This window comes from Nicotiana tabacum, chromosome 20 (genome assembly GCF_000715075.1).
Source record: "Nicotiana tabacum cultivar K326 chromosome 20, ASM71507v2, whole genome shotgun sequence".
NCBI classification, from domain to species: Eukaryota; Viridiplantae; Streptophyta; class Magnoliopsida; order Solanales; family Solanaceae; genus Nicotiana; species Nicotiana tabacum.
The window spans coordinates 157,367,091-157,511,269 of record NC_134099.1 but is presented as its reverse complement, the minus strand read 5'-3'; the positions used below and the strand labels follow the sequence as shown (position 1 = coordinate 157,511,269).

Below are 144,179 nucleotides of genomic sequence, written 5' to 3'. Positions count from 1 at the left end.
GTTGTGCTTGCTGGGTGAGGTTGGTTGAGTGTAAGTGTTTGTTGTTGAAGAAAAATTTGGGCAAGATCTGTGCTTAAATGATCTGTAAAATGAACCAAAAAAGGGCACCCTAACTATTTGAAGAAAAGCCTGAAAGAAAACTAGGTCTGGGCGAGGAAGATAACCTTCGCGAACGCGAAGGCAAAACTCAGGGGCAGAAATATTTTACCTTTGCGAACGCGAATGTGGTCTCGCGAATGCGAAGGTCTAATTCTGGGCAATTTTTTTTTGCCCTTCGAGAATGCGATGGTCTGCTCGCGAACGCGAAGAGCAACCATTAGCAGTCCCAAAACTGGCGAAAAATAGTAGCTTCGCACAGCTCTATCCGGGGCCTTTTTCGCCTATTTCTTTGGCCTAAATTCTTCCTAATGCATTGTTTTAAGTGTCTATATGGGCCTTTAACATTGTTGGTTTATTTTGTAGGAACTTTGGGCATAAAATGGATCCGGAACACAATGAAATTGAGCAAGAACATGTCTTTGGAGCTGAACAAGAGGAACCCTTTGATAATGACCGGTTTCTATCTGCAGCATGTGAGCGAAGATACGATGAACTCTTGTCAAAGACCATCGTCGGGGAAATAGGCATAAACTTGGAAAAGGTCGAAGCTAAAATGCCAGACTTCTACACATGGTTGATAGAAAACAGGTGGATTTGTTTTGCCGAGCAACCAAACAATGCCAACCACACAATAGTTTTGGAATTTTACGCAAATGCCTTGAGAACCGACTTCCAAGGTGCCTTTGTTACTACTGTGCGGGGCATACAAGTCCATTTTGGCTCTGAGATAATCAATGGTATTTATGGCCTTATCAATGCTGATAATGAGGTCTACAGAGACAAAGTTAAAGCAGGAGGAAACCAGTGGCTAGCGGATAAGTTACATGATGGGGTTACCCCGAAGTGGATGACAGTGCACAAGGGAGTTGATTCTTATGATTTCACGGCTGAGGCAAAGACATGGCTCTCTATTATCTGTTCAAGAGTGTCACCCTCTACAAATGACACTGATGTAACACTAGACATGGCACTGATAATTGCTGCTATCATGGATGGACTACCTGTGAACGTGGGGGAGCACATTGTCTGAAAAATTAAGGAAGCCACTCATGGGAGGTCCAAGAGCCTTTTATTCCCATCCTTGATCACTAGACTTTGCTATGATGCTGGGGTGCCAAAACGCCCAAATGATGTTGAGAAAGGTCCAGGAAAGCCAATGATCTATCCTTTGCTGAAAAGGGGACCTAGTGACAAGCAGAAAAAGAGAAGAATTGATGTTGCTTCCCCTTCATTTGGGCAGTTCTCTGAGGCCACTACTAATCCCGCCGGATCCTTTGCACCTGCATCAGGGTCCTTTGACCCCATGGGACCACTCCAGTCTGGTCCTCACACTATGCGCCACTTATCCAGTCAGATACATGGAGTAGTTGCGCATATTAGGCAGCTTATAGCTGGCCTTCCCACTAGCCCACCTGGGGCTGGCACATCTACTGGGGCCGCTATCCCACCATCCATGGAGGATGTGGTCAAAGAGAAAAAAGCAATCGCGGGCAAGATGGAGGCCATTAACACCAGGTTGGAGAACATGAGTCGCCGGCAAAGAAAGATTGAGAAGAGGCAGAGAAAGTTCAAGGAACATGAGAAGAAGAAAAGCAAACTTCTGTCCAAGATGATGCAAAAGCTGAGTATATTTTGTGGTTCACATGAATTGGAGGATGATGATGATGCGGACTTGGAGCTCAAATTTCCCACCACCTCCAACTCTGACTGATGCAGTATTCAGGGAGCACTTTCCACCATTTTACTCTATCATGTTTAGTTGCATTGGGGACATTGCAACATCTTTAGTTAGGGGTGGCTTCTTGTATAACTGTGGATAACTGTGGGTATGGCAGATTGGTACTGTGATTGTTTTCATTTTGTTGTTATTGTATTTTCATGTGATGTGTGATATTATTATGTTTATTATCTTTCCCATGATATATATATATATATATATATATATATATATATATATATATATATATATATATATATATATATATATATATATATATATAATTATGTTTTAGTTACTTGATATTTATTAGCTTCTTAATTTTGGTTATTAGCTTCTTAATTTTTTTTATATGTAGTACGTTTTATGTTAGTGGAGATATCCTTGGTTTTCTTTGTACCACGGTTCTTTTTCCAAGGAAACCAATTTTTTTCTTGAACCGGGTAATTGTTAGTAAATTTTTGTTGATTTTTCCCGATGATGGATAGCTAGGCAACTTTGTTAAGGGAATTAGTCTTGTAGTTTAGATATAGCTTATGTTAGTTTAGGAAGAATAAATGATTTGAGTTGCGGTTTGTGCCCATTGACCAAGTTGTGACTTGCTTGGTACCAGCATGATTTAAACCTCAGCATATGAATTTTTGGTTGTTGAAAAAGAAAAATAATTGAAGTAAAGATGTCATGACTTTTAGACTCAAATTTTGGCTCTTTGATTCACTAAATAGCTTCCTATGCTATATGTAACCTCTTTGAGTCATTGGTTTCAATTGAATTTTGGATTTGTATTCCACTTGAGTGTTCATGTACCATGTGGGATGAGATTTATTGTGAGTTCTTTTGCATTACTTGTAGTCTAGAACTTGCTCGGAATGTGCTTCAAGGAGAAATCATAGACTAACTTGGTTTGAAAAATGATATTAGGTTTTCCTTGGACTGCCATTGTGCCTTAAATTTCCTATCCTTGAATATTTTCCCTGGTCAACCCATTTTGAGCCTTTAACCTTGTTCTTTGGCAACCATGTTACAAGATTTAATCCTTTATTTTGTTATTGATCTAGCTTTTGACACCCTACCTCCCTAAGTACTTTGAAAGTGTAAACATAGGCTAAAAGCCTAAGTTTGGGGGTGAAGGTTGGAAAAGTTGTGATATAGAAGTTGTTTAAAAGGTGGAAGGTAGAAAAAAATGATAAAAAATGAAACCTTCCTTGATTTTAAAAAGGAAGGAAAAATAATATAAAATAAATTAATAAGAAGTTGTGAATAAAGGGAAGATTAGATGTGGAATGAAAAGTGAAGAAAGGATGGAAAATGCTTTTGAAGGAAATGGACTTTAGTTATAAATTGTGTAGTGCTTGGGGAGGTTTTGAGTCACTCTAACAAAAATTGTGCCTTACCTTAACCAAAAGCCTAAACTACAACCCTTTAAGTCCTAATTGATTTTGAACCAAGTTGTTTACATTAGTGGAGAACTACATGAAGGGCAAGCCTATGGTACTACTTGTATGCATTTGAACATCTTTGAGAGAGTGAGAGTTAATTCTTTCCATTTGATATCCCATGTGTATTTAAATTGCAATTTAAAAGATGGGATTCTCTCTTAAATGTGAGGGCATATGAGATTTGAGTTGTGAATTTAATCCCATTTTCAATTGGAAGGAATGACCAAAGAAAGTTAATTATGATAAAGAGGCAAATTGTGAAGCTTTAGTGTCATGACTTGATTGCTACTTTGATTTGCATAGTGTTTGAGCAATTGAAATGTAATGAAGTTCATGAGAAGTGTTTGATAATTCATATGCTTTGAAGTAATTGGTACCAATCGAAGTCATGTGTTTGTGCTTATAGTAGACCTATTTGGCTTGGCATGATATGGATGCACTATTAAGTTAAATACTTGGGAGGAGATTTTGTCGCTTTCATTGCTTGAGGACAAGGAATAGTTTAAGTTTGGGGGTTTGATAAGTTGGTATTTTACCAACTTATCTTGTCTTTAAGCCTATACGTTTGCTATGTTTGAGTGATAAAATCGTGTGTTTAATGTCATTTACTTCTATTTTACAGGTTGTATGTGATTTAGAAGTAATGGTGAAGAAACCAAGTGAAAACAAGTCAAAAAGGAGCTAAAATGGACAAATGGGACCTGCCAATGATTTACTCTTTGCGAACATGAAGTACACATCGCGAACGTGAAGAATCAGAAACCAAACCTTCGCGAACGTGAAGAATCAGAAACCAAACCTTCGCGAACGCGAAGCCCAAGGAAAGCAAACCTTCGCGAGCGTGATGGTATTGTCGCGAATGCGAAGAAGAAATTGGGCGAGAAAACTAGGCAGTTCTGGAAATTCACATTTTTCACCCCAAACCATTTAATACCCAAACTAGCTCATTTGTAAATATCTTTTGGCATATTTTCAGTTCTAAAAACTAGAGAGAACAAGGTGGGAAGCTAGGGTTTTGCACATACACTTTGGTCTTGAAGATATGAAGCTTATAGTGGAGAATTTCTTACCCATTTATGTTTATTTCTTCATTTCCTTGCCTTGTATTGTACATCTAAGTGTGTAGTATTTTATCCAACACTTGAATCTTGTTTATGGGAATATTCATATTTAAAGTGTGGATTAAATACCTTGTTGTGCTTATGTATTGAATGATTTTTATCTTTTTATGAAGTGAGTTATTGTTTCTTTAATTATTCTTGTTGTTTAATGTTTCCAAAGGTATTAGCTAACCCTAGGACTCGCCCATTAACTCCGAATTAATTTTGGGAAAGATTATTTGGGGTTGGGAAAGATTAATTAACAAGAACTTGAGGCTTTAACCCTTATTTTATAGATTCTACCGAGGGATAGGATTGAACTACTTGTAGCCATATCCGGGTGTACTTAATCTCTTAATTGTTTTAGGGATAATTTAATTAGGAAGTCTTGTTAGTCTTTGGAAAAAGCTAATATAGAATTATTACCCGAGGCTAAATAACATAAACTCGCTGATAATTGTAAAATCGTGAAATACATTGGATCGTTACTTGAGTGTAATTCCCGATGCATCCATACTTGTAGCCATTGATCATTTTACTCGCTTTCAAGGTTAGTTTACATTTCCGCATTTAGATATAAATATTTTCTCAAATCAATTCTAAGTGTTTGATATTGCATAACAAGTGATAATTCTCTTACATTCCTAATCGCCTATATATTGTTCTCTATGGGATTCGACCCCGACTCATAGTTGGGTAAATTATATTGCATGCGACCGTGTCCATTTACTTTTTAGTAGTGGATTTGGATGTCATCACAAATGTGATGGTTTTATTGAATTTGCGAGCTTTGCAATTGCAAAGCTCAAGTCGCAATTGCAATATCTGCAGCTGTGTAAAACCTAACTTTGACGAGATTTTTATCATTTCTCAAATTTTTTAAAATGAGAAACCCTCTAGGCGATTTTCTAAAGATCATTCTTCCCCAAATCATAGGTAAGTGATTCTTAACTCGTTTCTTTCAATCTTTCACTTCATTTTACAAGATTTCAACCTAGAACCAAAGATTTTCATGGTTGAATTGGGGATTTTTGGGTAGGAAATTTGGGGATTCAGACCTCAAATTAAGGTCGGATTCCAAAAGCAATTATATATCTGGGCTCGGGGGTGAATGGATAATCGGGTTTTAGTCCGAATTTTGAGTTTGGACCAAGCGGGTCTGGGAGTTGACTTTTGTTGAATTTTTTCAGAAATGGCCTAAATTGAATTCCTGGTAATCGTGGGTAAGGCTTAAATTGAATTGTTTGGTTGGTAATTTGCTAGATTCTATTGGTTCGGAGACTTGTATGAAGGGAAAGCTATGATTGAGCTTTGAGTTTAGCCGTTGGAGCGAGGTAAGTGTCGTGGTTAACCTTGGCTTGAGGGATTAGGTCTTATTTTCCTATTTGCTATGTGTTTGAATGTTGAGTACAATGTATAGGTGAAGTGACGAGTATCTATGCGTTGTTGTTGAGTCATAGCATGTGAGTGAGTCTTATTTATAAAATTGTAGCTTTTCGTGATCATATTATCCGTACTTAGATTAGTTTATTGTTATGTTGATTGTTCTTATCATATATACAGATTTTGGTATTGATTGGGTATTGACTCAAAGTAGAGGTTGATATTGTGGAAGTAATTGTTGAAGTAAGACTTGCTGTTGTCATTTCTATCTCCCTATTATTATTGTTCCTTATTTTGGTGAGGGAGAGTGTTAATGCATGAAGGGTGATGCTGTGCCATTCTTATCTGCTTTATGTGGTGAGGATGAGAGTAAAAGCACAAAGGGTGATGCCATGACATTCATATTTGATTAACATGGTGAGGTTGAGAGTAAAAGCACGAAGGGTGATACCGTGCATTTTCTGTTACTGTATTTACTTGTTGTTACTGGCTCAAGGTGTACTAGTTGTTTAAATTCCTCTACTGCTGTGATTCTTTATCTTGCAATCCCTCAGCATGTTTCCCCTCCCGTTATCATATGTTTAGCTTCTACTGGTTGTTATTTTGCTAGTATATTGTTTAACTATACAAGTTTATATATGTGTCTTGTCCTAGCCTTGTCACTACTTCGCCGAGGTTAGGCTCGGCACTTACTAGTACATGGGGTCAGTTGTACTGGTACTACACTCTGCACTTTCTGTGCAGATTTAGGTACTGGACCGTGTTGACCCAAGGTAGATCTACCGGCGTCCGCAGACCCTGGAGTCCCCTTCCACTTATTTTAGTTTACTGTTTCTTTTAATTAGAAAACAATTGTACTTTATTTCAGTAAGTATTTGTAGTGACTCTTAGAAGTTCGTGAATTGTGACACCAGATTCTGGATAGTTATGTATAATTATTTGGGTTATTATAAAATTCCGTACTCCTTTAATCTTCTATGGTTTAACTGTTGTTATTTACTAAATTGTTTAAGAGTTAGTGTATTAATCTCTAATTGTTGGCTTGCCTAGCAACTGAAAGGTTAGGCGCCATCACGGTCCTGACGATGGAAAATCCGGGTCGTGACAAGTTGGTATCAGAGCACTAGGTTGCCTAGGTCTCACAATTCACTAGCAAACTTAGTAGAGTCTAGAGGATCAGTATGGAGACGTCTATACTTATCTGCCAGAGGCTATGGAGTTAGGAACAATTGCACTTCTATTCTTCTCTATTGTGCGATTTTATTCTATCAATGCTAATTTAACTTTTCTATTCTATTCTCTCGCATATGGCGAGAACACGCACCACTTCTTCAGCTGAGCAACAGCCTGAACCCCCAGTGGCAACTCCCACGAAGGGCAGAGGTCGAGGCTTAGGCCATGCGAGAGGCCGAGGCAGGGGAAGGGCTCAGCCCATAGCTCGAGCAGCAGCACCAGAAGCAGAGCCTCAGGTGGAGTTTGATGATGAGGTTCCATCCCAGAATGTTCCTGCCGGACCAGATCAGGTTCTAGAGGGGTTCATAGCCACCCTAGTACTTCAGGATGTCTTGGTCCATCTAGTGGTCCTTATGGAAAGTGTTGCTCAGACCGGCACATTTCCTATGGCATCAGCCGTCTCTCAGGCTGGGGGATGAGTCCGGACTCCTACTACTCACACTCTCGAGCAGATGGTTCCCTCGTTTTAGACTCCAGCATCTCAGCCAGTTGGGGTAGTTCCTTCGGGTGTTGCAGTAGAGACCGATGACGACACATCTATGTCTTTTGAGGCTTTGTGGAGATTGGATAGGTTTACCAAGCTTTTCCCAGTTTACATGGCGGTACATCTTCAAATCTAGCTACAGTGTGATCGAGGCCAACCCTGCACTACTATGGAGTAGCGAGAGAGGTCGAAACAGCTTTTACCCGATTAAGGTCGGGATCAATTTCCTCATGGAGCTAGATATTGGAGTTGAGTGTCTATCTAAAGTAGAGTTGCGTATTTGATCTTAGTTGCACTTCTACACATTTTTGGTTTTGATTATGATTCTAATTTTATAATGCTTCAATTCTAAATTAAGCTAAATAAGACTAAAGTAAAACTATTGCGAGTTGTTCAAATGATTAAAAGGCACTAGGGTAGTGACTTTCTCCTAGGTGGTCAATTGACGGATTCTTGAGTCTAAAGCTAGATTGTCACATTTGGGGAATATGATATAACCATTTCATGATTATACTCACTGTCGACACCCCCTTTTTCCCTCCCTAAAAGAAGGCGAAATCGGGTTTACGACATTATGGGCAAAACAACTCTTATTCCCTTTCGAGGAATCGGGTTATGGAATTTGAAAAGTCGCCACCTAATGATTATAGTGCATTAGGACACTTTAGAGAAAAGAAGAAGATTTTTTGGAAGAAAAACCAGAGTTCGGGTAAGAGCTTGAGATTATCTCGAGGGGAAGGTGTTAGGCACCCCTCAAGATCCACTATTGTGGTTCCCGGCCGTACTTAGTTGTGACTTTAAGAAGAGTAGAAGTAACAGATAATGTTTGCACATAAGGAATACAAATAAGTTGAAAGTTTTGAAAGAAAAGAGAGAAAAAAAGACATAAGTGGTTTTGGAAAGAAAAGATTGATTGAAGAAAACATTACTTTTAAGAATACATCACATCGTATAAATAAAGAAAAAGGTCCTAGGTTTAAATACAAAATGGATCACCTTGGTGCAATACCCAGCAATCATTCTCACACGAGATATTAGCGCACCGGTCATCATATCCATATTCTACCCTTCCCACCCCATTAAGGTATTAAACGCGATTAGTCTCGTTTACTTATTGCATGCTAATACCCGTCCCAACCTATCAGTCCTGGGGTTTTGGGACTTCTAATCCTAAAGGGAGGAGGAAGGGAAGTATGGGCATATATGGAGTTGCAAAAGGATAAAATACTAAGGCATCAATCAAAACAAATAGCAAATGAATAGGGAATGAAACAAACACACAAAAGGCTCATATAATCCCCATAAATCACATAGCAACTAGTTTAGCATGTCTTACGTGTACTGATTTGGTCTTAAAAAAAATTAAACAGCGGACAGATTGGTTCAACACGTAGAGTTGGATAAAAAGTCTACATTAGGCAGCCTGGATCCAATTGTCAGAAATTGAATTATTTTAAGCGAGTCATTTAGAGAAAAAAAAGCACTGTTTTCAGAAAGGACCTAACGCAGAATAGTTTAAGACAGAAGGTTGAAAATTTGCAGAGGTTCAGAGATGACTTGAAAATCAGCAGAATTGTTTAAGTGAAACTACAGTAGAGTTGTGAAGAAAAGTTTTCGAAAGTGAAAAGACCTTAAAGGAATAGTGAGTTAAAGGCCGTTTTGAAATAGTAGCTTCATGAGATGAATAAATTCAGGCAGAGGGTTAAAGGAACCGTTTCAGGAAAAAAAAAGAAATATGCAAGTTTAGAAAATTTAAGAGCATTGCAGATTTGTAAGAGTTTCAAAAGCAAACAGATTTGGAAGAGTTTTTGTTGACAAAGTTTGAAGCCAATTGATAGATTATTCTTACTTAAGCACATTAGGCGGTTTGAGCTCCTATAGGCATGGTATCTACGTCTTGATTTTTAAGGCTCGTTACTGTTATTAAACGTTAAGAAAAAGAGTATTTGATTACCCTACGGTTTGCCTAACGTTTCGTGTGTTCCCTATAGGCATGATTTCTATATGCAATTAGTTGATTATTAGGTCCTATAGTTAGGATTTCTAATGATTGGCAACATGGTTGAACATTAAATCCTATAGACATGATCTCTAAATGATTGAATGAAAGGAATGCAAAAGCCTATAGACATGATCTCTAGGTGATTTATACGTTTAACCTATAGGCATGATATCTAAGTGATTAAACAACAATATTGATCCTATAGGCATGGTATCTACCCTTTAACATATGCAAGTAAATATAAACCCCCTCCCATACCCTTTACTAATATTTCCCGGAATTCATTTTTTACAAAAATATTACAGAACCAGAAGAAAGAAGGTAAACAGAAATACATCACAGCCTACAGCTAGATCCGAGCAGCCTAATTCAATCTTAATATCCAATAACATGTGTTCCACCAAATCCAGATTCCAGAATCCAAGGCCTTCTCTTATTCAGAGTGTTTCAAAGTTCCAAGGAGCTTCAAGAGCCCAGGCAATGCTTACACTCTGAAGAGTAAATATTGTAACAGAATAGTGCGAGTGTGAAATTACCAGCCCTCAGGCATCCAAGTTCAGAGGGAACTCCAGGGTCCCTAAGCATGGCTTACCAAAGGGGGGTAGAACTTAGGAACTAGGAATGAGTGCAAAGTGAGAGGGGAACCATAGCAGAGGGTGGTCATACCCAACCATGGCATAGGCTGGCACACCCCTAACCCTTTGCTTAGGTCATCAAATAGGAGCAGACTCTGGGGAGTCAAACTTAGGGTCTGAGTGGTGATTAGGACACTACCAGACCCAAGTTAAAGCTCAACACATAAATGGGAGAGGAAATGGGAAAGCATTTGAGTAGAGACTCAGGAGAGTCTGATTCTGGATCATGGTCAGCAATATCAGATGCTGCCATGATTCAGAACAATACTAGCACACAAAAGGGAATAGGGGGAAGGGATTTCCATACAGAATCATACACTGACATTAAAAAAATATAAGAAAGCATAGCAGACTGCAGATGCAAGGACATAGAAGAACATGTTACAGAACATAAACACACAGTGAAGAATGTGTAAAACAAGAGAAGTGAATACACATAGTAGGAGAGTATTATTTAACTTAGAAGTACATACCAGTTTTCAGTTCTAGTACAGCAGAGAAACAACAACAAGTAGACAGCCAGACAGTTAGCAGGAACAATTCAAAACTTCAGCAAGTACTTGGGAGTTCAGAGGAACTCCAGAAATGTTCAGACAGTAGGAGATAAGGGAGCAGAGTGCTCAGTAGAGAGACAATAGTAGGGAAAATGGTAATAGAGAGAGTAGTAGTAAAGAGAGTAGTAGCCAGTAAAGACAGAGATGATTGTGTGTTGCAAAGGTGCAGAAAAGAGTTCTGAGAACTGTGTTGTGTTCGAGTGTTTGTGTAAAAAAACTTGTCTTAGAACTTGTGAGAGCTGTGAGCTTTTATAGTGCAAAACGAGTAGACAAGAAGGCAAGGAAATAAAATCTCAGTCAATCAAATAAAATCTCCCTTAGTCAAAGGGATTTGATTTCAAACGAGAGTGGTAATTAAGGGAAGAAAAACCTTTTAGAGTAGCATAATAAAGGGTAGGTTCATACATAGTCTATTTAAGGTAAGAAACTATAGTACACGGTTTTGAAATAATAAGGAAACAAAGTAATCAAACAGCCGGAAAGTTTTAAAAGCTTTGAATGAACTTAGTTAGGAAAATAGGGAAAAGGCTAAGTTGTAAAAAATCAGTAGCAAATCAATCGAGCCTCAGTAAAAGGAGATTGAAATCAATCACAAGCTAATAGTATCAATTCAAAAAGAACAAAACCCTCGTATATAAGCATGCTAGTATCAAGCAAGAAAGAAAGATTGGCATAAACAGTTTTAGAATCATAAGCAAAAAGGAAAGCAAGTTTCAGTTCAGTCTATGAACTCAGCACAAATTTGAGAGCCTAGGGTTTCTAGAGTAGAACCCTAGAACCAAAAGCTCGCAAAATCCCTGAATAGGGTTTCAGTCCGAGTATGACACACAAAAAGAGAAGGCAAACTCAACAAGCCTGGGGAACTCTTTCAGAATTCCCTGAGGAAATACACAGACATACGTAGCAATCGAAAGCAGTAGAGTGCAAGCTAAAACTCAACCAGTTCAGAAGAGAGAAGAGATGCCATAGAAGTTTAGGAAGTAGTAAAAGAAGCAAGTTCAATAACCCAAATAAATCCAATAGGAGTAAACACTTTCAGTAGCAGAAATAGTAAAGGGACAGGCAAGATAGACGTATAAACATGCTTATAGAAAAATCAGTAGAAGCAGTAATAGAACAAAGGCAGAGAGACATGCATACTAACAGCAAATCATAAGAAACAAACGAAAACCCCTAAAGCATGGCATGAACACACAGATTCACATAAGGAAAGAAGAAGAAGAAGAATCGTTTTAGGAGTTTTTGAAAACCTAATTTGAACAGACTAATTTTGAAAAAGGAAAATTAGGGGAAATCGTTAAAACATCGAATAGAGCATAGATCTGCTACAGATCTAAGAAAATAAGGAAAGAAAAACCTCGAATCAAGCTTTTTAGGGTTTCTCGGAAACCCTAGAGACGAGAAGGCCTGGAATGGTTTGGTCTCTGAACGAGTCTGGGCCGTGCTAAGCCTTGTCGAAGCTCGAACATGCCGGAACGGGGCCAGAGAAACCAAAGGAACTCAGGTCGGCGGAGGACCTGAACAAGCCTGTTGAATATCGAATCCTCGAAGAACCTTGAATAATCATGGTTTGGGAGTGAAGGGAAGAGAGCACAGGCCGTCCATGGCCTGAGAAGCCATGGACTCCGGTGAGGACTAGCCGGAGACGACGACAGAGGCGGCTAGGGTTTCGAGTGTTAGAGAGAATTTGAGAGGATGAGAGAATTCGGGGGCGGCTACTTTGGAGAAATGATTAGGGTTAGGGGCTGGGGAGGAATTAAAAAAGGAAAGAAAGAACAAGGGCCGTTGATTAAAACAATCAACGGCCAGGATTTAAAGATGGGAAGCGGGCGGGTTAAATTAATTGGGTTTGGATCGGGTAAAAATTGGGTCGTCTAATTAGGCTGAGTTGGGGTCAAAATTGAGGTTCAATTGTGGCTAAAATTGAAATGGAAATGGGCCAGCTTTTAGAAATTCCGAATAAATTTGTAAAAATATGAAAAAATCATATTAATTATATTTTGGTGTAAATATGAGAATGAAATAAGTTATTCATCAAATGATAATTTTGGGAATGATTTTGGATTTTTGTGGTATTAAAATAGGTAGTAAATTGGTTTAAAAATCACAAAAACTACCAAAACTCTTGGGTGTGCTTATATATGCACATATATGTTATTTTGAAAAATATTTTGGGTATAAAATACATGGGAAAAAATTAGGTATCAATACTCACTCTACACCTCTCGGTAGTTCGAGTGATTTTGCCCGAATTGACTTTCTCAAAACCAATTGGGAATGCAAATTTGTGTAGGCAATCAAGGTTCAAGTCGGGGTATTGCTATCTCTAGGTTTAACCCTTTAATTGGGGCTATCAATCTCTTGAGTACGCCCCAATTCCTTGTTGGAATAATTTCATGGACTTAGGCTCTCTTTCTCAAGAAGAGCCAAAGTCTACTAGGCATAAACTAGTGTTTGCAACCACTAATTCACAATTAAAACCCTAAATTATCCCAAACATCAAACACCCATAGACAATCAAGTATCAAAACACAAGACCCATCAATTACCCACACTAGGGTTGAGCCAGAACCCTAGCTTATGGGTCTAGCTACTCATAATTAGAGAAGAAAACAAGGAAATAGATGAAGAGAAACTCATAATAATTAATTGCTAAATTAAACTTGAAGATTCAATGTTGAAATCACACTAAAATTACTCGAAATAGCTAAAAGAACGAAGTCACGAGCGCAGTTCTTGATAAAAAACTATTTGATGCCCTAAAAATGGGAAAAGAATCTATTTACACTAGGCTGAAAAATCTGGACAAAAATACCCTTGCGGGGTTAGTGCGGACCGCACAAAAACAAGTGCAACTGCACTAAGGCTCTGAACTCGAATACTCAGCTCTTTGAACTTGGAAAATGCGGACCGCACGAGATCGAGTGTGGCCGCGGTGGCTTCCATTGCGGTCCACACAAAAAGGATTGCGGGCCGCATTAAGCTTCAACCTCCAAAACACTACATCTCTGAACCTTGGCTCCGCGGACCACACTAAATCGAGTGCGGCCGCAATGATCCTAAATGCTGACCGCACAAAACACCTTGCAGCCGCATTGCCTTTTGGCCTGAATATCAACCTCTTTGAACTTCACTTGTGCGGACCGCACAGAATGGTATGCGGCCGCACTGGCCCTGTTTGACTGAGCTTTGTCTTGTTTTGCTACTTGTGCAAGTTTCACTAATTTTGAGCTGGTTTTTGACATCTCTTATCACCTTGTTGATCAAACCTGCAATCAAGCACAACTTGTGAGCCTTTGGGACTATTTTGTGCACATTTCTAATAAAAACTTAAGCAAGAAAGAGTGTAAAATGCATCATATTTCCTAGTTATCAACTCCTCCAAACTTAAGCTTTTTCTTGTCCTCAAGCAAACAAAATAAGACCCACCCCTTAAGAGAAAATTCAAGAATTTCAGTTGTCCTAAAGTGAACTCATCTAGCATCAATTAGGACTAACAATTGCACTCAATACAAATGAATCATTAACAACATTTACTCCTTTAAACACCATGGATTAAGTGCGACGCAAGAGCATCAAGAGTTGACTCAACACATCAAAGAACTCTTTCTATTACTTTGGTCATTGTGGAACCCAAACTCACACATCCTCAACTCTCCCTAAGCAAACCTCACATTTGGGATAGTGGCATTCAGAACGAGGTTATTGGAAACTCACTCATCTCTCTCAAGGAAAAGTCACAAGTTCGGCTCTAAGTACCATATGCTTGCCCCTTATGTGAGTCACCACTAATGTAAGCTTCATTCAACTCAAGATCATATAGGGCTTTTGTGGAGACATAGTGAAGGCTTTTGGTTCAGGGCAGGAAATGTTTGGTCTAAGTAGGTTCCATCTTCCCTTAAGCACTTCTTTTGTTTTATTTTGGCACACATTCACTTGAATTTTTAAGTCATTTCACTTCTTTCTAAGGGGTTAGAGAGACACACTGTCACTCTTTCTTGTTCATTTCAAATCTTTTCTCCTTTCTCAACTTTCCACCTTTCATTCTTTGCATTTCTTGAATCCCTTTATTCATTTATATATTGAACATTCTTTTTGTCCTTTTGCTTTTATTTCTTTTTCATTGCCTTTTCTTTTCTTCATTTTGTGCCTTTTTACCACTTTGTTGCAATCCTCGTCTCTCCCCCCAAACTTATACTTTTTCCATGTGCTAAGGAAAGATCGGGTGCCAAGAGAGGGTATCTTTTAGAATGGGTAAAGGCTCGTATTCTGGTTCTTGAAGGAAAAAGTTCGAAAGCTCTAAAGGGTTGACTAGGGATTTTATCATTGTTAGGCTATGGAAGTGTTCTAGCTATCATTTGGATCAAGGATAGCCTATAATCATGTCTCAAGTCAAAATTCACTTAGGATTTTGCCTCAACAAACATTCATGGCAAGTTCTAGACCAATGGCTCGGGACTTGGACTTGCAATGCAAATTTCTTACCACACAAGCTATGGGCTCGATAAAGACACAGAGTCAGGGGCCCATAACAAACTTAGATAAGATTTGAGCACACAATGGTTCCGAAAAACCACTTGATGATTATCGGCCAACATAAGAGTCTCAATGTCACAACTTTCACCATCCTATACACAACGATTTGTTTTTGACCATAAGATCAAAGGCAAATGTGATAGGTCCAAGTGAAGCTTTGCTTGAGGCACTCTTAACCACTAAAAAGCAAAAAGAAAGGAAAAACAGACTCTAACTCTTAAGAAGGTAGTCATGCCATCCATCATCGGGAAGAGCCACCTGGTTCACACAAAATTTACCTTTGGAAAGAACCGTGGCATTAAGAAAACCAAAGGCTTATGCAAAAATCCAAAACAAGAAGCTACGAACAAAAATAAGAAGCTAAAAAAGAAAAATTTCGGAAAGTAAAATGAATATATACAAGAGGGGTTTGATCGAATATATAATAAGGGGGATGAATATATACAATGTAACATAACTTTTATATACAGACCCAAAGTGAGAAGTACGAAAAATGTAATGAAGTACTAAAATTATATACATACCAAAGATGAAAAAGGAAAGAAAGAGATAACAAAATTTGTCATATATATACAGTCATCCGAAAAATCAAAGTAGGGCATACCCCCTCAAATGAAAGCTGGCATTATCCTCAATATGACCTAAGCAAAATAAGCACCAAAATAAAGGGAAGAGGATACAGAAACTCCCTATGGACCGTCTGCCTATATGGGATCCTGAGTGGTCCCTGGGACCTCTATAAGCTCAGAAACCTAAGATTGGCTTCTTATGACCTGTGGCTCTGCTGGGACCTGTGCCTGGACTGAGTCCTGGGATAACTTTTGGGGTTGGCTGGAGGAATCTCCCTGCTGGTCCTCCATCTGTATGATTGTGTCATGTCCATGAGGAATCACCCTCTTCCTCTTGGGAGGCCTCTATGAATGCACTGGCTGAGGACGGGCTGCTGGTACCGAGTCATCTAGCAATAAATCCAAAGGCAGGTGATCTTCCTTCAACCTATCAACCTCAACCCGCAACTCCTTCACGGACTCCTTGGAAGCCCACATCTTCCTCATCTTCTTGGCCTCCCTAGCAAGCTCCATGAGAGCTTTCCCATGAGAATCCACTGCCTCTATAAGCACTTTCTGAGTGATGGGCTGCTGGCACCGAGTCATCTAGCAATAAATCCAAAGGCAGGTGATCTTCTTTCAACCTATCAACCTCAACCCGCAACTCCTTTACGGACTCTTTGGAAGCCCGCGTCTTCCTCATATTCTTGGCCTCCCTATAAATCTCCCTGAGAATTTTCCCATGAGAATCCACTGCCTCAGTAAGCACTTTCTGAGTGTCAAGGATTTTCTTCTGGTTGTCCAAAATATCCTTGAGGGTGTCCTCAATAGCCTGTGGGACATATGGAGGAGGGGGTGCCGACTGAGCTTCCATGGTAGAAGTAAGGACAAACAACTTAGAAGAAGCTGTCTGTATCCAGTTGTTGATGCTGAGAATGGCCTGGCTCAGACGGTGGGCAGTCACTTGGTAGGCCGGGGTGGAGGGTATGTCTTGAACTACCGAAGTGGATGGACCAGGGGGCATGTCCGCTAAGGTGGAAGAAGGCTGAGTAGGAGCCACTACCACTACTGGCTCTTTAGACTGGCCAGTTGAAGCTGTGGCTATTCCATTGTAGTTCTTGCCTTTAGGGTTGTCATCACCCTGCATGCTGTACCATAAGAACGGTGCCTTTGCTTTCACTTTAACACCAAATTTCTGCCTTTCTACCTCTAGGTCCTTGAAGTACATGGTTAAGAAGCTGGGGAAGGGGTAGTTTCTGTCACCTTCACTCACTACATGCGTAATAACTCGAGACATCATATTCCCGACATTAATCAGGTACCCCACCATAATTGATGCTACCAGTATTGCCCGGTGAAGAGGGAGTGAGTTGTTATGGGTAGTGGGGTCCATTTTGCTGCACACGAATGTCTCCTACCCCTTAGCCTCGAAATTCAAACTTCTCCTTAATATCTTCACTCCCGCATTCAACCAATCGGGGGTGGTACCTGCGATTGCCAAGTACTGTGCCAACCAAGGATGGGCCACCTCACCTAATGCCATCTTCTCCAAATACAATGATTCATCCTCCTCATTGAAGCCCAAGTAGTCATTTATTGTTGTCCCATCAAATATCACTTTCAATTCTGCACCTTGGTCACTTGGTGCCCTTCTTGATGTGGGCATCATTGGTGTAGAATTCCTTGACCAGGTTCTTGTTTACATCTACACAGTTGCTTAAGAAGTACTCCCATCCCACTCTCTTTGAACTATCTTCTCACATTGAGGTTGTGAGGCAAGAGGTCTCTATCCACAAAACTTCGCTTCGGAATCAATTTCCTCAAAGGCTACAATTCTTTGAACTTATGGTAGGCCACCTCACTCACAAAACAGTCTTGCCACACCTTCGGGTTTCTAGTTCTCGCTACTCCTCCCACCTGAGGTTCACCCCCTTCTCCTACTGTCTCTTCATCTCCTACTACCTCTTCTTCTCCTTCTACACCCTCTCCGGATAATGAATCTGTGGGAGAGGTGGAGTATTCATTTCCACTACCGGCAGCTGAGCCCTCAGACGACTCAAAAGATACACGTACTGAAGCTTGGGCAGTGGAGGAAGGTGGAGGAGTGTCTCTCAGCCTATTTCTCTCTAGCCAGTCAGTAATGTACTTTGGCACTGAGTCTGATGATGCCTCCCGGGAGGGCTCGTACTCACTCCTCGACTGATCAATAGCCCTATCAACAGCTATGATGAGTTTCCTTGTGCTTTTTATGTTTTGTTGGCTTGGGGGGTCAACTTTATCATCTTTTGTTTCCCACCCCGGGAAGATTCTCTTCTACCTGCTTGTTTAGCACCATTGCCTCTTTGTTTCACCATTGTCTGCAAACAAATTCAATTATTCTTTATTAGTATCAATATAATCAATGTAACTCAGAGTTGCAGGAAAAATAGTTGCAGGCAGTAAAACATTGCAGAATGTGGTCCGCACAAAATGTAGTGCAACCACATAGAGGCCAATGTGGACTGAACAAAATGGCATTACGGTCCGCACAGAGGTGGGGTTCAGACTACCCACTCTTTGAATAAATGCACCACGAACCATACAAAATGGTAATGCGGTCTGCATTGAGGCACCGCGGACCGCACAAAATGTAGTGCGGCTGTAGTTCTCAATGATCAAGTTTCAGAACTTCTTCAATGCGGTCTGCACAAAATGCCATTGTGGACCGCACAATTTCCACTGCGGTCCGCACTGAGTAACAAATACAGCATCAAGCTAGGGTTCATGAAATGCTCATTTTAAGTCCAAGTTTCACCTCTTAAAGGTTCCCAAGTGTTGGTTCAGTCATTTAACTACCTAACCCTACCTTAAACAAGAAGGTAACTAACCTAATTTTACCAAATCGAAAGAAATACAGGAAAAGTAGAAGAAGAAAATTTAATGAAAATAATAAAATTAACAATTGAAAAGAGATGAAAGTACTAGAAGTAAGATGCTATGATGATGATTAAGTCGTAGTGATCAGTTACGTGCAATAAGTGGAGATGAACAGTGAATTTTAAAGCTCTGAGAGTTAAAAGATCGAAAAGTTCAAAATGAGGGCCTCAGGTCCTATTTATAGAAAAAGTCCTGGGGCCCAGCTTACCTACCCACCGCGGACCACACAAAATGCAGTGCGGTCCGCACCACACAAAATGCAGTGCGGTCCGCACCACACAGAATTCTACAAGTTTGAGAAGGCAACCACTGTGGTCCGCACAAAATGCTTCGCGGCCGCAGTGGTCTACCGCGGACCGCACAAAATGTAATACGGCTGCACAAAATGTAGTGCGGTCCGCATTGCACATTTCAGAGACTTGAACATTTTTTTTCCACTTTGTCCTGCACTGCATCAAACACAATCCTATAGCATCTCACAACCAGTCAGTCCAAAAATAAATCCTATACTACAATGAAAATCAAAGGAAAACAAAAATAAAAATACATGGGTTGCCTCCCAAGAAGCGCCCGATTTAACGTCGTAGCACGACGCAGGTTACCATCAAATCATTTGAGATGAAGAAGTGCCACCACGTGGCTGTTATCAATTTTTCCCAAGTAGTGCTTGACCCTATGCCCATTTACTCTGAAAGCTTCCCCATTTTTGTTTTTTAAATAAAGTGCACCAAACGAGGTCACATACACCACTTCAAAAGGTCCACTCCATTTTGACTTGAGCTTTCCTAGAAACAGACGTAACCGAGAGTTGAACAAGAGAACCAAATTACCCACTTTGAACTCCTTGCTACGAGCATATTTATCATGAATGTACTTCATCTTGTCCTTGTACAAGGACGAACTGGCGTAGACATGGAATCAGAATTCATCAAGTTCATTAAGCTGCTCCACACCAAGATTGGTTGCAACATCCCATTCAAGATTTAGCTTCCTCAAAGACCACATGGCCTTGTGCTCTAGCTCAACCGGTAGATGGCAAGCTTTCCCAAACACCAACCGATACAGAGACATACCAATCAGAGTCTTGTAAGCCGTCCTATAAGCCCATAGAGCGTCATCCAACTTCTTTGACCAATCAGTCCTATTAGCATTGACCGTCTTTGACAATATGCTATTGATTTCCCTATTGGAGGCTTCAATTTGACCATTTGCTTGAGGATAATAGGGAGTGAAAACTTTGTGATTGACACCATACTTTGCAAGCAAAGTGTCAAAAGCTCTATTGCAAATATGAGACCCCCCATCACTTATGATTGCACGAGGAGTACCAAACCTTGTAAAAATGCTCTTCTTAAGAAATGCAACAACACTTCGGGCCTCATTATTGGGCAAAGCCATGGCTTCAACCCACTTGGAAACATATTCCACCGCCACAAGAATGTATGTGTTACCACACGAGCTAACAAACTGGACCATAAAATCAATGCCCCATACCTCAAAAATATCAACCTCAAGAATGGTATTGAAAGGAATCTCATCTTTCTTCAAAACTCCACCCGCTCTTTGACATTCATCACACCTCTTCACTAGTTCACTTGCTTCTTTGTACAAAGTTGGACAATAAAACCCACAACTAAGAACTTTGGAAGCCGTCGTCGCCCCGCCATGATGACCACCATAGGGAGAGGAATGACAGGCCTCCAAGATACTCAATTGCTCTTCCTCCGAGACATACCTTCGGATCACACCATCCGTGCAAATCTTGAACAAGTATGGCTCATCCCAATAGAAATCCAAACTATCCCGTTTGAGCTTCTTCCTTTGGTTAGAAGAGAGCTCACACGGGATTATACCTGTCATAAGGAAATTAGCAACATCCGCAAACCATGGCATACCATTCACCGACACCAAAAGGAGTTGTTTGTCGGGAAATGAATCATTGATCTCTAGGACATCACGAGGCCTCCCCTCCTCCTCCAAGCGGGACAAGTGGTCCGCTACTTGGTTTTCATTACCCTTCCGATCCACAATCTCCAAATCAAACTCTTGAAGTAACAATACCCATCGCATCAGTCTAGCTTTGGAATCCTTCTTCATCATCAAGTACCGGAGTGCGGCATGGTCGGTATGGATTATGACCTTGGCACCCATAAGATACGGTCGAAATTTCTCCATTGCAAACATAATAGCCAAAAGTTCCTTCTCAGTCACCGTATAGTTCACTTGAGCATCATTCATTGTCTTTCTTGCATAATACACCAGATGAAACATTTTGTTCATTCTTTGACCCAAAACTGCCCCAACTGCAACATCGCTCGCATCACACATGAGCTCAAAGGGCAAGCTCCAATTAGGTGCAGTAATGATAGGAGTGGTGGTCAACTTATGCTTGAGAAGTTCAAAGGCTTGCACACATTTTTCATCAAACACAAACTTGGCATCTTTTTCAAATAGCTTGCATAAAGGATTCACTACCTTCTAAAAGTCTTTGATAAATCTCCGATAGAACCCCGCATGCCCAAGAAAACTTCTAACTCCCTTGATAGAGGTAGGGGGAGGGCGCCTTGAAATCACATAAATTTTTGCTTTGTCTACCTCAATACCATGCTTTGAAATTTTATGCCCAAGAACTATGCCCTCTTCCACCATAAAGTGGCATTTCTCCCAATTGAGAACAAGATTGGTTTCTTCACAACGGGCCCAAACTCTATCAAGATTCTTCAAGCACTCATCAAATTAATCACCCACAACACTAAAGTCATCCATGAACACCTCCAAAATGTCTTCCACCATATCAGTGAAAATGGCCATCATACACCGCTGGAATATAGCCGGTGCATTACATAACAAAAAGGCATCCGAGAAAAGGCAAAGGTGCCATATGGACAAGTGAATGTGGTCTTCTACAGATCTTCCGGAGCAATCAAGATTTAGTTGTACCCAGAATACCCATCCAAGAAACAGTAGAAGGCACGCCCAGCAAGTCGGTCTAACATCTGATCAAGAAAAGGCAAAGGAAAGTGATCCTTGCGGGTTACTTTATTCAACTTGCGGTAGTCCATGCATACCCTCCAGCCGGTGACGGTTCTGGTAGGAATCAACTCATTTTGAAAATTTGCAACCATGGTCATGCCACCCTTCTTCGGTACACATTACACTGGTGAAGTCCAAGAGCTACCAGAGATGGGGTACACAACCCCGACATCCAACCTCTTGATCACCTCCTTTTTCACAACTTCTTGCGTTTCCTCGTTCAACCTTCTTTGATGCTCCAAGGAGGGCTTTGAATCATCTTCCAAAATAATCTTGTGCATACAGAATGCGGGCCTTATCCCCCGAATATTAGCTAAAGTCTATCCAATTGCCTTTTTTCGCTTTTATAGCATCGCAATGTGGTATCAACCTGCATGTTAGTAAGACAAGAAGAAAGAATAACTGGCAAAGTAGAACTTAGGCCTAAGAACTCATACCTGAGGTATGGAGGCAACCACTTCAACTCCAATACCGGAGGTTCCTCAATTGAAGATTTTGGTGGAATCTTCCTATTCTCGAGTTCCAAAGAAAGTTTTCTAGGCTCATAAGAGTACGAGCCCATTCCATGTAACGCATTCACACACTCCACCCAGATTGCATCCTTATTGATGTCAAGATTCAACAAAACGGCCTCAAGAGGGTCCTTTACATTGATCATTGCACTGGTATCATCAACTATCACTGCTGTCACACCTCCTTTTTACCCGCGCCCTGCAAATGGGCGTAAAAGGGAGTTTTTCCAATTAAAGGACAATCTAAATGGAATTTATTAAAGATTCAGAGTCGCCACTTGGGAAATTTATGGTGTCCCAAGTCACCGATTGAATCCCAAATCGAGGAAAAGATTGACTCTACATTACAGTCCGCGAACCAGAAATCTAAGTAAGGAATTCTGTTAACCCGGGAGATGGTGTTAGGCATTCCCGAGTTCCGTGGTTCTAGCACGGTCGCTCAACTGTCATATTCGGCTTGTTTATCTGATTTTAATACATTTTGAACCTATGCACCAATTTTAACCTTGAACCGCTTTTATCATTATCATTATTATTTTAACAGAGAATTGCAACTTTGTGAAAACGTATCTCGAACCACGTCACATCAATGTACCCGTGGTTATCGACACATTTCGACTCCTTTGAGATTTGGATTTGGGTCACATAAATGTGCACCCGAGTTTAAGAAAGTAAATTATTAAAGGCGCGCCTAAAGCGACTAGCGTATTATCATTTTGGAGAAGGCCGTGAACTTTTGCGAAACGGCCCATCCCGAAGTCTAAGGATTTTTACATACACTTATAGAGGGTCCCGCAGCTTATGTATTTTTGTTTGTTGAGGCTCGTCTCATTCATTATTTAAAAAAAGAATTGCAACTTCATGGAAATGCATCTCGAACCACGTCACAATTAATGTACCCGTGATTAGCAACACGTTTCGACTTTCGTTGAGATTTGGATTTGGGTCACATAAATGTGCACCCGAGTTTAGGGAGGTAATGTTATTAAATACGCGCCTAAAGAGACTAACGCGTTGTTATTTTGGGGGAGGCCGTAAAATTCGCTAAATAACCCGTCCCGAATTCTAAATGTTTTATTTTAACCATTCATTGAGGACCCCGCAACTTGCATTTTTACTCGGCGAGGCTTGTCTCATCATTTTTATTTAAAGGCCCAATCCTAAAGCAATCTATAATTTTCTATTTTTATTTGCCTCTAAACAAAGAAGAAGATCCTAATTAGTTTTGCATTATTTAAGAATTAGAAGACCTGGGTCTATTGAACTCATACGAAATCAAATTTTATTCGCTTTAGGTTCTGAATGCAGTCCGTATAAATAGACCCTTATCTAAGTGTGTACAAAGAGCAAACCAACTATAGATCTGGGCATAGGTCCAAATGAACATGCAGTCAGAGCTAGACCTGGGCCGTTTGTGACAGTACCGAAGCCCAAAATATCCAAAGGGGACCACTGACCTCAGCTTCAATTCTACTTGAACGCAGAATCACTGGAAAAACTTTAAGTTATTTAATGTGCATACAACAAATTATGAGAAGGGAGAATCACGTTTATCTACTCAAACTAAGGAACAATTGATCATTTGAATCTCATATTAAAATTTAGCTTACTCCACCTGTTTAACTAATGGTGATTCCTAATGAGGGATCGGGTTTTGGACTAAACAGCTCAATTAATTGATTTTACTATCATCCACGAGCAGATTCAAAGCAGTCTTATTAATAAGGCATGTTCAATTCGATTAACTACTGCTATGAACTATTAATCCAGAATTACCAACACTTATACTATAACAATGAATTCCGGGCCATCAAACTTAAAGTGGCCGTCATACTGATTTCAAAATCAACTATATCCTAGAAAAATAATTTAGTGGAATATATATGAAAGCAAACTGAGATTCCATTAATCAACACAAGTTAAATCAGATTGTTAGCTATAGAACTCTTATGCTTCCAGGAATACACATCTAATTAGTTTAACTAAATCAGATTGATGTTCTAAATTCTAGAATCTATTATAACAGTCCAACACAGTCCACAAGTTAAAACAAACAGTCCATCACAGTCCATTGGAGTTCAGAATACTTAACTACAGTGGACAAATACACGCATCATAAGCAAATTATCCATATATGTAACAGAAGTTTTTCACTATAATTCCGCAGCAGGAAACTTGCTTCATTTCTATTTCACATCCGATACGAGATGCTACATCAAAGTCTCGAAGTGTACCTGGTATTGACGATACAAGAAGAGGAAGAAGAGGATCAGCAGCAGCAGTAGCAATACAATACAACAGAACAACAAACAGCCACTGCAAATACCAAACAGCAGGTACCAATTGCTAGTGGCATATGTAGCAGACCCAAATGGATTCTTAACCAGTTAAAACCAGAACACTCAAACTTCAACAGCTCAAACGACCTCAGAAAGGAAATCAGAAAAACACACTACTGCAACACTACACCCAAACTCATCTTAAACCATCTCAAAACCTATTTAAACTTTGAACTCCTTTCTCTCCCTTTTCAGATTACTTTCTCTTCTAAAGTCTGCCTAAAAGAAAAGCCAGACCAGACCCAGAGAGATCCAAGCCCAGACTCGAAAAAAAATCCAAAGAGAACTAATTTTCTGCTCCCAAAAACCAGCCCCCTATACTCTGTCAAATAAAAAAACCTCCCCTTAATCTGTCCTCAATGCTTTTATTTATATCACCAAAAACTGACCCCCTTCACGGCCCTCTTGAAACACTTAAACTAATACCACCACCATTTTTTTGCCCATGATATTCTCTTACAGCCCATTATCAAGTGTCTTGTGTCCAAAGGCATGGGCAGCTTATAATATTCAATTAATCCCCCATGCTATTATGTTTCCCAAGCCACTACTACTAGACAAAGTATTAGTTTAATGGTCAATTAAGTACCCTTACGGTCAGACCACTAACACTAAACATTTCAAGCCTTTTAAAACCCCAAAATACCCCTAAAAACTCCTGTGATTTAATGTCCTACCTTAAACCCTTTAATCTATACTACATCTTTCAGCTATAACCAATTCAATTCGAATTCAAATGACCGTTCAAACTAGAATTTAAATAAGATCAAATGGCATCAACATAAGAACAATGATTCAGGATAACAAATGACCAATAAATTCAGTTCAATGAACTGAATATACCAACATGCTCAGTTCTAAGTTCAAATATACCAACGAGCTCATTTTAAATACAAACTTTAGAACACAAATGAGGCAGGAGGGAAACAGACAAGAATGAACCACAAATTAGACTATTATCATGCTAATCTAACATTCAAGCATACTAGACTAATCGACGACACTTATTCAATCGATTACACAAATTATAACATATAACAATCGATAACAAACAGAAGCAATGACAAAATTGGACCAAATAAAAGGTCTGATGGAGAAGAAGAAAGAACAATGAACAAGACTGGATTATAACTAACTAAACACAATTAACCATAACCAAATAGAACAAGAAAGGATAAAAAGGTACCTTTACAAAACAGAAACTAGACGAACCCAGGTCGAACCCTTGACTCGAACTTTTTGAGGTCGAACGGACCTTAATCGTGTGTTCTCAACTGAGAACACTTTGACTAAGGTCCATTGGACACCCAAATTCAGGCGAAAGGGTTTCAGGGCGGCTAGGGTTTCGAGGGTCGTTTGGTTTGTCTCTGAAAGAGACGATGAATAGGGGGTATGGCTTAGGGGAGGGTGCGAGGTAAGAGGTTAGACTTATATACGGAGGGGGTGGTTTAATCCTGGCCGTTGGATCAAGCACGATCAATGGCCTGGATTATTTTGCTAATAGGCACGGTGTCGTTTGGAGTAGTACCGGGGCGGTCCGGGTTGGGTCAAAAACGGGTAAGGGAGGAGTGGTCTGGACCGTTCGATCAAAACAAATCACCGGTCCAGATTGAACGTGACAGAAACAACGCCGTTTGAGCGGTCGTTTTGCCAGATTGACTGGACCGGGTACGGGGGTGAAATTTGGGCCTGGTTTTGGTCAAAATCAAGACGGCCCAGTTTTGATCTGGTCCAATTTTCACTCCTTTCTAAAAATCAATTTTCACTCCTTTCTTTTAATTCAAAAAAACCAAAATTCCTAAATTAAATTGTAAATCCAAGCTTATTTTAAAAAGATATTAATTAACCCTTAACAATAATTAACACACAAGATCAAACAAAAATAAAATTCCACAATTAAACAATAAAAATGACAAAGCTACCAAAATTCCTATTTTTGTGATTTTCATTCTTAAAAATAGGACATGGTTTAATTAATTAAAAAATGCACAATTAAATCCTAAATATTCATGCAACATGTATTTTGGTATTTTCCAATTAATTAGACAAGATAAACATTCACAGACAAAAATAATTATCCAAAAGGTCACGCAAAATTCTCAAAATTGTACCCAAAGGCAATTTGTTTTATTTTTCAATTTCTTTTGTAGTAGCTCTCGTGAAGAAAAAATCACGTGCTCACAGCTGCCCCTCTTTGTCCGAAAATACAAAGAGTTTTCGTGCAAAGATAAAGTGAGCGGATACGAGCGATTTTTGCCTGTTGGAATACTCTGTGTGAAGCATTTTTGAAACGATTTAACCGAACCTTTGCTTCACAGGTTTCCTACATATCCCTGGCTAGAAGGGAATCAGTTTAATATAGTTCGGGAAGTTTTGGTAGCTGAGACTACCATGAAACTGCGATGTTGCTGTTACTGCTGTTACATGCTGTTACTACTGCTTTTCGACCTCCTTATTACCCCATTGCTAGAAAGAAAACGAAAAGCTAGACTAAACTAGGGATTACAAAATCTTATCTATCTCCGACTTGCTCTTGTAGTCTTCTTTCTGATTTCTGAAATGGGATTCATGCTGGGGGTATTTTTGTTGTAACCCTCCGCATTACTGACTTCTGGCTTGATCTTGAAATGTATTCCTCTGTTCTGCAGGCGGGCTCCTGACTTCAACTCGAACGTGTACTCCTTTGTTCTACAGGCGGGATCCTGACTCCAATAGCGACTTTGTGAATAAATCAGCCTCTATTCTCCAGGCGGGCTCCTGACTTCAACCGCAACTTTAAAATAAACACCTCCATTCTCCAGGCGGGCACTTGACTTCAACAATGACTTAAAAATATAACAACCTCCGTTCTACAGGCGGTCTCATGGCTTCTTTGACTTAAAATAACCTCCGTTCTACAGGCGGGCTCCTGACCTCAATCTTAAAATATATTCCTCTATTCTATAGGCGGGCTCCTGACTCCAACTTGACTTTAAAAGATAATACGGCCTCCATTCTCCAGGCGGGTTCCTGACTTCAACAGCAATTTAAAGATAATGCAGCCTCCATTCTCCAGGTGGGCTCCTGACTTCATCAACTTCAAATTTAACAACCTCCGCTCTAACAGGCGGGCTCCTGACTATTTCAACTTAAAATATAATAACATCTGTTCTACAGGCGGGCTCCTGACTTCATCAACTTTAAATATAACAAACTCCATTCTACAGGCGGGCTTCTGACTTCAACAACAATTTAAAGATAATACAGCCTCCATTCTCCAGGCGGGCTCCTGACTTCAATTACGACTTAAAAGATAACATCTCCATTCTCCAGGGGGTTCCTGACTTCGACTGCAACTTAAAGATATAATACCTCCGTTCTCCAGGCGGGCTCCTGACTGCGATAACTTCTTAAAATATAACACCTCCATTCTCTAGGTGGGCTCCTAACTTCAACAGCTTCTTAAAAATATAGTACCTCTATTTTTCAGGCGGTCTCCTGATTTCAACAGCTTCTTACAAATATAACTCCTCTATTTTTTAGGCGGGCTCCTGATTTCAACAGCTTCTTAAAAATATAACTCCTCTATTTTTCAGGCGGTCTCCTGATTTGAACAATTTCGTAAAGACATAACACCTCCATTTTTCATGCGGGCTCCTGACTTCAATTTATGACTTAAAATGTAACACCTCCGTTCTCCAGCGGGATCCTGACTCCAACTTGACTTAAAACATAGCACCTCCATTCTCCAGGCGGGTTCCTGACTTCAACTTCAACTTGAAATGACATTAACCTCCATTCTCCAGGCGGGCTCCTGACTTCAACTACAACTCGAAATGTAGTACCTCCATTCTCCAGGCGGGCTCCTGACTTCACTACTTCCCAAAACATAATACCTCCATTCTACAGGCGGGCTCCTGACTTCGACTTGAAATTGTAACAACCTCCGTTCTACAGGAGGGCTCCTGACCTTCAACTACAACTCAGAATCTAATACCTCTATTCTCTAAGGGGGTTCCTGACTTCAATAAACAATTTAAAGATAATACCTCCATTCTCCAGGCGGGCTCCTGACTTCAATAAACTTTAAAATGTAGCACCTCCGTTCTTCAGGCGGGCTCCTGACTTTAACAACTTCTTAAAATTATAACACCTCCGTTCTCCAGGCGGGATCCTGACTTCAATAAACTTTAAAATGTAACAGCTCCGTTCTTCAGGCGGGCTCCTGACTTTAACAACTTCTTAAAATTATAACACCTCTGTTCTCCAAGAGGGCTCCTGACTTCAATAAACTTTAAAATATAACACCTCCATTTTCCAGGCGGGCTCCTGACTTCAACTATTTCGTAAAATGTAATACCCCCATTCTCCAGTCGGGTTCCTGACTTCAACTTCTTCTTAAACAATGCGTTTTATTGCTGTTGTTCCTTCCTGCCTCCCGAACCATTTTCCTTCTAACTTGAATCATCCTCTTTCAGAATTGCTTCCCTCAAAACTGGTGTATTATTCCTCTGAAAACTGCTGGGGATAACACCGATAATTTATTCACAAATATGTTATTTTCCTTCTTCAAAGACTACTTCCTTTAAAGCTGGTGCTTTTACTTCTCTGAAACCTATCGGGGATAACACTGCTGGGGAATTATCTTCCTTCTTTAAGACTAGTTACTTTCCTCCTTTTAACAATGGTGGGGATGATACTGATTCAAAGACTAAAAGAGGGGTATGAAAGAATAAATAAGGCACTCAACTCTTTGCCAAATGCGGATCCTTTACGCCAATCTTGTCTTGTCGCCTCATAGTGCCCTTCGAGGGGTTTTCACTGCTAAGACTCTCACATTTCTCTCAACTCCCGTCTCCTTATGGTGCATGTGAAGGTATTCACCGATAAGACTCTCTCGTTTTATTTCTCTCAACTTACGTCGCCTTGTGGTGCCTGTGGAGGTTTTCACCGATAAGACTCTCTCATTTTATTTTATTTTTTCCAGCTGGGGATCGGAGTGTTGCCGATATGACTCTCTCTGCTGGGGATTCTTTCGGCTACCAATTCATTTCCAGCTCATGATCCTCTTCTCTATTGGGGATCATAGTGTTATTCCCGACTTCCGTTTGCGTGACTTGGCACTTCTCAGATACTGATCGGGAGGTCTTTTTTGGACGTCAATATGGGTTTTTGTGTATGACTAAAAGAAAAAGGGTAAAAGGTTCAAAATAATTTTGATGAGTAAAACATTACAACTCTTGGAATCAACTTTCTTTTCCAAAATTATAAACACAACTTCTGCCCCAGTTTTTCTTGCTTGGGGATTTTTTGTTTTTTTTTTGTTTTTTTTTGTTACACTATGACCGAGCTGTGAAGCGCCTACGTATCCTCTTTAAGGAATCAGGTCAAACGTAGTTCCCAATTCCTTTGTTTTTCTTGTGACTTTTCTTCTTTCTTTATTATCATTATTTTTCTCTTCTCTTTTTCTTTCATTTTCATTACTGATTCCAAAAGAGGGGTATGAAAGAATAAATAAGGCTCAAAAGGGGAAGCAAAGGTTAAAGTGTTTGGATAGAAGAAAGAATTGCCTCCGTCATTTCATTCTCCGATAAATGCCAAGTACAAACAAACAACAATTACAATCAAAAGAAATCATACATAATATCTCTTAACTGCGTCAGAATTGATAGCCATGTCGACGCATTTCCCTTCGATATCTGTTAAACATAAAGCGCCATTGGACAACCCTCTGGTTACAATGAATGGCCCTTGCCAATTCGGGGCGAACTTGCCCTTTGCCTCAGCCTGATGTGGGAGGATTCGTTTCAACACCTGCTGCCCCACTTCAAATTTTCTGGGGCGCACCTTCTTGTTGTAGGCTCTTGCCATTCTCCTTTGATACAATTGGCCATGGCATACTGCTGCTAATCTTTTTTCATCAATCAGGCTCAACTACTCCAATCGGGCTTTGACCCATTCATCATTATCAATCTCAGCCTCAGCGACAATCCGAAGGGATGTAATTTCAACTTGTACCGGTATCACTGCTTCAGTTCCGTATACCAACAAATAAGGAGTTGCACCTATTGAAGTACGAACAGTAGTGCGATAACCCAACAATGCAAATGGTAATTTCTCATGCCATTGTCTGGATCCTTCTATAATCTTCCTCAGTATCTTCTTTATGTTCTTGTTGGCTGCCTCAACTGCTCCATTCGCCTTGGGACGATATGGGGTGGAATTGCGGTGTGTAATCTTAAATTGCTGACATACCTCTTTCATCAAATTGCTGTTAAGATTAGCACCATTATCTGTGATGATCACCTTCGAGATCCCAAATCTACAGATGATATGGGAATGAACAAAATCTACCACTGCCTTCTTGGTTACCGACTTGAAAGTTTTAGCTTCAACCCACTTAGTGAAATAATCAATGGTCACCAGAATGAACCTATGCCCGTTGGATGCTGCTGGCTCAATTGGTCCAATAATATCCATGCCCTAGGCAATAAATGGCCATGGTGCTAACATTGTATGCAATTCTGTCGGCGGAGAATGAATCAGATCTCCGTGTATCTGACACTGATGGCATTTCCGCACGAAACTGCTACAATCACGCTCCATAGTGAGACAATAGTACCCTGCTCGAAGAATCTTCTTCGCCAATACATATCCGCTCATATGTGGCCCACAAGCTCCAGTATGTACCTCTGTCATAACTGTCGTGGCTTGACTAGCATCTATACATCTCAGCAATCCCAAATCTGGTGTTCTTTTGTACAACACTCCTCCACTGAGGAAAAATCCATTTGCCAGTCGCCGAATGGATCTCTTTTGATATCCGGTGGCCTGCTCCGGGTATATCCCCATCCTGAGGTATTCCTTGACATCATAAAACCATGGCTTGCCATCCATTTCTTCCTCTATCATGTTGTAATAAGCATGCTGATCACGAACCTGGATATGCAACGGGTCAACATGAATTTTGTTTGGGTGGTGCAACATCAATGCTAAGGTGGCCAAAGCATTGGCAACCTCATTATGAACTCTTGGGAGGTGTCTGAACTCTACTGATCGAAATCGCTTGCTCAGATCGTGCAAACATTGTCAATATGGTATGAGCTTCAAATCCCTTGTTTCCCATTCACCCTGAATCTGATGCACCAGGAGGTCCGAGTCTCCCAAGACCAGGATGTCCTGGACATCCATGTCTGCAGCTAACCATAAGCCCAAAATACATGCCTCATATTCAGCCATGTTATTGGTACAATAGAAACGTAGCTGTGCTGTAACAGGATAATGATGTCCTATTTCAGAAATAAGTACCGCTCCTATTCCAACTCCTTTCGCGTTTGCAGCTCTATCAAATAAGAGCTTCCAACCTGGTTCCTCAGATAATTCCAACTCATCTATATGCATCACTTCTTCATCAGGAAAATATGTCCTTAATGGCTCGTATTCTTCATCAACAGGATTCTCAGCCAAGTGATCAGCCAATGCTTGGGCCTTCATAGTCATCCTCGTCACATAGACGATGTCGAATTCTGTGAGTACTATCTGCCATTTCACCAATCTCCCTGTGGGCATAGGCTTCTGGAAAATATACTTCAGTGGATCCAAGCATGAAATGAGATAAGTAGTATATGATGATAGATAATGCTTCAATTTCTGGGCCACCCAAGTTAGGGCGCAACATGTCTTCTCGAGTTGAGTGTACTTAACTCTATAGCCTGTAAACTTCTTGCTGAGATAATAGATGGCTTGCTCCTTCCTTCCTGTAATGTCATGCTGCCCTAGTACGCAGCCAAACGAATTCTCTAGGACCGTTAGATAAAGAATTAACGGCCTTCCCGGCTCAGGTGGAACCAACACAGGTGGATTTGATAAATCTTTGATTTGGTCAAATGCTTCCTGACATTCTGCCGTCCATTCTACCGCAACATCTTTCTTCAGTAGCCGAAAAATGGGCTCACAAGTTGCCGTAAGTTGCGCAATAAACCTGCTAATATAATTCAACCTTCCCAACAGACTCATTGCTTCTGTCTTGTTCTTCGGCGGTGGCAAATCTTGGATGGATTTGATCTTTGACGGGTCCAACTCAATGCCTCGCCAATTGACGATGAATCCCAACAGCTTTCCAGATGGAACACCAAATGCACATTTGGCCGGGTTGAGCTTAATATCATACCTTCGAAGTCTTTGGAAAAACTTCCTCAGGTCTACTACGTGGTCTTCCTGATGCTTGGATTTTATGATCACATCGTCCACGTATACCTTAATCTCTTTGTGTATCATGTCATGAAACACAGTAGTCATTGCTCTCATGTACATTGCCCCAGCGTTCTAAAAGCCAAAAGGCATTACCCGTAGCAATAAGTCCCCCACGGCTTAATGAATGCCGTCTTTTATACATCTTCTTCATCTATCAGAATCTGATGATACCCATCATAGCAATCTACAAAAGACCCGATCTCACGTCCGACACAGTTATCGATCAAGATATGGATGTTGGGTAATGGAAAGTTGTCCTTGGGGTTTGCCGTATTCAAAGTGCGGTAATCGACACACACTCTGATCTTCCCATCTTTCTTCGGCACTGGCACCACATTAGCCAACCAATCAGGATATCGAGTGACCCGAATAACCTTTGCCTGCAGCTGCTTGGTTACTTCTTCTTTAATCTTCACACTCATATCTGTCTTGAACTTCCTCAATTTTTGCTTGACGGGAGGGCACGTCGGGTCAGTGGGCAATTTGTGAACCACTAGATCGGTGCTTAAGCCCGACATGTCATCATACGACTATGCAAAAACCTCTTTGAACTCAATAAGTGCTTTGATTAGTTCTTCCCTGATATTCGGTGCAATGTGGATGCTTATTTTAGTTTCCCTGATATCATCTGCATCCCCTAAATTGATGGCTTCTGTGTCATTTAAGTTGGGTTTGGATGTCTCCTCAAACTGGCTTAACTCTCTATTTATCTCTTCGAAGGCTTCATCCTCATTGTCTTCCGATTCATCATCATAATCGACCTCTTGTACAATTAGTCCGGAATCATATTGATTTCTTAGACTGGGTTGAAGATCCGTCGTGCATGCCATGTCATTAGAACCAATATAAAGAGAACTGTTCAGAAAGACAAAAGAAGAAAACAAAGTTAAAACAAAATAAGAAGAACAAAAGCTTTCACTTTATTAAAATACGGGATAATAGAGTTTCACACTTTGTCGAATACAAAACAAAACTGGATTACAACCCTGGAATAATCCAAAAAGACAAGAAAGAAAAATCAGAGCCCACTACCAAGACTCCCTCCGGGTAGGAAGGGGAGTAGCCATCCAATTGTTGATATTTGCCCTAGGTCCCACAAACTGTACATCTAACCTACTGGACCCTTCTCCACCTTCTATCATGTTGACATCGACGAACAACCTTTCAAAGCCCTCATTCAAATCTCCATCTGGCCCAATCAGTGGTCCGAGAACTTTCGGGACCGACAACTTTCTGATACCTGCTCTGACAAATGATCTGGATAGGCACGGGATTGGCCTAGGAAGGATCCAGACTCTTTTCTTCAACTTGCGGGCCCGTCTCACATCCGCCGCTGTAGGCTTGAACCCCAACCTAAAGGTGTCCAGATTTTTGGACAAAGAAACCGGCTGAACAATACCCTGAAGATCAGCCCCTAAACCTTTGCCTGGCACAAACCCGTTCTTTAACATCTCCGAGGCTACCATGACAGTCGCAACTGCGATCCTGGGAAGTGGAAGGTCCTCGCATTCAGAAATTTTATCCACTGAAACCGTATCGAAAACCTTGTAAACCCACAGTCCCTTATCATCGTTAGTCTCTATGAAGGGCACGATGGCATCACTTACGGAGCTTGCATTGTCTCCCCCATGTACTATGATCTCTTGCCTATCCCACTCGAATTTGACCATCTGATGTAATGTAGAAGGCACTGTTTTTGCGGCGTGGATCCAGGGTTGCCCCAATAGAAGATTATATGACACTGCCACTTCTAACACTTGACACTCCATGGTGAACTCGACTGGACCAATTGCTAATTCAAGTATGATGTCACCCACTGTGTCTGTACCACCACCATCAAACCCTCGAACATAGATACTGTTCTTGTGAATCCTGTCACCATCGACCTTCAGTTTGTTCAATGTGGCCAAAGGACAGATATTGGCACTAGACCCATTATCAATCAGTACTCGAGTGACTACCGAGTCTTCACACTTCACAGTCAAATAAAGGGCTTTATTATGTTCTGTACCCTCCACGGGCAACTCATCATCTGAAAAAGTGACCTTGTTGACCTCGGAAATCTTGTCTGCTATTTTCTCCAGATGGTTCATAAAGATCTTATCCGGAACATGGGATTCATTCAGAATTTTCATCAATACCCGACGGTGCTGGTCTGAATAGATCAACAATGATAAAAATGAGATCTGTGCCGGGGTCTTCCTCAACTGCTCCACAATGGAGTAATCTTGTGCCTTCATTTTCTTTAAAAATTCTTCCGCCTCTTCCTCGGTAACTGGATTCTTTGTCGCTACTGGATTGGCCATTCTTAACTCTGCGGGAGCGAAACACCTTCCAGGACGAGTTAACCCCTGTGCCTCACATATTTCTTCCACAACCTCCTTCCCCTTATGCATTACCATTACTTGACTGTAGCTCCACGGCACAACTTTCTCGCTGATTATCGGCAACTACATTACTGGCCTGATAACAATTGGTCCTATGCATGCCCCCTTCACGACTACTGGCTTGCTTGATATCCCTTGCACCGTTACTTTGACCGGCTCTGGATTCTTGGCAACATCAAACGAACTCTTCCCCATCGCCACCACCAGCTTGCCTTTTATTCTTTCCGAATGTACTACCGTTTTTTCACTGATCGACTTTTCTTTCAGACTGGCACGAATCATCATTACCGTTTGTGAGGGCTTCTTGAGCTTCCCTCCTTCGTGCACTAGTTCGATCATGTGGGCTTCATGGTGTGCTGGCAATGGGTTCTGATTGATTTTGGGTGTCTCTGGCTCTTGGACCTCGATCCTATTTGTGTCAATAAGATCTTGTACGGCAGTCTTCAACTTCCAACACTTCTCAGTATCATGCCCGGGAGCCCCCGAACAATATTCATAGCTTACCGAGTGGTCCAGACTTTTGGGAAGGGGATTTGGCAATTTGGGCTCCACAGGACTCAATAGGCCTAACTGCCTCAATTTGTGGAACATAGTAGTATAAGTTTCTCCCAGCGGAGTGAATGTTCTCTGCCTCTGCACCCTTTCATTCCTGAAGGTCTGATTCCCATGGAAGCCTGGTCCCGAAGGATTCCTGTAGGCCCTTGGTGGTGGATATGTGTTTTGTGGAGGTGGGTATGTGTTTTGTGGAGGTGGATATGTATTCTGGGGAGCCAGCGCACGCCATTGCGGGCGAGCCGGAGGTTGGGTATGAGTTTGGGCGTGATGGACAAAGAAGTGTGGCTTTTGTGGTAAGTAGTAGGGCTATGGAGGGCCGTATGGAATGTTTGGGTAATTTGAGAGATGGGGTCTAGGTTGGTTGTTAGTGAGGGGGGGACCTCTGGATTTGGACCAAGTACCTGCCTCGACTGTTGCGACATCTTCCCTTTTCTTCTTTCCGAGCGCACCTCCCGTGCTGCTCTGGATGGCCAGAGTGGTTTCTTTAATCGCCGAATAGCTCAAGATTTTGTTGGACTTAAGTCCCTATTCAATCATACCACCCATTTTTACTACTTCGTTAAAAGATTTGCCAACTGATGTCACCAAGTGACCAAAGTAAGTTGGCTCTAGAGTCTGTAGAAAGTAGTCCACCATTTCCCCCTCTCTCATCGGAGGATCAACTCTTGCCACCTGTTGTCTCCACCGGAACCCAAATTTTCTAAAGCTCTCTCCCGGCTTCTTCTCAAGTTTCAGCAATGTGAGACGGTCGGGGACGATCTCAAGGTTATACTGGAAGTGACCTGCGAATGCTTGTGCTAGATCGTCCCAGGTGTACCACCTGCTCAGATCCTGTCTTGTGTACCATTCCGGTGCAGACCCACTTAGACTTTGACCAAAGTAAGTTATTAGCAGCTCATCTTTACCACCTGCTCCTCTCATCTTGCTGCAAAAACCACGTAGATGTGCCATTGGATCACCGTGCCCCTCGTATAGATCAAATTTTGGCATCTTGAACCCTACCGACAATTGAATGTCGACGAATGGGCACAGATCTTTGTAGGACACACTGACTTGGTTGCCTAACCCATGGATATTCCTGAAGGACTGCTCCGGGCTTTTAAACTTTCGAAGCACTTCGTCTTGCTCTGGGCTCTTAGCCAGCTTTTCAGTATCTACCGGTATCTCGAAGTGAGTATTATAAGTATGAGGCTCGGGTGCTTTGAAGGTGGGTTCAGAAGGGTAATATTGCTTATCGTGAGCCTGAAACAATGGCTCGTTGGATGATCTTTGCAGCGTGGCTGGTGGGGGTGCCACAAAAACAGGAATATTTGGTGGATGAGGGTTCTGATTGGGTTGTGAAGCTTGGGGATCATAGGCATTTCTTCCCTGATAGTATTGGTGACTGGGGAAGCTTGTCGAAGGGCCGGGGGAGGGTATTCCGGCGTGTGTCCTGGTGGGAGAGTGGGAGTAACGGGAGGGTCAGGCACTTTTTGTACCCTAGCTAAGGCCAGCTGCATTTCTTTCATCTCATGTCTCATCTTATCCATTTCCTCCTTCCCTTTGGATCTTGTTTGGTAATGGTAATCTGCCAGAACGTTCTAACAAACTAACTGGTTCGAAATCTCTGGAAATCAACAACAAACTTGTTAGCGTTGGAGTTTAACACATATTGCAATTTCACGTTTGGGGGAAGCAATGCTCCTAGGCAGTTTAACCATTTCTAACATGTCTTTGCTTCGACCGCATGCATCATTCCGGCTTACTTTGTTTGTGCCTCGTTTAAGTGTTTCCGAAACTTTCTTCATATCTCTTTTTATTTCTTTATTTTCCTTTATTTTGTTCACTTTGCTTTTCCTCTTTTCCTTTTTAGTGGTGGTAGAATCTTATGTGGATTGCCTACGTATCATGTCCTCGCATGAATCAGACCGGACGTAGTTATACCCTATAAGTGCGAAAAGCAAAAAGATAATTTTTGGAAATTTTTGATTTTTCATTAATAAACATTCTATTACAAACAGACGCTTCTTGGAAAAGAAAATAACAGACTCAAAACCAAACCAAGTACGAACTCAATAACTACTGACATACTCAGATGCGAAATAAAGATAGACTCTAACAGACAACATACTCTAAGAAAAAGAAAATGCAGATTCAAACTATGAACACATTAAAGTTTTAAATTTGGGTGCCCGCGGGGCGTCATTCGGCCTCGTCGCGGGTTTAGGTGTAAGGTTCCTTTCCATCTGTTCCAATCATCACCGCCAAGAAGAAGGTAGTACGGGTCATGTTTTCACACTCCCGACATTTCCTGGTAATAGCACGAGCAATAGTCAGAATCTTGTTCCTGGTTCGATCTTTCTCTAGGAGTAGGCGTTCCATCTAATCCCCTCTAGCCTTCAAAACCCGAGAATCATGCAGATGTTGTTTCCATAACTGCTGTATTTCATCTTCCATCGAGGCCATCAGATTATAGCAGTGTTTACTCTCGGTTTCAAAAGCCTTGGCTTGTTTAGACGTCTCGCTCTCTAGGGTGGTCACCTTCCATTTTAGACTAACAATGGTCTTTTCACGATCTTTCCTTTCCTGTTGTGTGCGCTCTTTCGTTCTCTTTGCCCATTATGCCTGGAGTTGTGCTATGGTATCCTCAGATTTCTTCAAATCATCCCGGCACTCACTGATTTCCTTTTTTAACCCTTTTATCAACCTCTCATCCGACTGACTCCTTTGTTGTTTGTTAGCATCTCTCCTCATCTCCCGAGTTGTCTCAAAACTCGATATGGCGCGTAAGGCTGAATGCTCTTGAGCCCCATTAATAGGAAGTGGGTCCTAGCTGCTGGCATATAAATGACCTCGTCAACGGGCAACCATCCTAGTGTCCACTGTATTTGGCTGGCGGTGAGGGTCCGAAAGAATGATGTCCATGCCGTAACTCCCTCAGGTAGACTGACCCCCTTGATTCTTGTGTAGAACTCTTCTATGCAAGTTTTCTTCGAGGAGCCATAACTCAAGAGCTGGGAACGGTGGTAGAGATGCTCAGTCATCCATATTTGTAGCAACAAGTTACACCCCTTGAAAAAGTTCCCTCTGGCTTTGCAGGCTGTGAGAGCTCGGAAGATATCAGATACTATCATAGGCGCAAGAGTGCTTTCATCTTGAATGAACAAGGTACTGATGACCCCGACTATTTTCAGATCAATGTTTCCATCTTTGCTTGGAAATACCAAAAGGCCCAAAAAGGTTATCTAAAAGCCACTCGTCTATGCTCGTCCCATTTCTGACGGTTACTTTTGCTGTATAACTTGTTACTGGGGTTGTTGAATCCTCTGACATGACCGTATTTGCCGTATATGAAGCGCGGATTACAAAAACCTGCGGCTAGATCTGGGTTATGGAGCGACCTGGGTATATTTAACGAATCTAAAAACCGATGCACAGTGACAGCTCTTGGAGCAACCAGGTATTTTTGCCTCAACGGAACTTCAGCATTTCCGATGTACCCGGCTATTTCCTCTAAAGTCGGAGTGAGTTCAAAATCGGAGAAGTGGAAGACATTGTGTGCCGGGTCCCAGCAGGTGACCAAAGCTCTTATGATATCCCCCCGAGGCTGGATTTCCAATAAACCCGTAAGACCTTTTAGATATTTCTTAACCTCATCTTGCCCTTCACCACCTAAATCATCCCACCATAGCCGCAACTTGAAAGAGATTTTAGTCATTATTGAAAAAGGTTCATTTTACATCGTGCTCATCCTGCACATTTATTAAGGTGATTAAAAAATAAAATTTATTTGACTCAGTAAATTGACTATTTTTAATTTTTCACAGATTAAAAGGAAGATCCTGTTCCGCACACTGCTTTTCAGCACTTCGGGAATGAAGATTTTAAAGCTGGGTGAGTTAACCGATCAAAAATCTAAAAAATGACTATGAGTGGCCGTTTATGCAAAGTTAGCCTTTCGGCGTCCCTTTTGGGAACATTCAGCTATTTTGACAAAAACGGCATCACCCGACTTATTTATGACGAAAATTAAAATTTTGACATTTTTGTAAAGGGGAGGTTGGACCCAATGAGGGTTGCCTACGTATCCCGCACCCTGTGAGAATCAAACTGGCGAAGTTCGGGTAGATAAAACAAACTTCTTTTGAAAACAAGACTCTTTTCAATGGCAAATAAAACCATTTTTCATAAAAAAAATCCCTTTTTCCATTTTCTCAAAAATTCGACAGAGTTTCGACGCTATTTGGACGTTGAGTTTTTTTTAAAACAGACAATTAACTACCTCTATCTCTCTTTCCTCAAAGCATTCAAAAGCCGGTCAGCATGCAAGTCCGAAGCAAACAAATGCACATGTAGCAAGTAGGATGCATCAGGATGGTCTTTTGTCGTTTTGGTACACCTATCCTAGACAGACCCAACCCCTGTGTCAAGCCTCCAAAGTCAAATGCACATGATGCAAACAAACGCTCCTACTAGGGATCCGACATGAAGCTGAGTTATTCTAGGTTCGTAACCTGGGTATTTGTTCTAGACTGTATAACCGAGTGGACAACTCGAGTCGAGGAGGGGGCTACGTACCGGGGACCTGCGGGATTTTCCTGCTTTGTAACTTGTTCGGCCTCTTTCTTATTCCAAGGTATAACACTAACAGAATAGGGAGTCTCGACCAGCAAGCACATCCCCGTAGGTAAGAAGAGAAGGGTTTCAACACAATTTATATATACAGTTCAGATAATATCAAAGAGGTAAAAGCAGCATTTAGCACATTAGGCGCAAACATGTAAAAATCAGATAATAAACAATGCCAATTATAACAATTATTCCCAGCTCAAATTCTCGAACCCTGAACCAGAGATTCTGGGTTCGTTTCCCAGCAGATTCGCTAGAGCTGTCACACCTCTTTTTTACCCGCGCCCCGCAAAGGGGCGTAAAAGGGAGTTTTTCCAATTAAAGGACAATCGAAACGGGATTTATTAAAGATTCAGAGTCGCCACTTGGGAGATTTATGGTGTCCTAAGTCACCGGTTGAATCCCGAATCGAGGAAAAGATTGACTCTACATTACAGTCCGCGAACCAGAAATCTAAGTAAGGAATTCTGTTAACCCGGGAGAAGGTGTTAGGCATTCCCGAGTTCCGTGGTTCTAGCACGGTCGCTCAACTGTCATATTCGGCTTGTTTATCTGATTTTAATACATTTTGAACCTATGTACCAATTTTAACCTTGAACCGCTTTTATCATTATCATTATTATTTTAACAGAGAATTGCAATGTTGTGAAAACGTATCTCGAACCACGTCACATCAATGTACCCATGGTTATCGACACATTTCGACTCCTTTAAGATTTGGATTTGGGTTACATAAATGTGCACCCGAGTTTAAGAAAGTAAATTATTATAGGCGCGCCTAAAGCGACTAGCGTATTATCATTTTGGGGAAGGCCGTGAACTTTTGCTAAACGGCCCATCCCGAAGTCTAAGGATTTTTACATACACTTATAGCGGGCCCCGTAGCTTATGTATTTTTGTTTGTCGAGGCTCGTCTCATTCATTATTTAAAAAAAGAATTGCAACGTCATGGAAATGCATCTCGAACCACGTCACAATCAATGTACCCGTGATTAGCGACATGTTTCGACTTTCGTTGAGATTTGGATTTGGGTCACATAAATGTGCACCCGAGTTTAGGGAGGTAATGTTATTAAAATACACGCCTAAAGAGACTAACGCGTTGTTGTTTTGGGGGAGGCCGTAAAATTCGCTAAATATCCTGTCCCGATTCTAAATGTTTTATTTTAACCATTCATTGAGGGCCTCACAACTTGCATTTTTACTCGGCGAGGCTCGTCTCATCATCTTTATTTAAAGGCCCAATCCTAAAGCAATCTATAATTTTCTATTTTTATTTGCCTCTAAACAAAGAAGAAGATCCTAATTAGTTTTGCATTATTTAAGAATTAGAAGACCTGGGTCTATTGAACTCATACGAAATCAAATTTTATTCGCTTTAGGATCTGAATGCAGTCCGTATAAATAGACCCTTATCTAAGTGCGTACAAAGAGCAAACCAACTATAGATCTGGGTCCAGTTCCAAATGAACATGCAGTCAGAGCTAGACCTGGGCCGTTTGTGACAGTATCGAAGCCCAAAATGTCCAAAGTGGACCACTGACCTCAGCTTCAATTCTAGTTGAACGCAGAATCACTGGAACAACTTCAAGTTATTTAACGTGCACTCAACAAATTATGAGAAGGGAGAATCACGTTTATCTACTCAAACTAAGGAACAATTGATCATTTGAATCTCATAGTAAAATTCAGCTTAATTATTTGATTTTACTAACATCCACTAATGGTGATTCCTAATGAGGGATCGAGTTTTGGACTAAACAGTTCAATTATTTGATTTTACTAACATCCACGAGCAGATTCAAAGTAGTCTTATTAATAAGGCATGTTCAATTCGATTAACTACTGCTATGAACTATTAATCCAGAATTACCAACACTTATACTATAACAATGAATTCCAGGCCATCAAACTTAAAGTGGCCGTCATACTGATTTTAAAATCAACTATATCCTAGAAAAATAATTTAGTGGAATATATATGAAAGAAAACCGAGATTCCATTAATCAACACAAGTTAAATCAGATTGTTAGCTATAGAACTCTTATGCTTCCAGGAATACACATCTAATTAGTTTAACTAAATCAGATTGATGTTCTAAATTCTAGAATCTATTATAACAGTCCAACACAGTCCACAAGTTAAAACAAACGGTCTATCACAGTCCATTGGAGTTCAAAATACTTAACTACAGTGGACAAATACATGCATCATAAGCAAATTATCCATATATGTAACAGAAGTTTTTCACTATAATTCCGCAGCAGGAAACTTGCTTCATTTCTATTTCACATCCGATACGAGATGCTACATCAAAGTCTCGAAGTGTACCTCGTATTGACAATGCAAGAAGAGGAAGAAGAGGATCAGCAGCAGCAATAGCAATACAATACAGCAGAACAACAAACAGCCACTACAAATACCAAACAACAGGTACCAACAGCTAGTGGCATATGCAGCTGTAAGCACGTGATTTTTGCCCTATATGAGAATTACTCCCAAAAAATTCAAAAAAATAAAATAATTTTCCTTGTTGTGCAATTTTGTGATATTTTGTGATATTTTGAATAATTATTTGTATTTGTATGTGCATGTTTATTTGCTAAATTAATAAAAAAATACAAAAATATATCGCATTTTGCATGTAGGATTTAATTCTACAATTTGTTAGTAATTAAGTTTGTTTACAAAAAAATAAAAAGTTTACAAAAATAGGCATCGTTTGCATTTTTAGCATTTAATGTCCAAATATACAATTTTATGCTTAATTATTACTTAACTGTGCGTTAATTGTTATTGGGAGTTAATTTGCGTTTTTATAACTTAATTAGAAAAATAAAAGAAGAAAAGAGAGCAAAAAATAAAGAAAGTCGGAATTGGGTCTCTTCTTCAAATTCAAGCTACAAGCCCAACAAATACCCAATCTTCCCAAACGACCCAGTCCATTTCGAACTGGGTCGACCCAGTCCATAACCCAAAAGACCCAAACCCCCTTTGTCTTTCATTTTTCATAAAAACAAAACAAAACAAAAATAAAAAAAAAAACAAAGAAAAACCCTAAAAGACTAAGCTATCCGCCACCCCCATCCCTATCTTCTTCTTCTCCATTTTTCTCCAAGGTCATCCATGGCTTCCCCCTCAAAGCTCAACCATGGCTGCCCGACGTCGACAAAACCAGCAGCTCCAACGAACAACATCTTCTCCAAACAAAACGCCAAGCAAGCTGCCTTTCTTCTTCGTCGTCGCATCCAAACGACCATCGTCGCAGCTGCTGCGTCGTTCGCGTCCAGCCGCTGCTGCTGCTGCTGCTCATGCAGCTGCTGCTGCGTTTTCTGCTGCCTGTTGCTGCTGCCCGTGGCTTCTTCTTCTTCTTCTTCCCGTCGCTGCTGCTCGCTGCGTCTTCTTCCCGTCGACGCGGACTGCTGCCCACTGCTTCTTCTTCGTTGTCGTTGCTGCCATGGAAGCTTCTTCCAGCTTCCAAATCGCTGCTGCCCGCTGCGTTCTTCACGTCCAAGTGCTGCTGCTGCTCACCTTAGCAACTTCCACAACTACACGCACACACACGGAGGAAAACAAAAGCAGTCCGGTTAAAGTCCGGCGAAGTTCTATCAAAGTTTCGTTTGGATTCGTTTAAAATTCGTTCGAGTTCGTCGTTGGTCATTTATGGTTAGTTGTTCTAAGTTTATTTTTGTCCGTAATTTCTTTGATATTTTCAGATTTGGAATTAGTGTAAGTTTGCTTATTTATTTTTAGATAAAATTGTTAGTTTAATTATATTGTTGTTAGATTTAAGTTGAAGATTCAATTTAATTATTTTTCAGTTTGTTTTATTAATTTTAAGAGGATTTAGTTTTAATATAGAAAGGTGTTAGTTTAAATTGTTTAAATCCATTATTTGTTGCTAATATAGATTTAGTTCGTGTTCATCTTGTTTGAAGTTCGTTTTTAATTTAGTAATTTAATGCGAAGTTATGTTTTGGTTTTTAATTTTTGGATCATGTATCTTTGTTATAAGTTTTGTTGGATTTAATTTAAGAAAGATTAGTTGATTATTTGAAGATTGGTGATTTGAATATGTTTATTTGTTTTGTTTAAGTTTAATTCGAAGTTTGAATAAAGTTTGTTTGTTATTGTTATTGAATATTTTCATTCATGTTCATACTTTGTTTGGTTGATCTTGAATCCGAAATTTGTATAGTTTGATTTCTTGTTTATCATTTATGATTATTTCTTGAATTTGTCTCATAATCTTGTTTAAGTTTAATAGAGGAATTGTTGGTTGTAATGTTGTTAGAGTTGATTTTAAGTTCAATATTATTGAATTTAGAAATCTGAATATACTTGTTTGTTGTTGTTGTTGTTGAATCTGAAAATAGGTTTGTTTGTTGCTAAAAATATTGTTCAATCAAAATTTTAGTTGTTCTTTGTTGTTCAATTTGTGTTCAAGTGATTTGTTGTTGAAATGTTGAAGAAATCATGTTCATGTGATTTGTTGTTTGAACATTGTTAGAAATTAGTCATATTGACTATATTTTGGTTAAGTTTGATTAATTGATTTGTTATAGCTGATGGGGTAATTTGGTAAATCGCAGTACATTTGGGGGTAAAATAGTAATTGTAATAAGGTCGGAGGGGTAGTTTAGGAATTGTACATTTTGTAATTTTTTATGTAAAGCATGGGGGACAAAATGAAATGGGGTGGGTTGTGATATAGTTATTTAATATAAAAGGGGGGACAAGACAAATTTTAGTGTGGGGGAATCTTGTATTTGTTTATGTTAGGCATGGGGGACAAAATATAATGGGGTGGTGTGATATATTTATTTAATGTAATGGGGATGAGTGAGAAGATAATGGGTTTGGTAGAGAAAATGGGTTGATTTTAATTGATTAAAAGATTTATGGGATGAGATATAAGTAGAAGTCTTGAAATCAGATTTGAGAACAGGCAGAGATAAGGAGAATAATAGAGAATAAGAGAGAAAAAAAAGAGCTGAATATTGAAGAGAGAAAGAAAAATTCCGAAAAATATTAAAACTTTCAAATAAAAAAAAAACTAAAAAAAATCTTCTGCTTTCTTTCATTGTTTGAAATCAGCATTAATTGTTGTTGTTTCATCAAAGCTTGAAGCTTTTGTTTTTTGGGATTATTGCTCCACTGGTTTGCAAACTCTGTTCCTGGGTTGTTACTGCTGCTGGACTGTTGTTGTTGTGCTGTATTGTTATTACTGCTGCTGATTCTCATCTTCTTTGGTTTCCAATACCAGGTACACGACTGTAATACTAGCTATTGCAAAGCTAATAATGTGGAAAGCATGAATACATATGAAGAATGAAATTTTGAAGTTTTAATATCATTTTTATTTCCTTTTATCGATTGTATTTAAACTATTTCATGTATTACTGAATAATAATTGAAATAAGAAAAAAATAACATAAGTTAGTCTTTAATGAATTGGTTTGGCAAAACAGGTTAATTCACTAGTTATGAAGGTTTCAAAATTATCAACAGTAGGTTAATCATGAATAAGTAGCTAAATTTAGTTAAGGCATGAATTTGAATTAATTTTCGAAAATTAGGCATTAAGGCATTTGAGTTCAGACAAGATTAGAAACTTCGTTTAAGTCTAAAAGACTGTCTAAAAAGATTTAGTAATTATGGTAAAAATCTAGTTTCAAATGGTTGTGAATAATTAATCTCAATAGTTTTTTTATAACAATGCCGAGTTTTAATCTAGCTGTATTTAATTCTTTTGAATATTAGTTGTCAAATTTTTATTTTATTTATAATTTCAAATTTTTTTTTATTCTTTTGAATATTAGTTGTCAAATTTTTATTTTATTTATAATTTCAAATTTTTTTTTATTTTTTTTTAAATAAAATTCATTTTCATCAATATTTGTATTAATCTAGCAATTAGTATGTCATTTTTTCTTAAATAAATAAAATAAAAGCTAGTAATTAATTAGGATTTTCTTTCTTTATTTTAGAGACTAATTTTTATAGAAAAATGTAGTCGCTTTAAGATTTGTCCATTTAAAATAAATGTGATGAGCCTCGCTTAATAAAATGTATAGATTGCGGGGCCCTCAATAAATGTACATTTAATTGCTTAGAATTCGGGAGGAGCCGTTTAGCAAATTTCTCGGCCCTACCCAAAATAATGATACGCTAGTCGCTTTAGGCGCGTATTTAATAATATTATCTTCTTAAACTCGGGTGCGTATTTCATGCAACCCAAATCCAAATCCTAAAACATTGAATAAAAATGTGTTCCGGATTGCGGGAGCATTTCATGTGATGAAATCCAAAGACATGTTTTAAACAATGTTCACATTCTGGTAAAAATAATAATAACAATAATAAAAGCGGTAAAAAGATAAAAATTGCACATGAGCTCATAATTGTATAAAAATCAGATATTTAAGCCAAATATGACAGTTGAGCGACCGTGCTAGAACCACGAAACTCGGGAATGCCTAACACCTTCTCCCGGGTTAACAGAATTCCTTATCGGGATTAAAATTGGTGACTTGGGACACCCTAAATCTCCCAAGTGGCGACTCTGAAATAAATAAATAAATCCCGTTTCGATTGTCCTTTAATCGGAAAAAACTCCCTTGTACCCTCGCGGGGGCGGAAAAAGGAGGTGTGACAGCTCTGGCGACTCCGCTGGGGACATCGAACCCAGAATCTCTGGTTCAGGGTTCAGAATTCGAGCTTAGATAAATTGTTGTATTTAATTGTATCTGATTTTCCTACATGTTTTATGCTAAATGTGCTAAATGTTACCGCTTTTATATTATCTGAACTGTATATAAACTATGCCGACACCCTTCTCTCTTTACCTCCGGGGATGTGCTTACTGGTTGAGACTCACTATTCTGTTAGTGTCATACCCTGAAATAAGAAAGAGGTCGGACAAGTTACGAAGCCAGATGGCCTTTTGGTTCCCGGTAAGTTGCCCCCTCCTCGACTTGAGTTGTCCGCTCGGGTACACAGTCTAGAACACCGACTCAAGTTTTGAACATAAAATAACATGACTTCATGCCGGATCCCTAGTAAGAACGATTATTTGCATCATGTTGTATTTGACTTAGGGGACTCAACACAGGGGTTGGGTCTGTCTAGGGCTAGCAACCTGAAATGAAAAAGACCATCTTGATGCATCCTATGTGCTACATGTTGCATTCCTTCAAGGGTAAAAGGGTCATTTGGTTGATCAATGATAAAGCAAATAGGGCCCGGTTATGTTTTGTTACATTTTTATCTAAAAAAAACAAATTTAAAAAAAAATGAAAAATTCAAAAAAAAAATTCTTTGCACTTTTTATCATTTATGATAAATCAAAAATAAAAAAAAGGGAAAAAGAAAATCCAAAAGATTTTACATGTTTCATCACCTTTTAAGAAAAAGCAAAAGAAAAAAAAGATATGTTTCTCTGAATTAGTTATTTTTTTTATTTCTCACCCGTATCCAATCTGGCCCGAACTACGCGGGTTTGATTCTCACAGGATGTGAGATACGTAGGCAACCCTCATCGGGTCCAACCCCACGTTTTGCTAAAATAGCCAAAAACAAATAAAAAAAAACATGTCAAAATTTCAATTCTGTCATAAAGAGGTCGGGTGATGCTGTTGTGTCATAAATAGCCGAATGTTCCCAAAAGGGACGCCGGAAGGCTGACTTTGCATAAACAGCCACCTTCGGGTCATCTTTTAAAGATTTGGTCCAGTTGACCCACACAGCCTTAAAAATCTTCGCCCCCGAGACGCTGAAGGGCCGTGTTTGCAAAACCAGTTTTTTTTGTAATTTTGAAAAAAAAAACAAAGAGTCAGCGGTCAGGTGAATACCGTTTGGGTTTTTAATCAAAATAAGCCGAACCAGCTTCGGCAGGGTCTTAAACCGTTCTTGCCAAAATAGCCTTAGAGTATCTTTCAGTTGTCGAAAGGCTATTTTCGTAAAAGAATGGACGAGTTTGTAAGGTGTCATAAAATAATCCTCCCGGCCTCAAACTCATGTGAAATTTGGAAGGGGCCACATTGGCAAAAAATAACCATTTGGTTACATTTGTCAAACGGGAAAATGAACTGGCCGTTTGTTTTTGAGTTTGTAAATATTTTGACTAGAATATATGGGTTGTTTGATTTTTAAGTTTGTTGGTCATCTTTCAAACCCTTAAAACCCAATTTGTTTTATTATGAAAACTGATAAAGAAAATGTTCCATTGCTTTTACCTTTCATTTGGTCCGAACTACGCAAGGTCTGATTCATGCGGGGTCATGATACGTAGGCAATCTCCATAAGATTCGACCACAACAAAAAAAAAGAGAATGAAAAAGAAAAAGAAAAAATGAAAAAAAATGATGAAAAATCGAAAAAAAAAGAAAAAAGATGTTGTTAATAATGAGGACCTTTAGAGTCCATTCTAACCTGTTTTGTTTTGAATCACAAAGAAAGAAGGTGGTTGGTTTGTGGTAAGCCGGAAATACAAGGCCCAGAAGCATACTTTGCGGGGATCAGGCCTGATAACAGAAGCACTCAAATCATATTGGGACTTGTTGACTAAAGTTGATGATATTGAAGTTGGCAATGGTCTGGGCAATACTGATGCGAAGCTCAGTGGCTGAGATGCCAGTTTTGATAAAATGGGAGGACGCTCCGTTCCTTGGTTAGCAGGAGAGAAGTTTTTGGTGGCTTATTTTGTTGTCATTTCTGTTGTCCGGATTATTCTTAGGGTTGTAATCCGAATATTGTCTTGTGTCAAACCTTCTTATCTTTCCAGTTTGTCATATCAGTTTGTTTAAGTTTTGTCAAGGCTGTGTTAGGATTTTATTATGGTTGTTTTGTTTGTTTTATTATTCAAACCATTTCGCCGGTAGTCTAATACAAAAGACGGTCTTTTATTGTTTCCAGTCATCTTTTTGTTTAGTCCTTTCATCATTTTGTTCAGCGCCGATTCTCGTGACATGACATGCGCACACAGTTTGGGCCTAATCTTAAAAGTTAATCATAAAACCCTCGGAAGGTGATCAAAGCATTTAAAGGAAATAAGAACGGTTTGAGATTATTTGAAGCCCGAGTCATGTGGAACTGGGGCAAGTAAAACATAAAGAAAACCGTTAAATGCAAGATTCGCCAAATTGGCATGAGGGTCGTTCATGAGAATGAGAGTGTCGCCCAGCAGTGCTTTAGAAATGACAAATGAAAAAGAAAGTGTTTAACACAATTGTCAAGTCCAGCACCATCGGAAGAGACTATAAATCTATGATCAATTGTGTTGTTTGCACTTGGCATGTTTTGAAGACTGGAATGACGAAGGCATTTTGTTCTGCTACCTAAACACTTTATCCTTCATTACCCCTTTTGAGCCTTATTTATTTTCTTTCATACCCCTCGTTCGGAATCAATAGCAACGACTAGGAAATACGAGCCTAGAAGGTAAAGGAAAAAAAAATAAAAAAAAACGAAAAAAAGGAAAAGAAAAGAAAAATGATAACAAAAAAAAACAAAGGAAAGTCAAATGAAAACAGAGGAATTGGGAACTACGTTTGACCGGATTCCTCAAAGAGGATACGTAGGTGTCACACCTCCTTTTTCTGCCCCCGAGAGGGCGCAAGGGAGTTTTTCCAATTAAAGGACAATCGAAACGGGATTTGCTTATTTATTTCAGAGTCGCCACTTGGGAGATTTAGGGTGTCCCAAGTCACCAATTTTAATCCCGAATCGAGGAAAAGAATGACTCCATATTACAGTCTGCGTACCAGAAATCCGGATATGGAATTCTGTTAACCCGGGAGAAGGTGTTAGGCATTCCCGAGTTCCGTGGTTCTAGCACGGTCGCTCAACGGTCATATTCGGCTTATTTATCTGATTTTTAATACAATTATGAACCAATGTGCCAATTTTAACTTTTTACCACTTTATTATTATTGTTTGTACAAGAATGTGAACATCGCTTAAAACACGTCTTTGGACTGCGTCACATGAAATGCACCCACAATCCGGAACGCATTTTATTTGATGTTTTGGGATTTGGATTTGGGTCGCATGAAATGCACACCCAAGCTTAAGAAAGTAAACTATTAAACACGCGCCTAAAGAGACTATCGCGTTATTATTTTGGGGAGGCCGTGAAATTCGCTAAACGACCCTCCTGAATTCTTAGTAATTTTAGACAAGTATTTACTGAGGGCCCCGCAATTTGTATTTTTATTCGGCGAGGCTCATCTCATTCTTATTTTTTAAAGGAATTTGCAACGTCGTGGACATGCATCTCGAATCACGTTACAATCAATGTACCCGCGATTTTAGAGACACATTTCAACTCCGCTGAGATTTGGATTTGGGTCACATAAATGTGCACCCGAGTTAGGGAGAATAAATTATTAAAGGCGCGCCTAAAGCAACTAGCGCATTATTATTTTGGGTGGGGCCGTGAAATTTGCTAAACGGCCCGTCCGGGAATCTAAGTATTTAACACATATATTTTGTGAGGGCTCCGCAACCTGTGCATTTTTTATTTGGCGAAGCTTGTCTCGTTTTTTTTAAGGGGCAAACTTAAAACAACTACGATTTTCTACTAGTGAAGCCATCCGAGATTAAACAAAAATACAACAATTCTAATAGGGAATAATATCCATGGTAAAAATGAAGAGCAATTCAACAAAGCCGATACACAAACAGTGCCTAGGAAATCCATATCATTTCATTCCATTTAAGCAAATACCACAAGTTTGGAAATGCGTATGCACCTGTTTGAAGCAAGAACGACAACCAACTGGACCGACAACTATCGGAAACCTCTCCAACAACGGAACGTTGAAACCTCGATGTCAAGCTCAACGTACCGGACCTCGACGAACCGAAGACGACCTCGATGGAAATAGAAAGCTTGGACCCAAAGAAAACTGTTGCTGCTGCTGGATTTTTCGAGAGGTTAGCTGCTGCTGGATTTTTCGACGCAGCAGGTTGGCTCGAGAAATGCAACAGAAAGGGGTCGTTGGATGCGAGGAAGGAGGAGCTACGGAAGGAGCTGGTGGCGCGGCGGACAGTGACGACGCAGCAGCAACAGCTGCTGCTCATCGGGGGCTCCGGTGGTCGTTTGGCTTGAGGACGGAGCAGCTATGAAGGGTGGTTTGGGCAGTGATGACGCAGCTACTGGTTTGCAGGGATTACGAGGGGTCGTTTGGGCAAGATGGTGCAGCAGCCATGGCTGTCTTGGTGGAGCTGGGTTGTGCTGGTTCAGCTGGTAGCGGGTAGGGTTTTCTTAGGGTTTTCTTGAGGAAGAAGGCGATGGGGAAGGTGACGGACTGGTTATGGCATTTTGGACGTAGGGTCGACGGGTAGTGACGACGATGGCAAGTGAGCTGGGTCGTTTGGTCATCGACTGGTTATGGCTGTAGGTGGTGTTAGGACGGTGTCGATGGAGGGAGCTGGTGGTTTGTTGATGGAGGTGGTGTTTGGGCGTCCGGGAGTCGGACGCAGGTGAGGGTTTTTCTAGGTTTTTCTGAGGATGAAGAAGAGTGAGCAGTGCGTTTGGTTTTTTAAAAATCTGTCTGTTCCAAAATTTCAAAGTCCCCCCTTGTGCCTTGTGTTTGCCCGTGCATTTGTAGCACTTGCCAAGGAAAATGAGCCCCACGCGTGGTGGGGTTCGAGACTTGTGTCCCCCGCGCGTGGTGGGGTTCCCCGTGTGTCGTGTTCCGTCCGTGTTCCCCACGCGTGGTGGACTCGGATTATTATGGGCTAGGTCCGAAAATTAGGCCTAAAAGCGGGTAATTTGAACCCGAATATTATTCTTTTTCCCGGACCCGAGATTAAGAACACGACGTTGCTCAACTAATCCTATGTAAGCAAAATAACTACCAAAAATAAGACTAATATTTAAAACAAAACTATATCTTTTTTTAATATTTTTTCAGGATTAAAATAGCTACAAAATATTAATAAAGCTATTTTTGTAATTTTCGTTTTTATATAAAGACAAAATATAAAGTAATATTTTTTTGTATTTTTTCAAAAATTAAAATGACTACAAAACATTAATAGAACTATATTTTTGGGTAATTTTCGAAATTATATAAAGTACAAAATAAGGTACTATTTTTTGTATTTTTCAAGTTTATGAGAAATACATAAACTAAAATTTATATATATATTTTTTGTAATTTTTCTTTTGCGATGAAAATAAAGTAAAAATAGTTAAAAATAACTAATTAGACCCAATTTCACATATTCACGCTAAAAACGTGAAAATTCTCGGGGAGGGTCAAAAATCAGGTGTCTACAGCTGCCCCTCTTTGACTGGAAACACGAAGAGTTTTCCGACAAAGAACGACTAGACATGTTTTTGACCCGACCATTACTTGGACGGACTACACTAAGGAAAAGAAGGGAATGTGACCGAGCCCTGGTATCTGAGCTGCCTACATATCCTTGGTTATACAGGAATCAGGCCACGTGTAGTTCGGAAATGAGAGAGATGGTAAAGTGTACCGAGGTGAAGAGCCGATCGAGGCGCCGTTCCGTTGAGGTTCCGGTCTGTGATCCTGTCATTACATTAAAAATGAAAACTGAAAAAGACTAACTAAGCCTATCGGCTGCTAGTTACAAGGATTCCTATCTTTAAGTCTTCGGAAACTTGGTCTTGAGTCTTGAATGGTGCTTCATACAGACTTTGGACTTGAACCTTGATACTTGCGAGTTGTAGGTGCTAGTTCTTGAGCAGACCACATATGTTCTCCACCTCCGTACTTTGGATTCATTTTTTCTCCCTTTTTTTTTCTTGTGTTTTTTTTTGTGTGACCAGCTTTTGTTGACCATCTTAGACTGTTGACTCGCATTCTTGAGGCGAGCTTCTGCTATTTATAACTTGGTCGAATGCTGGGGATTTTTGTTGTAACCTTCTGTCGTCCAGTGGGTCACTGCTTGGTCTTGAAAAATGTTCCTCTGTTCTACAGGCGGACTTCTGACTTCTTCGATCTTCGACATACAACAACCTCCGTTCTACAGGCGGGTCCCTGACAACCAAAACAAACAAAACAAACAAAATTTCCTAACCCAGTTTGTACTGGGAAGATTTGTGAGTCGTTAGCAAAATTGTAACTCACTTACACTACTGATGCAATGATGAGAGTAAACTAAAGACTAGGCTAGGATGTGCATCTCCTACGAGTAAAACCAAAAACTCTTGCTAGCAAATGTGTCTGCTAAAATAAAAACCCCAATGACTCAAACTAGAAAGTGCGTCTTCTATGGTTGAATCGGAATGAGCTAAACTAGGAAGTGCGTCTCCTAAGGGTGAAAACTTCAGTGACTAGAACTAGGAAGTGCGTCTCCTATGAATAAAATCTCGATTTAGGAAGTGTGTCTCCTAAAAAAACTTGAAAGACCTTGATTAGGAAGTGCGTCTCCTATGGGTAAACTTCAAAGAACTGGACTAGGAATTGTGTCTCCTATGGTCGAACTTAAAATGAATCAAACTAGGAAGTGCATCTCCTAAGGGTGAAAACTCAATTCCGGAAGTGCGTCTCCTGAAATAAAGTATAACCTAAAAAAGCCAAACTAGGAAGTGCGTCTCCTAAAGCAAAAGTATAACCTGAGCGAGCCAGACTAGGAAGTGCGTCTCCTAATAATGAAAACTTAATTCAGGAAGTGCGTTTCCTGTACATGAAATTAAACTTAGGAAGTGCGTCTCCTATGGGTGAAACCTTAATGATTTTGAACTAGGAAGTGCGTCTCCTATGAATGAAATAATTTAGGAAGTGCGACTCCTATGGGATAAAAGTAAACTTAGGAAGTGCGTCTCCTATGGGCAAAACTAAACTTTAAGGAAGTGCGTCTCCTATTGGGTACAATAAACTTAGGAAGTGCGTCTCCTGTGGGTACAATAAACTTAGGAAGTGCGTCTCCTATTGGGAAAAACTGTTCTTAGGAAGTGCGTCTCCTATCGGTAAAACTTACTTAGGAAGTGTGTCTCCTATTGGTGAAACTATTCTTAGGAAGTGCGTCTCCTATTGGTGAAACTTATCTTTGGAAGTGCGTCTCCTATTGGTGAAACTTATCTTAGGACGTGCGTCTCCTATTGGTGAAACTTACTTAGGATGTGCGTCTCCTCTTGGTGAATCTTATCTTAGGATGTGCGTCTCCTCTTGGTGAATCTTATCTTAGGAAGTGCGTCTCCTTAGGAAGTGCGTCTCCTATTGGTGAAATTATTCTTATGAAGTGCGTCTCCTATTGGTGAAACTTACTTAGGTAGTGCGTCTCCTATTGGTGAAACTATTCTTAGGAAGTGCGTCTCCTATTGGTGAAATTATTTTTAGGAAGTGCGTCTCCTATTGGTGAAACTATTTTTAGGATGTGCGTCTCCTCTTGGTAAATCTTATCTTAGGAAGTGCGTCTCCTATTGGTGAAATTATTCTTAGGAAGTGCGTCTCCTATTGGTGAAACTTACTTAGGAAGTGCGTCTCCTATTGGTGAAACTATTCTTAGGAAGTGCGTCTCCTTAGGAAGTGCGTCTCCTATTGGTGAAATTATTTTTAGGAAGTGCGTTTCCTATTGGTGAAACTATTTTTAGGAAGTGTGTCTCCTGTTGGTGAAACTTATCTTAGGATGTGCGTCTCCTGTTGGTGAAACTGACTTAGGATGTGCGTCTCCTCTTGGTGAATCTTATCTTAGGAAGTGCGTCTCCCTCTTGGTGAATCTTATCTTAGGATGTGCGTCTCCTCTTGGTAAATCTTATCTTAGGAAGTGCGTCTCCTATTGGTGAAATTATTCTTAGGAAGTGCGTCTCCTATTGGTGAAACTTACTTAGGAAGTGCGTCTCCTATTGGTGAAACTATTCTTAGGAAGTGCGTCTCCTTAGGAAGTGCGTCTCCTATTGGTGAAATTATTTTTAGGAAGTGCGTCTCCTATTGGTGAAACTATTTTTAGGAAGTGTGTCTCCTGTTGGTGAAACTTATCTTAGGATGTGCGTCTCCTGTTGGTGAAACTGACTTAGGATGTGCGTCTCCTCTTGGTGAATCTTATCTTAGGAAGTGCGTCTCCTCTTAGTGAATCTTATCTTAGGATGTGCGTCTCCTCTTGGTGAATCTTATCTTAGGAAGTGCGTATCCTATTGGAGAAATTATTCTTAGGAAGTGCGTCTCCTATTGGTGAAACTTATCTTAGGAAGTGCGTCTCCTATTGGTGAAACTTATCTTAGGAAGTGCGTCTCCTATTGGTGAAACTTAACTTAGGATGTGCGTCTCCTGTTGGTGAAACTAACTTAGGATGTGCGTCTCCTCTTGGTGAAACTTACTTAGGATGTGCATCTCCTGTTGGTGAAACTAACTTAGGATGTGCGTCTCCTCTTGGTGAAACTTACTTAGGATGTGCGTCTCCTCTTGGTGAAACTAACTTAGGATGTGCGTCTCCTCTTGGTGAAACTTACTTAGGATATGCGTCTCCTCTTGGTGAAACTAACTTAGGATGTGCGTCTCCTCTTGGTGAAACTTACTTAGGATGTGCGTCTCCTGTTGGTGAAACTAACTTAGGATGTGCGTCTCCTCTTGGTGAAACTAACTTAGGATGTGCGTCTCCTGTTGGTGAAACTAACTTAGGAGGAAATACATCTCCTATGAGTAAAGACAAACTTAGGAGGAAATGCATCTCCTATGGGTGAAACTAAAACAAACTTAGGAGGAAATGCATCTCCTATGGGTGAAACTAAAACAAACTTAGGAGGAAATGCATCTCATATGGGTAAAGACGTGGAATGTATTCCCTTGTTATACATGTGAGCGCCTAATGGTAAAGACACAAAATGTATTCCCTTGTTATACAGGTGGGCACCTAAAATATGAAATGCACAGACAAAACGTATTCCTCTCGTTATTTAGGTGGGCGCCTGTCTAAACTAAGACATAAAAGTATTCCTCTCGTTATTCAGGTGGGCGCCTGTTTAAACTAAAACTGAAAAGTATTCCTCTCGTTATACAGGTGGGCGCCTGGTATGAGATTTAAAGACTGATATATATTCCTCTCGTTATACAGGTGGGCGCCTGGTATGAGATTTAAAGACTGAAGTGTATTCCTTTCATTATACAGGTGGGCGCCTGGTGCTAAAGATATGAAAAATGATAGGCCCGCATTATACTGGTGGGTGACCTAGAACAGAAATGAAAAGACAGAAATGTATTCCTCTCGTTATTCAGGTGGGCGCCTGTCTTCAACAATAACTTTGAAAATAAGATCCTATTTGAGGGCGGATGATCCCAACATATCCTATTTGAGGGCGGATGAACCCAACATATCCTGTTTGAGGGCGGATGAACCCAACATATCCTGTTTGAGGGCGGATGAACCCAACATATCCTGTTTGAGGGCGGATGAACCCGACATATCCTGTTTGAGGGCGGATGAACCCAACATATCCTATTCGAGGGCGGATGAACCCGACATATCCTGTTTGAGGGCGGATGAACCCAACATATCCTATTCGAGGGCGGATGAACCCGACGTATCCTATTCGAGGGCGGATGAACCCAGAATATCCTATTCGAGGGCGGATGAACCCGACATATCCTGTTTGAGGGCGGATGATCCCGAAATATCCTATTCGAGGGCGGATGAACCCAAACTATCATTAAAACTTGAAAATTTCTTACCTCAAAACTTGTTGGGGATAACACTGCTGAGGATCTTCATTCCTTCAAAATTGGGGCTCCACCCTTCTGAAGCTTGCTGGGAGCGACCCTGGCCCTTTGCAAACACAAGTTTCAATCTTTTTGTTCGGTCTGCTTAAAAAATTTTCTGCCCCGGTTTGATGATTTTCTTTATGGCCTGTCTTTCCGCCATCAAAACGTTCATTTTTCCCTGTTTCTAAATCAAAGGAAATTTTGTTAGTTTAAAACGCGGTGGTTGGTTGTGATACTGCTACTGGGATGGCTTTTCCCTTTTTCCTTCCTCGCTCTGCGCTCCACAACTTGTTGGGGATGATATTATTTGCTGGGGATAATCCCTTTCTGTTGGGGATATCCCTCTTCTTTTGTGGCATAGCTCGGAAACTGGCATTTCCCCGACCTTTTAGTCTCGTATGAATTTCCCATACCGTGCTCATTGTTCTCCTTGCTTTGTTCACGGGCCTTGGCTTTGAGGTTTATAACCTTGGTGTTGGCAAGGATACCCCTCTGGACACTCGTTAATCCTTTTGTCAATTCTCTTTTGCCGGGGATGTCTTTTTTGACACTGGCCGCGCGCTTGTTCCTTGCTGACTATACCACTTAGATGTACTAGTCAGATCTCATCTTGCCTGATTGGAAAGCTGATGGCCTATTTTGAAGTCATTTCCCACTGGCTCTGACCAAACAGACTCTACTGGGGAATGTTTCTATGAAAGGAGAAAGATAAACAAAAAAAAGGGGAACCGAATAAAAAACCAAGAAAAAAAATGACTCTTTAGCAAAAGAAACTATAAACAAAAACCTATCAAACGCCAGATACCGACTCTAATGGTCATGACATGCACATGTGGCCTATCCTCTACCGTCAATCATTCTTCAATTGGCGATTCCCCATTTGATTCTCAGTCTTGTTCGACTCGTAGTGCCCGAAGGGTTTTCACTATCAAGTCTCTCTCATTTTGGTTTCTCTCAGCTTTCATCGCCTTATGGTGCCTGTGAAGGTTTTCACCAATAAGACTCTCTCATTTGTATCACTTTTCCAGTTGGGGCTTTGGAGTGTCGGTATGACTCTTTCTGTTTGGAGATTAGAGTCCTCTCTGCTGTGGAACAGAATGTTATGTTCGCCGGTAAGACTCTCATTTGTTTGACTTGACATCTTTTGAAGACTGATCAGAAGGTCTTTCTTTGGACCGTAATGTGAGTTTTGGATAGGGCTAGAAAGAAAGGGTATAAAAGGCTCAAAAATTCAAAATAAATTCTGGGTTAAAAATTACAACCTTCGGAACTAGATTTATTTACACCAAACGCGACCTTTGCCCCAGTTTCTTTCTTGGGGATATTTTACTTGACTTTTTTTCATTTTTCAAAACTATGACCGAGCCGTGAAGCGCCTACGTATCCTCTTTGAGGAATCAGGTCAACGTAGTTCCCAATTCCTCTTTTTTTCATTTGACTTTCGTTTTTTTTCTTTTTTTGTTATCATTTCTCTTTTCTTTTCTCTTTTTTTTTCATTTTTCATTTGTCGTTTTGCTATTCTTTTTTTCTTTTTTATCTTCCATGTTCGTATCTTCTAGTCGTTGCTACTAATTCCGAACGAGGGGTATGAAAGAAAAGTAAACAAGGCTCAAAGGGGTAACGAAGGATAAAGTGTTTAGGTAGAAGAACAAAATGCCTTCGTCATTCCAGTTTTTCAAACATGCCAAGTGCAAACAACACAATTTAAATTTGTAGCCTCTTCTGATGGTGCTGGACTTGACAATTATATTCAACATCTGTTTGTTCATTTGTCACTTCTAAAGCACCGTTGGTCGACACTCTCATTCTCATTATTATGAACGACCCTCATGCCAATTTGGCGAATCTTTGCTTTTAACGGTTTTCTTTGTGTTTAACTTGCCCCAGTTCTATATGACTCGAGCTCTGTATGATCTCAAACCGTCCTTATTTTCTTTAAATGTTCTGATCACCTCTCCAGGGTTTTATGATTAACTTTAGAGACTAGGCCCAAACTGTGTGCGCATGTCATGTCACTAGAATCGTCGCTGAACAAAATGACAAAAGGACTAAACGAAAAGATGACTGAAAATAATAAAAGACCGGATTTTGCATTAGACTACTGGTGAAATGGTTTGAATAACAAAACAAACAAAACAAACCAGAATAAAATCCTAAAACAAACTGGACAAAATTTAAACAAACAGAAATGGAAAGATAAGAAGGTTTGACACAGGACAAAATCCGAATTACAACCTTAATAATCCGGACAACAGAAATGACAACAAAATAAGCCACCAAATGCTTCTTTCTTGTTAACCAAGGAACGGAGTGTCCTCCCACTTTATCAAAACTGGCATCTTAGCCACTGAGCCTCGCATCAGCATTGCCTAGACCATTACCAACTTCAATATCATCAACCTTGGTCAACAAGTCCCCAATAAGATTTGAGTGCTTCTGCTATCAGGCGTGATCCCCGCAAAGTGTGCATCATGATTTGCGGGTAAAGGATTCTGCGCGATGTTCTGGGTGTCATTGTCTTGGATTACCACGAACCAACCACCTTAACTTTCTTTGCGATTCAAAACAAACAGGTTAGAATGGACTCAGTCGGTCCTCATTATTAACAACATCTTTTTTTTCTTTTTTGTTTTCTCTTCTTTTTTTCATTCTTTTTTTCATTATTTTTTTTTCTTTTTTGTCGTGGTCGAATCTTATGGAGATTGCCTACGTATCATGACCCCGCATGAATCAGACCTTGCGTAGTTTGGACCAATAAAAGATAAACAATACTAAACATTTTTTTTTTTCAATTTTCATATTAAAACCAAACTGAAGATGACCTACAAACTCGAAAATCAAACAACCCACATATTCTAATTAAAAGATTCACAAACTCCAAAATAAATGGCCAACTTCCTTTCTCTGTTTGACAAGTGCAACCGTACGGTTATTTTTGCAAACGTGGCCCATTTAAAATTTTACATGAATTTTGAGGCCGGGGAGGATTATTTTATGACACTTTACAAACTTGCCCATTCTTTTACGAAAATAGCCTTTTGACAATTGAAAGATACTCTAAGGCTATTTCGGCAAGAACGGTTTAAGACACTGCCGAAGCTGGCTCGACTTATTTTTGGCTAAAATCCAAACGGTATTCACCTGACCGCTGACACTTTGTTTTTTTTTAAATTACAATAAAAAATTGGTGTTGCAAACACGGCCCTTCAGCATCTCGGGGACGAAGGTTATTAAGGCTGTGTGGGTCAACTGGACCAAAAATCCTAAACATGACCCAAAAGGTGGCCGTTTATGCAAAGTCAGCCTTCCGGCGTCCCTTTCGGGAACATTCGGCTGTTTATGACAAAACAGCATCACCTGACCCATTCACGACTCTTTTTATCGTTTTTCAAATTAGAAAACTCAATATTGCAAGCACGGCCTTTCAACGTCTCAGGGACGAAGATTTTTAAGGCCGTGTGGGTCAACTGGACCAAATCTTAAAAAATGACCCAAAGATGGCTGTTTATGCAAAGTCAGCCTTCCGGCGTCCCTTTCGGGAACATTCGGCTATGTCTTGATAAAACAGCGTCACTCGACTTCTTTATGACAAAATTAAAATTTTGACATGTTTTTCTTTTTTATTTGTTTTTGGCTATTTAGCAAAAGGGGGGTTGGACCCGATGAGGGTTGCCTACGTATCTCACATCTGGTGAGAATCAAACCCGCGTAGTTCGGGCCAATAAACTATTTTTGAGAAGACCATTTTCCATTTTCTATATTTTTTATTTATTATTACTATTTTTTATTACAGCAAATAAACTATTATTTTTTCATTCATATTTTTCATTCATAACGAACAAACAAACTAACGTAAAACATAAAACATTCATTCTCCTTTTTTTTTCAAAAATTTTGGCAGAGTTTCACCACTTACTTGGACATTTGTTTTTTTTTCTTTTAAAAATAAGTAGTTAGATCTCTACACTGTTATTTTCTCATCTTTTTCACTATTTTCTAATTTGTGGAAAATGATGACAACATACAAAAATCTTTTTGAATTTTCATGCTTTTTTCCTTTTTTTTTATATATACATATATATATACATATATATATATATATATATATATATATATATATACATATTTAATTTATTATTATTTTCAAAAATGTGGCATGGGAGACATAAGGACTTCCAAGACATCTTGGACTCCGCGAATGTTCCCCATGCGCTTTTTCCAAAATATGAAGCATGGGGGACATAGGGAATTCCAAGACTTCTTGGTTTCCACAAATGTTCCCCATGTGCTTTTCCCCAAAATGAAAGCGTGGGGGACATAGGGAATTCCAAGAATTCTTGGATTCCACAAATGTTCCCCATGTGCTTTTCCCAAAAATGAAGCGTGGGGGACATAGGGAATTCCAAGGCTTCTTGAATTCCACAAATGTTCCCCATGCTTTGATTAAAATAACACCATGATGGAAATGACCAAATGACCTATTCTCCCTTGAATAAATACAACATGTAGCACATATGATGCTAAAAGATGGTCTATTATCTTCAGGTTGCTTGTCCTAGACGGACCCAACCCCTGTGCTGTGTCCCCTAAGTCAAATGCACATGATGCAAATAAACGTTCCTACTACGGATCCGGCATGTGGCTTTGTTATACTAGGTTCAGAACCTGGGTGTTTGTTCTAGACCTGGCTTACCCGAGCGGACAGCTCGAGCCGAGGGGGGGCAGCATACCGGGAATACAGAAGCTTCACCGGCTTAGCAACTTGTCCGAACCTCGTTCTAAATTGGGATTTGACACTATACAGAAAAGAGGTCGTACGAAGTACACCCTTCTTCATGATTTAGAAGACTCAGAAAGGATAGGGGTTTCGACACAGTTTATATACAGTTCACGTAATATCAAAGCGGTAAAAGGCAACCAATTAGCACATTAAGCACAGATCATGTAATAAAATCAGATAAAACCAAATATAACAATTTATCTAAGCTCGAATTTCTAACCCTGAACCAGTGGTTCTAGGTCTAGTCCCCAGCAGAGTCGCCAGAGCTGTCACACCTCCTTTTTCCGCCCCCGAGAGGGCGCAAGGGAGTTTTTCCAATTAAAGGACAATCGAAACGGGATTTGCTTATTTATTTCAGAGTCGCCACTTGGGAGATTTAGGGTGTCCCAAGTCACCAATTTTAATCCTGAATCGAGGAAAAGAATGACTCCATATTACAATCTGCGTACCAGAAATCCGGATAAGGAATTCTGTTAACCCGGGAGAAGGTGTTAGGCATTCCCGAGTTCCGTGGTTCTAGCACGGTCGCTCAACGGTCATATTCGGCTTATTTATCTGATTTTTAATACAATTATGAACCAATGTGCCAATTTTAACTTTTTACCACTTTATTATTATTGTTTGTACAAGAATGTGAACATCGCTTAAAACACATCTTTGGACTGCGTCACATGAAATGCACCCACAATCCGGAACACATTTTATTTGATGTTTTGGGATTTGGATTTGGGTCGCATGAAATGCACACCCAAGCTTAAGAAAGTAAACTATTAAACACGCGCCTAAAGAGACTATCGCGTTATTATTTTGGGGAGGCCGTGAAATTCGCTAAACGACCCTCCTGAATTCTAAGTAATTTTAGAAAAGTATTTACTAAGGGCCCCGCAATTTGTAATTTTATTCGGCGAGGCTCATCTCATTCTTATTTTTTAAAGGAATTTGCAACGTCGTGGACATGCATCTCGAACCACGTTACAATCAATGTACCCGCGATTTTAGAGACACATTTCAACTCCGCTGAGATTTGGATTTGGGTCACATAAATGTGCACCCGAGTTAGGGAGAATAAATTATTAAAGGCGCGCCTAAAGCAACTAGCGCATTATTATTTTGGGTGGGGCCGTGAAATTTGCTAAATGGCCCGTCCCGGAATCTAAGTATTTAACACATATATTTTGTGAGGACTCCGCAACCTGTGCATTTTTTATTTGGCGAAGCTTGTCTCGTTTTTTTTAAGGGGCAAACTTAAAACAACTACGATTTTCTACTAGTGAAGCCATCCGAGATTAAACAAAAATACAACAATTCTAATAAGGAATAATATCCATGGTAAAAATGAAGAGCAATTCAACAAAGCCGATACACAAACAGTGCATAGGAAATCCATATCATTTCATTCCATTTAAGCAAATATCACAAGTTTGGAAATGCGTATGCACCTGTTTGAAGCAAGAACGACAAACAACTGGACTGACAACTATCGGAAACCTCTCCAACAACGGAACGTTGAAACCTCGATGTCAAGCTCAACGTACCGGACCTCGACGAACCGAAGACGACCTCGATGGAAATAGAAAGCTTGGACCCAAAGAAAACTGTTGTTGCTGCTGGATTTTTCGAGAGGTTAGGTGCTGCTGGATTTTTCGACGCAGCAGGTTGGCTCGAGAAATGCAACAGAAAGGGGTCGTTGGATGCGAGGAAGGAGGAGCTACGGAAGGAGCTGGTGGCGCAACGGACAGTGACGACGCAGCAGCAACAGCTGCTGCTCGTCGGGGGCTCCGGTGGTCGTTTGGCTTGAGGACGGAGCAACTATGGAGGGTGGTTTGGGCAGTGACGACGCAGCTACTGGTTTGCAGGGATTACGAGGGGTCGTTTGGGCAAGATGGTGCAGCAGCCATGGCTGTCTTGGTGGAGCTGGGTTGTGCTGGTTCAGCTGGTAGCGGGTAGGGTTTTCTTAGGGTTTTCTCGAGGAAGAAGGCGATAGGGAAGGTGACGGACTGGTTATGGCATTTTGGACGTAGGGTCGACGGGCAGTGACGACGATGGCGAGTGAGCTGGGTCGTTTGGTCGTCGACTGGTTATGGCTGTAGGTGGTGTTAGGACGGTGTCGATGGAGGGAGCTGGTGGTTTGTTGATGGAGGTGGTGTTTGGGCGTCCGGGAGTCGGACGCAGGTGAGGGTTTTTCTGAGGATGAAGAAGAGTGAGCAGTGCGTTTGGTTTTTTAAAAATCTGTCCGTTCCAAAATTTCAAAGTCCCCCCCCTTGTGCCTTGTGTTTACCCGTGCATTTGTAGCACTTGCCAAGGAAAATGAGCCCCACGCGTGGTGGGGTTCGAGACTTCTGTCCCCCGCGCGTGGTGGGGTTCCCCGTGTGTCGTTTTCCATCCGTGTTCCCCACGCGTGGTGGACTCGGATTATTATGGGCTAGGTCCGAAAATTAGGCCTAAAAGCGGGTAATTTGAACCCGAATATTATTCTTTTGCCCGGACCCGAGATTAAGAACACGACGTTGCTCAACTAATCCTATGTAAGCAAAATAACTACCAAAAATAAGACTAATATTTAAAACAAAACTATATCTTTTTTTTAATATTTTTTCAGGATTAAAATAGCTACAAAATATTAATAAAGCTATTTTTAATGGTCATAGGGTCAAAAATCAGGTGTCTACAGTAGGCGCTTCACGGCTCGGTCATAGGGTGCATAATGGTCATAATGTCCATATTGTGCATGGTGTAATAAAAATAATAAAAAATAAGTAAATAATCCCCAAGCAAGAAACTGGGGCAAGGGTTGCGCTTGTGGTAAGCAAAATTGGTTCCGAAGGTTGTAATTTTAAAACCCCAAATTTATTTTGTTTTTGAGCCTTTAATACCCTTTCTTTCTAGCCTGTCCAAAAACCCACATTACGGTCCAAAGAAAGACCTTCTGACCAGTCTGCAAAAGATGCCAAGTCAGACAAATGAAAGTCTTACCGGCGAACATAACATTCTGTTCCACAGCAGAAAGAACTCTAATCTCCAGCCGAGAGAGTCATACCGGCAACACTCCAAATCCCCAGCTGGAAAGTGATAAATGAGAGAGTCTTATCGGTGAAAATCTTCACGGACACCATAAGGCGATGAAAGCTGAGAGAAAAACCAAAATGAGAAAGGCTTGATAGTGAAAACCCTTCGGGCACTACAAGTCGAATAAGATTGGGAATCAGATAGGGAATTGCCAATTGAAGGTCTTGAAAGACGATTGACGGCAGAGGATAGACCACATGTGCATGTCATGACCATTAGAGTCGGTATCTGCATTTGATAGGTTTTTATTTATAGTTTCTTTTGTTAAAGAGTCATCTTTTTCCGTTGTCTTTTAATCTGTTCCCTTTTATCTTTTCCTTTCATAGAACATTCCCCAGTAGAGTCTGTCTGGTCAGAACAAGTGGGAAATGACTTCAAAATAGGCCATCAGCTTTCTAATTATGCAAGACAAGATCTGACTAGTACATCCAAGTGGTATAGTCAGCAAGGAACAAGCGCGAGGCCAATGTCAAGAAAGATATCCCCAGCAAAAGGGAATTGACAAAAGGATCGACGAGTGTCAAGAGGGATATCCTTGCCGAAATCAAAGGTTATTAAACCTCAAGGCCAAGGCCCGTGGACAAATCAGGGAGAGCAATGAGCATGGTTTGGGAAATTCATGCGAGACTAAAAGGTCAGGGAAATGCCAGTTTCCGAGCTGTGCCACACAAGAAGAGGGATATCCCCAGCAGAAAGGGATCATTCCCAGCAAATAATATCATCCCCAACAAGTTGGAGCACAGAGCAGGGAAGGAGAAAGGGAAAAGGGAAAAGCCATCCCCAGTAGGAGTATCACAACCAACCACCGCGTTTTAAACTAACAAATTTTGTTTGATTTGAAACAGGTAAAGGAAATGGCATCGATGTCAGAAATACATTCCATAAGGGAGACTGTCAAACTGGGGCAGAAAAGTTTTCTTTCATTTGGAAAATTTTTTGGAAATCAGGTACCCATTCGAGGAAGAATAAAGATAACACCAGTCTCAAGGGAAGCGGTCTTTGAACCAGTGTTGCCCCCAATATAATAAGTTTCAATGGAGGAAGTTGTTCCCTAACAGACAGAACAAATGGATGACACTTGTGTTTAGAAAAACAAAAGCCATTATCATCCCCAGCAGCTTCCAGATGAATGAAGCATCGATTTGAAGGGATAAAATTCCCCAACAGTGTTATCCCCAACAGTCTCGAGGAGTACAACACAAGTTTAGTGAAAATCGGTATCCTCAGCGGTTCCTTTCGGGGAAAGGCAAAACGAGTCTTAAGGGAGGTAGTCTTCGAAGGAAGAAGCTATGCAAAAAAAAAAAGAATACAAAAGAATTATAAAAAAAAGAATAAAAAAAAAGGGAAGCAGTTTGCAGAGTAATGAAACATCCTACTTAAAAGTTAATCATAAAAGTAAGATAACATATTTACTTAGCAGAGTTATCCTCAGCAGTGTTATCCCCAGCGGATCATCGAGATGTAGAAGCATCCTCGACAGAGTTTCGGGCAACCCAGAGTGGGTAAGGAAGAAAGGAAAAGTCATCCCCATCAAAATAATCCCCAGCAGTTTCGAGGGAAGACAACACAGGTAAGTAAATAATTCAGGAAGAAGGAAATGGTTCACCCATAGGAGATGCATTTCCTCCTAAGTTTGTTTTCACCTATAGGAGAGGCATTTCCTCCTAAGTTTAGTTTCACCCATAGGAGATGCATTTCCTCCTAAGTTTAATTTTTACCCATAGGAGAGGCATTTCCTCCTAAGTTTAGTTTCACCCATAGGAGATGCATTTCCTCATAAGTTTACTTTTACCCATAGGAGACGCATTTCCTCCTAAGTTTAGTTTTACCCATAGGAGATGCATTTCCTCCTAAGTTTGTTTTAGTTTCACCCATAGGAGATGCATTTCCTCCTAAGTTTGTTTTTACCCATAGGAGAGGCATTTCCTCCTAAGTTGTTGTTGAACCAATAGGAGAGGCATTTCCTCCTAAGTTTAGCTTCACCCATAGGAGATGCATTTCCTCATAAGTTTGTTTTTACCCATAGGAGAGGCATTTCCTCCTAAGTTGTTGTTGAGATCAGGAGCCCGCCTGAAGAGAGGAATGACATTTATTTTTAAAAGTTGTTTATTTGAAGTTGGGAGCCCGCCCATATAACAGAGGAATACATTTCAGTCTTTACATTTCAAGTGTTGAAGTTGGGAGCCCGCCCATAGAACAGAGGCATACATTTCAGTATTAATTTTCAAGTGTTGAAGTTGGGAGCCCGCCCATAGAACAGAGGCATACATTTCAGTATTACATTTCAAGTGTTGAAGTTGGGAGTCCGCCCATAGAACAGAGGCATACATTTCAGTCTTTATATTTCAAGCATTGAAGTTGGGAGCCCGCCCAGATAACAGTGGCATACATTTCAGTCTTTACATTTCAAGCATTGAAGTTGGGAGCCCGCCCAGATAATAGAGGCATACATTTCAGTCTTTACATTTCAAGCATTGAAGTTGGGAGCCCGCCCATATAACAGAGGCACATTTCAGTCTTTACATTTCAAGCTTTGAAGTTGGGAGCCCGCCCAAATAACAGAGGAATACATTTCAGTGTTTACATTTCATGCTTTGAAGTTGGGAGCCCGCCCAGATAATATAGGCATACATTTCAGTCTTTACATTTCAAGCATTGAAGTTGGGAGCCCGCCCAGATAACAGAGGCATACATTTCAGTCTTTACATTTCAAGCGTTGAAGTTGGGAGCCCGCCTATAGAACAGAGGCATACATTTCAGTCTTTTCATTTCAAGTGTTGAAGTTGGGAGCCCGCCCATAGAACAGAGGCATACATTTCAGTCTTTACATTTCAAGTGTTGAAGTTGGGAGCCCGCCCATAGAACAGAGGCATACATTTCAATCTTTTCATTTCAAGTGTTGAAGTTGGGATCCCGCCCATAGAACAGAGGCATACATTTCAGTTTTTTCATTTCAAACGTTGAAGTTGGGAGCCCGCCCATATAACAGAGGAATACATTCAACATTAATTTTCAAGTATTGAAGTTGGGAGCCCGCCCATATAACAGAGGAACACATTCAACATTAATTTTCAAGTATTGAAGTTGGGAGCCCGCCCATAGAACATAGGCATACATTTCAGTTTTTTCATTTCAAGCGTTGAAGTTGGGAGCCCGCCCATATAACAGAGGAACACATTAAACATTAATTTTCAAGTATTGAAGTTAGGAGCTCGCCCATACAACAGAGGAATCTATTTCAAGATCAAGTCAGAAGACAATAAAACAGAGGGTTTACAACAGGAATCCCCAGCAGGAAACAATAAAAATCCCCAGCACCGGGAAGAAGAAGGTTGCAACAAGAGGTCCCAATACAAACTCAAGTGTATGTGTCAAAAGGAAGAAAAGCACCGGAAGAAACGCAAGCAGACAAGAAAGCAAGGCAACAAGAACATATTGTAGTCTAGCCTAGCTTCTTGTTTTCTTTTAAGCACGATGTAACAAGGAGATCGGTAAGCAGTGGTAATAGCATGCAACGACAGTAACATTGCAGTCCCACGGTAGTCCCATCTATCAAAACTTCCCGAACTACATTGACCTGATTCCTGTTTAGCTCAGGATATGTAGGAAACCTTTGAAGCAAAGGTTCGGTCAAATCTTTTTAAAAAAAATTGCTTCACACGGAGTACTCAGATGGGCAAAAATCGCTCGCTTTATCTTTGCACGAAAACCCTTCGTGTCTTCGGGCAAAGAGGGGCAGCTGTAAGCACGTGATTTTTGCCCTATATGAGAATTACTCCCAAAAAATTCAAAAAAATAAAATAATTTTCCTTGGTGTGCAATTTTGTGATATTTTGTGATATTTTGAATAATTATTTGTATTTGTATGTGCATGTTTATTTGCTAAATTAATAAAAAATACAAAAATATGTCGCATTTTGCATGTAGGATTTAATTCTACAATTTGTTAGTAATTAAGTTTGTTTACAAAAAAATAAAAGTTTACAAAAATAGGCATCGTTTGCATTTTTAGCATTTAATGTCCAAATATACAATTTTATGCTTAATTATTACTTAATTGTGCGTTAATTGTTATTGGGAGTTAATTTGCGTTTTTATAACTTAATTTAGTTCTTAATAATAATTTAAGTACTTTAATAATTTAGTTTTAGAAAAATAAAAGAAGAAAAGAGAGCAAAAAATAAAGAAAGTCGGAATTGGGCCTCTTCTTCAAATTCAAACTACAAGCCCAACAAATACCCAATCTTCCCAAACGACCCAGTCCATTTCGAACTGGGTCGACCCAGTCCATAACCCAAAAGACCCAAACCCCCTTTGTCTTTCATTTTTCATAAAAACAAAACAAAACAAAAACAAAAAAAAACAAAGAAAAACCCTAAAAGACTAAGCTATCCGCCACCCCCATCCCTATCTTCTTCTTCTCCATTTTTCTCCAAGGTCATCCATGGCTTCCCCCTCAAAGCTCAACCATGGCTGCCCGACGTCGACAAAACCAGCAGCTCCAACGAACAACATCTTCTCCAAACAAAACGCCAAGCAAGCTGCCTTTCTTCTTCGTCGTCGCATCCAAACGACCATCGTCGCAGCTGCTGCGTCGTTCGTGTCCAGCCGCTGATACTGCTGCTCATGCAGCTGCTGCTGCATTTTCTGCTGCCTGTTGCTGCTGCCCGTGGCTTCTTCTTCTTCTTCTTCCCGTCGCTGCTGCTCGCTGCGTCTTCTTCCCGTCGACGCGGACTTCTGCCCACTGCTTCTTCTTCGTTGTCGTTGCTGCCATGACAGCTTCTTCCAGCTTCCAAATCGCTGCTGCCCGCTGCATTCTTCACGTCCAAGTGCTGCTGCTGCTGCTCACCATAGCAACTTCCACAACTACATGCACACACACGGAGGAAAACAAAAGCAGTCTGGTTAAAGTCCGGCGAAGTTCTGTCAAAGTTTCGTTTGGATTCGTTTAAAATTCGTTCGAGTTCGTCGTTGGTCATTTATGGTTAGTTGTTCTAAGTTTATTTTTGTCCGTAATTTGTTTGATATTTTCAGATTTGGAATTAGTGTAAGTTTGCTTATTTATTTTTAGATAAAATTGTTAGTTTAATTATATTGTTGTTAGATTTAAGTTGAAGATTCAATTTAATTATTTTTCAGTTTGTTTTATTAATTTTAAGAGGATTTAGTTTTAATATAGAAAGGTGTTAGTTTAAATCATTTAAATCCATTGTTTGTTGCTAATATAGATTTAGTTCGTGTTCATCTTGTTTGAAGTTCGTTTTTAATTTAGTAATTTAATGCGAAGTTATATTTTGGTTTTTAATTTTTGGATCATGTATCTTTGTTATAAGTTTTGTTGGATTTAATTTAAGAAAGATTAGTTGATTATTTGAAGATTGATGATTTGAATATGTTTATTTGTTTTGTTTAAGTTTAATTCGAAGTTTGAATAAAGTTTGTTTGTTATTGTTATTGAATATTTTCATTCATGTTCATACTTTGTTTGGTTGATCTTGAATCCGAAATTTGTATAGTTTGATTTCTTGTTTATCATTTATGATTATTTCTTGAATTTGTCTAATAATCTTGTTTAAGTTTAATATAAGAATTGTTGGTTGTAATGTTGTTAGAGTTGATTTTAAGTTCAATATTATTGAATTTAGAAATCTGAATATACTTGTTTGTTGTTGTTGTTGTTGAATCTGAAAATAGGTTTGTTTGTTGCTAAAAATATTGTTCAATCAAAATTTTAGTTGTTCTTTGTTGTTCAATTTGTGTTCATGTGATTTGTTGTTGAAATGTTGAAGAAATCATGTTCATGTGATTTGTTGTTTGAACATTGTTAGAAATTGGTCATATTGACTATATTTTGGTTAAGTTTGATTAATTGATTTGTTATAGCTGATGGGGTAATTTGGTAAATCGCAGTACATTTGGGGGTAAAATAGTAATTGCAATAAGGTCGGAGGAGTAGTTTAGGAATTGTACATTTTGTAATTTTTTATGTGAAGCATGGGGGACAAAATAAAATGGGGTGGGTTGTGATATAGTTATTTAATATAAAGGGGGGACAAGACAAATTTTAGTGTTGGGGAATCTTGTATTTGTTTATGTTATGCATGGGGGACAAAATATAATGGGGTGGTGTGATATATTTATTTAATGTAATGGGGATGAGTGGGAAGATAATGGGTTTGGTAGAGAAAATGAGTTGATTTTAATTGATTAAAAGATTTATGGGATGTGATATATATAGAAGTCTTGAAACTGATTTATAGGACGGGGATAAGGAGAATAACAGAGAATAAGAGAAAGAAAAAAAGAGCTGAATATTGAAGAGAGAAAGAAAAATTCCGAAAAATATTAAAACTTTCAAATAAAAAAAAAACTAAAAAAAATCTTCTGCTTACTTTCATTGTTTGAAATCAGCATTAATTATTGTTGTTTCATCAAAGCTTGAAGCTTTTGTTTTTTGGGATTATTGCTCCACTGGTTTGCAAACTCTGTTCCTGGGTTGTTACTGCTGCTAGACTGTTGTTGTTGTGCTGTATTGTTATTACTGCTGCTGATTCTCATCTTCTTTGGTTTCCAATACCAGGTACACGACTGTAATACTAGCTATTGCAAAGCTAATAATGTGGAAAGCATGAATACATATGAAGAATGAAATTTTGAAGTTTTAATATCATTTTTATTTCCTTTTATCGATTGTATTTAAACTATTTCATGTATTACTGAATAATAATTGAAATAAGAAAAAAATAACATAAGTTAGTCTTTAATGAATCGGTTTGGCAAAACGGGTTAATTCACTAGTTATGAAGGTTTCAAAATTATCAACAGTAGGTTAATCATGAATAAGTAGCTAAATTTAGTTAAGGCATGAATTTGAATTAATTTTCGAAAATTAGGCATTAAGGCATTTGAGTTCAGGCAAGATTAGAAACTTCGTTTAAGTCTAAAAAACTTTCTAAAAAGATTTAGTAATTATGGTAAAAATCTAGTTTCAAATGGTTGTGAATAATTAATCTCAATAGTTTTTTTATAACAATGCCGAGTTTTAATCTAGCTGTATTTGATTCTTTTGAATATTAGTTGTCAAATTTTTATTTTATTTATAATTTCGATTTTTTTATTTTTTTTTTAAATAAAATTCATTTTCATCAATATTTGTATTAATCTAGCAATTAGTATGTCATGTTTTCTTAAATAAATAAAATAAAAGCTAGTAATTAATTAGGATTTTCTTTCTTTATTTTAGAGACTAATTTTTATAGAAAAATGTAGTCGCTTTAAGATTTGTCCATTTAAAAATAAATGAGATGAGCCTCGCTTAATGAAATGTATAGATTGCGGGGCCCTCAATAATTGTACATTTAATTTCTTAGAATTCGGGAGGAGCCGTTTTGCAAATTTCTCGGCCCTACCCAAAATAATGATACGCTAGTCGCTTTAGGCGCGTATTTAATAATATTATCTTCTTAAACTCGGGTGCGTATTTCATGCAACCCAAATCCAAATCCTAAAACATTGAATAAAAATGTGTTCCGGATTGCGGGAGCATTTCATGTGATGTAATCCAAAGACATGTTTTAAACAATGTTCACATTCTGGTAAAAATAATAATAACAATAATAAAAGCGGTAAAAAGATAAAAATTGCACATGAGCTCATAATTGTATAAAAATCAGATATTTAAGCCAAATATGACAGTTGAGCGACCGTGCTATAACCACGGAACTCGGGAATGCCTAACACCTTCTCTCAGGTTAACAAAATTCCTTATCCGGATTCCTGGTGCGCAGACTGTAATACAGAGTCATTCTTTTCCTCGATTCGGGATTAAAATTGGTGACTTGGGACACCCTAAATCTCCCAAGTGGCGACTCTGAAATAAATAAATAAATCCCGTTTCGATTGTCCTTTAATCGGAAAAAACTCCCTTGTACCCTCGCGGGGGCGGAAAAAGGAGGTGTGACAGCAGCAGACCCAAGTGGATTTGAAACCAGTTAAAACCAGAACACTCAAACTTCAACAGCTCAAACGACCTCAGAAAGGAAATCAGAAAAACACACTACTGCAACACTACACCCAAACTCATCTTAAACCATCTCAAAACCTATTTAAACTTTTAACTCCTTTCTCTCCCTTTTCAGATTACTTTCTCTTCTAAAGTCTGCCTAAAAGAAAAGCCAGACCAGACCCAGAGAGATCCAAGCCCAGACTCGAAAAAAAATCCAAAGAGAACTGATTTTCTGCTCCCAAAAACCAGCCCCTATAATCTGTCAAAAAAAAAATCCTCCCCTTAATCTGTCCTCAATGCTTTTATTTATACCACCAAAACTGACCCCCTTCACGGCCCTCTTGAAACACTTAAACTAATACCACCACCATCTTTGTCCATGATATTCTCTTACAGCCCATTATCAAGTGTCTTGTGTCCAAAGGCATGGGCAGCTTATAATATTCTATTAATCCCCCATGCTATTATGTTTCCCAAGCCACTACTACTAGACAAAGTATTAGTTTAATGGTCAATTAAGTACCTTACGGTCAGACCAATAACACTAAACATTTCAAGCCTTTTAAAATCCCCAAATACCCCGGAAAACTCCTGTGATTTAATTTCCTACCTTAAACCCTTTAATCTATACTACATCTTTTAGCTATAACCAATTCAATTCGAATTCAAATAACCGTTCAAACTAGAATTTAAATCAGATCAAATGGCATCAACATAAGAACAATGATTCAGGATAACAAATGACCAATAAATTCAGTTCAATGAACTGAATATACCAACAGGCTCAGTTCTAAGTTCAAATATACCAACGAGCTCATTTTAAATACAAATTTTAGAACACAAACGAGGCAGGAGGGAAACAGAAAAGAATGAACCAGAAATTAGACTATTATTATGCTAATCTAACATTCAAGCATACCAGACTAATCGACGATACTTATTCAATTGATTATACAAATTATAACATATAACAATCGACAACAAACAGAAGCAATGACAAAATTAGACCAAATAAAAGGTCTGATGGAGAAGAAGAAAGAACAATGAACAAGACTGGATTATAACTAACTAAACACAATTAACCATAACCAAATAGAACAAGAAAGGAGAAAAAGGAACCTTAACAAAACAGAAACTGGACGAACCCAGGTCGAACCCTTCACTCGAACTTTTTGAGGTCGAACGGACCTTAATCGAGTGTTCTCAACTGAGAACACTTCGACTAAGGTCCATTGGACACCCAAATTCATCTAATTCGGACCAACTCCAGCCTTTGATTTTCTAGGGTTCTTGGGGTTTGATTTGGGGTTCGAACGGTTCCGGTCTGATTCGAACCAAACCAACTGTGGTCTGGTGACGAGGGAGGTCAGAGGGTGCCTTGGTGTGAGTTTGGGACCAGTTGGGGTAGATTTAGGTTCTACTCAAATCTTCGATTGAAGATTCGAGAAACTACTTGATTCGAGGCAAACGGTTAACAGATCCGTAACGAGGGTGGTCAAGGGGTGCCTTGGTGTGAGTTTGGGACTGGTTGGGGTGGGTTTCAAGTTTTTCTCGGATCTTTGATTGAAGATTCGAGAAGCTACAGGCTGATTCGAGCAAAACGGGTAAGGGATTCGTGGAGAGGGTGGTTAGGTGCTCTAGGGGTGTTAGTTTCAGTGTCATCGGCGTTGTTGCCGCCGGCTTTCAGGCGAAAGGGTTTCAGGGCGGCTAGGGTTTCAAGGGTCGTTTGGTTTGTCTCTGAAAGAGAAGATGAACATGGGGTATGGCTTAGGGAGGGGTGCGACGTGAGAGGTTAGACTTATATACGGAGGGAGTGGTTTAATCCTGGCTGTTGGATCAAGCACGATCAATGGCCTAGATTATTTTGCTAATAGGCACGGTGTCGTTTGGAGTAGTACTGGGGCGGTCCGGGTTGGGTAAAAAAGGGGTAAGGGAGGAGTGGTCTGGACCGTTCGATCAAAACAAATCACCGGTACAGATTGAACGTGACAGAAACGACTCCGTTTGAGCGGTTGTTTTGCCAGATTGACTGGACCGGGTAGAGGGGTGAAATTTGGGCCTAGTATTGGTCAAAATCAAGACGGCCCAGTTCCGATCTGATCCAATTTTCACTCATTTCTAAAAACCAATTTTCACTCCTTTCTTTTAATTCCAAAAAACAAAAATTCCTAAATTAAATTGTAAAACCAAGCTTATTTTAAAAAGATATTAATTAACCCTTAACAATAATTAACACACAAGATCAAACAAAAATAAAATCACACAATTAAACAATAAAAATGACAAAGCTACCAAAATTCCTATTTTTGTGATTTTCATTCTTAAAAATAGGACATAGTTTAATTAATTCAAAAATGCACAATTAAATCCTAAATATGCATGCAATATGTATTTTGGTATTTTCCAATTAATTAGACAAGATAAACATTCACAGACAAATATAATTATCCAAAAGGTCACGCAAAATTCTCAAAATTGTACCCAAAGGCAATTTGTTTTATTTTTCAATTTTTTTTGGAGTAGCTCTCGTGAAGCAAAAATCACGTGCTCACAACTGCCATGACAAGGTCCACAAAAGAGCACACCTCCGAACTATTGGGCTGCTTCATTGACTTGCATACATGAAAGACCACTTTTTCATCACCCACCCGGAAGGTGAGTTCCCCTGCTTCCACATCATCTAACCCCTTCCCAGTAGCAAGGAAAGGTCTCCCCAAAATGATAGGAACTTCATAATCCACCTCACAATCCAAGATCACAAAGTCAGCTGGCAAGATAAATTTGTCCACCCGGACAAGCACATCATCAATAATACCCAATGGTCTCTTCATCGTTCTATCCGCCATTTGTAATCTCATGGAAGTCGGCCTAGGTTGCCCAATACCCAAGGTTTAGAAAACTTAGTAATGCATCAAATTAATACTAGCCCCCAAATCACATAGAGACTTAGCAAAGTCCGCACTCCCAATGGTGCAAGGAATGGTGAAAGCACCGAGATCTTCAAGCTTCAGGGTCATTGAATGCACTATTGCACTAACTTGGTGAGTCATCTTTATAGTTTCACAATCCATGGACCATTTATTTGTCACCAAGTCCTTCATGAATTTAGCATAGCCCGGCATTTGTTCAAGAGCCTCTACCAATGACACATTAATGGATAAGCTCTTCATCATGTCAATGAACTTTTTAAACTAGTTCTCATTTTTCTGCTTCGCGAGCCTTTGAGAATAAGGCGGAGGTGGCGTTGGCAAAGGTACCTTGTCTTTAGGCACAACCGGCTCCGACATGTCTATTATGTGTTCCCTAGACGGGTTCACATCATTTTGAGTTTCCACCTCGGCATCTTGTATATTAATCCTCACTTCTTCGTTCACATTGTCATCAATCACATTTTCACCCACCAAAGGAACTTCATCTTCTTGCAACTCAACTTCATCACTCAAAATTTGCTTTTGTTTGGAGGCATTCACATCACCGCCTCTCCCACTTCTTGTAGTTACCGCCATAACATGATTGTTCCCACCCTTCCGGCTAACCACCGTATCACTAGGTAGATCCTCCTTATGACAAGTATTCAAAGACTGTGAGATTTGGCCTAACTGCACCTCTAAGTTTCTGATTGAGGTATTGTGGGAAGCCAATTACGCATCAGAATCTGCATTCTTTTTCATCATTTGTTTGAACATAATTTCAATTCTACCCATATCATTGCTAGAAGAACTAAGACCTTGGGATGGAAATGGGGGTGGATTGTTCGGTTGTTGGTACATTGGGGGCCTTTGAAAGCCTTGCCCCCGATTTCCTTGGTTTCTATTATTCCATCCACCTTGATTGTTGTTACCACCCCAATTGTTGTTGTTACCATTCCAATTTCCTTGATTGTTTTGATTGTTATTCTGATTACCTCAGTTGTTGTTTTGGTTTTTGTTCCCCCAATTACCATTGCCTTGTTGTTGTTGATTGCCCCAATTGCCTTGTGGTCTTCATTGTTGTTGGTTGGAAAAATTGCCCCTTTGGCCTTGATAATTGTTCACGTATTGCACCTCTTCACTCTGTCCATCATAACTATCATCTTGAAATCCACCATAGTCATTGTCAAATTGTTTCGAATTCCCTTGGTTCTGTTGACCTCTTTGTCTTCTTTTGTTGACAAGCATGTTGACACCCTCCATAGCATTCACTTGGCGAGGATTTTGGACTTGTTGCAACTATGACTTTGCTAGTTGGTTCATTGTAGTTGTCAACTCAGCTATAGCCTGCCCATAATCATGTAATTATTTGTGCAAATGAGTAACCGTTAGGTCACCCTAGGGCACATTGGCTCTACTTTGCCAAGCAGAAGACGTGTCAGCCATCTCGTCAAGAATGTCACAAGCCTCATCATAAGACAGCTTCATAAAGTTGCCTCCAACAAGTGGGTTCACTATGCACTGATTTGTTGTGTTAATGCCCCGGTAGAAATTTTGTTGGATCATCGCCTCAATCATATCATTGTTGGGGCATTCCTTCACCATTGTTCTATAACTCTCCCAAAACTCATGCAAAGGTTCAGTGGGCTCCTACTTGAAAGCCAAGATCTCATCTCTCAATGCTGCCATATGTCCTGGTGAGAAATATTTTGCAATAAATGTTTCCACCAACTCATCCCAAGTAGTGATGGAATGGTTGGGAAGTCACTCAAGCCAATCTAATGCCTTCCCTCTAAGTGACAATGCGAAGAGTCTCAACCAAAGTACATCTTCAGACACATTAGTTTGCTTGTTCCCTTAACAGGTATCCACGAACCCCTTAAGATGTTTGTAAGCATTTTGATTGGCAGTGCCCGTGAAATACCCATGTTGCTCCAGAAATGTTAGCATCACATTGGTAATTTGAAAATTTCCCACCCGAATCCGGGGCGGGACAATTGCACTTGCATAGCCTTGGTTTGGAAGCACTCGAGGAGCTACTCTTGGAGGTGGCGGGGGAGGGTCAGGAATATTATTATTGGTCTGGGCGGCCTCTCCTTTGTCCTTGAGGAACAATAGAGACCTCATCTTCAACATTGTCATCTACTTCCTCCCCCGGCGGAAGATCTCCAAGAGGTGCATTGTTTAAATTTGCTGCCATTTTGTACCTGACGTTGCGACACAAACAAATTAGTACACACAAGGAAAGAAGAACAATGTACAAAACTATTTAGATAGATAGCCAAAACTGTTAGCTCCTCGGCAACGGCGCCAAAAAGTGATCGAGGCCAACCCTGCACTACTATGGAGTAGCGAGAGAGGTCGAAGCAGCTTTTACCTGATTAAGGTCGGGATTGATTTCCTTAGGGAGATAGATATTGGAGTTGAGTATCTATCTAAAGTGGAATTGCGTATTTGCTCTTAATTGCACTTCTACACATTTTTGGTTTTGATTATGATTCTAATTTTATAATGCTTCAATGCTAAACTAAGCTAAATAACACTAAAGTAAAACTATTGCGAGTTGTTCACATGATTAAAAGGCACTAGGGTAGTGACTTTTGCCTAGGTGGTCAATTGACGGATTCTTGAGTCTAAAGCTAGATTGTCACATTTGGGGACTATGATATAACCATTGCACGATTCTACTCACTCTACACCTCTCGGTAGTTTGAGTGATTTTGCCCCAATTGACTTTCTCAAGACCAATTGGGTATGCAAATTTGTGCAGGCAATCAAGGTTCAAGTCGGACATTACTATCTCTAGGTTTAATCCTTTAATTGGGGCTATCAATCTCTTGAGTACGCCCAATTCCTTGTTGGACTAATTTCATGGACTTGGGCTCTCTTTCTCAAGAAGAACCAAAGTCTACTAGGCATAAACTAGTGTTTGCAATCACTAATTCACAATTAAAACCCTAAATTAGCCCAAATATCAAACACCCATAAACAATCAAGCATCAAAACACAAGACCCATCAATTACCCATACAAGGGTTGAGCTAGAACCCCAGATTATGGGTCTAGCTACTCATAATTAGAGAAGAAAACAAAAAAATAGATAAAGAGAAACTCATAATAATTAATTGCTAAATTAAACTTGAAGATTCAATGTTGAAATCACACTAAAATTACTTGAAATAGCTAAAAGAATGAAGTCACGAGCGCAACTCTTGATAAAAAACTATTTGACGCCCTAAAATTGGGAAAAGAATCTATTTATACTAGGCTAAAAAATCTGGACAAAAATACCCTTGCGGGGCTAGTCCGGACCGCACAAAAACCAATGCGGCCGTACTAAGGCTCTGAACTTGAATACTCAGCTCTCTGAACTTGGTAAATACGGACCACACGAAATCAAGTGTGGCCGCGGTGGCTTCCATTGCGGTCCGCACAAAAAGGACCGCGGACCGCATTGAGCTTCAACCTCCAAAATACCACCTCTATGAACCTTGGCTCTGCGGACCGCACATAATCGAGTGCGGCCGCAATGATCCTAATGCAGACCGCACAAAACCCCTTGCGGCCGCATTGCCTTTGGCCTGAATATCAACCTCTCTGAACTTCACTTGTGCGGACCGCATAGAATGGTATGCGGCTGCACTAGCCCTGTTTGACTGAGCTTTGTCTTGTTTTGGTACTTGTGCAAGTTTCACTCCTTTTTGAGCTGGTTTTTGACATCTTGTCACCTTGTTGATCAAACCTGCAATCAAGCACAACTTGTGAGCCTTTGGGACTATTTTATGCACATCTCTAATAAAAACTTAAGCAAGAAGGAGTGTAAAATGCATCATATTTCCTAGTTATCACTATCTGGACATGTTTACCTTGAAAATTGTAATTACAATTAAATTTGATCTCATGGTTCTAAAAATACGTGATTTATTTTTATGCTAGTTACTAAGCGATAGATGCTAAGTATGAGTCAGAAAAATGAGATAAGAGCTTGAAGATAGTATGTTATGCAAACCGAATGGCGATGAATCGGGGTCTCGAGCTAGCCTACAGTGGTCCTCGAGGTCGAGCTAAAGTGCCCGACTGGGGATGGCCGATGAAGAACTAATAGTTCCGAGAGCCTTGATGATGGCTCTTTATGATCAATGATGAATAATAAATGAAGAACAATAAGTGTAAGCAATAAATCAAAGGAAAGAAAATGGAGAATGTTTAAGTTAGAGGCCAGAGAATGTTCTTGTTCTTGTATTGAATATCATGTGTGTTACAAAATGATAAGGGTCCCCTTTATATAGAAGGGGGAATCCCAACATAGTATAGATGCATTTATTACAAATATATGTGGCTGGTACAACCATTTAATGTCACGGTACAGACTTGTACTATTCTTGTAGACCTGGTCAGCTCTAACCACGTGCCTTGGAAATTTCCTGATTGTCTATCATAGCCACTGATTTGCACTACCCAAAGGTTGAACTTAGGGAAGCCTCAGGGTCAAACCTCGAGCTATGCCTCGAGCTTTCTAGAGACGGGCTATGGAGCGTCATAATGATCATAAAATTTTAGCCGTATACAGATAGTCCCCGCATTTCTTAGAGTAAAAATGATAAGAAACAGTCTTGAACTCTTGCCTCTTCGATACTTCCATAATGACATCTGCCCATTATAGCATTAAATGACATGACTCAAAGGCTGGACAGAGGTTTCTGTCAACACGATTATCGAGAATCCCACAATAAGTTATTGGTTCGACTTCTATAAATACCTCAACCATTGGTTATTCATACTTTTACAATATCTTCAAACTTTCAGAGCTAAGTTTACCATCTTTTGCATTTATCTACTCTCTATGCTTGCCTCTTCATTTTATGTCATAGAAACTTTGTTGTAGTTATGGCTAAGACCTCCAAAACTGTACCTCAGAAAGAGGGCACCACTTCTTCATCACACTCGTCCAAGGGCAAACCAAAAACGCCTCTAAGTATTGAGCAATGTACCCCTGGCCACTTCAATACGGTCTCCAATTTTACCATTGAAAAGCCTCATTCTACATGGGGCCGATGCGAGCCCATGTCTCGGTACATCAATGTGGTGACCGACATGAAGAAATTAAAGATAGATTGCCGATGGGGGAGGCAGTGCAAGTAGAGATCCCCAAAGCCGAGGAAAGCATAGTAGAACACAAAGCTGGCTTCCTCAGCGTATACACACACCTTTTTACTTTAGGACCCATAGATTCTTCTTCCCCACCGATAGATACGGTGATTTTTGACTTTTGCCATCAGTACCGAGTGACACTTGCTCAGATTTATCCTTCTTTCTGGAAGATTCTTTACATGCTTTGATATTTCTCAGATCATGTCGAGGGAATGACATTCATCCTCAATCACTTAATCAGATTGTACAGCCCCCGTCTCCTCCGAGAGGGTTTAATCAAGCTACACCATCAATCAGCCAAGATGTTCTTTGCGAGCATCAATGAGGACAAATACCAGGGATGGATGAGCCGGTTTATCAGAGTAAGGACCTCGGACATCATCCCTACTGATAGGATGTCATTCCCGAAGGAATGGAATATGAAGCGTCAGTATTATTATATCGAGCCATTTTATTGCCCCTTCTTCTTCTTCTAAATTGATTTTCTTTTGATTATGTAGCCACCCGTTTGGTTCCCCGGTGCGGTCCAAGATCTCTCGGGATGGTTCAAACATTTAGACTCCGCTTTTCCATACGACGAGCGTGCTTGGTGTGATTTGGCCAAGACGCGGTGGCAGGATAAGAACCACGGTAATCCCTTGTTGCTGTCGTTACCAAATTTCTTATGAGTATTCTTTGTGGTGGTCAGTTTAATACATCATGCATGTGCAGGCCTCGGGGAAGGTGTGCAGATGAGACCGCCTCCTCCGAGTGAAGAAAAAGCCTCGAAACCTGACAAGGCTAAGAAGAGGAAGAAGGAGGCGTCGACCGAGTCTGTAGAATCAAAGAAACCCAAGGTCCGCAAGCCTAAGACCGATTCCATGGTCTTGACTTCGACTACTACGGCGAGTCTCCATGAAGATAATGATGATGGCGATCGCCCTTTGGTACAAAGGGTAAGACAGAGTGCTGATGCTTCACAAGCTGTTGGTTGGAAGGCCGGCGATTCGGGGGTGGCCGATGTGGACAAACTCATGCTAAAGAGACCCTTGAAGAGGGTTTGGGTGCAGTCCCCAAGCCACGGATTGGACATGGTACAGTCTGTGCCAGTGAATCTTCGGCTGGCGATTTCGGAGGGCCTATATGTGAAAGTTTTTGGGGTTGAGAAGAAACCCCTATAGAATTTGATACTGTGGGCGGCTTCGAATCGGGCTCTTCATTTTCTCTAGGGGAACTAAGGGATGCCCAGAACAGGGGCGTTGCCGATGTGGGTATCCCTCAGGGAGAGGACGATACATTCAAGGACTAATTTATTGGTGTCGACGAGTACACAGATCTCGACACCCCCTTCGCCCTCGAGGAGGCTGAAAGGCTTCAAAAGCAGGTGATACTCTTGACATATCATTTGCGTTTCAAATTTTCACCCTCTCCTTTCTAACTTTTCTACTTTGTTGTAGGTAAAGAAATTGTATGACCAAGCCTTTTCTAAGCTTCAAGATGAGCTTTCATGCCATAAGGAGGACCTCGAGAAGCTCACCTCAAAGCTAAAGGAGTTAAAGGATTCCTTTGCCCGGAAGGAAAAGGAGTTGGTGAGCTTTGAGCGAGTCTGGAGGGAGTGCACCAGGAACGAACTAGCTTTGCTGAGCAGGTAACACGACATTCATGAGTTCATTTTTTTTATTCTTATAACTTGATGCTCACTATCTTGATTCGCCTTAGAAGATTAGGCAAAAGGATTCCCTGGTAGGGCGACTTCAGGGAGAGGTTGCAGCCAAGGATACGGAGATCCTCGAGCTAAAGAGGCAAAACAAGGCCGTAACCTCGGAGAAAGATCTTTTGTGGGAAGAGTTGGCCTCGGCCCAGGATCTTCTTCGAAGCGCTCAGAAGGAGGCTACTGCATTATCTATGGCCAAGTCTGAGGATGATGAACATGCGTCCTCATATAAGAGAGATGCTGCCACCACAAACGAACGAGCCAGAGAGATATCCGAGAAGGTCGAGCATGAGCTGGCTCGGGCCGTTGCTCATGCTCGTTTGCAAGCTAGGAGGCATGCCTTTGAGGAAGCAAGCACCGAAGGTGTCGATCTCTCTACTGAGATTGAGAAAGCTAGAGCCTGGGAGGAACAATCAGCACCTTCAACTACTTCGAATGAGGGTTCCGGAAGTGATTCAGACAGTAATGAGGGTGAGGAATAGACTCACGTCGTCATCTCTGCTTCTTCTTTTCTTTATTTTTGTATATGGGCTCATCGGGGGAGCTTTGTAACGACACATTCTGTAAATGTATTTTTAAGAATGCAAAAAGACCCTTTTATTTCAAGTATTCAAATTTTATTTTTCAGTGCTTTATGCAAATTTAATCTTTGAATTTTGATGTCGGCTCTTTGGAGCTCATACTTAGAGTAACCGAGATCCTCGAGATCGGGCACCATCTCGAGGTTATATTGATAGCTCTTTTAGAACCCACACTTGTAGTAATAGAGATCCACTAGATCGGGCACCATCTAGAGGCTAGATATGATAGCTCTTTTAAAGCCCATACTTGTAACAATAGAGATCCTCGAGATCGGGCACCATGTCAAGGCTAGATCGATGTGGGGATCTCAATAGCTCTCGAGCATTGTATGACAGTATCATTCATATGACATGACTGTGAAGTGACCAGGGTGGTCCCACTGATACACTACCCAAAACTGGTAATGACATGGTCAGAATTAATTGGCCTTTATAATTGGCAAACAGTCGCCGCTTTCTCTATATATGTACTTGCTTTCTTCTTATTTGAGAATTCCGCTACTTTGAGCAACTTTCCTTTTTAGAGCTCTCTTTCCTTGCGCCAGCTCTTTTACCATTTTAATTCAAAGCTTTTTCCTAAGTTTTCATTTTCCTTCTCTTGTTTCACCATAGTTATGGCTGCTACGCCCAAATCCATTCACCGAGAAGAGGAGAGTTCCGCCTCAACTTCCCGCTCGGTCGGTGGTACACCGTCGGCGTCTGTGAGATAACCTCGAGATGTTTTGTCTCGAGGAAGGAATTTACGTTAAAGAGATCTCCCAATGTTCAGGGACATTTGGAGCAAGCATCGAGGTTCATTTCATCAATAGGAGAGGAACACCTCGAGGTAGTTAGGAAAGATTGCGGATGGGGAGAAAAGATGGTACTTCAGGTACCTTCCTCGAAAGAGAGCATCATGACCCATGTAGAGGGTTTTTTGAACGTATACATGTAGCCCTTTACATTGGGCCCTCTCTATAGAGTCATGCTCGAGTTTTGTAGAAGATATCCGGTTACCTTGGCACAGGTTCACCGGTCATTTTAGAGGATAGTGCTGATGATAAGGTTCTTTGCAGATAAAGCTGGGCTCGAGTTCACCCTCAGCCATCTTATTGGATTGTACCGGCCCTTGCATTACTAAAGCCTGATTACTCTATGACATCGATCCACCCGGCCCATTGTTGCCATTAATGAATAAGACGGGGACCGAGGGTGGATGAGTCGATTTGTTCGAGTGCGGACTATTGACATTATTCCTGTAGAGTTCCTGTCGTTTCTTGATAAATGGAATTTCACACGTAAGTGGTACACTTGTGCTTTTATCATTTTTGTTCATAGTGGAGGCAGACTCCGTAAAGGTGTTTTCTTTCCTTTTCTGTAGCAATCCCGTGGTTTCCATACGAGGTCCCCGATCTGGCGGTTTGGACTCAAAAACTGGTAGCTTGCTCGGCCTACAATGAGCGTAAGTGGCAAGATCTGTTCAAGGGTAGATGGGAGGCAAAAAACCACGGTACGTTCTGTGTGGTTTATTTTCTTTGAAAGGTACTTTCTTTTATGTGTATAAACTCCGTCACTGCAGGCATTGGAGAATTTTCTGAGATGAGACCGTGCCCCCTCGGAGAGGAGGAAGGATCGTCAGCTTTGGGGCCGAGGAATGAGAACAAACGGAAGGAATTCTTGAAGGACGACGGTGCTCATAGCGAGGCAAGCCCTATCCGGAGGCTCAAAGAAGATGTATCATCTGAGACTACAACACCCGAGGCTTCTAGTCTCGAAAAAATGGTTCCCTCTTTGTCTCCATCTTCTTTTCCCGTCGAAGGTACTTCGAGGGATAAAGATTTTCTACCGCCATCTTCTTCTCCCATCGAAGGTACTTCAAGGGATACAGATTTTCTGCAACCGTCTTCTTCTTCTGCCGAAGGTACTTCGAAGGATGTTCGAGGCTAGGGGCCGCCTAAATCAAGCGGGGTATCGATCCATCATATCCCCCACGAGAGCGGTTCGACTAGGGCCGATGAGACCAAGCCAGTAGATGTACGCTCAATTTTTGAGGAGGCTCAGCGGCTCTATTCTGTGGTGATTTTTGGTTGACTTTGTTGTTTTTTCGGTTTTGCATTTTCATTTTCTTACTAAGCTTCTCTTTCATAGGCCTTTGACAAGCTCAAGTCCAAGCTGCTCTACCATGAAGCCATGTTGCGGAAAGCCTTGGACGGGGAAAAATCCCTCAGGATTCTTAGTGATAAAACGACAAAGGAGTTGATACAACTTCGATACGAGATGAATCGAAGCCTGAACTACGAAGGCCGCCTCGAGAGACAAGTAACCTTTTATTCGAGGGGATGCATGTTTCTTCTTCTACCCTCAAAGATTAATATTTTTGTACTTCAGTTGTAGAGAAAGACGGAGGACCTAGAAAGCCTTTGGGGAAAAGTTGGTCAGGCCAAGTATGAGTGTAATGAGCTAAGGGATCAGTTAAATGCCCATGTTGCAACAGAGAAAAATGCTTTGGCCAAGGCTTTTGCCCTCGAGGTGCAACTCCGGAATGCTAAAAAAAATAGCTTGGTCCAGATGAGAAAGATTGTAAGGCTCGAGTCTGACCTTTTGAAGATGAAGGTCGAGGTTGTGGACGCCCGGGCTGAAACCAAAGAGATTCGAGATAAGGCTGATAAGAAAGTGGTCGTCTATTTAAAAGATGTTGCCGACGCTCGGGCTGAGCTGAAAGGGGCTTTCGATCGAGAGAGCAGAAGTAATGAATATGCCTAATGCAGATCCAGGAGGGAAACCCTCGAGGAATTCCACGCTAGGGGCTTCGATCTCTCGGAAGAGATAGAGCAGGCCAAGGCAGATGAACACGATGCCAAGTTCCTCGTTTCCAATTTTGAAGACAATAAGGAAGGGGCCGACTAAGCCATAGTCCCCAAGAAGAAAGTAGAATAGGATTTTCCTTTTTGATTCTGTGTAAAGGGGTCTTAGAGAGCATTGTAAATGAAGCATTGTATTATTTTATGTATATATATAAAGAAACCTTTCAGTTTTCTCCTTTCGTGAATTTCCATTTTGCTTAGGTTTACAAAACCGGTCGTGAGGCTTGTTAGGCTGGCCCATAGGCTCTTACGCATTTGCCCTTAGGCACTTTTAGTTAACCATTTCGGGCTCAGTCTTCGAGTCGTGTTTCAACTCGAGATCATCGACCCTTAAGTTTTTGAATTTTAAGTTGGCTCTTAGGTTCCGACCTCTAATATAAGCTGGCGCTTAGGCTCTTACGAGTTGGGTCGGTATGACCTCTAATATGACTTTATTTTTCCCTTGTTAAAGACTTTTTTTTTTGAAGTTTTTGTGTTCATCCGACTCTTCTACTATTCGATAAAAACCTCGATTATGAGCCATTATGTTATGACAAATGAGCACCTCGGGAGGTTTCGCTTGATGGCTGAATTGTCTCAAAGAACTTTTATTGTTTTGAGCTGACATGATCGAAGCTCTTTTGCTTATGTCAAGGGTAGCCTGATTAACAGGTTCTCTTCGAAGTATTTTCGAAGTAATTGAAGGCCTGTGATTTTGTAGCGATGGTCGGGCGTCCCCGAGTCGCATTAGTTTGGCCAGAGCCTTATTACCATAGTCATTGTGTTTGGTCGTAGCCTTTTAGTCCCCGAGTGAGATAGCCTCGACATTTATATCGATGGTATGCCTTTTTAGGGGTCTTAAAAGTTTGAGTGACTTTAAGATCAGGATTATGTCCTTTATCAGGTTTTATAATTTTGAACATGCCTTACTTAAGGTCTTACAGATTCTTTGGTTACTTGGCACAAGTATAATTCGTGACTATCTTGAGATCTTACAGATTTGGTATTGCCTTATAGAGGTCATATGGGCTCGAGGTTGCCTTATGGAGGGCTTACATTTTCTAATATTTCTATATGGAAGGCTTTCGGGCTCGAGGTTGACCGTTTGGGGTCTTATGGACTCGATTTTTTGATAGCTCGATGGGATGACAATCGGTGACAATCCCGAGACATCGAAAGTTTCTAGCTCTGGAGCCATTCTTTATAAACTTGATGTTTCCTCATTGAGGGCTTATAAGCTCGAAGTTTCCAGCCCGGAGATCTTGTGGCTTTGAGTTTTTGATGTCAGTTCCCGGGTGTTCGGGAAATTTCTGGCCCTGGGGCCGTTTCTTGTAAAAAAAACAAAGCAAGTGAAGCGTTAAGCATTTTGATGGTAAAAAATACTCCTTTGATTACTTGGTACGATTATACACGTTTTCATCATCTAGGGTTCGATTATTCTATGCGTACATGGTTCATTTGACCGTTTGGCCCGATACATCATTTTTCTATCGAGACCCACTTTGGCTCATCTTGACTTCTCTAGGGAGGTGATCCCCCGGGGGGATGCCCCCCAGTATTTGAGGTTGACAGAAGAGAAGCCTTGAATACTTGTTAAGTTCTCCTTAGGTAGCATATAGATGTTGCCTCGTTAAAAACCTTGCCATTAAAACCCTTCTTGGAATAAAATCCGATCGAAGGAAAAGAGTGCAACACATGCTTTAAAACCTGAGGTCTTCAAGATGGAAGGTGCTACGATTATTCTAACTGGACACCTGCACACAGGTTAGCGTAAGACGTAAATAAAAAAGGAGACGGTTATACCTTAGTAGTGATGGCGCTTCGAGCCTCGATATGCTTCAAGTGATCACTCCGGGGATGCGGTACGGTCCTTTACTCATTTACTCGAGTGTAGCCGAGTATGTAGGTTGTGATTGCTACTTCGCTGTTTGCTTATCCTTTAGCTCCTTTGATGTTGAAGGTGTCGATGCTGGTGCCACATCGTGCACCGTAAACATATCTCTTGCTGCATGCTGCTCCCTGTAGACCTTTTTTATTCCGCCCTTCATTGGAAACTTCATCATTTGATGAAGGGTTGATGGTACTGCTCTCATGTAGGGCATCCATGGCCTTCCGAGCAAGGCATTGTACCTCATGTCTCATTCGATGACATGAAACTTGACATTTTGGGTTGTGCCGGCCATGTTGACTTGGAGGGTGATCTCCCCTTTCATTGTCTCACTTGCCATGTTGAATCCATTGAGGACTCAAGAGGCAGGTACGATCTAGTCGAGTAGTCCGAGCTGCTCCACCACCCTCGACCTGATAATGTTGGCCGAGCTAACTAGATCCACTAGTACACGTTTAATTTGAAATGTATTTACAAGAAAAGAAATTACCAATGCGTCGTTATGAGGATGAGACAGGGCCTTGATGTCTTCTTCACTGAATGTGAGAGCGTCCTCGGGTATGTAACCTCGAGTTCGCTTTTTCCTGGTGATAGATATTTTTGACAATGGGTTTTTTTGGGATGTCGATTCCTCCAACGATCATGTGGATGACATGTTGTGGCCCTTCTAGTTCATTTTTCTTGTTCCTCTCTTTCCCGAAATTGATTTTTGGCTCGGTCACTGAGGAACTCTCGGAGGTGCCCTTTGTTGATTAGTCGGGCTACTTCTTCTCAAAGCTGTCTGCAATCTTCGATCCTATGACCGTGTGGGTCGTGAAATTCGCACACCAGGTTAGGGTTCATTTGCGACAGATCTGATAGTATAGGTTTTGACCACCTGGTGTCTTTGATTTTACCTATGGCTGATACGACGTCCGAAACATTATTATTGAAGTTCTACTCAGATAATCGAGTGCCTCCGTCGGTCCTATGTATCTGTCAAATCCGACTCTGCTCACGAGCCCTTGAGGATTCTGACCTTGGTTTGCCCTTTGGTTGTTTTGGGATATGTTACGCCTAGGGGCGTTTCTTTGATCTTCAGTGTACGGTTGGTACCTTCCCTTGCTTGGCCTTGGTTCCTTTGCCAGGATCCTTCTAGGATATACTGAGCTCGAGGGGGCTCCTAGTTGGTCATCCTCGACCCTAATCTTTGATTGATACCAGTTGTGTACATCCGCTCAAGTCACAACGGGATATTCAACTAAGTTCTGCTTTAGCTACTTCGAAGCTATCGAGCTTCGTTCGTTCAAACCTTGGGTGAAGTCCTGCACTGCCCAGTCATCAGAGACTAGTGGTAATTCCATTCGCTCCATTTGAAAGCGAGATATAAACTCCTGCAACTTCTCATTTTCTCTCTATTTGATTTTGAAGACGTTAGATTTTCTTCTAGAAACCTCGATGGCACCGACATGTGCCTTTATAAAAGAATCTACCAGCATGGCAAATGAGTCTATCGAATTCGGGGATAGGTTGTGATACCACATCATTGCCCCTTTTGAAAGGGTTTCTCCGAATTTTTTTAATAGGACGGATTCAATCTCGTCATCCTTTAGGTCATTTCCCTTTACAACACAAGTGTAAGTAGTGATGTGCTCGTTGGGGTCCGAGGTTCCGTTGTACTTCGGGAGATCAGACATTCTGAATTTCTTTGGGATGTGCTTTGGAGCAACACTCGATCAGAATTAGGGTTGCGCCCGAAATTTGATCGACCCTGGAATTGTAGGTCTCCACTTTTTTGTCATTAGCTTCTATCTTCTTTTCTCCCGATTCAATCCTCTTTGTGAGGTCCTCGAGCATCTTCATAATAGTGGCGTCAGCTGCTGACATTTTGTTGCACAATCTTTCTGGTGCCCGTTCAACTCGAGGAGCCGTTTCCGGTGCTGTTGTGCTTGGAGTTTTTTGGTAGCTTTGTAGTTGAGCAATCACTAGTTGTTGTGCCTGCAACATCTCAAAAATGATGTGAAGGTTAACCTCTCGTTCCTCCCGAACTGGGGTTCTCTGAGCTTCTTATTGGTTTTCTTGGCGTATACTCTTGTTAGTGTGGGAGCTTACATCGATATGTTGGGCATTGCATGAGACCACATCCACGGGGATTGGCTCTGGTGCATCCTCAGGGTTTCGCAGTGGTGTACTGATGCCTGGAAAAGCTACACCATTCTCTCCATAGTCCTCAAGACCGTTGTTTTCATGTGCATTCACTGAGTTAGACATTTTGACCTAAAATCAAAGGTTTCTTGGCAAGAAAAAGTGTGAAGAATAACTTGTGTTTTCAATAAATCAACACTAAAACAATAACTATTATTTTTAGCCCCATGGTGGGCATCAAACTATTTACCTTGAAAAATGATAATTACAATTAAATTTGATTTCATGGTTCTAAAAATATGTGATTTTTTTATGCTAGTTGTTAAGCGATAGATGCTAAGTGTGAGTCAGCAAAATGAGATAAGAGCTTGAAGACAGGATGTTATGCAAAGCGAATGGCCATGAATCGAGGTCTCGAGCTGGCCTACGCTAGGCCTCGAGGTCGAGCTAAAGTGCTCGATTGGGGATGGCCGATGAAGAACTAACAGTTCTGAGGGCCTTGATGGTGGCTCTTTATGATCAATGATGAGTAATAAATGAAGAAAAATTAATAAAACACAATAAATGTAAGCAATAAATCAAAGGAAAGACAATGGAGAATGTTTAAGTTAGAGAATAGAGAATGTTCTTGTACTTGTATTAAATATCAAATGTGTTACAAAAAGATAAGGGTCCCTTTTATATAGAAGGGGGAATCCCAATATAGTACAGATGCATTTATTACAAAGATATGCGGCTGGTACAACCATTTAATGTCACGGTACGGACTTGTACTATTCTTATAGACCTGGTCAGCTCTAACCACGTGCCTTGGGAATTTCCCGCTTATCTATCATAGCCACCAATTTACACTGCCCCGAGGTCAAACATAGGGAACCCTCGGTGTCAAACCTCGAGCTGTGCCTCGAGCCTTCTAGAGACGGGCTATGGAGCATCATAATGATCATAAAATCGGACTCTCAGATTTAGCCGTATACTTGGACTAGTTCTCTCTGCTATTTCTTGATAAGTATCTTCTTGTCACTCAGAGAGAGGACTGCTGGAGGAAGTTCAAGTGTCTCTAGCAGGGCAGTATGACTGTCACTCAGTACGAGACTCAATTTGTTGATTTATCCCGTGATGCTCTTCTTATAATTCCCACCGAGAGAGAGGGTAAGGAGGTTTATTGAGGGAGTTGTTCAGCCTATCAGATTGAAGATGGCTAGGAAGACTGGGAGTGATATTTCTTTACAGGATGAAGCCAATGTTGCTAGGCGAGTTTAGATGGTTTTAGCTCAGGGGAGTGGTCAGGGGTCTACAAGAGGCCTCATCACTCCGGTGGATTCAGTGGGGCCTCATCTTGAGGCCGGGGTACTTTTGGTAGAGGCCATCCTCCCAGGTCGTTTCATTCAGCACTGTAGGCTTCTTACTGTGCTTCAGGTGGTCGTGGCCCTCATATGCAGTATTCCGATCAGCTAGCCTAAAGTGCACCACCAAATCCTATTAGTGCACCTCTGCTCTAGAATTTTCAAGGTGGTTACTCAGAACGCCAGGGTCAGTTTCAGAGTCATCAGCCACAGCAACCAAAATCTTGTTATACTTGTGGCGATCCGAGGCACATTGCTAGGTTTTGCCCTCATGCATCGAGCAGTTCTCAGCATCAGTGTTCCCATGCCATGGTCCAGGAACTGGGTGTTCCACCGCCCACTCAGTCGGCTAGAGGTAGGGGTCAGACAGCTAGAGGTAGAGGTCGAGGCATTAGAGGTGAGTGTTTGGCCGCTAGAGGTGGAGGCCATCCAGACAGCGCTCGTCCTGGAGATGTAGTTGGGAATGGTGTGGCCTAGCCCCGATGTTATGCTTTTCCAGTCAGGCTTGAGGCAGAGTCATCTGACGCGGTTATCACATATGATTTTAGTTTGTAGTAGGGATGCCTCAGTATTATTGATACGGGTTCTACTTATTCGTATGTGTCATCCTATTTTGCTTCATATTTTGTTATGCCTATGGGGGATTTTATTGTTGTAGCTCGATGTCTAAATTATTAGTAGGTAATGTACCAGCATCAGAAGATAGAGATTCCTGAGTGGAAGTAGGAGCGTATCACTATGGATTTCATTGTTAGACTCCCATAGTCTCAGAGGAAGTTTGGGTTATTGTGGATAGACTAACCAAGTCAACGCATTTCATTCATGTGGCAATTACCTATTCTACACAACGGTTGGCAGAGATTTATATTCGTGAGATCGTTTATCTTCACGGTGTGCCCATGTCTATCATTTTTGATCGTGGTACGTAGTTTACCTCGCACTACTAGAGGGTAGTACAACATGAGTTGGGTATGCGGGTTGAGCTGAGCACAACATTTCATCCTCAAACTGACGGACAGTCCGAGCATACTATTCAGATCTTAGAAGATATGCTCTGTGCCTGTGTTATTGACTTTGGAGGTTCTTAAGATCAGTTCTTGTCGCTGGTGGAGTTCGCCTACAACAACAACTATCAGTCTAGCATCAAGATGGATCCCTATGAGGCATTATATGGTAGACAGTATTGATCGCTGGTTGGATGGTTTGAATCGGGGGAGGCTCGGTTATTGGGTACAGATTTTGTATATGATACCTTGGATAAGGTTGAGATCATTCAAGATAGATTTCACATAGCTCAGCCCAGGCAGAAGAGTTATGCCGACTGTAGGGTTCGTGATGTGGCATTCATGGTCGGAGAGAGAGAGTTGCTTCGGGTATCACCCATGAAAGGTGTAATGAGGTTCGGAAAGAAGGGCAAGTCAAGCCCTAAGTACATCGGGCCTTTGAGATCCTTGAGTGAGTGGGAGAGGTGGCCTATAGACTTGCATTGCCACCAGGCTTATCAGTGGTGCATCCAGTGTTTCATATATTCATGCTTATGAAGTACCACGGCGATCCATCCCACGTGTTAGATTTTAGCATTGTCCAGTTTGAGAAGGATTTGAGCTATGAGGAGGAGCCGGTAGCTATTCTAGATCAGCAGGTTCGCCAGTTGAGATTGAAGAGTTATCCCTCAGTTTGGAGGCAGTGGAGAGGCCAGCATGTTGAGGCAGCTACCTAGGAGTCCGAGTTCGATATACGGAGCATATATCCCCACTTTTTCACCGGCTCAGGTACTTTTCTATGTCCATTAGAGGACGAACGATTATTTTAATGGTGGAGAATGTGATGACCCGATAGGCCATATTAAGACTTAAAACTAAATTCCATGTCTGAGGCCTTTAAAACCTTATTTTATTCCTTTTCAATTTGTGTGCACAGTCCAGGCAAGTTTTCGGAAAGCTTTCATGTTGAAAATTGATGAAAATAATAATTTTTTCCTTTAAAAGTTGATTTAGTTGACTTCGGTCAATGTTTTGAGTAAATGGATCCGGACTTATGTTTTGGCAGTCTCGGTGGGTCCGTATCAGAAAATGGGACCTGGGCGTTTGCCCAAAATCTGATTTGGGTCCGTATTTTTATTCCAAAGCCTGCTACAGGTTCAATATAATATTTAAGTCATGTCTGTGAAATTTGGTGAGAAACGGAGTTGGTTTGATGTGATTCAGACGTACAGTTGAGAAAATAGAAATTTCAAAGTGTTCTTGAGAATTTCATTTGATTTGGTGCTAAATTCATAGTTCTTGGTGTTATTTTGGCAATTTGATCATGCGATCAAGTTTGTAGGATGTTTTAAGACTTGTGTGCATATTTGATTTGGAGCCCCGAGGGCTCGAGTGAGTTTCAGATAGGCTACAGAGTATAAATAAGGATTTGAGCACTTTTGGTTTTTGTTACAGGCCTCAGACCTCGCAAATGCAAGGTCAACCTTTGCATTTGCGACCACTATTTGGTTCGCATTTGCAAGCTCCTCATCGCAAATGCAAAGAGGATCTAGGAAAGCCTATGTTTGCAAATGCGAAGAACCCTTCGCATTTACGATGGGGACGGGGGGAAGGTAGACTTCGCATTTGTGACTATTTGATCGCATTTGCGATCAGCTCAGCTCGCAATTGCGAGCATTTCTTTGCTTTTACAAAGGAAGCAGTAGTGTGAGAGACCTCGTAAATGTGATGGTTTTCTCCCATTTGCGAGCTTCGCAATTGCAAAGCTCAGGTTGCAATTGTGACATCTGCAGCTGTGTAAAACCTAATTTAGGTGGGATTTTTGCTTATTCTCAAAAGTTTCAAAACAAGAAACCCTCTAGACGAGTTTCCAAAGACCATATCTTCCCCAAATCATAGGTAAGTGATTCTTAACTCGTTTCTTTTAATCTTTCACTTCATTTTCCAAGATTTCAACGTAGAACCTAATATTTTCATGGTGGAATTGGGGATTTATGGGTAGAATTAGGAATTTCAAAATTTGGAAATTCAGACCTCAAATTGAGGACGGATTCCAAAACCAATTATATATCCGGGCTCTGGGGTGAATGGGTAATCGGGTTTGGATCAAGAAGGCCTGGTGTTGACTTTTTAAAAAATGGTCTAAATTGAATTCCTGGCAATTGTTGGTTGTTACTAAGGCTTAAATTGAATTGTTTGGTTGGTAATTTGCTATATTCTATTGGTCCGGAGGCATGTGTGAAGGGAAAGGCGGCGATTGAGCTTTAAGTTTAGTCGTTGGAGTGAGGTAAGTGTCGTGGTTAACCTTGGCTTGATGGATTAGGTCTTACTTGCCTATTTACTATGTGTTTGAATTTTGAGTACAACGCATAGGTGAGGTGACGAGTCTATGCGTTGTTGTTGAGTCATAGCATGTAAGTTAGTCTTATTCATAAAATTGTAGCTTTCCATGATCATATTATCCATACTTAGACTAGTTTATTGTTATGTTGATTGTTTTTGTCATATGTACGGCTTTTGGTGTTGATTGGGTATTGACTCAAAGTCGAGGTTGATATTATGGAAGTAATTATTGAAGTAAGACTTGTTGTTTTCATTTCTATCTCCCTATTATTATTGTTCCTTGTTTTGGTGAGGGAGTGTTAATGCACGAAGGGTGATGCCATGCCATTCTTATTCGCTTTATATGGTGAGGATGAGAATATAAGCATGAAGGGTGATGTTGTGCCATTCTTATTTGGCTTATCTGGTGAGGTTGAGAGTAAAAGCACGAAGGGTGATGCCATGCATTTTTCGCTATTGTATTTACTTGTTGTTACTGGCTCAAGGTGTACTAGTTGTTTAAATTCCTCTACTGATGTGTTTCTTTATCTTGCAATCCCCTCAGCATGTTTCCCCTCCCGTTATTATCTGTTTAGCTTCTACTAATTGTTGTTTTGCTAGTATATTGTTTAACTGCATAGGTTTATGTATGTGTCTTGTCCGAGCCTCGTCACTACTTCGCCTAGGTTAGGCTCAGCACTTACCAGTACATGGGATCAGTTGTATTGATACTGCACTCTGCACTTTCTGTGCAAATTTTGGTACTGAACCATGCTGACTCGAGTTGAGCTTCTACCCTCAATCCTACAGGAGACCCAAGGGAGATCTGCCGGCATTTGCAGACCCTGGAATCCCCTTCCAGTTATTTCAGTTTACTGTTTCTTTTAATTCGAAAACATTTGTACTTTCTTTCAGCTAGTATTTGTTCTGTCTCTTAGAAGTTCATGAATTGTGGCATCAGATTCTCGGTAGTTGTAGTTGTATATAAGTATTTGGGTTATTATAAGATTCTGCACTCCTTTAATCTATTATGGTTTAACTGTTATTATTTACTGAATTGTTTAAGAGTTAGTGTATTAATCTCTAATTGGTGGCTTGGCTAGCAACTTAAAGGTTAGGCACTATCATGGTCCTAAAGGTGGGGAATCCAGGTCGTGACACAGGGGTAGAGCTCAGCCTAGAGCTCAAGTGGCAACACCAGTAGTGGAACCTCAGGTGGAGTTTGATGAGTAGGTTCCAGCCTAGACTGCGCCTGTTGGACCAACTCAGATCCCGGAGGGGTTCATCGCCACCCTATTGTTTCAAGATGCTTTGGTCCGTTTAGTGGGACTTATGGAGAGTATGGCCCAAGACAGTACATTCCTATGGCACCACCCATCTCTCAGGCTGGGGTAGGAGCACAGACTCCCGCTACTCACACTCTGAAGTAGATGGCTCCCCAGTATCAGACTTTAGCAACCCAACCAGTTGGAGTAGTTCAACCAGTTATTGCAGCACATGCCAGTGAAGGACCAGCTATGTCTTCTAAGAGCTTATTGATATTGGACAAGTTTACTAAGCTCTTTCCAGTTCACTTCAGTGGTACACCTTCTGAGGACCTACAAAATTATCTTGATCGCTGCCATAAGGTGCTGCGGAACATGGGGATAGTGGAGACCAATGGGGTCGATCTTGCTGTGTTTTAGAGAATGGGTTCTGCCAAGAGTTGGTGGAAGGATTTTGTGTTGACCAACCCACTTGGGTCGCTTGCTCTTACTTGGGACCAGTTCTCTCAGATACTTCTTGAGAAGTTCCTTCCTATCATATTGAGAGAAGATTATCGTATGAAGTTCGAGTGTCTCCAGTAGTGCAGTAGGTCCGTCACTCAATATGAGACCCATTTTATGGATCTGGCCAGTCATGTTATTTTTCTGCTTCCTACCGAGAGATAGAGAGGTGAGGAGGTTTATCGACGGACTTTCTCAGCCTATCAAGTTGCATATGTCCAAGGAGATTAGGAGTGAGATTTCTTTTCAAACGGCTGCCAATATCGCCAGGCGAGTCGAGATGGTTCTAGCACAGGGAAGAGGTCAAGGGTCTGACAAGAGGCCTCATCACTCTGGTGGATTCAGTAGTGCCTCATTTGGAGGCAGGCATACTTTTAGTAGAGGCCATCCTCCCAGGCCATTTAATTCAGCACTCGAGGAATCCCATGGTGCTTCAGGTGGTCGTGGCCCTAATATGCATTATTTCGACCAGCTAGCCTACAGTGCACCTCCAACTCCTATTAGTGTACCTTCGTTCTAGAGCTTCCAGGATGGTTACTCAGGTTGATAGGGTCAGTTTCAGGGTCATCAGTCACATCAGGCGAGGTCCTATTATACTTATAGTGATCCGAGGCACATTGCTAGGTTATGCCCTCGGGTATCAAGCAGTTCACAACATCAGGGTTCTCGTGCCATGGTCCCGACACCGGGTGCTTCACCGCCTGCTCAGGTAGCTAGAGGTAGAGGTTAGGCAGCCAGTGGTGGAGGTCACATTATTAGAGGTGGAGGTCAGGCCGCTAGAGGTGGAGGTCAGGCCGCTAGAGGTGGAGGCCAGCCAGCTAGGGTCCGTCCTTAGAGATATAGTTCAAAGTGGTGGGGCTCAGCACCGATGCTATGCTTTTCCAGCTAGGCTTGAGGCTGAGTCATCTAACACTGTTATCACAAGTAGTGTTTCAGTTTACAGTAGAGATGTTTCAATTCTATTTGATCCGGGTTCTACTTATTCCTACGTGTCATCCTATTTTCCTTCATATTTAATTGTGCCTCGTGATTATTTGAGTGCTCTTGTGTATGTGTGCACACATGTGGTAGATGCTATTATTGTAGATCATATTTATCATTCGTGTGTGGTTACCATTGGGAGTGTTGAGACTAGTGTAGATCTTCTACTTCTCGATATGGCAGATTTTGATGTTATCTTAGGTATAGATTGACTGTCACCTTATCATGCTATATTGGATTGTCACACCAAGATGGTGACCTTAGACTTACCAGTGTTGCCTCGATTAGAGTGGAGAGGGACTCCTAGCCATTCTACCAGTAGGGTTATCTTTTATATTCTACCAGTAGCATTATCTCTTATATGAAGGCTCAACGTATGGTTAAGAAAAGGTGTCTATATTATTTGTCTTATGTCCGTGATTCTTGTGCATAGGTTCCTTCCATGGATTTAGTAGTTTGTGAATTTCTAGAGGCGTTTCCTGCAGACCTGTCGGGGATGCCAACCAATAGGGATATTGACCTCTTTATTGACTTGGTTCCGGGAAAGCGGACCATTTCTATTTCACCATACCGTATGGCCCTGCCAGAGTTGAAATAATTGAAGGAGCAATTGAAAGATTCCCTTGATAAGGGCTTCATTAGACCTAGTGTCTCGCCCTGGGGGCGCTTGTTTTGTTCGTAAAGAAGAAAGATAGATCGATGAGGATGTGCATAGATTATCGGCAGTTGAACAAAGTCACCATCAAGAACAAGTATCCATTGCCGATGATTGATGACTTATTTGATCAACTTCAGGGTGCCAAGGTGTTTTCAAAGATTGATTTGAGATCTGGCTACCATCAGTTAAGGATTAGGGCATCCGATGTCCCCAGGACAGCTTTTCAGACTCGGTACAGGCGTTATGAGTTTCTAGTGATGTCATTTAGGCTGACAAATGCCCCAGAAGCATTTATGGATTTGATGAACCAGGTGTTCAATCCCTATCTGTATATCTTTATGATTGTATTTATTGATGATATCTTGATCTACTCCTGCAATCGAGAGGAGCATGAGCAGTATCTTCAGATTGTACTTCAGACTTTGAGAGATAGCCAATTATATGCTAAGTTTACAAAATGCGAGTTTTGGTTGGACTCAATCGCCTTCTTGGGGCATGTTGTATCAACGGAGGGCATTTAGGTGGATCCTAAGAAGATTGAGGTCTTTCAAAACCGGCATAGACCCACTTCATCTATAGAGATTCAGAGTTTCTTGGGTTTGGTCGGTTATTACTGTCGGTTTATGGAGGGGTTCTCATCTACAGCAGCCCCATTGACTAGGTTGACCCAGAAGGGTGCCCCGTTCAAATAGTCGGACAAGTGTGAGGTGAGCTTCCAGAAGCTCAAGACTGCTTTGACTACGATGCCAGTGTTGGTGTTGCCCACAGGTTCAGGATCTTACACAGCATATTGTGATGTATCTCGTATTAGACTTGGTGCAGTATTGATGCAGGATGGCTAGGTGATTGCATATGCATCGTGCATTTTAAGGTTCATGAGAAGAATTACCCTATTCATAACTTAGAGCTGGTAGCCATTGTTCATGCGCTGAAGATTTGGAGGCACTATCTTTACGGCATCTCGTGTGAGCCATTTATGGATCATTGGATCCTACAGTACTTGTTCAAACAAAAGGAGGTCAATTTGAGGCATAGGAGGTGATTGGAGCTATTGAAAGACTATGATATCACCATCTTGTATTACCCGGGGAAGGCCAATGTGGTGGATGATGCTTTGAGTAGAAAGTCAATGAGTATGGGAAGCCTTGTATACATTTCAGTCGGTGAGAGACCACTTGCATTAGATGTTCGGGCCTTGGCCAATCAGTTCGTAAGGTTGGATGTTTTTGAGCCCAGTCGTATTCTAGCTTGTACAGTCACTCGCTCTTCATTGTTTGAGCGCATCCGAGAGCGGCAATTTGATGACCCTCATTTGCTTGTTCTTAGGGACACAATGCGGCATGGTGATGCCAACCAGGTTACTATTGAAGATGATGGAGTTTTGAGGATGTAGGGTCGTATTTATGTGCCTAATGTGGATGGACGTCGTGAGTTGATTCTTGAGAAGGCCTAAAGTTCCCGATATTCTATTCATTTGGGTGCCGTCAAGATGTATCTAGACTTGCGGCAGCATTATTGGTGGAGGAGGATGAAAAAGGATATAGTTGCATATGTAACTTGATGTCTAAATTATCAGCAGGTAAAGTATGAGCATCAGAGACCTGGTGGTTTGCTTCAGAAGCTAGAGATTCCTGAGTGGAAGTGGGAGCGTATCACTATGGATTTCGTTGTTGGACTCCCACGGACTCAGAAGAAGTTCAATATAGTTTAGGTCATCATGAATAGGCTGACCAAGTCAACGCATTTCATTCATGTGGCAGTTACCTATTCTTCAGAGCGGTTGGCTGAGATTTATATTTGAGAGATTGTTCGTCTTCACGGTATGCCCGTGTCTATCATTTCTGATCGAGGTACGCAGTTCGCCTCGCACTTCTAGAAGGCAGTACAGTGTGAGTTGGGCATGCAGGTTGAGTTGAGCACAACATTTTATTCTCAGACGGATGGACAGTCCGAGCGCATTATTCACATATTGGAGTATATGCTTTGCATTTATGTTATAGAATTCGGAGGTTCTTGGGATCAGTTCTTGCCACTTGCGGAGTTTGCCTACAACAACAGCTACCAGTCGAGCATTCAGATGGCTCCCTATGAGGCATTTTATGTTAGGTGATATCGATCGTCGGTTGGATGGTTCGATCTGGGGGAGGCTCAGTTGTTGGGTATAGATTTGGTACAAGATGCTTTAGATAAGGTCAAGATTATCTAGGATCGACTTCGCACAACTCAGTCTAGGTAGAAGAGTTATGTTGACTGTAGATTTTATGATGTTGCATTCATGGTTGGAGAGAGAGTGTTGCTCCGAGTATCATCCATGAAGGCTGTGATAAGGTTCGGAAAGAAGGGAAAGTTGAACCCTAGGTATATCGGTCCTTTTGAGATTCTTCAGAGGGTGGGCGAGGTGGCTTACAAGCTTGCATTGCCACCTAGTTTTTAAGTGATTCATCTGGTTTTTCATGTGTCCATGCTTCAAAAGTATCACAGCGATCCGTCCCACATGTTAGATTTTAGCTTTGTCCAGTTGGACAAGGATTTGACTTATGAGGAGGAGCTGATGGCTATTCTAGCCCGGTAGGTTTGTCAGTTGAGGTCGAAGAGTTATCTTTCAGTTCGAGTGCAATGGAGAGGTCATCCCATCGAGGAAGCTACTTGGGAGTCCGAGTCGGACATGCAGAGTAGATATCCCCACCTTTTCACCAGTCCAGATACTTTTCCGTGTCCGTTCGAGGATGAACGGTTGTTTTAGAGGTAGAGAATGTGATGACCCGATAGGTCATCTTATGTTATAAAACCTAATTATGCACTTTGAAGCATTAAATACTCCATTTTATCCCTCCTCGATTTGCGTGCATAGTCCGGGCGTGTTTCTAGAAAGGTATTATTTTAAAAAAACTGAGAAAATATGAAATTCTTGCCTTAAATCCATTTGAGTTGACTTCGATCAATGTTTTGAGAAAACTAACCCAGATTCTTGTTTTGACGGTCTTGGTGGGTCCGTATCGTGATTTGGGAAATAAGCGTATGCGTGGAATCGAATTCGGAAGTCCCTAGCCCGAGTTATCACACTTTGTTATAATTTGAAGTTTAAAAGCTTAATGATTTTGAAATGTTTGACCAATGTTTGACATTTTGGATATCAGGTCCGTATTTTGGTTCCGGAGCTCAGTACATGTCCAATACTATATTTATGACTTGTCTGTCAAATTTTATAAGAAATGGAGTTGATTTGACGTGATTTGGACGTCCGGTTGTTAATATAGCAATTCTAGAATTTCTTAAAAACTTCATTTGATTTTAGTGTCTGATTTATAGTTCTAGGTATTATTTTTGTGATTTGATCGCACGAGAAGGTTTTTATGTTATTGTGTGCATGTTTGGTTTAGAGCTTCGAGGGCTCGGGTGAGTTTCGGATAGGCTACAGAGTGAAATTTGACTTAGAACATTGCTCGTGTGCTTCAGTTTTTGGTGCATGCCTTAGACCTCGCAATTGCGAGGTTAGGCTTTGCATTTGCAACCTCTGATGGGTTTACATTTCACGAGTAACTCATTGCATTTGCGAAGAGCAGCTGGGGCACCTAAGTTTGCATTTGCGAAGTGGATCAAGGGGTATAGTGATCGCAATTGCGATCAAACGGTCGCATTTGTGGAAGCTCATCGCAAATGCGATGTTAGTAGAGATAGGGGAATCTTCGCATTTGTGAAGCAATTCTCGCATTTGTGGGTTTCGCAATTGCGAATCCCAAGTCGCATTACCGACATTTGTGCCTGATCTAAATGGGAGTTAGACGGAATTTTTGTTCATTCTTCAAATTTTCTAAACAAGAAAGCCCTAGAGGCAATTTTTCAAAGAGCTCTTTCACCCAAATCATTGGTAAGTGATTCTAATCCATTTTCTTTCAATCTTTCACTACTTTTCCTAAGATTTCAACCTAAAATCTAGTGTTTTCATGGTGGAAATTGGAGGTTTGTGTAGAATTAGAGATTTTTTAAAAATTGGGGATTAGACCTCAAATTGAGGTCGGATTCCAAAATAAATTATATAACCGGGCTCGGGTTGAATGTGTAATCGGGTTTTGATCCAAATTTTTATGACTTTACAACAATCGCAAACATAGGAAACGAACAATTTTGAACATTGTAACTTGCTTTAAACGCCGCTTAATGAAATTACTTTCTTAAATTCGGGTGCGCATTGATGCGACCCAAATCCAAATCTCGATGAAGTCAAATGTGTTGACAATCACGGGTGCATTGATTGTGACGTGGTTCGAAACATGTTTTCATGACGTCGTAATTCCTAAAAATAAATAATGATAGAAAAGAGGTCCACAAATTGAGACGAGCCTCACCACACAAATAGATAAATGTGGGGCCCTCAATAAATAATTATCAAAATAATTAGAATTTGGGATGGCCGTTTAGCGAACTTCATGGCTTTTCCCCAAAATAACACTACGTTAGTATCTTTAGGCACGATTTAATTAAATAACCTTCTTAAAATTAGGGTGCGCATTGATGCGACTCAAATCCAAATCTCGATGAAGTCGAAATATGTTGATAACTACGGGTGCATTGATTGCGACGTGGTTCGAAATGCGTTTTCATGACGTCGCAATTCTTAAAAAATAATTATAATAAAGGCGGTGTAAAATTAATAAAAGGCACATGAGCTAGCATGTATTAAAATCAGATAAAATCAAATACAACAGTTAAGCAACCATGCTAGAACCACGGATCCCGGGAATGCCTAACACCTTCTCCCGGGTTAACAGAATTCCTTACCCGGATTTCGGGTTCGCGGACTGTTAACAGAGTCATATTTTTCCTCGGTTTGGGATGCAACTGGTGACTTGGGACACCATTAATCTCCCAAGTGGCGACTCTGAATAATCAATAATTAAATCCCATTCCGACTGTCCTTTAATTGGAAAAACTCCTTTACACCCTTTGCGGGGTGTAAGTGAAAAAGGAGGTGTGACAGCTATGGCGACTCTGCTGGGGACCCGAACCCAGAATCTTTGGTTCAGGGTTCAGAATTCGAGCTTAAATAAATTGTTGTATTTAATTATATCTGGTTTTCCTATATGTTTTGTGCTGAATGTGCTAAATGTTACCGCTTTGATATTATCTGAACTGTATATAAACTGTGCCTACACCCTTCTCTCTTCACCTCCGGGGATGTGCTTACTGGTTGAGACTCCATATTCTGTTAGTGTCATACCTGGAAATAAGAAAGAGGCCAGATAAGTTATGAAGCCGGATGGCATTTTGGTTCCCGGTAAGTTGCCCCCTCCTCGACTCGAGTTGTACGCTCGGGTACACAATCTAGGACACTGACCCAGGTTTTGAACATAGAATAACATGACTTCATGCCGGATCCCTAGTAGGAACGCTTATTTGCATCACGTTGCATTTGACTTAGGGGACTCAACACAGGGGTTGGGTCTGTCTAGGACTAGCAACCTTAAAATGAAAAGACCATCCTGATGCATCCTACTTGCTCTGTACATATATTTGTTGCGAACCTGCATGTTGACCGGTTTCTGAATCTCGGGAATGTTGGAAATTGAGAAAAAAAGAGAAAAGGTGAAAAAAAAAAGAGAAATATCAGTTAGGAAGTTAATTGATTATCTTAGAAATAAAAAAAAATCAATGACCAATTACTGGCGAAACTCTGTCGAAATTTTGAAGAAAAAAAAAAGGAAAATGTTTTATTTTGTTTTACTAAAAAAAGCAAAGAAAATAGAAAAAAAGAGTCTCTTATTTTTGGAAAGTTGGTTGTTGAAAAAGAAAAGGATAAAAAGAGTCTTTAACATAAGTTGTTTCATTATTTGTTGAAAAGGGAAAGGGAAAAAAGAGTCTGTTATTTTTAGCTTGGAAAAATAGGCTGTTTTATTTGTTGGAAATAAAAAAAAAAGAGTCTTGTTTCTAAAATAGTTTTTATTCGCTTAAGAAATGACAAAAATGAAAATGGAAAAGAATCATGTTTTAAAATAGTTCGATTAATTTGCCCGAACTACGCATGGTTTGATTCTCACAGGGCGTGAGATACGTAGGCAACCCTCATCGGGTCCAACCTCCACTTTGCAAAAATAACCAAAAAATATCAAAAATTTAATTTTTGTCATAAATAAACCAGGTGATGCCGTTTTTGTCAAAATAGCCAAATGTTCCCAAACGGGGCGCCGGAAGGCTGACTTTGCATAAACATCCACCTTTGGTCGTATTTTGATTTTTGACCCTCACAGCCTTAAAATTTTCGCCCCGAGGCGTAGGAAGGCCGTATTTGCAATACCGGGTAATTTATTTTAAATTTTGAGAAAACAAGAAAAGAGTCAGTGGTCAAGTGAATACCGTTCGGATTTTTGGGTCAAAGTTGGCATATAGGGGAAGGAATCTGTCATTTTGTTTGTGGGTTTGTATTTCTTTTGATTAGAGTATATGGGTCGTTTGATTTTCGAGTCTGTATTGCATCGTTAAGTTGGTCCATTTTGTCGTTATTATAAAAATGGAAAATTCCAAAAAAAATATTTTATTGTCATTTACCTTGTATTTGCAAGAACTACGCACGGTCTGATTCATGAGGGGTCATGACACGTAGGCAATCTCCATAAGATTCGACCGCAACCAAAAAGAATGAATGAAAAATGGAAAAGAAGAATTGAATAAAAAAAATGGAAAAGATATTGTTAATAATGAGGACCGACTCAATCCATTCTAACATGTTTTGTTTTGAATTGTGAAGAAAGTTGAGGTGGTTGGTTTGTGGTAAGCTGGAAACACAAGATCTGAGGAAAAATGATAACTAACATCGAAGCTGTTACAAGTGCTCAAGAGACTCAGGGTCAGAGGGTTCAACAAGGGTCTACTGTGGTTGAGGAAAATAGAACACTGAAACAACAAATGACCAAAATGCGTCAAGTCTGGGCCAATGGCCAAGGACAGTCTTGTCACGAGTCACGATTTGCTACACAGCAAGAACAATACCACTTTCCCGAGTACCACTCGTACTCGTTTGAGCTTCCTGTAAACATCGAGAAGCCTTCCCGAAAGAGAGTACAGGAAGAAATAACCCAAAGAGTGAAAAGATTAGAACAACGGTTGAAAAACACACAAGCAATGGCAGGTCAAAAGAGCGTTGCCTTCAGAGATCTATGCATGTTCCCCGATGTCCACTTGCCGCCTGGTTTCAAGGTTCCAAAATTTGAAAAGTACAATGGACATGGAGATCCCATAGCCCACCTGAAAAGGTATTGAAACCAATTGAGAGGTGTGGGAAGAAATGAGGAATTGCTTATAGCTTATTTTGGGGAAAGCCTCACGGGAGTAGCATCTGAATGGTTTTTGGATCAGGACACATCTTGCTGGTATGTCTGGGATGACATGGCACGAGCCTTTGTCAAACAATTTCAATACAACATCGACATCGCCCCATACCGCATTTCCCTTTCTAACCTAAAAAAGAAACCAACTGAAAGTTTCAGGGAATATGCCATCAAATGGAGAGAGCAGGCAGCTAGAGCTAAGCCACCCATGGATGACCACGAGTTAATCACTGTCTTTCTACAGGCTCAAGAGCCAGATTATTTTCAATACATGACGTCCGCAGTGGGTAAATCCTTCCCGGAAGCAATCAAAATGGGAGAAATGGTGGAGAACGGTCTTAAGACAGGCAGAATTATAAGTCAAACAGCTCTCAAAGCTGCAGCTCAAGCTGTCCAAATTGAATCCGGTAACACGAATGAGAGGGATGAAGAAATCATGGTGATATCAGGGTTGAGAAGAGGTCATAGGAGAACATCTCGAAGGTATGTGCAGCCCATCATGTTTTCCATGACCCCCTAAGCATTACTATCCACCTCCGAACCCCCCATACTTTGTTGATCCATCCCAGTATGTTGCCCAGCCACCAAATCACCCAAGAAAGCGAGCACGAGTATCACAAAATCTCCACCAGCCTCCGCAAAATTTTCAATTACCTTGTAACCCACATCCAAGCCAGGGGTATAGAAGGGAACAAAAGTTGAAAGATAGTTTTACACCAATAGGAGAGTCCTATGCAAGCTTATTTGAGAAGTTAAAACAACATGACATGATTGCACCCATTCCTCCAAATCAGGTGGACCGACGTGCGAGAAGCTTTGACTCATCTAAAAGGTGTGAATACCACTCCAATGCTCTAGGGCACAATGTGGAAAATTGTCGGGATTTGAAGAGAGAAATAGAAAGGATGATCCAGGAAAATTTGATTCAAGACAGTGGCACCCAGAACATGCCCGGTGACATGGGGTATGAAAATCCTCTTGGGAACGTGTTGACCGAAGTTGAAAATACTGACGCAGATAGTGGTATTGGCAATATGGATGCGAAGTTTAGTGGCTAAAATGCCGTGCTTGGTAATTGGAAAGACGCTCCATTCCTAAGTCAACTGGGGAGGAACTTTGGTGGTCCATTTTGCTGTCATTTCTGTTGTCCGGGTTATTTGCAGGGTTGTAATCCGGATATTGTCTTGTGATCAAACCCTCCTATCCTTTCATTTTTGTCTAGCTGGTTTAGTCGTAGTGGTTCGTTTAGTGTTGTCCATGGGTGTTTCAGGTTCATTCAAGGGTTGTACTCCAGTTTGTTTGCTTGTTTTGTTATTCGAGTTATTTCATCGTTGTCTAATGCAAATTCCGGTCTTTTGTTATTTCCAATCATTGTTCTTCGTTTAGTTCTTTTCTATCGTTTTGTTTTACCTTTTGCCGATTCTAGTGACATAACATGCACGCATAATTCTCAGTCTGATCTTCAAAAGTTGCGAAGCAATGAGACCATTTTGAAAACGATAGGGGCACCTGAGGAAATAAGAACAGATTTGGACGTTTTGAGATTGTTTGACGCTCGAACCATGTAAAACTGGGGCAAATACAATATAAAGAAACCCTAAAAGCAAGTTGGCCAAATCGACAGGGGGCTGGTCGTGGTAATAAGAGTAAGAGTGTTGCCCAATGGTGCATTATATTTGACTGATGTAGCAGGAAAATGTGTGAAAATGGCCATCAACTCCGAGGCAGTCAGGATATACTATGTGTAATTTTTGTGCATTAATTGTATTGGTTTGCCTTTGGCATGTCTTGAGGATTGAAATGACGAAGGCGTTTTGTTCTGCTATCCAAACACTTTTTTCCATTGTCACCCCTTTTGAGCCGTGTTTATTTTCTTTCGTACCCCCCTTTCGGAATCAACGACACAATTAAGAAATGCAAGTGCCGCAAATAAGCAAATAAAAAGGAAAAAAAAGAAAGCAAGGAAAGAGAAAAAGAAAAGAAAAGAAAGAAAAGAAAAGAAAAGAAAGAAAAGAAAGGAAAATGAAAGAAAAGAAGAACAGAAGAACAGAAAAAAAAAGAGAAAGAAAAATCACAAAAAAAAAAGTAATTTCTATGACCTGAACTACATTTGACTTGATCCTGAAAGGGTACGTAGGCAGCCTCTCTGAGGTTCAGTCATACCAAAACAAAAATCCAAAAGTCCCCAAGAAAGAAACTGGGGCAGAAATTGTGGTTGTTGTGAGAAGTTGGATTCCGAAAGTTGTAATTTTAACCCATTTTGAAATTGTTTTGAGCCTTTTATACCCTTTCTTTCTAACCCATCCAAAAGCCTACATTACGGTCCAAAGAAAGACCTTCTGATCAGTCTTTGAGAAATGCTAAGTCAAGCAGGTAAGGTAATTCCTGTCAGGGGCAACACTCCGGTCCAAACAAGGAAAATGAAGATGAGAGAATCTTATTGATGAAAATCCTCATGGGTATCGCAAGGTGATGAAAGCTGAGAGAAATAAAAAATGAGAGAGTCTTATTGGTGAAAACCTTCACGGGCACCTTGAGGCGACAGTAAGTTGAGAGAAAGAACGAAATGAGAGAGGTTTGATGGTGAAAACCCTTTGGGCCACTACAAGCCGAATAAGGAATGCGAATCAAATTGGATAAGCGGAGCAATGAAGCCCAGTTTCACGGCAAAAAGGAACAACAAGAGATGAACATTAGATTTGCTTAACAGAATAGGTCGCAGGTGCATGTCAAGGTCATTAGAGTCGGTATCCACATCCGATAGGTTTCTACTGTGTAATTTTCTTGTTAGGAATCATCTCTTTCTATTTGTCCTTTACTCTGTTCCTTTTGTTTTTTTATGTCCCCTTTCTGAGTCTTTTGGTTGAAACAAGTGTGGAATGACATCAAAATTTTCCACCAGCTTTCCAGTTGTACAAAATGGGGTCACAAGTCAGGAAAAATAACAAGAGCACTAAGCTGGTAATAATCAACATACTTTAGGATCCTTATGAAACACAAAGTTTGGTAGAGGTCGGTTCAGGAATAATGCAACAGATAGAGGGTATTGGGATTGAACGGGGAAAAAGGGTATTTCAGTGACACAGATGACGGGGAAAGTGGTTAATCAGTAAACATGCAAGACCTTCAAGAAGAATCAGTTGTCAAGAAAACATATGGGGTGAGATAAGAAGACTAGAAGTAATAATTGAGAGATAGTCGTCAAGAAGGGCGGAAGTTATTAGCCAAGTTTCAAAGATGGTCGGACAACGCAAAGCATGGAAAGGAGAAAAGGAAAGCCATCCCAGCGGGAGTACCACAACCAACCACCACACTTTTAAACTGACAGAATTTTCTTTGATTGAAACAGTGGCATGGAAATGTTATTGATGGCAGAAAGATATGCTACAGGAGGATTATCAAACTGGGGCAGAAAATTTTCTGTCGTGTTGAATTTTTTTTTCGGGTACCCATCTGAAGAACATGAAGGTCAATACAAGTGTTTTTAAAAAAAAGAGAGAAAAAGAGAGGGAAGTAGTTTTCAGGAAAGAAACACCAGTTCTAAGAAAAGTAATTTTTGGAGGAATGAAACACTAGTTTTTAGAGAAGTGGTTTTTTGAAGGAGGACAACACTAGTTTTTAGGGAAGCAGTTCTGAAGGAAGATAATTCAAGTTAGTGGGTAGATAAAACAAATTTTTGAAGGAAAATGGTTAAAAGAAATCTTAGATAAAACAAATTTTTGAAGGAAAATGGTTAAAAGAAATCTTAGTCTGATGAATTTTTCACCTAAGGTAAAGATAAAAATCTTAGTCTGTTGAATCTTTCTCCTAAGATAAAAATCTTAGTCTGATGAATTTTTCACCTAAGATAAAGATAAAAATCTTAGTCTGTTGAATCTTTCTCCTAAGATGAAAATCTTAGTCTGATGAATTTTTCACCTAAGATAAAGACAAAAATCTTAGTCTGTTGAATCTTTCTCCTAAGATGAAAATCTTAGTCTGATGAATTTTTCACCTAAGATAAAGATAAATCTTAGTCCGTCGAATCTTTCACCTAAGATGAGAATCTTAGTCTGATGAATTTTTCACCTAAGATAAAGTTTAAATTTTAAGATACATTGCAGTCTTTAAATTTTTTTTTTTAAAAGTTGCATTTCAGTCTTATCACAATTCAAGTTTTAGTTCTTATTAGTATGTGGTAACAAACAACCAGTTTTCCAAACTGGGGCAGAAAGTTTTCTTTGTTTTGTCTATTTTTGTGAAGTCAGTAGCCCGCCTGGATAATAGAGGAATACATTCAATTTCAAATTCAGCAATCAGGAGCCCGCCTGAAGAACAGAGGTGATACAATTCAAATTTTAGTTTTCAATCGATTTCTTTGTCTTTTTGAAGTCAGGAGCCCGCCTGAAGAACAAAGGCATACAATTCAAGTTTTGGAAGTCAGGAGCCCGCCTGTATAATAGAGTCAGGAGTCCGCCTGGATAACAGAGGAATACATTCCGTTCAAGTTCAGTAGTCAGGAGCCCGCCTGAATAACAGAGTCAGGAACCCGCCTGAAGAACAGAGGTATACAATTCAAGTTCCGGAAATCAGGCGCCTACCTGGAAAAGAAAAAAGAAAAAGAAAAAAAGGGAATTCAATTCAGAATGCAATTCAGAAGTTGATGAAGGATGTGAGCTGCTCAAGACATGGCCGAGGTCACAATCACTACATGTCCGGTCCTGACCCAAAAGCTGTAGAAGAACTAGCTAGCACCTGCAACTAACAAGTGTCAAGGTTCAAATCTAAAGTCTGTATGAAGAATCATTCAAGACTCAAGATCAAGCTTCAGAAGACTTATAAATAGGAATCTTGTAGCTCGTAGTCGATAGGCTTAGCTAGTCTTTTTCATCTTTTGATTTTTGATGTAATAACAGGGACCGCAGACCGGAACCTCGACAGAACGGCACCTCGACCAGATCTCTGCCTCGGCATACCTCGTCATCTCACTCATCTCTGAACTACACGTGGCCTGATTCCTTTATAGCCAAGGATATGTAGGTAGCTCAGATACCGGGGCTCGGTCACACTCCCTTCTCTCTTAGCTTTAGTCTCTCCAAATAAGGGTCGGGTCAAAAACCTGTCTAGTCAGTCTTTGTCTGAAAACTCTGTACGTTTCCAGTCAATGAGGGGCAGCTGTAGATATGTGATTTTTGACCCTCCCCAAGATCTTTTATATATTAGAGCAAAATATTTAATTTAGGCACAATATAGATATTTTAAGTAATTTTGACTCTTTTACTTTATTTTAGTACAAGAAAACAGAAATTACAACAAATAATAATAATAATAATAATAATAATAAGTTCATTAATATTTATAGTCATTTTTTTATCTAAAAAATATATATAAAAATAGTATCGTATTTTTATTTTTATTTTTAATATAATGTTTGAAAATGCAAAAAATAGATTTGTTTTAATGGTTAGTTTTGTTTTAACAATTATTTTAACAGTAGAACTAAGTAATAAATGGGCGCGTATTTTTAATCTCATTTGCGGCAAAAGAATAGAGCTGGGGCTCGAGCAACCCATCTTTAGGTCTAATTTTGGACCTAGCCCACAATTGCCAAGCCCATAACTCCTAGGCCCACACCCCCTTAACCTAAAAACCCTACCCAAAAACCCTAGACTCTACACTATAAAAACAAGGCCTAAGACTAAATGAAGAAGGAGGAAAAGAAGCTGAAAAAGCAGCAAAGCTGCGCAACCCAAACGACCCTACCTCTAAAGAACAACCCCACCCGGATCATTTTCCTCGCACCCTACCACCCCCCTGATCGTCGTCTTCCCAGACTCACCCCACTGTGGTGCTCTTCTTCCTCAGTAACAACCAGCGTTCCGCAGCGCTGTAGCAGTGCAAAACCAAACCCTACCCTCTCGTTCATCATTTGCTTGAAGCAGCCATCCATGGCTCGTCGTCGAACGAAATAACAGACCCCCCTTCCCCAAGAGTTTATCTTCTCCATTGGAGCTAAAAAATGAAGAAGGAGCTGGGGGGAAAGCAACAAAGCTGCGCAAGGAACGACCCCACCCCCCAGACGTCGTCTTCTTCACGCAACCCCTCTCACGTCTTCTTCTTCGAACCCCTCCACCCCAAGACCAACGGAAATAGTGATGAAGTAGACAAGGGAGCTGTAACTCCATTGCACCTCCATCTTCATCGCCAGCCGTCGAGCTTAGCCGGAAAACCTCCATTTTCATAAAACAAGAAACAGCCACCATCCCTGCTCTCTTCGACCAAAAACCATACAAAACCTAAAAAGAATTGATCCTTTTGGTAGTTTAGTCTGGTTTAAACAGTCGGGTCGAGGTTCGAAATTCATCGCGGTCTTCGTACGTGGTCCGCGGGATCTGAATGATTTGTTGTTGTACATTTGAGGCTCGTTTGTCAATACATGGAAAAGTTTATTCGACGTCTCGTTTCAGATTCTTGGCTTGGTCTTTGTTGGTGTTGAGGTAATTCTCCCTAAATTTGTATTTTATTTGCTTTTAATACCTTGAAGTTGCAAGAATGTACATGCTAGGATTTTGAATGGAGATCTGTAAACATTTGTTGCTAAATATGATCTGGACGATATAATTTGATTCAAGATTAGGATAATTTAATCAATTTATCCCATGTATTTGCATGAGTATACTAGGTGTTGGTTTGAGCATGCTAGTTATTAATTAAAACACTAATTGTGTTATGAGATAAGTCGTATGTGAGGTCCTATTTTGCAGCTATAGTCACTATTTGAATTGCTCGGCCATATCAAATTCTGCCAACATTGGTAGAATAAGCCGAAAATATGAATTTCTTAAGTTGTGAAATATTGGATCTCTTTGTTGAATCAAAAGCCTTAGTGATTTAGTTCTCTCTATAGAATGTACTTTTTTTGGATCTATTCTCTTGTTATCGGATCATATGTCGTTAGAGTTATTATTTTCATTATTGGGTTCGTCTCATTTGCTCATTATACGCGGTTGATTAATGAGTGAAGTTGATATCTATTTTTCATAATTTGGCCGTAAGTGTTGAGCTGGAAAAACCTTTGGTTTGATTAATGGTATATTTCATCCACACATTTATTTCCATAATTTATGACTTTACAACAATCGCAAACATAGGAAACGAACAATTTTAAACATTGTAACTTGCTTTAAACGCCGCTTAATGAAATTACTTTCTTAAATTCGGGTGCGCATTGATGCGACCCAAATCCAAATCTCGATGAAGTCAAATGTGTTGACAGTCACGGGTGCATTGATTGTGACGTGGTTCGAAATAGGTTTTCATGACGTCGTAATTCCTAAAAATAAATAATGATAGAAAAGAGGTCCACAAATTGAGACGAGCCTCACCACACAAATAGATAAATGTGGGGCCCTAAATAAATAATTATCAAAATAATTAGAATTTGGGATGGCCGTTTAGCGAACTTTATGGCTTTTCCCCAAAATAACACTACGTTAGTATCTTTAGGCACGATTTAATTAAATAACCTTCTTAAAATTAGGGTGCGCATTGATGCGACTCAAATCCAAATCTCGACGAAGTCGAAATGTGTTGATAACTACGGGTGCATTGATTGCGACATGGTTCGAAATGCGTTTTCATGACGTCGCAATTCTTAAAAAATAATTATAATAAAGGCGGTGTAAAATTAATAAAAGGCACATGAGCTAGCATGTATTAAAATCAGATAAAATCAAATACAACAGTTAAGCGACCGTGCTAGAACCACGGAACCCGAGAATGCCTAACACCTTCTCCCGGGTTAACAGAATTCCTTACCCGGATTTCTGGTTCGCGGACTGTTAACAGAGTCATATTTTTCCTCGGTTCGGGATGCAACTGGTGACTTTGGACACCATTAATCTCCCAAGTGGCAACTCTGAATAATCAATAATTAAATCCCGTTCTGATTGTCCTTTAACTGGAAAAACTCCTTTACACCCTTTGCGGGGTGTAAGTGAAAAAGGAGGTGTGATAGATATTATGAGTGTTAATGCACGAAAGGTGATGCCGTGCCACATTATTGAGAGTAAAAGCACGAAGGGTGATGCCGTGTACTTGTTATTGTGTTATCATTTCTGTTGATTCAAGTTTGATATTTACTTTGTTGCTTTACTCTATTAGTGTCATAACCTGATATCCCTCTCAGCATGTTCCCCCTTTTTCCCGTCTTTATCTGTTAAATTCTTGTTAGTATTGCTTCTCGTGTATGATTTAACTGCACAGGTTTATATAGTTGTCGTATCCTAGCCTCGTTACTACTTCGCCGAGGTTAGGCTCGACACTTTCCAGTATATGGGGTTGGTTGTACTGATACTGCAATCTACACAGAATGGTGCTGGACCTCGTGAGTAGATCGGGGGTTGCTGCCTTCAGTCCACAGGAGACCCGAGCTAGATCTGCTGGCGTTCACAGACTCCAGAGTCCCCTTCCTTATGTTTTAGATATACTATCTCTTTCCATTTTGAGAATAGTTGTATTTATCCTTCTAAACTAGTATTTATAGAAATTCATAGATGTTTGTGAAATTGTGACACCAGATCATTGGGGTAGACATGTATTGGAGTAATTTGAACTGTTATATCACTTCCGCATTTTATGCCTGCTTAATTTTAATTACTACTTATTTCTACTTGGGATAATTGCAAATGTGTTAAAACCATAGTAGTTGGCTTGCCTAGCTTTCACAAGTAGGCGCCATCACGATCCTGACAGCGGGAAATCTGGGTCGTGACAAGTTGATATCAGAGCACGGTTTTCTAGGTCTCCCATTTCACGAACAAGCTATGTAGAGTCTGAGGGATCGGTATGGAGACGGTTGTGCTTATACCTAAAAGCTACAGAGTTTAGGAATAATTTCACTTCTATTCTTCTCCGTCGTGTGATTTTGTTCTCTCAATGCTAAATTGAACCCTCTATTCTTGTTCATTCACGGATGCCGAGGTCACATATTGCTTCGTTAGCTGAGCAGCAACACAGACCGGTGATAGAACGGCTATGTCTTCTGATGCTTCGTAGAGATTGGACAGGTTCACCAAGCTTTTCACTACTACCTATGGCGGTATATCTTCAGAGGATCCCCAGGACTATTTGGACAGCTGTCATGAGGAACTCGGAACATGGGGATAGTGGAGACCAATGGGGTCGACTTTGCTTCTTTTCGCCTGTCAGGTTCCACCAAGACTTGGTGGAGGGATTATTGTTTGGCCGGACTAGCTGGGTCGCCTGATTTGACTTAGGACCAGTTCTCTCAGCTACTTCTAGAGAAGTTACTTGGCATCACTCAGAGGGAGGACTATCGGAAGCAGTTTGAGCGTCTCTAGCAGGGTTCTGTGACCGTCACTTAGTACGAGACTAGATTTATTGACTTGGCCCATCACGCTCTTCTCATACTTCCCACTGAGTGAGAGAGGGTGAGGAGGTTTATTGAGATACTAGCTCAGCCTATCAGATTGCAAATGGCTAAGGAGACAGGGGGTGAGATTTCTTTCCAGGATGAAGCCAATGTGGCCAGGCGAGTTGAGATGGTTCTATCACAAGGAAGTGATCAGGGGTCTGACAAGAGGCCCCGTCATTCTGGCAGGTTTAGTAGTGCCTCATATGGAGTCAGGGATTTTTTGGTAGAGACCAGCCTCCTAGGCCATTTCATTCAGCACTTCAGACATCCCACAGTGCTCCAGGTGGTTGTGGTTCTCATATGCAGTATTCTTATCAGCTACCCTACAGTGCACAACCAGCTCCTCTCATTGTACCTCCACTCCAGAGTTTTTAGGGTGGTTACTCAGGCCGTCAGGGTCAGTTTCAGGGTCAGCAGTTTCAGCAGCCGAGGTCTTGTTATATATGTGGTGATCCGAGGCACATTTCTAAATTTTGCCCTCAAGCATCGAGCAGTTCTCAACATCAGGGTTCTCATGCCATGGTTCCGGTACCGGGTGTTCCACCACCCACTCGGCCAGCTAGAGGTAGGGTTCAGGCAGCTAGAGGTGGAGGCCAGCCAATAGGAGGCCATCCTAGAGATGTAACTCGGAGTGGTAAGGCCTAGCCCCGATGTTATGCTTTCCTAGCTAGGCTTGAGGCTGAGGCATCTGATGCCGTTATCACAGGTACGGGTTCAGTTTTTAGTAGAGATGTTTCAGTTCTATTTGATCCAGGGTCTACATACTTCTATGTGTCATCTTATCTTGCTACGCATTTGGTTGTGCCTTGTGATTATCTGATTGTTCATGCATATGTGTCTACATCAGTGGGTGATTCTATTGTCGTAGATCGTGTCTATCACTCATGTTTGGTTATTATTGGGAGTCTTGAGACCCGTATAGATCTCATACTTCTTGATATGGTTGATTTTGATGTTATTTTGGGGATGGATTGGTTGTCGCCTTATCATGCTATATTGGACTGTCACTCCAAGACCATGACCTTAGCCTTATCGAGGTTGCCTCGATTGAAGTGGAGAGGGACTCCTAGCCATTCCACCAGTAGAGTTCTTTCTTATATGAAGGCTCGGTGTATGGTCGAGAAGGGGTATTTGGCTTGTTTGGCTTATGTTCGTGATTCTAGTGCTGAGGTTCCTTTTATGGATTCTGTGCCAGTTGTTCGGGAGTTTCCAGAGGTGTTTCTTGCAGACATTCTGGGGATGCCACTCGACAGGGATTGACTTTTTCATTGATTTGGCTCCGGGCACTCAGCCCATTTCTATTCTGCCATATCGTATGGCCTCGCTAAAGTTGAAAGAATTGAAGGAGCAATTGCAAGATTTGCTTGATAAGGGCTTTATTAGACCTAGTTTCTCGGCATGGGGTGCATCGGTGTTGTTTGTTAAGAAAAAAGGATGGGTCGATGAGGTGTGTATAGATTATCGGTAATTGAACAAAGTCACTATCAAGAACAAGTATCCATTGCCGAGGATTGATGATTTATTTGATCAGCTTCGAGGTGCCAAAGTGTTTTCGAAGATTGACTTGAGATCTGGCTACCATCAGTTGAGGATTTGGGCATCTGATATCCCTAAGATAGCTTTTCGCACTCGATATGGGCATTATGAGTTCCGAGTAATGTCCTTTGGGTTGACAAATGCCCCAGCAACATTTATGGATTTGATAAACCGAGTGTTCAAGCCCTATCTAGATTCCTTTGTGATTATTTTCATTGATGATATCTTGATCTACTCTCGTAACCGAGAGGAGCATGAGCAGCATCTTCGAGTCGTTCTCCAGACTCTGAGGGACAGCCAGTTATATGCTAAGTTTTAGAAATGTGAGTTTTGGTTGAGTTAAGTTGCATTCTTGGGTCATGTTGTATCAGCAGAGGGTATTTAGGTCGATCCTAAGAAGATTGAGGCAGTCAAGGACTGGCCTAGACCCACATCAGCTATAGAGATCCGGAGTTTCTTAGGTTTGGCGAGTTATTACCGTCGATTTGTGGAGGGATTTTCATCTATAGCAGCCCCAATGACCAGGTTGACCTAGAAGAGTGCCCAGTTCAAGTGGTTGGACGAGTGTGAGGCGAGCTTTCAGAAGCTCAAGACAGCTTTGACTATGGTGCCGGTGTTGGTATTGCCCACGGGTTCAGGGCCATATACAGTGTATTGTGATGTATCTCGTATTGGACTAGGTGTAGTATTGATACAGAATGGAAAGGTTATTACATATGCTTTGCGATAGTTGAAGATCCTTAAGAAGAATTATCCAATTCATGATTTGGAGCTAGCAGCCATTGTTCACGCGCTGAAGATTTGGAGGCATTATTTATATGGCGTGTCGTGTGAGGTGTTCGCGGATCATAAGAGTTTGCAGTATCGGTTCAAGCATAAGGAGCTAAACTTGAGGTAGAGGAGGTGGTTGGAGCTATTGAAAGAGTGATATCACCATCTTGTATCATCCTGGGAAGGCCAATGTAGTGGTCGATGCTTTGAGTAGGAGTCAGCCAGTATGGGTAGCCTTGCGTATATTCCAGTTGGTGAGAGACTTCTTGATTTGGATGTTCAGGCTTTGGCCAATCAGTTCGTGAGGTTGGATGTTTCTGAGCCCAGCCATGTTCTAGCTTGCATAGTCGCTCATTCTTCATTATTTGAGAGTATCAGAGATCCGCAGTATGATGATCCTCATTTGTTTGTCCTTAGAGACACAGTGCGGCACGGAGGTGCCAAGCAGATTACAGTTGGAGATGATGGAATTTTGAGGATGCAGGGTCGTATTTGTGTGCCTAATGTGGATGGACTTCGTGAGTTAATTCTAGAGGAGGCCCATAGTTCCCGGTACTCTATTCATCTGGGCGCCGCTAAGATGTATCAGGACTTGCGACGATATTATTGGTGGAGGAGGATGAATAAAGATATATTGTAAGCAGGTAAAGTATGAGCATCAGATACCTGGTGGTTTGCTTCAGAGGATTGAGATTCCTGATTGGAAGTGGGAGCGTATCACTATGGATTTTGTTGTGGGACTCCCATGGACTCAGAGGAAGTTCGATGCAGTATGCATTTCATTCTTGTGGTAGTTTCTTATTATTCTGAGCAATTGGCAAAGATCTACATCCGTGAGATCATTCGCCTTCATGGTGTGCCCGTGTCTATCATTTCTAACCAAGGCACGCAGTTTACCTCGCATTCCTGGAGGGCAGTACAGCGTGAGTTGGGTACATGAGTAGAGTTGAGCACAACATTTCATCCTCAGACGGACGGACAATCAGAGCATACTATTCAGATTTTGGAGGATATGCTCCGCGCATGTGTTATTGACTTTGGAGGTTCGTGGGATCAGTTCTTGCCATTAGCGGAGTTTGGCTACAACAACAGTTACTAGTCGAGCATCTATATGGCTCCCTTTGAGGCATTATATGGTAGACAGTATCGGTCACCGACTGGATGGTTTGAGCCAGGAGAGGCTTGGTTGGTGGGTATAGATTTAGTGCAGGATGCCTTGGTTAAGGATAAGATTATTCAGGATAGACTTCGTACAGCTCGGTCCAGGCAAAAGAGTTATGCCGACCGTAAAGTTCGTGATGTGGCATTCATGGTTGGAGAGCGAGTGTTGCTTTGGGTGTCGCCCATGAAGGGTGTGATGAGATTTGGAAAGAAGGGCAAGTTAAGCCCTAAGTTCATTGGGCCTTTTGAGATTCTTCTGAGAGTGGAAGAGGTGGCTTACGAGCTTGCGTTGCCAACAGGTTTGTTAGTTGTGCATCTAGTGTTTCACGTGTCCATGCTTTAGAAGTATCACGGCGATCCATCCCACGTGTTAGAATTCAGCACTGTCCAGTTGGACAAGGATTTGACCTACGAGGAGGACCCGATGACTATTTTAGACCAGCAGGTTCATCAGTTGAGATCGAAGAGTTATCCTTCGGTTCGTGTGCAGTGAAGAGTTCAGCCTGTTGAGGTAACTACTTGGGAGTCCAAGCCTGATATGCGGAGCCGATATCCCCATCTTTTTACCGACTTAGGTACTTTTCTATATCCGTTCGGGGACGAACGGTTGTTTGAGAGGTGGAGAATGTGATGAACCAAAGGGTCATCTTTTGTTTTAGAATTCGAATCCGGGTTATGAGGCCTTGAAAACCTCATTTTCCTTCTCCTTGATTTGCATGCACAGTCCGTGCACGTTTCTGGAAATCCTTTATGTGAAAATTTAAAATTTGAGAAAAATTCTAAATTTTGCCTTTAAAAATTGAATTAAGTTGACTTCGGTCAATATTTTGGATAAACAGACTCAGGCTCGTGATTGGACAGTCCCAGAGGGTCCGTAAATAAATATGGGACTTGGGCGTATGCCCGGAATTGAATTCCGATATCCCTAGCCCGAGAAATGAATTTTTGAAGAAAATTGTTTAACTGAAAATATAAGGATTTTTGGAAATTGAATAACCTTCTATCTTGTTAGTATCACGCCAGTATTTTGGTTCGTTCATCTGGTACAGATTTAATATAATATATAAGTTATGCCTGTAAAATTTGGTAAGGAACGGAATTCATATGATGTGATTCGAACTCTCGGTTGTGAAAATGGAAACTTTAAAAGTTCTTGAGATTTTCATTGATTTTGATGCTAAATTCGTAGTTCTAGGTGTTATTTTTCAATTTGATTGCACGAGCAAGTCCGTATGATGTTTTTAGACTTGCGTGCATATTTGGTTTGGCTCGGGTATGTTTTGGATAGGCTACGGGATGGTTTGGACTTGAAATTTCTAGTGTTTTGAACTGTTGCTGTCATCTGGTATGTCCTTTTTCACGTTCGCGGAGGAACTCTAGCGAACGCGAAGAGTAAGTTAGTATGAGGGAAATTTCCTTCTACTGAACGCGAGGCACAGGTCGCGAACGCGGAGTGTTAAGGGCATTACCCTTCGCGAACGCGACCTGGCTATCGCGAACGCAAAGGCCATTTTGGCAGGGACCTGGGGGAGGGGGAAATACTCTAAGCGAACGTGGCGAATTCCCTACGCGAATGCGAAGGTCAGGGGGTGTACCTTCGCGAACACGTACAGTATCTCGCGAACGCGAAGGCTCTTCTGGCCAATGCTTCGTGATGCGACAGGCTTCTCGCGCAGAGGCGGATCTAGGATTTATTGGTGGCGGGTGCCACCATAATTTTCTTTAATGTAAACTTTGTAATAATTAATATAGAGCTTGTTTGGAACGCTTGTTCGGTTCATTTTTTTTAGTTTATTCGGGCAATTTAATAGGAACTTTTTATTTGCAAATATGAAAATTATTTCTCTATCTCCTACACTACTTGTGAGATTTCACAGGATATTTTGTTGTTATATGAAAATTACATCAAGAAGCAAATGTAATTAACATTTTAAAAAAGGAATCACACATTTATTATTAACAATACAAGTAAAATCAATATTTTCACTAGGGAACTACATCTTTTTGTATGCTAAAAATAAATTTTCACAAGTAAAATAACATCTTCAAAAGGAAATTTCACCAATCAGAATAAGAAAAATAAAAAAAATATATATCCAATAGATGCAGAATTAGATAAACTACAAGATCCCAAAAATTAAAATTAAAATCTCATATTTTTCTAGGCAATACTTGCAAAATATTCATCATAATTTAATAGTAAAGAGATTTAAGTTGTATTTAACAATTATAGAATAGCACAAATTTTTATGTTATAATTAAAAAAGTTATAAAAATTAAATTTGATCTCAACCAAAAATTTCTATCAAGACCCAAGTTTTTTGATTTTGAAAGGAAAAGATTAAATGATTTGAGATTAAGAGAAATGCTTATTTTATGAAATTTTAAATTTTGGAGGTTCTTTTTTGAGTGTTCTTGTTAAAGATCATAGATAAAATAATAGAATATAGGAAAAAAAAATAATGAACGAAAAATAGGAAATTAGGAGGCAGCCAACAAGAAAAATGATTGGGACAAAGGAAATAAAAAGCACACGAAAAAAGGAAGTCAGATAAGGTTCAAGATAAATTCTAACTTGAATTTTACGCACGAGAAAAACTTTCCAAAAGGTCTACCAGCCATGGCACCTTTGTTTAGTCTGCAACTGGGGGTGGCGGGATCAAATATTTAACCTAGCTTAAAATAATTTCTACATAAATATATAATAATTTTACCAACGTAGGGGGTGCCATACCACCCCCCACCTTAAAGGGTGGATCCTCCACTGTTCTCGCGAACGCGAAGAAGACCTGTCCAACGATCTTAAAACAGAAGCAGAAACGGGAAAAGGCCATAAATTCATAATTTCTTCCATAGAACTCGACCTTGGGCTATCTTTGAAGAGGGATTTCATCACTAAATCATTGGTTTGTGCTCTTAAACCCATTTCTTTCATTTTTCATCAGGACTCATTAGATTTCTAGGCCTAAATCTTGTTCTTTAAGGGTAGAAATTAGGGATTTTAGGAGAATTGGGGATTTTACAAATTTGGAGATTTAGACCTCTATTTGGGGTCGGATTCCGAAATTAATTGCATATTTGGGCTTGTGGGTGAATAGGTGAACGGGTTTTGGTTCGAACCTCGAGTTTTGACCAAGTGGGCCCGGGGTCAATTTTTGACTTTTTGGAGAAAACATTGGGAAATCTATATTTATGCATTAGAATTGGTTTATTTAGCATATATTGATGTTATTAAGTAAATTATGACTAGATACAAGCGGATTGGAAGTGGAACCGAGAGGTAAAGCGGAAATTGAGGCTTGACTTTTGGCCGTGGATCGAGGTAAGTGTTTGGTCTAACCTTAGCTTGAGGGAATATGTGTTGTATCTTATTTGGTACGTGTTAGTGTCGAGTACGATGTATAGGTGAAGTGACGAGTATCTATACGTTGGTGTCAAGCATGCCCGTGAGTCTTATACTATGATTGTTGTGACTTTTATTATGTACTGTTCATGCTAAAATTTATGATTATCACTGTGGAACAAATTCTTGGTAATTGACCATTGTCGAGTGTTGGCTCAAGTTGAGGTTTATTTTGTGAAGTAATTGTTGAAACTAGAATGGTTATAGCTGATTCCCTTGCCGGGATGTTATTATTTCTATTGTTGACTCCCTTGCCTGGACGGTATTGTTTCTATTGTTGATTCCCTTGCCGAGATATTATTATTTCTATTGTTTGAGTGAGGAAGAGTGTAAACCACGAAGGGTGATGCCGTGCATAATATTGTGAGTGAGTGTTATTGCACGAAGGGTGATGCCGTGCATGATATTAGCGAAACTACTACCTGTAGCACCACCGAAACTTGCACGTGCAGCACCACCTAAACTAACAGAAATCAATCTCCTACCAGTTCCAATACCGCCGTTTGCACTGCCGGTACCTATACCTGCACCAAGCAATCGCCTGCCCAACATACTAGATGTCTGCTCTATATCACTATAAAGAAGAGTAAGTAAGACGACAAGTCCAACAAAACCAGCTGAGATACTATAATTTTACTGTGATATATGTGAACCGAAAGAATACTATTTATAAAGAAAAGGGAGAGGATATAATAGTTAAAGAGGCCCAGGAAATTATGCGAGAATGTCATTCTTTGAGCAAAAATATATATAGTTTTAAAATGGCCTCTTCTTTTATTCAATTAACTAGTTTTAGCATACGCGCGTTGCGCGTGTCCTTCGTGTTAATGAAAAATAAAATAAATAATATTTAAAATTATGTTTACGTTATTATATAAAATTAAAAGTAGTTCTTCCTTAGGAGTTTGATCTAGTCTAATAGTTCTTCCTTCAATAGTTTCTCTTGCTTGCTTTATTGTACAAAAAAAATTATAGGAGTAGCGTTTGATTGAAAGGTAAAAAAAATCATTCAACTTTACTTGAGGACTTGGGTACGTACATTGCATGTATATTTCATGTTACTTATTAAAAAATTTATGTAAGATAGTTTACCAACAATTAATTTTTGTTTATCTTTACTCATTTTACGGTACTGCTAAAGCTGTAACCTTATTCTATTAATAACTTAATAATCATATAGGCATCTGAACTCGATTTTTATTAACAATTTTTATATTATTTTTTTTGCTCAATTATTATCTTATTTTACCTAAAATTTCTTTCTAAAGTACTTTTACTCGCGACCAATTACATATATATGTTCTTTTTATATTCCTATTTTTGTGTACAAAATACATATTGATCAACTTATTCTACCATTTAAAATAATGTCACATTTAAAAAAGATTATCATTTGATTATTTCTTAATATTTAGACAATAAAATGGACAAAACTTGTAAGTATATTTCAAATTCTACGTCCTTATTGTTAAAAGAAAATAGAATGTCACAATTGCTTTTTAAAGTCTAAATTCATGCCACTTTAATATGAATTATCATTAATGTTTTCATTTTTTTAAAATCAAAACTATGACTTAAATGCACTATTTCTTACGTGCCTTTTTAAATATTAGGCATAAAATTGATGGATCAGTTATTTACTTTAATTTTATATAAAACATACATTATTTACTTTTTTTCACAGAATATATATTCATGAAAGCAACATGTAAGAATTATATTTATGTGACATATATAATTCAAATAAGGAAAATATTTAAGTTAGGTAAAGTTTTAATTGACTTTAGAGTCCTAAATTTTAGGGTTTCCTACCTAGTTCAATGGAAAATAATTTAATAACAAAAAATTTAGTCAATTTCAAGAACTAAATATTAGGAGAATAATTAAATGACTATTTTGTCTAGTGTGAACTCCAATTTTAAAGGGTAAAAAAGGCGAACAACATTTCGCTAAGGGCCTTCGTACTTTTAATATAGTACTAGCAGAGAGGTATGCAACTTCTTCTCTGTTTTGTTTATTTTTTCTTTTCTTTCTGTTATTATTATATATCATTATTAATCTTTGTTTTTTTTATTTTCTCATTTATCTTTTAGTTTCACTTTCCAATGGAAACTAATACAAATTGCTTCTTCCGTGTGTTTGTGTTTCTTTTCTTTCTGATTTTGGCTTTGTTTAGTTTTTTACGTTCATATTTTAGCTTCAATATAATATTAATGGAGTTATCTAGTTGGAGACCTCTTTCCTATCAACCCCTTCATATTTTTAGTTATCATCACATTCTTTTAATTTCAGATTCCCAATTTCTTATAAGAAAATTCAAGGCTAGTGATAAGAAGTTTAGGTGGTGTTTAATTCAAAAGTTTTGAAGAAGAGTTAGGACTTGTTAGGATAAGAATTTCTAGTATAATATTTCCTCAATCTCAATTTATATATATGGTGGTGCAACGGGAATCAAACGAATTTTTCTTTAATCGATTATCTAGTATAAATATATTTTTGAGTGAAATTGCAGAAAATGGAGAAGAATAATAAACTAAGCATATGTTTGTTGGAGGTCACTATGGTTGCGTTTACATTCTTCATAGTAGCTGCAGATTGTCGTCCACACAACGGGTAAGTCTCGGTTTCTTTTATATAATTAATTTTCAATTCATAAAGCTATTTTCCAAATTATATAGTAAAGTCATATTTCTTTTATTTATTACATTAGTTTCACCGTACACACATTGCGCATGTACCTGTATCGATGAGTAAAAGATTTTAAGAAATCACATAAATTATAAACAAAAAAAAAAATTGTGTTTTGATTTTATATAATAAAAGTTCAAGAAAATAATGTAAATTCCTAAAAATAATAAATATTTATCCTATTTAGCTAACTTAGTTACGAAAGAAAAAGTCTCCATAGGCTCCTCGTAGCCTTAAGTAAAATTATTTACTCATTTATTAATGAAGGATATTATTTAAGTGAAATTTGTATTTAATTTTTTTAATTAGTATTAGTTAACTTCAAACATAAATAATTTTTCGCACAAGTTTGGACTTTGAAATTTGTCTTTTTAATTCTATAACTCTATAACTACATCTAATATCAGTAAACTCTATCCTCTCATAAACATGAAACATATGATAGATATTTATGAAAATTGAAATCAAAATGTACAATTTTATATTTTGCAAATAATTTTCCATTTTTTTGTAAGTATGGATCCGGCAAAAGAAATATTAACTTGATCATATTATTATAAATATAGAAACACGTGATTCTTAACAACATAAGTAGAAATAATATGAATGATAAATAAAATTGTGAAAAAACATGCCTTTAAAGTAATTAAGTATGAGCAATGCATTTAGAATTTAAATGTTTACCTCACATAATGCATTTAATTAAATTTACATACTGGTTTTATAAGTTGTTTCTTGTGGCGCAACGTCATTTTCTCTTCTTATAAATGATTCCCTTGAACATAAATGACTTATGAATTTGTCTTGATTTGCATAATTTTGCAGAGAGCTTGAGTTGGATGCGTGTTTGTTATTTAATTATAAAATATTTATAGATTTTGTAGGATTTAAATCCCTAAATATTAGGGGTTACCACCCAATCCAAATGAGGAAAGATTTAATGACCCTAATTTTAGTTAATGCTAAAATCCTAAATATCAGGAATAGATAAAAATTTAATTGATATTAAAATCCTAAATATTACGAGCATAATTAAATGACAAGTTTGTCCAATATAAAATCTATTTTTAAAGGGTAAAAAAGACGAACGACATTTCGCTAAGGGCATTCGTGCTTTTAATATAAATATAGATAGATAACTAGCAATGGCTTTTTTTTAATTGACCATGCGCTAGGAAGCGTGAAACATTTGTACATTGTGGATCATGAAAGATATATATAATTCCATATAAATCATTAAGAAAATTGTATGTAAAGACCATGAATTTATACGTGTATATAAAATTAAAAAAAATAGAAAAAAGTGATATATATATAAAAAATTCCTTTAAGTTATATCAAGATTACATTTTTGAGCTGGCACAATGATTATAATTGTAAAATATATGGCAAAAACAATTTTAAATTAATAAAAATTTTGTTAATATGAATAGAATGATTAACCAATTTTCTGATACCGGATACAATGAACCAAATAACTTGCACAATTTTTTGTAAATAAGTTAATTTTAAGCTAACAGCAACAGGAAAATTTTCTCATAATATCTGTATGATAGTAAACTCTAAAGTCATGAATTTTACGATATGGAAGAGAAGCTTAAACATGGTATTAAATAGTAAAGAAAACACCGAGTTTTCTAAGTGAAACAGAAAGTTATACTTTACAAAAAAAATATAAGGAAAAAAATCAAAACTTGAGAACACGGATCTCTTCATAAAAAAAGTACATAAAGCTAATAAAACTTATAAGCTAAATTTATAAAAAATAATGATAACTTGGGGATTATGATTCGTACGCACATAAATAAAGCTTACATGTTCACATAAAATAGACATGCTAATTGCTAAACACGGATAAGCAGTTATAAAAGAAAAAAGGTTACTAGAACATCTATTCAATTTGTATAGACTTTAAACCTCTATTCAATTTGTGAACTACAAACGTGGATTGGTAGCTAGGTAAAAGATTACAAAAATTCTAACCTATATAAAACTTTAAGAACATCTATTATCACTTAACTTCAAAAATATCCTAAAATATTAGAAAATTTACCTCAGATCACAAACAAGTTTACCTTCGTATATTGTCAAAAAGTTATGATAAACAAAATGAATAGATTCGTCTATAGAAGGCTCCTGGTACAATTCTTGATTTTCTATTAAGGTCAAAAGTCAAAAGTGTTATCCGTGAATCAAGCGAGTAGCAACACTTGCTAAACTTGAAGCTCTCCCCATAAGGCATGCGGGTGAAAAAATCAAAAGTAAGACCAAAGTATCCTATTTGTACAAATCACCCTTGGCTAGGCGGGCTTGTGAGGCCCAAAAGAATATCCTCAATTAATTAATTAGACAAATTAAGAAAATGAAAGAACAGTTTGTTCACCAAAAGGATTTGTATTTGGTTTGGTGGACCTTTAGGAAAACAGAATCCAAAATGTTATATTAGAATGTGATTCCATGCTAATCATTGGAATGTTGAAGGAGGAAAGTAAGACACCTTGGCAATTGCAGAATACCATCAATGAGGCTAGGAGATTATTCAAAAGAATGGAATTCGAATTCTACATTGTTTCCGAGAATGTAGAAATCAAAACTATTGGTCTAAACCTTGTCCTTTTATATTTTTCTAAATTCAGACTATTGTGTAGCTACCGATCCATCTCCTTTTATTTTGTTTTCTCTCGGTGTCCGGTACCTGTATTGGAGCCCGACTATATTCGGATTCACGTTGCCTAAGCTTCTAGGGGAAGAGAGCCTCTGGGGGAAGCACTCTCTACCAAGAATTTTTTCATATCCAACCAGGGCTCGAATTCGAGACCTCTGGTTAAAGGAAGAGGAATTGCAGCTCGCGAGAAAGTTATGCGGTCGCATAATGGACCGCAAACTGACCTTCAAATTTTGTGCTTCTCGTGTTCTACTCTACGGCGAATCTGCGGTCTACGAAATAATTTTGCGATCGCATACTAGACCGAAAAAATGCCATGTTCTGCCAAAATTATTCCCCCTACTCCCCAACGCACTGCACAACCCAAAAAGTTTGTATCTACAACCTTCAAACACATTAGCTTATAACGGCTCCATAAAACCGTACAGGGACTTACATACAACCCATGTACCATAAATTATTTTCAAGATGTCTCCATAAAAGTGAATCACTATAGCATAAAAGTGAATACAGCAACAAGTTCTTCATTGATGAATCAAATAAAATCCAAGAAAGAAGAAATGCTGAGCCAAAAAAAAAAAAAGAACACACATCAAACACAAATTCACACCTTAATAATTTCACTTGTTGCTGCATATGACGAGAGGTAAGGTTGCATACATCCTACCCTGCTCAGACCTCACTTGTATGAATTATATTGGATTGTTGTTGTTGTTGTATGATGACAACACTAAGAATGATCTGGGATAAATAGTAACCCCTCCCCTATTCCTGTTTCCTGGAATCCCAACAATTCTAACAACATCTCCAACCTTCAGATCAGAATGAAAATTAGTAAATTCGTATGAGGCAACATAGAGTTACTCACATGTGCCTTAACTTGAACGGTGGCGCCTTCATCTTCTAAATCATAACAAAACAACATTACAGAAGTCGAACGTGTGGGTAAGGATTTTCATAGTATTGCCTCAGATCCATGCCCTCTTCATACGCTGCAGAATGCTGCTCTGGTATCTCCATTTTTTTAAAACTCCGATGAGAGTAAAAAACCCTAATTGATGATGCCGTTGTTTGTAAATTGAGTAGAATTAAATAAGGCGTAATGGCTCCCTGACCACTTAAACTTGCAAGGCTTTTGAAAGCCGATACACAAACTTTGGACTTTCCCATTTGAACACTCAAACTCGTGAAACCCTTAACTAATAAACACATTTGACCTTTGAATCTACGCGCGTATATTACACATTTACATACGTGTCCATCCCGTCAGCAAATGACCAATGAGATTATTACACGTCAAGGGCGTGAATAAATTTATTAATTTCTACTTTTTCTTCTATTTCCCTTATTTTCTTCTTTACCATAGTTGTGCAACTTTTACCTGATGGGGACGGAGCAAAACGACGTCACCGAAAAACGATGGCGCTGCCTGAATCGTCCAACAATCTTTGCAAACTCCAAACCCTGTTCTCTGTTGCTAAAGGCCAAGTATCTCAAAGGCCTCCACTAATTATAAATACTCTCCTCTGTATTCTTGAGTACTTGAAAAAAACTGATTAAAGATATGGAAGATGAGCATGTAGGAGCAGAAGCCACTCAAGAAGAAAGGGAAACTACAAAAAGAAGAAGAAAATTACTGGAACAAAATCAACATGGAACTAAAAGACGAAGAGAAACTCAACGAATTTAGAGTACAAAATGGAGTTCATCGGCATATCTCTAACTCTCAATCTCACTTTCTCTAACTGATAAAACCTCAAAATTTTCCTAGCACCATTCACTGTAATTTTCCCCATCGTCTCCCCCGAAAAATCTGTCGTCTCCGTTGTCGGAGCCAGTGGAGCTAGGCCTTCAAATCTAATCCTTTCTCCGGTAACATTCATAGACCTTAATTTTTCTCTCAATTTATCTCCCATAGGAATTGATAAAAATTCCGGCAGTCTAGCTCCATGGTTAATTTCTCTTTTTTGGAGGAACTGGCGTAATAAGGCGGAGTCAATAAACCCAGCCACCATCTTCTTCTTCTTTTTTGGTTTTTCTTATAGTTTCTATTTTTTTAAAAAAAAATTTACAATCTTTTTAATGAATAATAACATATACACGCGTCATTTGAACGTGACTTGTACGCACTATGTCCACGTAAGATAAGCTACCGCCACATAAGCATAGTCAATTGATAACAACTAGGTCGGAAATCCAAATTAGAGTAAGAATTTGAGAAGTAAATGCGGAAGCAATAACAACAAGGAATTGAACAACTAGAATTAAAGAGACGAAATAAAGGATATGGGACGAATTCAAGGAAAGAATTCCAAGAACTTCCAAGAACGTGAGTTCTATAGCCTTGACAAGATCAAAGTAACAACGTCTTGATTTATGGAAGAAATCAAACGCCTTTACTTAAAAAGCAAATCAAAACAATAGATTCGGATCTTGACCACTTTACGAGTAACTTGAGACAACAATTAATAACTAGTATTAATCGCCTTCTAAGAATACCACAAAGGAATCAAAGATATCATAAAAGAGAAGTAATCTTACTACCTTGAACTAAGAACTAGTAAAGGTTGAAAGATAAATCTCAAAGCACAAGTAACAAAGGTTCAAAAGAACTCTCAAAGTATGATATACTTAATCAATAAATGTTGTGTCTTATGAATGAGAAGAACTCCTTATTTATAGGAGTTAAAAGCACTTAAAATAATGTAGGGGGTTGCTAAAAAGTCATCTAAATTAGGTAGGGGGCTGCTAGGGGTCACAATAGCCATCAAACTTAGGTAGGTGGCTCCTAAGGGGTAACAAAAGCCATCAAAATTAAGTGGGGGCGGCCAAATCCTTTTGGGGCAGATTTGGGCCTTAAAACTATTAGTTTGGGCCATTGGTCTGGACTCCAATTGGGCTCCTTTTGAAACACCCCCTTTTGGACCTCTTTTAAGGTCATTTTGAGCCTTATTGGTGGACTTCAAGGGCTGATTTGGTAACCCAATCTTCCTCCTCTTAGACTTCAATTTGGACTACCAAATAATTGTAAAACTTGGACAATTCATCTCCTTTGGGCTTGAGCTCTTCCTCTACAATTAAAAGCTTCTTTATTTGCCATTGAAGTCTAGCAACCTTAGCTTGCAACTCTTTAGCTTGAGATCTTGTAAATGGCCTTGGAGCTTCCAAAACTCTATCATCTCTATCATTGTCCTTAACTATATCCTTGTTCTTGATGCTATCATCAATGGTCAAAGGTGTTTGCTAGTTGTAGGTTTTACCAGTTTGAGTGTTTAAATGGGAAAGATAAAAATTTGTGTATCGATTTTCAAAAGTCCTACAAGTTTAAGTGGCCAGGAAGTCATTTCGCCGTTAAATAAGTTTGTGAAAGTTGTATATAAACTAGTGTTTTAAAAGGCATAGTCAAGAGGCAACACGTTTTATTTAAGGAAACTTACATAAATGTCTCAAATAAAGTCTCAACTTACCAACCTCTAGCCATTAGTCATAGACTTACCCAATTATGGAGATTTATAATTTCTCAGACTAAGCCAACGTGGAGGATTTATAATTTCCTTCTACAAGAAGGAAAACCAAATTATGGTAAATATGTTGCCCTTATGAAACAAAATATGATAAGAAAATTAGGACAACACCTAACACCTCCGCCCCTGCCTTCCCCTATTTACGTATTATATTTTTCTTTTTAATTTGTTCCAAAATAGTAAATTTTACATTTATTTATTTAGGAACAATTTAACTTTAGAATACTCTTTCTGGAGATGTACGTAATACTTCCAAGTTCCAAAAAAACTTTCAACCAGAAATAAGATTTAAAAAAAAAGAAGAAGAAGAAAACACTAAAAAAAAGATCTACGATCAAAAAACCCTTAAACATCAACGGGACCAAAGTTGGTATATTAATATTGTTTTTAAGTATCAAAGTCCATGGGCCAGATATTAAATTGGACCATGTGATATTGATTTTGTATAGCTAGAAAAAACAGTTAAAAGAAAGTACTAACAGATAAAGGTGACAGAATAATACCTACCAGTCTACCACTGATCTACAGGGTATTTAAACACATGCAATTTGAGAATATTGGCTGTGTCCCTTTGGCTTTTCCAAAAGTTCCAATGGCTTCTTCTTCTTCTCAACTGATATTTATTTACTTTTTTGCATGCATTTTATTTGCTTTTGCTAAAATTGCTACAAGTAATTGTTACAAATCTATTTTTGGATTTGGTGATTCTCTTACCGATGCTGGAAACTTAGTTCACATCTACCCAGAGGCTGAGAAAAAATATAAAATTATATTTTAAAAATGATGGGCCGGTCAGCGGGGCCATCGGCCCACATAGGGCTGGGTGAGCCGACCATTATAAGACTCATCAAAATGGTGGGCTAGCACAACCTAACTCGTCAATTACTAAAGTTCACGTGGGCTGGACTGGGCTAACCCGACCGACATATATTAACATCTCTAATATTTAGTTGAAAATATACTATGAGTTAACTTTTTATTATTTAAGTCTAAAAAAGATTTATTAAGAAAATTTGGTTCAAAGTTGGAAACATTCTCAGGATTATGCCCCAAATGAACGCCCAGAACGTTGGGCTTACACCTATGCGAACGGTTGGAATGTCCGGGCTTACGCCACGATACTTACGCACCATCAGTATGCTTTGATGAGCTTTTGATACAGCTCGGCCAAAAAACACCATTTAAAACACTGATATAAATAGAATGAAATAAACATTTTGGGGCATCCAGATAGGGAGATCGACTGATAGTGTAAAGTAAATTGGTAATCTAGCAAATGAAAATAACCTTTAATGAATTGCAATAATAACCACAATTTCAATCGCAAACCAAAATAAAAAATCATGTAAAAGTAACTAATTCACACTCCATTCTTCTCATTAAGAGCTTCGCATATATAAATGTCACTAAGGTTATTGAAAGATACAAATACATATAAATGATACAACGTAACACGTATAAAACTGAAGCAGATCAAGAAGCTCTTCTTTAATTAATTTAATAAATCAGAATCCAACGACCCAAGCCAAAAGAAAAACGCCAACACAATCCACATTTCACACACAAACTTCACTTAATGCTAGAGAAGCAACAACCTTGTTAAGGAAATTCACATAAATTTCGAGGTTCGAACACAAAAATTCACTAACCGAGCTGAAATGATTAGTGATGAAAGTAATTCCCACGAATTGAGAACATTTAAGCATAAGATAAATTAGTGTCCACCACCCGAGCCACTCCCACTACCCTCAACCAATCCTCCACCAAATCCAGTACCACCACTTCCTATATGGTCATTACTTCCACCAATACCAGTTCCCAACCCCCCTAAACCGCCACCACCACCGCCTGAGCCACCTGCACCGCCAAGCAACCGCCTTCCTAAATGGTCATTACTTCCACCACCAGAGCCACTACCACTACCACCATGCAATCCTCCACCTATTCCAGTACCAGCACTTCCTAAATAGGAACTACTTCCACCGGCACCAATTCCCCCGCCAAATAAACCGCCTCCGCCTCCGCCTGAGCCACCAGCACCAAGCAACCGCCTACCAAACATGTCAGCAGAAACCATGCCACTGATAAAAACAATTAAGAGAACAACTCCAAGAAAACGAGCTGAGAACCTCATTATATTAAAACTTTAATAGGAACCAAGAATATTTATAAAAAAGTAGAAGGGGAAATAAAAATGATTGATTAGTCAAGAAGCCTTGGAATGAGAGAATGCACTTCTATGGGGAAGTATATATAGTGTTAAAATTGATGACCATTTCCTTTTCACTTTTCAGTAGTCGACTAACATGAACATTTTAATATTGACCATGTGTGTCAGGAGTTGTCAATAAATTATATCATTGTGAACTAAAATATGCTACATTTAAAGATGTTAGGCAATTATTTTAATATAGTATATGGCTTCTAACTGATATAGGAATCCGTGTGCAGTTAGTATATGATTTTAATCCGTATCATCAAGGATTAAAATATTTATGCTCGTATATAGTCATAGTGGCTTCCCATGAAGTCTAGGGGTGTCAAATGGGCGGGTTAGGTCAATTTTGGGCGGGTCAAAATGGGTTGAGTCAATAATTGGGCGGATCAAATTACCCGTCCAAAAGTTATTGGGGCTAAGATGGGTTGGGTCAAGATGGGTTAAAATTCGGGTCATAACCCAACCCGCCAACTCTTATTAAACTTTAATTAATATGTGTTATTTTCTTTTAAATTGTATAATTACTAAATAAAGTTTTTTTGCTTTTGTTATGGTCATATTTAAAATATTAAACAAAAAATAAAATTATTTCTAAGATATTTTGACAAACTTGCTTATGGATCAATTTGGGCTAAAAATTAGCCCAACTTTAAATGAGTTGAGATGGGTTGAGTCAAGATATGCTAAGTTCAATAAATGGGCAGGTCAATAACCAACCCAACCTTGGACGGGTTGGGCGGGTCATTTGGGCTTGGGCCAAATTTGATAGCCCTACCATGAACTATGCAACTATCGATGGAAAAATTGGGCTGCGATTTGCATTTGTCAATAACATGATTTGATAAAGATTGTGATGAAATTTCAACTCATATCGTCATATTATTTAAAAGTTTTCAAAGAAAAATTTTATGGTTAAGGGAAAATCATAGATATTTACACAGAGAATATAAGGATGTAACTCGCGTTAAAAAAGGTTAGGACGTATGTAGCTGAACAATATGGAGTCAGTATAAAACTCAATAAATCTCATGGATCATCTAAAAGTTAGGACATATAACACCCTTACACATCCAAGTATGTTGGTTCCAACTGGATGCATGTTGGGGGACAAACGAACACACAAGTATACGCGGTCGTTAAGTAATAAAGTGACTAACAGTCGGATGTCGAGCCCATGAGAACTTGTGATTAACTATTAACTAAATTAGACTATCATAATTATCAGAGCAAGAATTAAACCTAGAAGTAGTGATGCTAAGGTAATTAAACTAAAAAGAAAAGAACTAATGAACTTTAAACGGAGGAGGGCAGATTTTTATATTATTAATGTGATAAAAAGGATCTAGGGTTATGGGCTGGAAAATATGAAGTTAGTATAAAACTCAATAAATTTCATGGATCGTATCTAAAAGTTAGGACATAACACCCTTACAAATTCAAGTATGTTGGTTCCAATTGGACGCCTTCTAAGGTTGTGAACTTCTTGTTTAGTTGTTTAATTCGAGTGAAATTTGTACATAAGGAAAGATGGATAACATATAAATGATAGAAGTATATGTATACTTGTATATCATAAGGATAATTAACTATTATGATGATGTGGTCCATCAACGTGTTACACCAAGTTAGAATTAATCGTCTCAGCCTCAATTCTTCAATAGCTAACATATTTGGATATATAAATTTTGCTCAAATAGTGTATTTGTATTAAAAAATTTATTAAATATATATACATATTAAAATTAGAATCCAGATATTAGCACTTGAAGTTTTGTTCTAAAATCGAAAATTCATAAAATTAAAATCATGCCTTTATCTCTGCTCACGAGCATATAACTATAACGAAGAGCTTGTTCGAAACATCTCTCTTTCTACCAAATGATATTTCTTGTGGTCTTTAGTCTAGTCATCTTCAACACTTTATTTTTTCTTTTCTTTTTTTATGCTTTACCAATAAAATTCAACCACCTATTGTGTTGACCTGAGCGGTATAAGCTTTGATGATTGATAAAGGGACACATGCATGAATCAGATCCATGGACATTGTACACTAAATACGGTTAAAATCAAGTAAAAGGTATGCACGTGCAAGGGAAAAGTATAAGTGATTATTTCTTATAATCCCTCAACGAAATGATTGCATATTTGATAAGGAGTAGGACTCCTTACTTGAAGATAACTCTGTCCAAGATAAGAAAAAAATTAGAAGTTAAAATTAACTAGAACTCTTCCAGCACGGAAGAGCAAAGCATCAGGGCTCTTGTTAATCCTAATCCTACTAACTTTATAAATATCAGTTTGTTCTCTTTACAAGGATTTCATACATACTGAAGTAAAGCAAGAATTGAGAGCAAAATAGCAAGTCATTTTGTGAGCAATTCCTGTGAGATTCGAGGGTGCAAACGTGAAGCTACATGAACATGATTGAAGAATCAGTTTCATGTGTCTGTCTTTAATACTAGTTTCATTGTAGTAGGAGCATTTGAGTTGTACCTTTCAGCTTTCGTTAGAAGCATTTGTACTAGGTACTTGAGTTGTATCATTCAAATTAACTTGAAGTAGTTGCAACAGCCCGTGGCGTGTTGCTACAAAAGTTAGAGTTTAATCCTTAGGTTTGCAAGAGTTTGTAAACTTTGATTTGGCTCAAAGTTTAGTGAAGTATTTGCGAAAAATCATACTGAGAAGTAAGTCGTGGTTTTTTTTACCTTTTGAGCCAGGTATTTTCTACGTAAAATACTTGTGTTCTTTATTTTTTTGTATTACTTATTTCGCAACTGTAATTTAAAAAACGCATAGAAAAACCAAGTCCTTCTATAATTCAATGCACGTAAAAATTAGGCACAACACAAATAATCCCCTCGTGTGGCATTGAAGTACAAAACATCATGTTGCCTGTTGGTGGCTTTAGTTTAAAAAGGGACGATATAAAACAAAATCCCATGTCTCATATTTGGTAGTTGCATAGTTCATGGAAAGCCACTAAGACTATTTTATTTCTAATCATGCATTGCTTAATTCGATAAGATCTTTTGTAATGATCCACTTAGTTTCTTAATGATTCCTAAGCAATATAAAATTATCTGCCAACTATTAGGGAAGAAATCTCATATTATTGTATCAGTTTATAAAACTAACAATGGTGCGAATATTTCAAACTTCCTAAAACATGCTTAATTAAAATGTCACTGTGAGTTGAAAATGAATAAAGAAGAGGCCATTTTAACACTATATATACTTGACTAGAGAACTGCATTCTCTCATTCTGTAACGATCCGATCAGTCATTCCGAGAGTTTTAGCTTCGTTTTCCCCATTTCTGCTTTATTTTGTATGGTTCGGCTCTTTTATGTTGTGTTGAGTTGATTAGTTCGGGTTCGGAATGATTGTAGAGAGAAATAAGACACTTAGTCTCTTAAGTTGATTATAAAATTGGAAAAGTCAACCGGAAGTTGACTTGTGAGTAAATCATCTCAGAACTTGGTTTTTATGATTCGGATAGTTTCGTGAGGTAATTTGGGACTTAGAAGCGTGATCAGAATGTATTTTGGAGGTCCGGAGTAAATTTAGGCTTGAATTGGCGAAATTGGAATTTTGGCGTTTTCCAGTTGATAGCGGTGATTTTGATATAGGGGTCGGAATAGAATTCCGGCAGTTGGAGTAGCTCCGTTGTGTCATTTATGACGTGTGTGCAAAGTTTGAGGTCATTCAGACAAGGTTTGATAGACTTTTTGATCGAAAGCTGAATTTGGAAGTTTTGAAATTTATTCTTAGGCTTGAATCCTATGATGATTTGATGTTTTGATGTTATTTTGAGTGTTCCGAAGATTGGAACAAGTTTGAATGATGTTATGGGATATGTTGGCATGTTTGGTTGAGGTCCCGAGGGCCTCGGATGAGTATCGGATGGTTAAACGGACCAAATTCTTGTTTTGGAAGTTGCATATTTTCCTTCAGTTATGTTGCAGACATTTGTTCTTCGCGATCGCGTAGTGGGGTTCGCGATCACGTAGGCTTTGTGGGGAAGAGGTAAAATTTGTTAAGTGCGATCGCGAAGGTTAGAACGCGATCACGATTGGTTGGGAGGTTATGGTTCGCGAACGCGTAGCCAATATCGCGCTCGCATAGGAGAGAAGGGGCTGGTGTGAAGTGGTGAGGTTTGTTCTATGCGATCGCGTGGGTGAGACCGTGATTGCATAAATTAGCAGAAGCATAGCTTCGCGATCGCGTGGATTTTTATGCGATCACGTAAGGTTAAATGAGGAAAGTCAGTTTTGTGCTTCGCGATCGCGTGGCATTTTCCGCAATCGCGATTAAGGAATTAATGCCTAGGCAGAATGTTTAAATAGCCATCTTAACGAATTTTAGGCCATTTCTCACCATTTTTGGCCGGATTTGGAGCTTTTTAAGAGGGATTGACGAGTGAATCGAAGGAAAACACTTGGAAGTAAGATTTTCGAACTCAATACTCGATTCTATGTTGATGTCTACCTAATTAGACATGAAATTAGTAGGATTTAAAGCCTAAAAGTGGAAAATTAGGGCTTGAAATTGGAGAACTTGATTTGAGAGTTTGAGGGGTCGTTTGTGGTCGGATTTTGATGTATTTGATATGTACGAACTCGTGAGAGTGTAAAGATTCTAGTTTTGTGATTTTTATCGGATCCACTACAAGAAAAAGCCTTATTAGGGACCAAAATATTAGGACAACTGGAAAATCTGGTCCCTAAGTGTATATAAATAGGGTCAAGATTATTTTCTGGCCCCTAATTCTCGTTAAATTAGCGAAGAGACTAAATCTGGTCTGTAAAATTGTAGATATCTGGTCCCTAGTATAAAATAAGCGGGAGATACTAGAGAGCGAGGCACTAATTGAAATAAAAACTAAATAAAAAACAACATTCCAATATAACCTCTCTCTTTTATTCAATTAAACCTCTTGTTTGTCAAATTTTGGTTCTTCAAAACCCTAAACTCTTTTGGATACACTCGATCTAACAAATCATGCTACTAATCCATGTGAGCCCTCTTTTTCTGGAGATGGTATATGCAAAAATATCCTAGAAATCTGATCTAAATTTTTACGTCGCTGATGATTTAGGCACGAAAACTACAAAGAGATGTAAGTCCTTATATATATAAAAAATTCTTCTTTTCTTCCCCCCCCCCCCAGTTAAACTCGTTCATCTATGTAATTTATAAATGGTGTATATTTTTAAACTTTTGTGATTTATTTGTGAAAGAGTGGCGGGGGTTTGCCATTATAAATTCGTATGCCATTTTGGAATATCAGCGAGGGGACAATTGGGTAAATCACATGCGAGAAAGTCTACTTTTCCTAAACCCAGGAAAGATCGAAATAAAATTTTAAAATTCCTTCAGATTTGGTTATATATTTTGGGATTTGGCAAACTTGTCCTTTATTGAATTTTATGGGGGATTTGGGTTTTTATTATTTTCTCTTAAAAATTACTTACCTTACAGCTCGTGCTGATAGAACTCTCAACTTTTTGGATCTAACATCTCTGGTTGTTCTATGTCATGTCCGGGCTTTGGGGAATTGTAGTGATTTCAGTAAGAGATACTCTTTTGGGGGGTTCACTAATCAGGTAAGTATATGTTCATCCTTTCCTATATATCTTTGAGAAGTAGACGGAGACGATGATTCGTAAGTGTCATTGATTTGGTACAAATAGAGTTTTGGGTGAAGCTTGAGGTTTTTGGTGCTTTCTTTACTATAGTCTTATTGTGCGACTAATCCAATTAATTAGATTATGATATTCTCTAGTTTGCAAATCACTTTGTTTGGATGATGGTTGCTTCTGTAATTTTGCATGGTAAAATTAATCTCTTTTTAGCATGAATATGTTGATGCTTGATACCATTTGGGTTGTTCGTGGTTTGTGGGGCAGGGGAGGAGATGTGATGGGAGGGGAGGAAGCAAGGTACTGGATTTTGTGACTGAAAATCCAGATTTAATTTTTCAATAGAAAGGTAAGAGAAAGCTTAGCAAAAGTGTGAAGTTCTAAAATTTTGCGCTAGCTCTATTTAAGCGTCCTTTTAATGGTTGATAACTTACCTAACAATTTAATTTTTGTTGCGAACTATAAAATATTATTTTCTTTCGTGGACTACTTGTTATTTTTATTGCAATTGGCCATACCAAATTTTTTAAGGTTCTATTGTGTTCTCTTGGTTTTATCATTGTTTGACTTTTGTGCTAGCCATTTACACTATAGTTATTAACAGATGTCTATGTCTATATTGTCACTGCCCTTGAGCTTTGGTGGGTGAAACCCGTTCATTTTGGATCAAGTGCCATTTTCCTACAGTTTAAAGGTCTCATTATTTTAGTTTATTGCCTTGATAAACTTGATTCTCTAATGTATATTAACGGGCTAGTGTTGAATGAATCTTTATTTCACAAACAAATAGCTCTTTTTAAGTGAAAACATTGCATTAGATTTATCATATCTTTATTTAAGCATGATATCGATATAAGAAATGTTAGAGCAATTTACGCACTGGCGCTAATGGTTAGTGAGCGGTGACTATAATTGTTTTAACATAATGTAATATAGGTCTGAGGAACAACTTTTATAATTTGAGTAGTAGAATACAATAAAATTCTTTCGTTCTGTCATTAGAAATTTTTTATCACTGTTGTAGTAGGCAGCAATGGAGCTGAAAGACTTCATGGAGAAACTGGCCTTGTTATTGGAGTACTATGGGTATAGGGTAAGCAACATTTCAAGTCCTATACATTATTCTTTTTCTCTATCTTATGAAATTTTGCAAGTTCTTTCATTTTATTTACAATGTCCATTGACTTTTGATTCTTCTTCTTTACTGATGCATTAGACATGTCATAGTTGAAGAATTGTTGAGCTTGTTCATGAAACAAAAAATATTCAGATCAATGTAAGGAGAAACTGGCAAAAGAAGTGGTATGAATTAAAAAGGTCTATATCTGTCTTGTTACTCTACTCCTGCGGGGTAGGAGTAAGGTCTGCGTATATACTACCCTCCCTAGACCCTACTAGTGGGATTTTACTGGGTTGTTGTTATTGTTGTTGTTGTATATCTGTCTTGTTATCAGAAGATCATTGACATCGGTAATTGAAAAAGCCATTGAATACTTCAGTGAAAAGCTTAATATCTCTATACCTTAAATTGTTATGAAGTTTATATTGAATCTTTAATTGAAGATTACTAATCATGTAATTTCATATTGAGTCTTTTATTATGCTTCCCGCATTCAATGACATGATCAATTTTGGGGGCTCTTTCTTGTTTTATGTTTCTTATTTGATTGTACATCTTAGAAAATTGTTATGTCTTCTAGTTTATTTCGAGATTTGATCCCGTTTAAATGAAGCTGTCGTTTTATATAGTTAGCACATTTGGTACTTGTTTATGGATTAGCTTTAAATACTTGATCTCAATATTATATATAGACTGGAGTTTGGATCCATGTCATGTTAAATTTCAGCTTCATGTTTCTTAATGTTTAATGATCAGTTTTATAAGGTTTTGCTCATGTTCAATAATTTGTGTCAATGATAAAAGAATGCTAGCTTCTACTCTAACATTGTTTGTTTGATATTCTAATTTATTATCGTTTATATTTTTTGCAGCCCCTTTTTCCTTGATGTTTCAAATTTTGAAGGTGCATATAATTACACTTGATAGAATCTGACATGTGAGTGGTTAAGTTACTACTACTCTTAATTTAGATGAAATTTTTTAAACCAATTTTCTAGTTCATCCTTGTAGCTTTTTTCATAGAATATTTTATATTTTTCACAGGTTTTGGATACTTAGTTTGCACGTCAAGATGTAGGTTTTGAAGACTTCATTCAAGTTGACGAGTTGATTATTATTTTACAAAGATTGCTAGGCAAAATTTTATACTTTTTGCTATAGATGTTATCTCTTCTGCTAAGAGGTGGTGTAAATAATGTAATGAATTATATCATAGTCCAGTGATAGTATATTGAGATGCAAATCTATTTTTTGTACTTCTTCATATATAAAAAAATAATGATAGCATTGATAATTTTGTTGAATCCAATTGATTTCTTGTACTATAAATTGTATAATATTATGGTGAACAGGATTGAAAAAAAAATACTTCTAATATATTGATTTAGGAGCCACAATTTATGGGCTAGTGGAAAGCTTACCCTTAAAGATCCTTTAAGGACCAAATTTATTGTCCTTAAAGACCTTTTAGGACCAGGGTAAATGGTCGCCAGTAATTTGACTATACCAAAACAACGACCAAGCATCATATTTTGGGACTAAGAATATGGTCCTTAAATGTATTTTAGGGACAAGAATACCGTCGGTCGCTAACTACCTTTAAGGACCAGATGTGCAACCTCGTCGTTACTAATTTTTAGCGACGGGTTGCGACCAGTTTTTTCCAGTCGCTAGTGACATTTAGGGACCAGAATTGGACTTGTAAGGACCATATTTCTCATTGCTAATGGCCATTTTTCTTATTGTGATCCGAGACGTGGACCCGGGGGTCGGGTTTGGCCAATTTCGAAAATTTTGATGTAAATTGGTTATTTTTGAGTGGGCTTTGTTCCCTTAGCATATTTTGATGTTATGAAATTTTTTGGCTAGATTTGGAGCATCCGAAGGCCGAGTCGAGAAGCAAAGGCATGATGGACTTAGAGTTTGGACCGGATTGAGGTAATTAATGATTGTAAATGTTGTCGTGAGAGTATGAACCAAATTTTACATCGTTGTGCTACTTTGAGGTGACACATACGCTAGATGACGAGTGTGGGGTTGTGCACCGTTGGGGATTGTGACTTGGTCCGTCCCGTACGAATTGTTAAGTCACGCATTTGATTAAAACCTGTTTGATATCATTGTGTTTGGAAATTATTACTATGTTTTGGGTTGAATGTCATATTTGGGCCTCGCGCCAACTGTTTTGGACCCTTAGGGGCTTTTCACTATTATTCCTCACTATTTTGACTATTATATGTACTCAGTCATGTTGTATTTTACTGATTTCATAACTCAGCCGTATTTACTCCATTTTGAGATTTTTAAATGATATTTTGGGCTGAGCATCATGTTTACTGTTGCCCGAGTAGCTTGAGAGATTTCTAACTAAATGAGGCCGAGGGCCTGTGCTGTGAGGATATTATGGGATCGGGCTATGCGCTGCAACATGTTATCACTGATTCATGATTATGAGGTCGAGGGCCTAATTTGTTATTCCACGAGGTGGCTTGTTATGAGGTCGAGGGCCAGTTGATTATGCCACGAGATAGCTTGTTATAGCGCTTGGGCTGTAGGAGCCCCTCTGGAGTCTGAACACCCTAGTGAGCGCGGGTACCCAGTGTGAGTGATGTGATGTAGCCCGATGGGCTGTTGTTATTTCATATTGTTGACTGAGGGGGTGTTCTTGATCCATGTGTTGCCCGAGGGGCGGTTCTTGATTCATGTTATGCCCGATGAGCTGATTACGAGTGATTGTGAGGTAGCCCGAGGGGCGATTTATGGTACATGTTTTGCCCGAGGGGCTATTTACGTTTCTATCCTTTTCTCACTGTTTTAATCACTCGTTTGAAACTATTGAAAGATATTTTCATCACTCGTTTGAAACTATTGAAAGTTGTTTTAAAAGGTTTTACTGAAACTGAGTTTGATTTACGAAGTAAATGATTTATGTACTGTTTTTGAAATGTACTGTATTTGCTGTAGCGTTATGGCGCGTGTTAGCTTATATGAGTTCGCCAAACTATAGAGTACTTGGTCTTCTATGAGACTGATACATAGAATGCAGTAAAGACTGAATGTAAAGAAGGTAAAATATTTTCTACGTGAAAAAATCCCACACAAGAGGATCAAAATACCATGACCTACTGTTGTAGGCTTTTAACTCTACTAACTTGTAATCTACCTATTACAAACCACTTTGCAAACACCCTATTGCAAAGACTTCAAACTAACTTGTGATGTAACCACCATAAGCCACTCTCTAACTCTCTTAGTTGCAGAGGATTTAACTTATGACTATTCCTATTCACAACATAAACTCTAAAGTTTACGAATTTGGTTTGTTCCTAAGACAACGCTTCTAAAAAAAGCAAACTAGGAATTACAATGTTGAGCAATTAACAAGATTACAACTCAACTATAGATGTACATAAAGCTCGTTTAGAAACTGATCCTTAGTGGAGTTGTCTTCTTGTTCTTGACACACCAGTGACTTCAATACTGGATAAATACTTCTTCTTCTTGAGAGAATATTACTGAATGCACAAGTAATGGTGTGTCTTGCACCAGGTTATTTTATCACAAAGGATAGTGATGTCAACTCTTGGTATACTTCTTCCCAGTGAGAAGTGACTGATGCACTATCTGCACAACCACTTCTGGGTTGTTGCGTTCCAGCTGGATAGTAGACTTTGTACTTCTGTCAGGGCATGCCAACGGACCAACTCCTAGACCTATTCCTCTTCTGTAACAATTGCCAGATGGTCACTTTCTTCTGCTACATTCCAGCTGTACACTTGACTTGTACTTCTATCAGAAAACCCTAAGGGAGCAGGTCCCTATTGTATTCCTCTTTATATTGATTACGTACAGTCACTATCTTGTTTGTGTCGGAGAACCTTAAGGGACCAGGTCACCAGGTCCTTGTTGTGTTCCTCCCTGCGGTTGTTGGTCCAGTTGCTGACAAGTTCATATGAAATGTATCCTGTAGAAAATATTCTCTATCTAGTTCTTCACAACAAGTTTGTTAGATCATCAAAACATAAGAAAAATAAGGCTAAGACATTAAAAACCCATCAATTTCCTCCTTTTTGATGATGACAAACTTAGGCATGGAAAGCATTTGTTTGGGTCAAAATTAACCAGATGAGATACAATTCCCTATTAATCTTAGATTTCTCTCCTTGTCATTTTTAGTTCCCACTCAATCTCAGACTTGATTTTTTATATATCATAGGCATATATTACCCCCTCAACAACATTATCACAGACATATCCCCTCAACAACATCCGCTTCTTTTACCCTTTTGGCATCATTAAAAAGAACAAGTGTGACGAAGAGCGCAAGCAGGTAATAAGCATGAAGAAGTCTAACACAGCTAGCTCATGCCATATATGTGCAGACAACATGACAGAAAAGAGAGGCCAGAGGAGCATAGTATTGTACATGCAAGGAAAAGGGAGTTGTTTTATTAATGTTTATATTGGACTGAGCAATACAGGAGCAGTAATGGTTAAGTTCAACATGTCATCACAAAAATAAGTAAACACAAGTAAAACAGCAGCCATAGGAAGTTGGAGCAAAAATATCTTGACACTAGGGAGGATCCTAGGGAACACTAAAGGAAGGAGGCTTGGAGGAAGAGACAACAATGGTTTTGAGAACCAGGTCTA

At 39.6% G+C, this 144,179-nt stretch overlaps 1 long non-coding RNA gene across 1 annotated transcript; it reads left to right on the top strand.

The window, feature by feature from the left end:
* Window positions 1-137,650: 137,650 nt before the first annotated feature.
* Window positions 137,651-140,835, top strand: LOC107785520 (uncharacterized). The gene is made up of 4 exons (XR_001647881.2): window positions 137,651-137,883; window positions 139,431-139,499; window positions 140,399-140,463; window positions 140,571-140,835. It is a non-coding gene; the product is annotated as an uncharacterized LOC107785520 (long non-coding RNA).
* Window positions 140,836-144,179: the final 3,344 nt, after the last annotated feature.